The 112,246-nt window shown below is 40.7% G+C and overlaps 2 protein-coding genes across 11 annotated transcripts in view; both read right to left on the reverse strand.

Annotated features, from left to right (window-relative positions):
• Positions 1-24,898, reverse strand: part of shisa8b (shisa family member 8b) — a 42,107-nt gene extending 17,209 nt beyond the window's left edge. Inside the window, exons 1-3 of the mRNA XM_020644774.3 lie at positions 24,313-24,898; positions 23,011-23,688; positions 8,203-8,327 (exon numbers count right to left, since the gene is read on the reverse strand). Coding sequence (XP_020500430.1) covers positions 8,203-8,327; positions 23,011-23,654 — 769 coding nt within the window. The 5' untranslated portion in view covers positions 23,655-23,688; positions 24,313-24,898. The remainder of the gene's footprint in view (positions 1-8,202; positions 8,328-23,010; positions 23,689-24,312) is intronic.
• A 30,883-nt stretch (positions 24,899-55,781) lies between these two features.
• Positions 55,782-108,284, reverse strand: mrtfab (myocardin related transcription factor Ab). Of its 10 annotated transcripts, none has more exons than XM_065950090.1 (20): positions 108,133-108,284; positions 107,424-107,488; positions 98,960-99,145; positions 73,619-73,684; positions 69,648-69,703; positions 68,656-68,731; positions 68,070-68,228; positions 66,347-66,495; positions 66,085-66,231; positions 65,820-65,888; positions 65,121-65,305; positions 64,523-64,694; positions 63,072-63,464; positions 60,654-61,616; positions 60,298-60,504; positions 60,115-60,207; positions 58,611-58,745; positions 58,401-58,493; positions 57,413-57,476; positions 55,782-57,318 (listed from the first exon to the last, which is right to left on the reverse strand). In XM_065950090.1, exons 2-20 carry the CDS (start codon positions 107,440-107,442, stop codon positions 56,732-56,734), a joined length of 3,819 nt encoding a protein of 1,272 aa, XP_065806162.1. In that variant the 5' UTR covers positions 107,443-107,488; positions 108,133-108,284; the 3' UTR covers positions 55,782-56,731. The 10 variants fall into 10 exon arrangements, with proteins under 10 accessions (XP_065806162.1, XP_065806161.1, XP_065806160.1 ...); XM_065950089.1 differs by having other exon boundaries at positions 57,413-57,473; positions 58,611-58,751; XM_065950088.1 differs by having other exon boundaries at positions 58,611-58,751.
• Positions 108,285-112,246: the final 3,962 nt, after the last annotated feature.

The raw sequence follows: 112,246 nt of genomic DNA on the forward strand, positions 1-112,246 counted from the left end.
TACACACCGCTGCCACCAAAGCAGCAGGAGCAACTTGGGATTATGTGGCTGCAGGAGCTGTGGATCAAACCCCCCGACCTTCCAATTGAGAGATGACCGACTCTCTCACTGATCCACAGCCGTGCTGAGCTACCTGCCTGTGCTGCTGTGCCTCCATCATTTTTGGCAAAGGTTGGACAGTAGTGAAGAAACAAGCCCTCAGTAAACAGTCAGAAACCTTGTATGGAATGAAACACAATTTTATAAGGTCATGGCAAGTGCTGTGTTGATTTGACGATACAGGAATACAAAGACCGCATGGCAGTCTCATTACATTAGTTTGATTCCAGTAGACACAGGACACAGGTGATATTTATGCATGATGTAATGTAAAGAACGTGTTTAACCAACATAATGACATGAGTAGGCCTCGTCGTTACACGTTCATTAACAGGCTGGGTAGAGAACGTCTCTCACACTCTCTCACTCTGCAGAGCATGTGATTATCAGTACTCACTCCTCGTGACAGCAGATCAAAAAGATTTAGAATTTTAAATTAAACAGATGTGAGGGAAGCCAAATTTAAGTATTCTTCTGATCATGACATAATGGCAGAGCTTCTGCCAGCTCTGTCTTTTCTCCTTTCAAACCGGCCTGGTAGCAAAGAGTGAAGGTTTGAGATGAAAGGAATACATTTTTCTTGTTGATGCAGTGAATCTACAGATGACGCACGAGAGAGTTTGTAGACATATTTGTATTCATCGTCAGGTCATAAACTGAAAGTGAGGAGTTTTTAAAGGAGTTATGTTGCTATGGTTTCTGTGTCTCTCACTACACACACATGCACACACACACACACATGCACACTGCTATACCATCAGCCCGCTCTTTACACTGCCTTGCTATTGTGACTGCTCATGACCGTGAACCACTAAGAAAAGCAGCGAGGCTAACACGTGTTCCAGCACATAACAAGTGTTTTGTGTTCAAAATGTGCATCCCTGACTTGTGTTTTTGTGTGGGAAACAACATGAAAGGAATCTTGAGTGCCGTGGGGAAAGAGATAAAGGAGAGAGTTCATCGCAAGCCGTCTGTCAAACCCGAGACAAACTACGAGCACAGAGAGTAGAGAGAGAAGCGGAGCACGTCTGTCATCAGCGAGATCATACGTAAAAAAGTCTTTATGCATCATCATTTACTGCGGCAGAGCAGACAAACAAATCCATCTCCCACCCCCATGTGTTCTATAATCCGCAGCTTTGTGCGATCTGCTGAGTCGTGGTTCACATGCCTTATGTGAGAATAATCGACATGACACGAGAAAGGGTTGCAGAGATTCAAACTGAGATCATTAATTTACAGGAATAAGTGGTTTTAAATCTCACGGCCCTCGGGGAAGAGTGAGGAGAGCGGGAAAGCATTTTGGAGGAGGCGTGCAGCGCTCCTAAACAAAATAACAGTGTGAGAGTAAAAGGTGGAATTTGTGTTTTTGAAGAGTGATTTGTTACTGGGTCATGCCACAATGCTTCTGTAGTCGTCTTTGATAAATAGGTCATCGCTTTTGGCTTCAAGCGTTCTTTCTGCAATGACTCAAGTTTGTTGGTGACTTTTCAAAATACTTCTGCTCCATGTCTCCACTTAACATGTTAATGTCAAAAAAAAAAAAACAACCTTTAAAGGCGCTGTGAAACTAAAGTTAGGCTTCCGTATGGTCACATACATCCCAATTTTAGAAAGAAACATGCAGTTGGAGTTTAGTTAGCAAAGCAATTTGGATCCCCGAGGTGAGATTGAGTGACTTAGCAAATACTGCATGATAAGGAGCCGCGGGGAGCTGTTGGCCTCGTTTTTTTTTTTTTTTCAAAACATCAGGACGAGGAAGATAAAGGTCAAATGAATAAATTCCACTTTTACCACGCAATGTAAACAATGCTGACACCTCGCATGATATTGTTATGTCATCTACCCAGAAGCTAACAGTTAAGTGCTGTTATAAATGAGTGGTGGCTGAGGAACCTGAATCATATTTGATTGGATAAATGTTCCTGCCCCAAGCTTAAGAAATGTATTCTTTTGATCTTCCTAAGGGAACTAAAGCAGGGGAGTTTATACTGACATACTCAATGTCTATTTTTTGATATACTGTATATTTGGCAAGCAACATGAGATAAGTATCACCTGAGAATACCAGAGGAAAATATATTTCTGATTTCATTGATTCATTTGAGTTTGAACTGTAAGTGTTTGAGTCTTGCATGCTTTGTATTCATTGTCGCCACGGCTACTCTCTCTCTCTCTCTATGTTAAAGAGACTGCGAGAGATAATTGTGGTTTTCAGATCTAATGTCGACCACTTCCCATTCACATCAGCGGCTCCTCTGTGGAGAGGGTCAGCAGCACCACATTTCTTTTGTTGTCCACTTTGCTGAAGATCTCTCCTGGACTGTCCTTTTTCGCACCTTTTAAGTTGCAGGAATCAATTGCCTCCGTCATCAGAAGCGCAAACTCATTAAATCCATTCAAAGCACGTCTAATAACCCATCTTTCTTGTCCTTTGAAGTGAGCTAAAACAAATCTAATATCTGATTATCAATTAGTTATCTTTTCATGTTCTGTATTTAATGCTATCATGCCTTATTTGTAAAAACACTTTGGTCCGCTGAGATGGTTTTAAATGTGCGACACAAATAAACTTGACTTGACTTTCGCCTATTCAAGGAAGCAAGTTACACTTCCTCAGAGGTCTGAAGAGAGTCAGGGCCCCCTCCCCATCCTGCACCACCTCTTATTAGGGCACGGTCCAGAGTGTCTTGATGAGCTGGATCACATCCTGGTATTGCAGCTGCAGCTCCTCTGACAGGAACACTTTGCAGTATGTGGAAAGGATTGACTGAGAAGCTCATCGGGGTCTCTCTCCCCTCCATTCATGACCTACATGAGGGCAGATGAAGACACACAACCCTCTGCGTCGTGAGCGACTCTTTGCTCTCAGTCTGTTTTGAGCTCCTGCTCGATTGGTTGGAGATATCACTCCATTAAAGCTAAGACAGGCTATAAAAACTGCAAACAAGCAAAAACCCTGCTCTTGAACATCCACATAGCATGCTACCCTTTAAATGATTAACATACTATATTTTATACATTATGCCTCATTTTAGTTATTGCACTGGTTGTGCAAGTGTTTGCTGCCTTACCTGCTTTTAAACGGGATGTTCTTAGGAATGTCATTCATTTATTTGCCCACTGGTCCTGAGTAACACGACTCTGTTCCACTGAATGTACGTTACAAGAAAGCCTTGAATTGAATTTTTTTTTAAATATCCCAAAATTGAAGTCACAATTTAAAAAACAATTGGTCAATACATGAAAAAAAAACCATGCCATTAGATTCAAAACTTTACAGTTTCATCATACACATTGGTCAATTGGTCTTATCAGTTCTGTGGAAGCCCTAAGAGGACATGCAACCAAACTTTGCATTTACTCCATTTTACCATGATAACGAGTAATTTCCAGTTGTTGTATTGAGTTCACAACTTCTTTATCTTGTTTACTCAAGATACATTTATTTGCCTTGCTCAAGGGCACCTCTGCAGTCCTTGGAGGGTAAACTGTCACCTTCCTCCAGACTTTTTCTGAACCAGGATTTGAATTGGCGACCCTCCAGTTCCCAACCGAAGTCCCTACCGCCTGAGCTACTAAGACTTTCCTGTGATAATGAGTTCATTTGACTTATGTTTTCATGATCTCAGGATAACAAGACTGCTTCTCTTGTGATAATAATTTTTTTTATCTATCTAGAAAACAAAACAACGGGCTGGTCACTGTGATAGTCCACGACCTGACCTCGGATAAGCGAAAGAAAATTGATGGATGTAACATGAAAATAACATGAATCTTTGCAGGATGGTGCAAAGCAAACGCCCTTGACCTTTTGGATTGGACCCAGATGTAAACCAAAAATATTTTCTAAAGAGCTGAAATCGACCAAAGTGTAACACTCGGGTCACAAAGTACAAATTCTTCCTTGTGAGCATGTCGTTTTAGCTCGAAAAATATTTTTCGAAATGTGTATATTTGTAAATGGTAGATGGACTTGAGCTTGTGTAGCACTTTTTTTTAGCCTTCTGCCTACTCAAAGTGCTTTGACACCACAGGTCACACTGACACGTTCACACCACGTTCACACACTGATGACAGAGGCTGCAAGGTTAGTGTCCATCAGTGTTTACTCATCTCATTCATACACATTCACACCAAGCAATGGGAGCACCTTGGGGTTAAATGTCCTGACCAAGGACACATCGGACACATGGCTGCAGGAGTTGGGGATCGAAGCCCGGACCCTCTGGTTGAGAGACGACAGACACTACCGCCACATACGTACATAAGAGTATAAGTGTTGTGTTGTCTCAGAAATATAGGTCAAGTATGTTCAATATTTCCAAATTAGAGGTACTTAATAAATGCATGGCTGAGATGAGGTTAATTAGCAAAACTAAATCATATTTTGACCTCAGTCCTTGTTTTTAATTCCTCATTTAAATTTGAGTATCTTTTAAAACTGGACTTGTTTGGGTCGGCCCTTCCTTTTTATGTAATTGTTTTCCAGTCTCTATGAATGTCAGTCACAGAAAGAGGTCAGAGGGCCTTTAAACACTTACCTCTAATCAGTTCAAATGTATTACTGTGTGTGTAATGAGCATGACTTTTTCCAAAGGCCTCTGGTCCGCCATCTTTGTCTGCTGTGGAAAAACCAATACTGTTCATCTGTTTTCTGACCCAGCAATCTATGTCGTGTTCCACTTTCTGCTGGGGCTTAATTAAGGGGTTATTTTGCAGCACACTTTCCCTTCATACATCGCGAGCCATGTTTCATTCAAATGATCTTCAAATAATGCAAAAGACGCGTGAAGCGCTCAGACATGACTGTGTCATGGCGAAACAGAGGATGAAGATTTCTGACAGAGCGAGGTGATTCATGATGTGCAGCACGGATGTGTCCACCCTTAAATGTCAACCCATGAGCTTTTTTTTTTTTTTTTTTTGAAAACCATGAAATGACCAAGAACCAATTCATGTGTGGACTAATTTCAGGTGACATATTATAAGATATTCTTCAGGCAGAGTTCTGATTTAAGCTTAACTTTCTCTCTCAGACATTACCTGTCATAGTGAGTTCTCCCTCCACGCTATGAGGATTTCTGTTTGTTGTTTTGGAAGCACTAAGCAGCCCGCTGGACAATTTTTTTTTCTGTCCGACTTTATTGCTCACAAACAGCCAGTGGACATACTGTGGGTGTAACATGCATGAATATGGAACAGATTTGCATCAATAAGTAACTCCATCAACACTGATTTCCCTGCTAAGTTCCCTGCCTTTTGCTTCTGTCACTTCACATTAACAAATGGACTCGGCTATATGTCCCGCACTTACTTTACTCACTTAGATTATTTTCAATTAAATCAAAACTTTTCTTCTACATGCTGGTCCTTTTGCAAGTCTCAACCATGTACTTGAAAAACATTCAGTATTTGTAGGACGTCTACACACCCAGAGGCTGCTGGATGATCGTTTCAGTCCTTAAGCACTCGCTGGTTCACAGCGGTGAGAGATTTAAAAATTCCTCTGCATGCTGTCGACAACTACATGAGACTTAAAGCTTTTGAGGGAGGCAACAGGCAAAGCAGCGGGAGTGAGCTCAACAAAAAGTTTAGAGAAAAGGAGAATAAAGAAAGCCTAGTTGTCAGTAATCGGAGTTGATAAAATGCTTCTGTTATTATTTGGGCGTTTATTTCTACACCTTTCCTCTGCATCCTCACACTTTCCATAAGAGGAGAAGAAACAGTGACATTAACTTAATGTGATGTTGTGCATCACACAAGATTTATTTTGGACTTTTTCGTGCCTTCAATTCAGAGAGAGGACAGTGGATAGAGTCGGAAACCAGGGAATGACATGTGGAAAGGGGCCACGAGTGGAGGCGAACCCAGGCCTACCGCTTGAGACGAGAGTTTCAAAACACATGGGATGAGCACCCTGCCACTGCGCCACCAGCGCGCCCCAAATTGTGAGTTTTTTGAGGCTGGTTTACAGGAAAATTGCTACTTCATTAGCTGACCTGGTTACATCTGTCATCATTGTACTCCTGGAGCTGCAGCTGTTAGCTTTTGGGTCACTGAATACAATTTACTTTCTATGAGATATATGTGTCCTCTATAGCCTTACACCTTCATTCATTTTATTGGCCAGCAGGGGGCGACTACTCTGATTGCAAGAGTATCAAAAATAGAAGTCGTGCGTATCTGCTACGGAGGGCTCTGAACTGTTGGGCTACCAGTGGAAGCACACACATTGATTAAAGTGAAATCTATCAGCTCTGCTGCCGTAACAGAGCGGAGACGGACCAAACAAGCATCTGGTGGAATTTGGTCACAAGGCTTCTTTTTTTGCAGGATGCCGGAGCACGGCGCATCAAAATTTACCACAGAAAAGATCGAGCGGGACGGGAAGTCAGACACCGAAATAATATTAAAACATCAGGTTTATAAGAACAAAACACTCTGTTTTAACAGTTCAGAACAACGTTGTTAACGTTGTTTCATGTCTGACTTCCCGCCCCACTCGATCTTATCTGTGGTAAATTGATGCGCCGTGCTCTGGGATCCAGCAAAAATAAAAGCCTTGCGTATCTGCTGCAGAAGGAGTCAGACTGACGGAGCTGGAGACGGACCAAACACGCATCTGGTGGAATTTAGGGGTTAACATTTTTCTTTCAGGTATACAATTTCAGATTTTTCTCATTACCCACCAGTCTGCAGACTCAAATCTGAATCCAAATACCTACAAAAATCTTACTGGACACATTACCTGCAGTGCTTTCTTCTGAACAGCTGATGTTTCTGCTGAGTATGCATTTTAATTTGACCAGCAGAAATGGTCAGTTCTCCTGCCATGATACTAGACTATGTAGATAATTTAATCCATCTAACCTATCTGCCTATAGCAAGCAGCTCACACATTTCCCATCAGCGAGCAGAGATCATGTTAGCTACAGATATATACAGACATGTATAAGATATTCTGATACATGTCCTTTAATATTTATGATTTGATAAACCGCAGGGCTGAGAAGTTCTGTAGGATCGCAGACCAGCCCGTGAACTGAATTTCTGTTACTCTGTTCTTGTTGCTCAGTCACTGTTTGATAGGTTTCTTGCTTGTTCCTGTCGGTGCTTCTTACTCTACTGCAGGATTTCTCCAGGAGCAACAATAACTCAGCAACTGGAGATAAATTAAAGACCAAACAAACATCTATTTTCCTCTTATTCTTTTTTTTTTTTTAACTTAAGTTCCAGCTTGACTGTTGCCCTTTTCAAGTGAACACGATCAATGAGACCCCGAGATTAAAGCACCCAGCACATTCAGTGTGTAATGTCATATCACTTCATTAGCAGCGTGTCAAATTGTACAAAGCAAGAGATGCAAGACTGACACTGCAGGGGGTCGCTCACATCAAACACCGCACACCCTCTTTTTCCCTTTGACGCAAGCACCAACACACACTCGTATGTTCAAGGGCAGCCTCACAAGCGGACATGATACCCACGTATGGGGACACACAGCTGCTCTTAGCAACACTATCAACTAAACAACAACAGTCCAAACATGAGAAATAGTACGACTCGCTTATTTTCATCCATGCATATAAAAAGTGTGTGTGTGCTGCTGTATCTGAATGTAAAGAGAATGTATGGAAGTGGTACGTGCTGCCTGTAGGGGCGCAGCCTGCTTACATTAACATACTAATTAAACTGTTTCTGTGTGTGTGTGTGTGTGTGTGTGTGTGTGTGTGTGTGTGTGTGTGTGTGTGTGTGTGTGTGTGTGTATGTATCAGTGTTGTACGTGCAACAAGCATGTGTTCTACTTTCAAATAGGGATGCATTATTGTTCCGTCTCACTGTGTCTCCTCTACAGCAGCCTACCTAAATCCATCTCAGAAACTGTGCAGTGCCATATTTAAGAAACAGACAGAAAAAGAAAATGCATCGAACTGTCCCCTGTAAATGCCGGGATTTAATTCAAGCAGAGAGCAACCTTAATTTCCCCTGACAGAGTAAGATTCTGCGTACTGACAGGCCACATTTTGATGTTAAATAGATGTGTAACAAACAGCAGGCAGACACGATGTGACTGCAGTTTACAACAGCTGCAGGACTCACCACTCCTGCTTCTCGGCATCCTGGTCGAGACGCCGTTGGCTCTCCCCCCGTTGGGTGAACTGGTCGTGGCATTATCCACCGTGCTCAACTCAGCTCCCTGCTGCTTCAGCAGGTCCGTCAGGGTTCTGGGGAAGAACACACACACACACTGAGTTTAAATATCAACATGTAAGGAGATATCCAAAGATGATCCAGGTTGAAGCAAGGTTCACACACTATACATTCACCACCTTTTCATCGAGATGTGATCAAACTGGACGGCTTTGTTCACTTTTTGATGTTTTGTGCATGCCAAGAGGAATAAGGAAATACATGTTGTTGGCAACAGGTGCTATAGAGACTGAATTGCAAGAGCAAAAAATGACAAGATTGTTAAAAATATTTTTTCTATACATTTTGCTGCTTTGGGATCTCGTTCCAAAGCGGTCAAAGGAAGACTGCTCAGCCCAGTGTCTCACCAAATATTACCCCAAGTTCTATTATTTCATAAAAGTGACATCAAAAACATGAATTAAAGGGAGAAATAAGAAAAAGGAGCAATGATTTTTTTTTTTCCATCTGGTGTTCCACAGAGAAATCAGTCGCGGCACAAAACGACATCATCTGCTGACATCAAACATCATCTGTTGTCCAGATGTGTACAGTTTGTCCCCTATGAGGGCTTTCCTGAACAGCTGGAATCTTTGTGAGTACACACACACACACACACATGAATACACATGCAGCATCCCATTTACAGTACATCCTCTCAGAGAGGCTCTCTACTCAGTCTTTTGTGGAAATCGTGTACGACTAATGTGTATTTGTGTGTGTGTGTGTTTAGTTGGTACATTCGTTGATGATTCCCGCCTGCCTGTGTGTGCGACGTTATGTTTGAATTAAAGAAGAGTTGTTGTGGTGTCCCTCTTTATCTGCCGGGTCAGTGGAGAAGTTCAGGATAACACAAATGAACATAAATGATAACATGCTGCCATTAAAACACCAGGCCAACTTCTAAAGATGTTATTTATGATTTTTTTGTGTGTGCCTCTGTTCAAATCCTGTTCAGACATTCAATACCAAAACATTTTTATCAGTGGGTTTAAAGCCTCGTTTGGGTTTTACAGTATTTATATATCCAGCAAAGAGATGGTCACATCTGGCAGTGGTTAAGATTTGATTTTGACGTAAGCAGCTCCAAGTGAGCCAAAGATAGAAACACATGAAGGAAGCATCTGATGCCAAACGTTACGCTGTTATGCAACGATGATGTTGAACTTGACTTGAAAAATTATCTTATGAGCCTCATTATTCATCTTAATATTATGAATTTATACGTTTAACTAAGGTGTTTTAGTCATCATGAGTTATTAAGATATCGATTGATTGATTCCTTCACAGGAAAGTCTTCAGTTAAAGGGACAAGACAAAAAAAAGGGGCAACTCTGCTGAATTCCAGGTGTTGAAATCATGATGACTTCAGCCAGGGGGGATTCTAGGCAAAGATTAGTCAAAGTCAAAGTCAACTTTATTGTCAATTTCAAAATATGCCAGACATACAGTGGAATCGAAATTTCGTTTGTCTCCGTCAAAGGGAGTGTTTTATTTTTTACTTTATAAATCTGAGCCACAGATTTGTATTTGAATATGTCTTTTATGCTTGTATTTGTATTCAGAGTGTACATCATGAATAACTGCTTTTTTTCTCTCTTGATGCTTGCAGAGACAGATTTTCATTCAAAGTGGCTCACGTCCCTGTGGTGTGTTTTTATTCTGTGTGTCCTCTGGGATGAATTCCAGTCAGATGTACTAGCGGCCGTTTTAAAAAAAAAAACTGAACGACATACGGCCATGATTTCCTACAATATGGTCATGTTTGGACTGAGGGTTTGGATGCAAAATGCAAAATGCAAACACTCACATTCTCTATCTGCTCAGCACCAGGGCTTCAACCGTTTCATGAACTCTCTAACGTTTAAAGACACATGCTAACCGGCCACCCGAACCTCTTTTCCACAGCCGATGACACCCTTTTAATTTCACGCTAACACATATGCACACACATTCACACATATTCTCACACTCACACACACACACACACACACACACACACACACACACACACACACACACACACACACACACACACACACACACACACACACACACACACACACACACACACACACACACACACACACACACACACACACACACACACACACACAGAAGGCATACTCATCACTTTGAATAAACACATTTACGCTCCCTGTGTGTTTGCTGAACTTACAGTGTTGATGGTATTCATTCCCTTGATCAATAATTCAAACACTGGTGCCTCTGTTTCGCTAACGAAGCTTATGTGTTTATCTCCCTCTGCCACACACACACACACACATGCACAAACGCACACAGTACACACCGAACACACGTTCAGAAACATATGTGCAGGTAGACAAAAATCCACACAACCTACAGTATGACTTGTTCACACTCAACCTGCCAAACAGAAAAGTGAGACCCTTTGGCCTTTTCTCTGATCATCTCCAAACAATTTGTGAGTGTGACCATCTCATAGTGTCTCCTGCAGGGAGTCTTATTGCATTGCCCCTTACTGCACCACCACACACGCATTTCACAACCTCCCATGGCATAGCATTGTATCGAATCTCAATGCATCATATTGCATAGAATCACAGAATATCGCATCGCATCGCATCATATCGCATCGTATTGTATCGCTTCACATCGCATCGTATCGCATCGCATCGCATCGTATCGTATCACATAATATCGCATCGTATGGCATCGCATCATATCGCATCGTATCGCATCACATCGCATCGTATCGCATCGTATCACATAATATCGCATCGCATCGCATCATATCGCATCGTATCACATAATATCGCATCGTATCACATAATATCGCATCGTATCACATAATATCGCATCGTATCGTATCGTATCACATAATATCGCATCGTATCGTATCGCATCACATCGCATCGTATCGCATCACATCATATCGCATCACATCGCATCGTATCGCATCACATCATATCGCATCGTATCGCATAATATCGCATCGTATCGCATCATATCGCATCGCATCACATCGCATCATATCGCATCATATCGCATCATATCGCATCATATCGCATCGCATCGCATCGCAGCGCATCGCATCACATCGCATCATATCGCATCACATCGCATCACATCGCATCTTATTGCATCGCATCATATCGCATCACATCGCATCGTATCGTATCATATCGCATCGTATCGTATCGCATCACATCGCATCGCATCGCATCGCATCGCATCGTATCACATAATATCGCATCGTATCGTATCGTATCGTATCGTATCGTATCACATAATATCGCATCGTATCGCATCGTATCACATAATATCGCATTGTATTGCATCATATCGCATCATATCGCATCGCATCACATCACATCACATCGCATCACATCGCATCGTATCGTATCGCATCGTATCATATCGCATTGCATCACATTGCATCATATCGCATCACATCGCATCACATCGCATAATATCGCATCGTATCGTATCACATAATATCGCATCGTATCGCATCGTATCGCATCGTATCACATAATATCGCATCGTATCGTATCGCATCACATTGCATCGTATCGCATCATATCGCATCGTATCACATAATATCGCATTGTATCGTATCGCATCATATCGCATCGCATCACATAATATCGCATCGTATCGCATCGTATCACATCGTATCACATCGTATCATATTGTATCGCATCATATTGCATCGCATCATATTGCATCGCATCATATTGCATCACATCGCATCATATCGCATCGTATCACATTGCATCGCATCATATCGCATCACATCGTATCGTATCGCATCATATCGCATCGCATCATATCGCATCGTATCGTATCGCATCATATCGCATCATATCGCATTGCATCACATTGCATCATATCGCATCACATCACATCACATCTTATTGCATCGCATCATATCGCATCACATCACATCATATCGCATCATATCGCATCGCATCATATCACATCATATCGCATCATATCGCATCACATTGCATCATATCGCATCATATCGCATCATATTGCATCGCATCATATCGCATCATATCGCATCACATCGCATCACATCGCATCACATCGCATTGCATCATATCGCATCGCATCATATCGCATCATATCGTATCGCATCGCATCGCATCATATTGCATCGCATCATATTGCATCGCATCACATCGTACCGTATCTCATCATATCGCATTGATTGCATCACATCACATCAATATGCATTGTTTTGCATCATCGTTGCAAAGTAACGCATGGGAGTGGCATAGTGTTGTACTGCATCATATCGTATTGAATCATGGTGACGTAGTTATCTATCCAAAGTTAAATATTCTTTCTGTTGTGGATAATGTAATTCTGGGCTAAATGCTTGGTTTTGTGGCTGAAAGGAATTGTAGGAAATGTTGAAAAATAGACATGTTCACAGGAAAAGATAAATTACCATATGAATGACACTTTCATGAGTTTGAGGCTACTCTATTTCTGTATCGTTATTTTGTCTCACAATATTATATTCATTCATTCAAATCAATGCAGATCATAATCATCTTATTGTGAGTCCTTTCACACCCTCTGCATGCCTGTCTGGAAACAAATTTGGACGTGAAATTTTCCTCTTCTAAATATTTGCATTGCTTGACAAAAAAAGACTTTGAACGCCTCCTGATCTTTGTTCTTTCTCTGCAGCGTTGTAAAGGACTTCCTCTCTTCTTTACTATTCAATTCTTTTTTCCTTTCAGTCTTTTCATTCTGTCTACCTCCCTCCCTTTACCTAAACTCAGCCCTAAATCTGTCTGTCTTTTCCTCCCCCTCTTTAAACCGTATCGTTTGTCTTCCTCTCCTCCAGTCTCTCTCTCTCTGCTCTTCATCCTCTCACTGACTCACTGCCGTGTGGCGCCGCGGGCCTCCACGCACTCTTCTCTTGGCTTGCCGCTCAAACAACTTGCTGATTTTGGACTTTTAATCTGCAACCAAAAAAAAAAAAACATGTAACCTGTCTCCAGGCTATGTAGTGTTTATATAGTGTTGGCTGTGCCTTATCTAAGTTTTTTTTTTGAGGAGGAATTTGGTTAGAAGATTAAGAGTGAGAGAGGGGATAGATTGACAGAAATAGCTTATGTTGGCTGCAAATAAAAAAAACTCTAAATCAGTGATAGCATGTGTGTGATACCCCTGAAGGGTATCTCACACACTGTCAATGTTTCCATGGTGTAGATATAATTTGGCACCCTGTTGACTGTTAAGCCAGTTTTTGAGCTGTCTAGCCTTTAATTGACGTCACAACCTTCAAGACTGCAAAAATTGAAAACTAGCTTTTCCATCAAATCACAAAAAGGGAATTTATTATTAATGTTCATAAAGTCTGATTTTTTCTTCCACATATCCGACTGTATGGAATATGTAATTCTGCTGGAATCATAATAATTCTAGACAATTTCTACCTAATTGAACTACTTGTAAGTTCATCTCTTTCAGTCTCAGAAATAAAACAAAAAACAAGCATATATAGCCATATGTCTGGTCATCCAATTTTGACAAGAGGGCTTTGTGGTCCTGAGTCAAGACGCGCAGTGTGCATTCATATATGGAGGCTGTGGTCCTCTAAGCGGGCAGTTTGAATCCAACCTGTGGCTCCTTTCCCGCATGTCATTCCCCACTCTCTCCCTGATTTTTCTCTGTTCACTGTCCTATCTCTCAATTAAAGACACAAAAAGCCCAACAATAAATCTTAAAAAAACAAAAAAAACAATGCAGCAGCCAGTATATCCGCCTTTTCAATACCAGTGCAGAATAGCTGGTTTTTGTTTTGACCAGAGAAGTAGGCGGCACTCCCTACACGACCGTTTTGCCCCTCGCCCCTCGTTGTGACAGGCAAACAGCAAAGCAACTGGTGTTGCACTGATGGCAGTGGGCAAGCAAACTGGTTCTGATATAACTGATTCTACCCAACCTAAAACGCCCCAGCATTCTTCTAATAAGCACCACCACCAGAAATGTGGTTAAATTAGGATAAGAATGGAAGATGATTTCTAAATATGTAGAGAGGTTTGAACGCAGAAAGGTTTCAAGAACAATGATAAGCTGGATAATCACTGAAGCTTCAGTGTCTGAGACATGGCAACATGTATGAGCATCAACTCTAGGGTGGAGGGGGGGTGGGTGGAGACTCTCCAATATTTTGAATTTGAACTGCAGTACCCATTGTACACGCTAGGTGTCAGAGTTACATATTGCTCCTTTAATTTGTAAGAATGTAGCAAGAAAATGCAATAACTTGGACAATTTATTTATAGATTTTTTTTCCCCCCAGTTTGTCTGTTGCAAAGAAATCTTTGATGTTGCCAAACCTTACACTTAATGATATGCATGTATTCCAAAAGTAACCCTGAGGTTACTCCTCCTCAACGGCTTTACTCCACAACATGTTATGTAACAGCAGTGTGCCTTAGATGTGTAAGGTCATCTGTACCTCTATGTTCTCCCGCTTACAGTCACATTGAGATGAGACTTTGCTAATGTCCCTTAACAATCAATTACTCCACCCTGACGAGGACATCCACTCAGCGACCATACACAACAAATCTAACTCTCCAAACAGACGAATCCACCATCTCTCTGCAACATCATTACACTGATTACTCTGATGTAAAGTGTCCTAAATACTTAAAGCTGAATGAATGCGGGAAATACAGTTCAATGCATGTTTCCTGTACAGCCTTGTGTCCCGTTCATGCATTCACGAGCACATTATTGATTTCTCTCAAATATGCCTTTTACTGCTCTATGGTGCTGCAGTTTATGATTCTGTCATTGGCTGTCTTCTGACCAAGACCAATTCCCAGTGATGCCATCCTGCAAGAGATTTATCTACAGCAACAAGACTCTAAGATAATCCACTGAAAAAGCAAAAAAAAAGGACAGTGGCAGATATCTCAATGTCACATTCCCTTTATTCTCCCTTCTGTTGTCACGGCTCACTTGTCACTCATCTCTCTGTCTTGTCTTCCAAGGTACAGTAAGAGGCAGCATCACTGTCACTGTCAATTACTGATAAAGAGTGACAGGACTACATCTAACATCTGTAACACATTACACACAGGCACACACATATGCACAGCTATCTGTAGTAAGCTGACACTTCTGTTTATAGCTCTCTCTGCCTTGCACGCTCTTTTGTGTCAGATGTGTTGTCATGGGCATTTTTTTTAACATTTAGGACTTAAGGTGAGATCGTTTTGTCAAAATACGCACAACCACGTCAATCCAAGGCAAACTCCACCTTTTGAAGAAAGTACAACTGCAGCTACACACTGTTAGCATCAATCTGTGTTATTTATTTCATCAAATAACAAGTCAGACTATTATGTTGACGGACGCTCTTCCTTACAGTCACAGAAACGAGCACAGAGAAGATGACGCATTTACACCTACGTTTAAATCTGACTGCTCATTTCTTAGTCGTGTTGAATGCCAATAATAATGTGCATGACAAATGGGATTTTTGGTGACATATATAGCCTATAGGTTGTTTTTTTGTTTTTTTTTGTTTTTAAGTAACCCACATACAAATATGGCTCATTGTTCAGATAATAGATGCTGGCTGAATTTAAGTGTTTGTCGTTTGATTTAAAAAAATAAATAAAAAAAATTCAACATGAAGCATTTTGCTTCAATTTCAGTAACTTTATTCACGTTGAAAAAAATGCATTTTGGTTTTAATGAGGCTTTATTAGTATCTAGAATCTTGTCATTTTTTGGGGGGATATAACTCAGTTGGGAACTACCCAGTGTGTCGGTTTTCATGCTAAAATGCATGCAGCTTGTTGTTTCCTGACTTTGGCATTGAGATGGTTTTCCTTTAGTTTAGTTGGAAACGACTAAAAGAGAATACTGTTTTGTTTTTTTAATCTGTTAAGTTTATTTCTGTTAAGTTTATTTTTGGGCTTAATGCCTAAGGATCGTGAATATAGTTGGAAACAGGGATAAGATGGGGAATGACATGCAATAAATGAGCTGCGAGTGGAGTGTTGAACCCTATTTATCTGTTTGTAAGCAGCCATTCACTTCATTTGGTTGTCTTTAAGGTAGGGTGATCTTATTTTCAAACTGCTGAATCCATTCACTTCCATTTAAAGGTCCCATATTATGCTTTTTCTGGTTTTATATGCTCTTCAGTGTGTTTTCCAAGTGTCCTGTGCATGTTTAGGCATATATACGTGCAAAAATGCAAAGTCCGCGGAAACACAGCTTCTCCTACGTCCTCCTGTTAGTTGTAGCATTAGCTGCATGTAACGCTCGGTTCTAGCCCCCCTCGAAAAAAAATTGTCAGTGTGACGTCATTGTCAGTGTGAGATCACTGATCTAAGTCCATTGGCTCGTTGTGGCAAGCCCTGCAGCTCATGTTGAAATTTCCGAGACGCGTGCTGAGCAACTGACCAATATCTGCGGATCGGCAGACCAATCAGAGCAGACTTGGCCCACGTGGGGTCTAACAGTGGGGGCTCAACAGAGCGTAGCTGACGGACTCAGAGCGTAGAGGGAGCAAGGAGGAGCAGTTTTTTCGGACTTTAGCTATTGTGAACGTACAAAAATAGGTACATAGATTAAATATACGAACCCCAAAAAGGGCAGAATATGGGCTCTTTAACTTCAAACCCACATGATCGAAAGACAGATCAGTAGCCTGCACTGGTAACACGAGGTGGGGTAAAACTCCTTGGTAGATTCCAACAGTGCTACAGTAGTTGGCTAATTTTAACAGGCCCATGGCTTTGTTTGTATGTCGGCATATCCACCGTCTGCGAATGAAAATGGACACTTGTAGTGTCTGTAAAACGCAGCATAGTCATTGGCTGCAACTTTTTGAAGGAAGTTGTAACTCTCCCAGAGTTGTTTGGAAAACCCTGACTTCTTTTCGGCATAACAGCTAGCCTACCTGTGGTTAGGCAGCAGCCCCTGTTAATATAGGCAAGCTAGGCAGCAGCCACAACCCTTTGATTGACTGACACATGTTCAGACAAATCAGTACTGAACTTTGACTTGTGGTGCATTAGTGATGTTTTTCTATTGGCTAAAACAGCAACAGCCTTGGCATCGACATTGATTGACATATATACAGACAAATCAGTGTTGCAGACATGGTGTATTGTTTTGGTTGGTTAATAACATTATATTATGATAAGTTATAGTTTTCTGCCCCCCCCCCCCCCCACCCACACACACACCTTTTTCTATTTACCATCTTATTGTTGTTAAATGTCAACAAGCTAGCTTGTAGTTTCTCTCCTTAGAATAAAGGCTAGGCTTACATCTTTTGTGAAGATACTTCAAAAGAATACAATGCAGTTCTACGGTTATTTATCTGTTTTAATGCAGACCTCGACTGTATTTGGTTGTCTTTGTTATTCAGCTGAAGATGAAGGCAGCTTCTTGAGCAGTTGTGTTTTCATGCTAACAAGCTAACTTGTTGAGTTTTCCCTCGAGCACAGAGGTCGGTATTTGGTTGTTGTTTTTCTACGCCACTTTGAATATAAAAGGAAAGTGCTTCTATGCAGAATTTCTCCTCCTCAAGTACCCTGTACGGTTTCATCGTGTGTCTTTCAGCTTTTTGAGGCAGATATCTTTGAGAGGTTTTGTTTTAACAAGCAAACTTGTAGCCGTTCAGAAAGGCTGCCAAATAATTATTCTCTATTCAGCCACCTTCAAAACAGAAGAAAAGCAATATTGTGCTAAATTAAAAGTTTTCAAGCAGCTTACAGTTCTCTGGGTTCTTCTTACTGGAGTTGTTTTTTTTCCTGCCTTTTGGAAGGTGTAGACAGATGGCCCATTAGATTTTTTTGGGAAAAGGATCAAGTGAACCTACAGGGGACGACACACTGTGAGTCTGCTGGTGCTAGGAACTTTAATTTTGACTGTTTTAAGTATGAGAGACATAAGTTGTCTTGTGGGAATACATTTTTTTATGCGTCATTAAAAATGGAAATGCCACCCTCAAGGTAGAACAGATAAGAAGCTGAAAATCTTTCAAGTTTTCTGATGTTAACTATTTTTGCTTCACCCAGATAAACAGACCAACAGAAACAAAAACAGAAACATCTCACAGACAAACCCTGAAGTCAGTAGTCGCTGACCCACATTTAACTATGTGTTGAGGCCAAGTGGAGCCCACAGAACTTTGGAGGAGCAAGTGAGAGGAGGAGAGAGGAAGGTAGAGCCGCTGGGAGGTGAAAATTGTCACATCTGATACAGACACGAAGCTGTCAACTCATATGTCTCTCCACTACTTCTGCAAGAATTGTGGCAATAGCATGGTGCTTGTATATATGCATGTGCACACTTTTACTCACAAATAAACATGCATGCAGACATGAACACACACACACACACACACACATCAGTGACAGGTGAGAGGTGATAGGGAGTGACAGCTCCACCCTGGAGCTAATGAAAAGGCAGGAAAGATGGAGCAGAGCTGAGAAACTGGAGCAGAGGAGGAGGAGGAAACTTTAAGGAAACTCGCAAAAAACTTCTGTCCTTCTTAGCTTCTCAGTACAAATGCGTATTTTCTCACATGGCGGATATTTAGGGCTCACTCTGGTTTGATTTGCTTCCTGCCTGGAGAGTATTTTCCCCAATTCTTCTAAAGCTAGAGGAAGTCACAAAGAAACTAGCTGCAACAAAGAGATGGGGCTCATCAGAGATACAAGACGGCAGCGGAGATGTGCGTATTCTCGCCTTTTTTGTGTTTTTTCCAACATGTATAGGCTACAGTACACCAGAGAGCATGGGGGGGTTACATAAGTATGAGGTTACAAAACAGTCCTTCAATAGTTTATAAAATATTTGTGAATCAAGAAGTACATGAAGAAGAATACGAAGGACAAAAAGTAATTCATCAACCAGTAGAAACTTTGCTGAATAAGCACTAAGGTGAACTTGCGGGGCGCTAGTGGCCTAGTGGTTAGTTTGCGCTCCCCATGTATAGAGGTTATAGTCCTCAAAGCAGGTTACCCGGGTTCAAATCTGATCTGTGGATCTCTTTTCCCTCATGTCGTTCCCCTGTCTCTGATGTCTGACTCTATCCACTGTCCTATCTCTCTAATAAATGCAGAAAAAGCCCCAAAATAAATATTTGAAATATCAACTTGTGTTATTTGGAAGAAAAAAAAAGGCGTCAGGTGCCAACATTTAAGATTTTCATAAACTACATTGTGTAATATTAGATGTAAAATATTAAGTAAAACAATAACAGGTAAAGGATGTCACCAGGCAACGGAATGTCATACACCAAATAGTTTTACTTATTTATTCTCGTATGAGGCATACATCAATGTGTATGAAGCAAACGCCTAAATCAGATATAAATAAAGTTTTTACTTCAAAGTGACAGTGAAGTACGTTTTTCTGACACAGTGGAAACCAGGATTTTTTAGGCTCAGTTTGACCAACAAAGCACAAAACCAGGCCCAAATGCCCTTGAAGTATAAACATGTCGCCATATCATGATGTGTCACATAATGTCCGAGGGCGCTACTGAAAGTGATCCCAACCTTTGCGTGCGTATACAGTCCATATGTTTACCCACACTGTATTGAGTATTGCTTATCTGTCTGCCTTGAATCAGGACACAGCAGTGAAAAAGTGTCCTTCATTACATAACATGATGTGCGCTACACACATAGACACAAACACATGAGCACACAAACACACACTGGAGATACATGCAAAGCAGTCAAACATATAGATCTTTATGCATGTGTGTTGCGTTAAATGCCAGATGAAAACCTTGTATCTCCATGAAAGCAGTGTCACTTTCAAAGTTAATACAAATAATTTTATACCAAAACTATTGGAACTGATTTCATTAAGATGAAATTAAGAAGTTGATCGACTATTTTGTCAAAATTTACTCATAATTGGAGATACATAAGGTTTTTATGCTGACCGCATCTGGAGTGCAGGGTCACTGACGTGCATGCACATTAACTCTCGCATGAATGCACACACACACACACACACACACACACACACACACACACACACACACACACACACACACACACACACACACACACACACACACACACACACACACACACACACACACACACACACACACACACACACACGGTTTGAACCATGTGACCCCTGCCACCACCATGTTGGTCCTTGGCCTCTCACACTTGTGTTTGGTGGACTTTGTATAGTGGCTCATCTCGTCCCCCCGGCTGTCCTGACCTCTCACTGTGGGGAGCTGCTCCGTGCTCACGCAACCTAAATGCCACCACTATCATTCTTGTTGTTAATTGAACTATAAATCACTGTGGTGCATGTATATGTGAGTGTGTGTGTGTGTGCGTAAAAATCATGAAGGTCATTGGTGTTTGTTTACTCTTTGAGTTTAAAGCCAGCTTCCCTCCAGCTGAACCTTTCATTAGACTTGACACGTTTGACCTAAGGCGGTGCTCTCCATTGCCTTTGTTAGATGGGGATTAGCGCAGCATGCTAACGCACACTGGACCTGGTTTGGTTCATGAATTAGAAGGTGTGTGTGTGTGTGTATATATGTGTGTGTGTTTGAGGGAGGGGAGTATAATCTGAGAGGAGGATCATTTTGGATTTAACTTTCAAAGCGGATTCTGGAGAACTGGTGGATTTCAGAGGGTAATCATCCGCTTCTCGCCGGGATGTGCAACGAGTACGAGGTAAAGGAAAGAGAAATAAAAACAAGGCAATGCAATATGTAGACGTTTACGTTTGTGCTTCGACACATTAGTAGTGAACTCCAAAGTGGGTTGGTGCGTGCATGTTTCACTCCTCCAGAAGTGTGCGGAGTACATAAGGTCTTAGTTACACGTACACTTGTGGACCAGGGATTTATGTCAGCAGGCTAAGAGCGAAATGAGCGAATGGGAAGGGCAGTCCAGAAACGGTAGAGCTGTAATCTTGGTGAAATTTGTTTAATCACAAGGAGGAGCTGTAATCTGTTGAGATGGTCTGAGGGAGGGAGGGTATGCAGAGAGTTTTTCTATTTCAGAGAGGTGCGAGCCTGCAGGAAATATTAATCCTGACTGTGTGTTAGCCAGCAGAAACGAGTTTTGCAGCTCAGGTTAATGGGAGAGTAAAGTGCTGCTGGAGCAGTGTGTGCGTTTCCACTTATTCTATTAAAATGCAAACAGAAATCCCTTGAAAGAAGTAAGGGAGGAGATACAGGTAATGTGTAATGCTGAAGAGAAGAGGGAGGAGGAAAGACAAAAAAAGATTTACGATTGGAACTGGCCCCTGTTTCATCTCTTTGAGAGAAAAAAAGAGATGGAAGGACTGAGAAGAAAAGGAGAAAGTATGGCTTGATTGCAGGAAGATGAGGGACATCTTAGAGATGTAGATGAAGGGGTACTTTGAGTTATGTGACAAAGAAATTTAGCATTGCAGATTTCGAGGAAGAAAAAGAGATCAAAAACAAGAAGCTTGGAGAGATAAGAAAAATAATCTCCTGATGGAGAATATAGCGAAGAAGGGTGGGTTAGATAGTTTGGGATGAAAGCGGGGAGATTAAAGCTCATGCTGTGCGTCGTTTGCTGTAATGATTTCCTTAGGTGGACAGATTGAACCCTGGACCACGTATTGAACAAACATGTGTGTGTGCAACTAAAGAATCCAGCTGTGCATGCTAAATGTCTTCCCTGCACAAGGCTAGAGGGGAAATGATCATTTCCTCAGGAAAAAAAAAAAACCTTATTAAAACCTTACACGATTGAAGCAATGCGAAGGAATTCCTGCACAGACGCACAAAGAGTTTCGATGTACTGCAGCAAACACTGTTATGTCAATTTTGCCTTTTTTTTTTTTTTTCATTTTTTGTGTTTATTTCAAATATAAGTCATGCTTACAAGCAAAGCAAATGGTACACAAGGGATTACATACAAAATGTGTGAAAAAGAAAAATTGTGGAAGACGGAAGAAAAAAAAAGAAACAAGCACAAAGAAATGGAAAGAAATAAAAAGCAAAATTAGAAACAAATTGAAAAAAAAATAGGCTGTAATACAATATATGAAGGGTTGTATGAAGATATGAGCTAATGACTGACTGAGTTACATGGATCCTGAAGCACAATGCTTTACACACCATGTTTAGATGAATATCATTCTGCCAACTTTTACACTCAGCTAAACAGACATTTCTCTTCCATCTCTCTCCTGTTTGAAATTCAGTTACACTTCAAGATCAGTTTAGCTTTGGGGTGAGCTTCATGAGGTATGGATCAGCTGGTCACATGTAGGTTTGTGCAATGAGGAGAGACTCATGGATTCATCCATGCAGGTGCAGGCAACATGCACACATGCACACAGGTTAGTAGGACTACATGTACAAATACACTTTCAGAGTTAGAAGTTGGGCACTCTGTGAGACCATCTAGTCAAAATTCAGATTTTCTTATGGAAGAATTTAGAATTTCCAATTTTAACTAACAACTCTTCAATGCATCAGAAAAGACATGCATGCAAATACACACACATAAACTCATGCACAAATACACACAGGCACCAACACACACATGTACACCCACACACAGACACAAACACACACACAGTATCCCTCAGTATCTCATTAATGTCTATCCTCTGACTGCCACATAGTTGACATGTAGACCTCCTCAACACACACCTAAACACACTGACTCACACAAACTAACATTAAGGTATCACACTGCTCACCTGGAGTTGAGGTCAGCATGCGATGCCCCCGCTGTGCCTCCTCCTCCGCTCCCGCCGCGGCTCTTCTCCAGGCCCAGTTTGGTGAAGATGCCCACCAGCACCATGATAGCCACCACGCCGCAGATGATGTAGACGATGAGGTGTGTGCGGTCCCGCTCGCCGTCCTCCTGGCCCTCGGTGATGGTCGCCACTGGCTTGCCAGTGTTGGCCCAGATGGGCGTGTCGTAGTTGGAGCAGATCCTCTGGTCCAGTCGCTGCTGGCGGAACTGGCAGCAGAAGCGGTAGAAGCATGTGCCGCAGCAGTACAGGAAGACGCCGGCGTTGCAGTTGAACGGCGGGTCCCATTGGCCCATCACGTCGTAGTAGCCCATGCAACGCGTACCCCCGACGGGAGGCCCGTCCTCGTCGTCTGCATCTCCGCCGCTGGTAGGAGTGGACAGCCCCGTCTCTGGAGGAGTGTTCTGAGTGGGCTCAATGTTATTTGGAGACGTCTGGTTTACAGGCGTCGTGGGGGCGGTGAACAGGTCACCTTCTGTTACTGTCACGGTGCTGACAGATGAGTCCTGGGTGAGGACAGGTTGAGGTGAAAGGAAGTAGAGGAGGAGGGAGAAAAGGTGGAGGAAAGAAAATATGGTGGATGCCATGCTCCTGGGAAAGCGCTTACGGCCAAAGTCCCACCTGCAGGAAACAGAGACATTTTGAAGTAAAGGTGTTACACAGAGGACAGAAAACTACGCCTCACATTTATTTATCTTTATTTAAATCTTATTAATGCACAGTCGAAGTACGGTAAGTCAACAGACGTCTGGAGCTGAGTATTGGAAAACTGCACTCACACTACATCTAAACATGCGCTGTCTGTCAAAAACACATCTGTGAGAATCGATTGAAGCCTGTATGATTAAACACATGATGCATCATTGACCCAGCATTGCTTATGGAATCAATGATGAAGAGAGGGTTACAGGACGTTTTAAACAGGTCAGTCAGAATCGCTAATAGAGCTTGTAACTACGCAGTTTGACAGGATGATCGCAACTTTTAGGTTTTAAAGGAGCACAGCAGGGTTTCATGAAATGTTCAGAATCGGCAATTGACTGAATAAACGGTTGCAGGAGAGAAGATGTCAAGCTAAACACTTGAGAGCAACAACAACAAAAAAAGAAAAAAGAAACATGGGAAAAACGAGCAGACACATCAAAACAGATTTTACTTCTCACATTTTTCTCTTGAAATACCACCATGAAGCACACTCCACCAACAAACCTTTCACAGAGTTTCTTGACAGAAACTCAATCTCACCTTTTTCTTTTTGCAGTCTGCACTGTCGACCCTCCTCTGTGCGATCCTTCCCCCAAAGTTCAAAGGGCTTCAAAATTCCCTCTAGAAATATCCACAAACTTTACTCAGCGGCATCTTTCCCCCTCAGATCTCTCGCTCATCCTCATGTGTTCTCCATCTTCAGCTTGGTGGGGGGGAGGGAGGGGGGGCTCAACCCAGGGGATTTTACAAACACAAAACGACACGCTCCTCTTATCCTCTTTCCTCCTCCTGGATCACCACTTCTTCTTCTTCTTCTTCTTCTTAAAAGACCTGATTATTCTGCCATGAAAGGTGTGAGTCCAGTTCGTTCCTCTACTGTTAGGATCTTCTGCTGCTTAGACCTCACTGTGTTGCGTGTGAGCATGTGTGTGTGTGTGTGTGTGTGTGTGTGTGTGTGTGTGTGTGTCTGAGAGAGAGAGATGGAAAGTGAAAGAGCGAGAGAGAGGAGAAAGAGAGGGTGTGTGTGTGGCAGCGCTGAGCGTTGCAACAGTTCAGGAACCAAATGAGATCTCCTCCCCTGTTTACCTCTCGTCAGTGGCAGATAGACTGAGAGAGGGAGAGTGAAGCAGGAGAGAGCGGGATGTGTGTGCATATGTGTGTTTGTTGGTGGTGGTGGGGAGGTGGGGTTGGGGAGGTGGGGGGGGGGGCTGTACATCCAGCTGCATCTCCCATCATCCCCAGAGGGTAAAAAGCCACAGAGGAGGGACGAGGGAGGACGGACGAAAATAAAAAGAGGAGGGGGAAAATACTGAAGTGATTGGTGTCAATTTTTCAATTATGGGCCATTTTGTCTATTTCCTTTTTTTAAACTGTTTTTATGTGTGTGTAGTTGAGTGTGTTTGTGTGTGCGTGTCACTATAAGTGGAATGTATTTACGTCGCAGACGGGGGGGACAGTCAACATCTGCTGTGGTCACTTCAACTCATCATCTTATTATTGCCCCGTCACCATCTACGTCCTGCCACACGCGCGCACGCACACACAAACACACCCCACACAAATACACATCCCCTCTCCAACATCTTCCAAATCGTTCATCTCTCACACATCTTCCTACTTCTACTTCTATAAGCCTGCGTTCTGTGGAGCCAGGACAGTGACAGCTAAATGTTGGCATCAAAAACTAAAAATAAAGAAAAAGGGGTCGTTGAAACACTTGTACTGTAAACATGTGTGTTGGCACTGAAACAGATATTGGCGCTGAAAAAAGTTTCAATGAAGAGCAAAGAAAATGCATTAAAAAATATTTTATTTGATTTTGATAGCTTTTGCATTCTTGTGTGTTTTTCAGTGAATCTCTTCTGATGTTTTCTCCATGACTTTTTTTTTCTTAAAAACCACCGGAGCAGCGTTTCACCGGGGCTCTGTCCCATTTTCTATTGTGCACAAACACGACTTTATAACATGTAGGGGGGAAGAAAAACACAACTTTGAGAAATGAGGTCTTGTTGAGCGGTAGCTTTGCTAAGTTGGCTGCCCGGCTATTGGCACCGTTGCCCGGCTTAAGTACGGGACTTCCGTCTGCCAGGATTTCAAACTTGTCAGGCCCGGGGCAGAGGGCTCTCCGTGGATGAAGTGTCAGTGTTTGATGACAGGGAGTAATGTTAAACTGTAGCAAAGAGATGAGTAGCGAGTTCAACCCGGACTCCGGGGATGGCGAAAGCACGAAGTGTCATGCTGGTAAAGCGGGTGCAGAGGGATGAGTTGCAGCTGGAGCTAGCACTAGCTCCAGGCATCCCGGGGCTGCAGCCACAGACCCACACTCTGCTCTCGTCCCCGATGTCAAAATCCCGGTTGGACTCGCTTTATCTCCGCGTTTCAGTAACATTGAAGTTATCTTGTGTCTTTCAACGATACAACTTCAATATCTAAACATAACTTTCTGTCCCTAGCTGTCTCTCTTACTCTATCCCGTAAATAAACAGTTCCACAGCGCCGCCCCCTACAGGCCCGGAGCACTTCCATTTAAGGATTAACTTGCAGCGTTTCTGTGTTTGCTATTGTTTTCTGGTTGTGTGTGTTTTGACTTAAGTTTCATTTCTGTACTTGCAGCGCGTTTGATGCTTAAGCAGTTGTTTTGCCTATTTGCATTGCGTTTGATGCTTATGCAGTTGTTTTGCCTATTTGCAGCGCGTTTGATGCTTAAGCAGTTGTTTTGCCTATTTGTAGTGCGTTTGATGTTTATGCAGTTGTTTTGCTTATTTGCAGTGCGTTTCAGCCTTTGCATTTGTTGTGGTAATTTGCATTTGCTTTTGAATGTGCAGCGTTTCTATATATGCTGCGCGTTTTTCTAAATGTATGTAATTTCATCAGTTGCTGAGCGTGTGACCCCTACCGGCCACCGTACAATACAAGTGTTTCAATGCCCATTTTTCTTTATTTTAGTTCAGGTGTGTTTTCAATGGAAAATGTTATTTTCGATGCCAACATTTAGCTGTCACTGTCCTGGCTCCATAGACTTCCCCACCATCCCCTTGCTTGTTTGAGATTTCTTTTACGAGTGATTCTGTGTGTGTGTATGTGTGTATGTGTGTGTGCACGCATGTGTTTGCATGTGCATGTTTCCATGTGTTGGTGATTTTCTGAGCATCTGTTTGCATCAAGAAGATTCAAAAGTCAGTGGGGTCCAACTCCAGCTTTGCCACTTCTTTTGTTCAAATTCTAACCTAGCAGGAAGGTGCCAAAACAAGCAGACGAGCATTCTCTGCTGATGACTGCGGCTTGTGGATACACACACACACACATTTTGTTACACACATGCATGCATGCACTCACACACACACACACACACACAGGTTAAACCCACGCAGAACAAAATTGGTACACATGCAAATATCTAAAGAAAATATTCATGTAAAAAGTCTGCTAATTTCTGCACAACCGGAATTTTCTCTCTCCAACAGATTGCTGCTGAGGCCAATTATAATCGCTTTTCTCAAAGTGAACTACCACATGTACATTTTTAATGGAATTATAAGCCAGATTGACAAGAGGCTTTTTGTTTTGCTTTCCGCTAATCTCCTCTCCTAAAATCCCCTCCTTTATGTCTTGTCATTCGGCAGTTAAAACTCCACGCTTCCTCCACTTTTCCTCTGATTTTTTTTCTCCTTTTTTTTTTTTTGCATGCGTGGATATCAGCGAGAGAGTGAGCGGAAATACAGAGAATGAAAAGAGGAGAGTGAATGTAGGGCAGTGGGGAGGAGGCCGACAAGAAAAGAAAGAAAGGAGGAAAGAAAGGGAGGAAGTGGGGGAGGGAGAGGTGGAAGAGTGGAGGAGAAACGATTGGCTGAAGACCAAAGATGAGAAAATAGACGCACTCACGTAGACAAACAGTGAGACGGGTTTAGAGGAGGCATTAGGAGGGAGAATCAGATTTGGGCAGATTTTGAAGATGAAGGCAGAAGAGTTGCGACAGGTACAAGATAGAGAAAGAAATTTGATCTGAAAGGGAGAAATGGTTGACATGGCAGACAGGACGATGCAAAAGCTAATTTAGTTATTTACAGGATTCCTCTATTCAAACTTTTGTGCTGGTAAGACCACTTATGATGTAACTTTATAATGTACAAACAGTATGAGCAGACAGATGAGGGTTAAGTAGAAATAAGAGTGAGTATTGATTGGAGCATGATGTTGCCAAGACTTCTAAACCAATGGGAAACAACAAGTTTCACTGTGTGATTTCATGACATCAACGTACTGAAACATTTCCCCATCCTTCCATTACGTTTGCAGTTACTTTGGTTGTGTTTTATTCAAAAGGATTTAAAAATACAGTCTGGTCTTTTGCTGCTTAAAATTGCTGAACACATCCAATTTATAAAGAAACTGTATTTTGTTGAATCCATTAGACAATCACAGAGAGTTAAAAGCGTTCGGTTGAGTCGATAGGGCTGTCAGGGTTAACATGTTGTGGTGCTGGGGAACACATGCCTATCGCCAATTGCATTCCCCACACGGGACATTTCAAAATATGTCAGACACAGTTTCTATGCTGCCGTATTTTACATCCACTCATTCATGCAGCCTAATAAAAATGGGTCTACTGAGTCTATAGAACAATAGTGACAAACTTCAGATACATTCTCTGCAGGAGCAACTTGGGGTTCAAACCCCCAAGCTTCTGGTTAAGAGATGACTGACTCTCTCACTGATCCACAGCCGTGCTGAGCTACCTGCCTGTCCTGCTGTGCCCTCATTATTTTTGGCAAAGGTTGGACAGTAGTGAAGAAACAAGCCCTCAGTAAACAGTCAGAATCATTGTATGGAATCAAACCCATAGGTTGATGCTCTTTTTCCTCCACTGGCTGATAATATTCTTGGCATTAGCATTTCACTCAACCTGCTATACCAGCTAAATATTAGAGTGGAATCATCTTTGACAAAGGGACTTTCATTCGAACCACTTCACACTCCTCAAACTAGACAGTCTGAAGAGCCTATCAATTAAAATCATAATTGGAATTGTGACAAGGGACAGACCTGATAGAGGTCAACACTGACTGTTTGACTTACCAAGGATGTGGACACATCTCTCATTTAGCTTATGTAAGAATGGGATGGCTTGTAGGAATGTCCCACAGTATTCCCCAATGGAACCCCATGGGAGACCAAAATGTACAACTTGTTCAGGCCCAAAAAACACATGTAGGCTGGATGGATGATCCACAAAAGCAAGCTTAAAGAAGTCCACTGTTCCACAACCAGGAAGTAATTTAGAACGCTTCTCGTGAGGTTCATCGATCTGTGGGATCTTTGGGAACTTTCTTTCTAGCAGCCTGGAATGACATTTTCCAGGAGGATTAGAAGACAGATACTCAGGAAGTTAGAGCACATCTTCCGGGCCCTCTTAATAAATATGCAAATCACTATCAACCCGGTCGGCTATTTTACAGACACCATGCAGGACCTCAATGTAGCCCTGCATGTGACTGTTTTCCTAACCCTGCTCACTCCTGCTCCCACTAGATTTGTGATGATTTCCACCCGCCCCTGTAGTGTGAGGAATCCGCTAGCACCAACACCTGTAACATATGTCACTCTCTGCCCAGAGACTTCAAGAAGGCCTTGTTCTTTGTTTGGTCCATGAACCCTAACTACCATTGGGCTTACATCCAGGCACAGCACTGGTTCTGGGACCAAACTCCTTGAGGGTGCGGCCTCTCTTTCTCTGGACCTGCCCAGGGTGGTGCTGAGTGGATGTGGAGATCCTCATGAGCTGTTGACAGAAAGAGGTTCTTAACGTTGTTTGTGCAATTACAACAAACAACAGTTCTTGGCGTTTCTGGGCGGACTTCTTAAAAGGTTTCTGCCTTGAAATTGTTGGTTCTGCTGGGAAACTTTGTTCCAACATGGAACAGGAACATCAACTGCACCAGCCGGCACAGGGAGTCACTCTTTTTAATTTTCATCTGACCTGCAGCTGTAACAGCAAACACCATGAAACAACATGAAGCCTCTGTGCCTTTGTTGTGGACAGACAATGGCAACATCGACTGATTCAAGGTTGATGATGCAGCTAGGCACAATGGGCATCTCTGTCAAGAAAACTCAACTCCAATTAATCAGACTTGGTTTTTTTTTACCTTTTTTTTGTGGTTCTTTTCTTACCTGTTTGTTAGATTTGTTTTGGGGCTTTTGCCTTTATTAAGATAGGACAGTGGATCAAGTAGGAAATCAGGGAGAGAGAGAGTGGGCAACATGACATGTTGGAATGGAGCCACAGGTTGGATATTTTGTTTCCCCCAAACTGTTCTGCTTCTGCAAATGTTTCTGAGTAAAATAAGAAATGTACATACCTGTCTTCTCTGCTGTCACACCAGGTGTGTTGATAGATATTTGATGACCCGTCCTCCCTCTCTGAGAGTTTTTTCTTGTTTGAGTCTCCTTCTTTAAGGATTTTCTGTGTCATCAAAACAGCTTCGTATAAACTTTGAGTTTCCACAAAATGGATGAGTAAGCAGATGCTCGGATTTGTTTTACATTCCTGGTATGTTTAGCGTACACAGTTTTACATTGTGTTGAGCACAATAGCTCTGGATACGTCCATAGTTTATAAGCACACTGCTATGTCACCTTTAATAGTCAGCGTTAAAATGATAAGATGTCTCCAAAGAAAATGTCACTTTCTGTTTTCACCAGCTTGGCACCTGCAGGAAATAGAGGTCATGGTGTCTAAATGAGAAACCACAGTGTGTTTTTGTACAACATTTAATAGAAATGGCAAGTTGAAGATGCTGATATTGTGTGTGTTTGTTGGGATGTTGAGGGTGCAGAGGAGCTGTTGTCTATCCATAAATTCTACATAATCCCAATGAATTAATTTCATCTTGAACTAGATTATTTAAGTGCCTGCAGGTCTCTGATTTACCAAAGCAATGTTGCCTCCTTCATTAGGAGACACTTTGAATATCCCGAACATGTTGAATATTTCATTTGAAGACTTCACTGCGTCAATGAATATTCATACTTTGGCTTTGTGTGCCTCCGCTGACAAGTATTAATGGGAAAATCTTAATCCTAAAACACATGTACACATCAGCTGCTGGTGCCGTGTTTGGCTGTTTGTGGTCCTTTTAAAAAAAAAAAAAAAAAAAATTCTGGTTCACAGACAAACACAGGATGTGCTGTGTCACAATACCTCCAGCAGGTACAAAGATCGTCATGTTCATCAACACGACACCTCAGGTGTTGTGGTTGGTCTCTTCATCTCTCTATCACACCTAAAAGATGGAAAGTAAATCAGTCTCACAGCATTTTAATTAAAAGGACATCTATGTAAGATTTCTACTGAATTAAATCATAAAGTGACCTTACTAAATCATCAGACATTAAGGAAACATTCTGTGTTGACGTGCTGGCTTCTCTGACAACAAAACAGCAGTTTAGATTCCGGTCCTGAATCCTCTGGATTGTGGTTTTAAGGCGGGGGGACACAGCTCTTCTTTTGAATTTGGACTGCAGTACCCATTTGAAACATTACGTGTCAGAGTTACATATTGCTCCTTTACGTTTTATCGTAATGTATTGTAGACTTTGAAGTTTTTGCTAAATGAAAAAAGCTTTTCGGTGTTATTTATATTTCATCAGCCATCAGCCTTCTTGCTATTATTTCCAAAGAGTACCAAAAGCATTAGGTGTATTGTAGTAAACTACCAACCAAAGACCCAACAGACCAGTAGTTCTCAAACTTTTTAGACTGTGTACTACCTCTGGAAATATTTGGCTCTCCAAGTACCACCATTATGGTAGATGTTAAAATACACTGTAGGCCTATTTCTACACACATTTTACGCAGGAGGTTATTTATTATTGACTGTTGGCAGCCACACTATAGGACTACTAAGGGCTAGCGCTAGAACTGGCACTTTAACTCCACACAACTCTGACATTTACCCAAATCAAAAAAAAAGTACAGCCCAATAAAAATGACAACTTTACACCAACAACATGTTTGAGAATATTTAATCTCCAGTGTTTCCCACACAAAGACGATACCTGGGCCCAAGTATATTTCCGACCTGTTCTCATTTAATTTTTCATTTATTCATAAAATTGCTGCGTGCGCGAGAGAGAGCGCGTGAGAGAGAGCAGGCGCGCGCGCTCCACAGGCTCTGTGCAACCAGAGCCTCTGTATTATAAGTCTCTGCGTTCAACATAGCAAAACTGCCCAAAAAAAATCCCTCTCGACTCCTGAGGAGTGTTAAGACAGCAAAAGAGAGCAGAATCACATCAGCTTCAGAGAGAGAGAGCGAGAGAGAGAGAGAGAGAGAGAGAGAGAGAGAGAGAGAGAGAGAGACTGACTGTCTGTATATGCATCAAAACTGAAGCTTCTCCTGGCTCCGTTTTAAAAATGTAATTGAACAGCTGCCGATTGTGCTGAACTCCAATAAATAACAGAATATCTGTTAATGTAGGTCTACAGCTGCTTGCTGTTGTTTCAGGACTGAAATATAACAGAATATCGAGCGGAACTTTTCAAAACGCGAGGCATACTCCAGTTGTTGTTTATGTCTGTGTGTGAGCATAAATTGAGCAGATTAAAGTTGTTTGTTGCAAAAACTAGATTAATTTAGAGTGGAAAACATATTTGATAAAAATACAACTCAATAGATGCAAGACAGATAAAATAAGAGTATGACAAAAATAAAAAATGTTGTTTTATGCTGAACAGGTTTTTTTTTGGTATTGTGGAGATTTCTTTGCGTACCACCACAGGGAGCCCGCATACCATAGTTTGAGAACCACTGGCGTAGAGGTTCGGAAGCACCCATTGTAGGGTTAAAGTCCGACCTGTGGCTCCATTCCAACATGTCATTGCCCATTCTCTCTCCCTGATTTCCTACTTGATCCACTGTCCTAGCTTAATAAAGGCAAAAGCCCTAAAACAAATCTAACAAACAGATAAAAGGTAAAAAACAGATTATTGTTTGGAGTTGAGTTCTGCCAGAGATGCCCGTTGTTGCCCAGCTGCACCATCAACCTTGAATCAGTCAATGTTGTCTTTGTCTGCACACAACAAAGGCACAGAGGCTTTCTGTTGTTTCATGGTGGTTGCTGTTACAGATACAGGACAGATGAACATGTGTGTGAGTGAGTCTCTGTGCCGGCTGCTGCAGATGATGTTCCTGTTGCCAGTTCATTTTTAATTACATGAGTGTTGATTGTGTTTCCTGTCATGTAAAGGTGAAGCAAAGCTGAGTTTCAGGTCGTCTGTGTGAACATAATGTAAAAGTCCAGAGATTACTCTGGCTTTGCACCAGAACTACATCACTCAAAAGGAAGGACTGATAAGTCAATTATTTTAATTTACAGACAGAATGGCCAAAACAAAAGAGTTCATCGTTGAATCTTTTCTGGGAAAGATGAGACACATCTAGCTACTAAATTACACATCGTCTAACATTGTCCACTAAATGATCACAAGGTTTATGTGACGACAAACAGGACCCAAGTGCAGAACCAAACAGAAAATATTTATTAAAAAAAAAAGAAAACAAAAACTTACCTTGTTTAAGTCTAAAAAGTAACAAGGTCCAACGTAAAAGTCCAAACTCAGGAAGAAACCAAAATACACTAGAGCACAGAAAACTTCACACAGAGAAGGTTTGACATAACAAACTGACAACAAGAGGGAATGAACACTGTGAGACTTAATAGACACGGAGTAATCAGACACAGGTGAAGACAATCGGGGCAATCAAAAATGGAGGGAAACCAGACAAAGGGAGGAAGTAAGACAAGACAAGAAACACTGGGGACAAGAACTACAAAATAAAACAGGAAACACTAAAGAAACACAGAGACAGAGGTGCTGCTTGACAATAAGTAAGACAGGCAACAACTGGTTGGGGCCCCAGGCCAGTAGCCCACATTTTCTTTTTATTAGTTGATGTCATGTGCTGTGTTGCATGTGTTTTACAGTTTTTTCTGCTGTGGTTTTACTGAACGGTGGCTTTACAGCATTGATTTAATGAACTGAAAAAGACTGTCGTTAAATGTTTGATAATGATGGAGCGAATTTGCTGAATGTCTGTGGTTTAAAGTGATCAGCACTTCAAATAAAAAAAATAAAAAAATAAAAAATCAAGTACGTCATCATTATCTGTCATTCAACCGATATCAATTCATCAGGAACTTAAATTAGCTCTAACCAGTGCAGGCGTAAAAGTGTTACAGACATGTTCACACACGCGCTCACACGGTTGTATCCGTTTCTCCTTACAGATGAATCTCTCAGCTGCTCTGACAGCATGCAGGGCTACAGGTCAGTGCAATTATAAGGTCAGTTCCTTTAGGACAAACATGAGGAGCACACACTTCAAACAGGAAGCTGATAGATCACAAACATCAGCCCATCGATCTTTGCATATAGAGCGTTATGTCATGAAACAGGATCATGACAGGAACCCTGCACACATGTTTGTGTGTGTGTGTGTGTGTGTGTGTGTGTGTGTGTGTGTGTGTGTGTGTGTGTGTACGCTAATGTATTCAGAATCTATAGAGGGCTTGTGTGAGTGTCCTGGGAGATACATTTAAATGTTTTTACAGCATATTGAATGGAGGGATTCGCAGTGAGTAAAACAAATGAGACCACAGAGGAGAAACATGAAACATCGTACGGCATAGCAGCGAATAATGCTCTCACTTTTTAAGATAACATTCCCCAGGAACTCTGTCGAGTAATAAGAACGTTATTCATTCATCAATCAATTTGGGGAGGCAGTAGCTCAGTCTGTAGGGACTTGGATTGGGAGCAGGAGGGTCACCGGTTCAAGTCCCATAATATGGAAGTTGGTCTGGTAGCACTGCTGAGGTGCCCTAGAGCAAGGCACCAAACCCCCAACTGCTCTGGTGCTCTCCCTGCGTAGCAGCCTCACTCTGACATCCCTTCACCTATGTCCACAGGTCCTGTTTGTGCATGTGTGTGTGTGATTGTGTGCGAGAAGCATGTCTCTAAATATCAGAGTGTAAACCAGAATTCCCCCTCTGGGATTAATAAAGTATATCCAAATCCAAATTGTTTTAATTGTGTAGCGCCAATTCATTACAAATGTTTACAAAAAGGAGCGGGTGTTGAGAACTAGCATGCTTGCTAAAAAACTTAAACAATGCATCTGGTTCGTCCAATGTATCTGTGATGTCCATGCCAAATAAAGTCTATTATTATTATTATTCTCTGTCATATTTATAAACACCCAACATGAATCCACCATCAGCACTAAGCAACATGCAAAGTTACAGTAAAAATAAAAATGGCCTTTTCGAGACAGAAACCTCGAGCAGCACAGCCGCCTGCTGAAACCGCGTCGGGGTTCAGAGGAGACAGAGGGAGATGCAGAAAGAGAGCAACAACAACAACAACATGGTAACAACATTTGAGGTTGCCTGACGTCACGGGAAACGGTCGCTGTGTTGATATGGTCTGTTCACTCTGATTAGCATCACCTCAAGCTCAGCAGGGTTGTTATTTTAAAAAATCTCAAAACTGTCATGTGATAGTTTAGCACTCACATTAAGTGATCTCTCTGTGTGTGGAATTAATACAAATACCTGGTGAGGTTTATGGATAGTTCTGTTTGATATGTGAGGATGTCACAGGGTTTATTCCACTGCTGTAAATACTCCAGTGTTGGTATTCTAACAGACCCTGTTTGATAAGTATGTGCTCATGCAACGGCCTTTTAATGAATACCAATTATGTATGTTAATTCAACCAAAGCTTTATCTGTATTTGAATGGTCACAAGTGTACACCGAAGGATGCATTTTTCTTATAGTGTGTATGACTCTGTGTGTGTGTGTGTGTGTGTGTGTGTGTGTGTGTGTGTGTGTGTGTGTGTGTGTGTGTGTGTGTGTGTGTGTGTGTGTGTGTGTGTGCTCTCATTTGTTCAGGTCTCATTGGACCACATTATCATGTACAGTTTTTACTCCAGGCAGCTGGAAAAGGTAATTACAAATGACCATGTGACGCACGGGAAGCAGGGTTCAAAAAGTGTTTGTATATGTGTGTTTTTGTGTGGTGTGTATGTGTGTATTAGTCTTGTCATCTTCACATGATTTTATGAGCAGCAGTGTCTGTGTGTATGCAAACTTGCATCCTGAAACAATCTGAATGAGAAATAAACAACTGTGATTTGCTCTGTTGTAGTGAAAATTGTAGCAATGTTTTGTGTCTATTGTGGTTTACGCTAGTGTGTGTGTGTGTGTGTGTGTGTGTGTGTGTGTGTGTGTGTAAGTGTGTGTGTGTGTGTGTGTGTGTGTGTGTAAGTGTGTGTGAGTGTGTGTGTAAGTGTGTGTGAGTGTGAGTGTGAGTGAGAGAGAAAAAGAGAGAACAAGAGAGAGGGAGCTTTATTCTCTTATCTTCCTGCATTGATGTACAGTAAGTGCTTTGTTTGGAGGTGTCAGCTGTCAATCCTTTATTTCATATCTCCTCACTCACTCTGTGTTCATGCATTAGGGCGCAGGGTAAGAGTGTGTTTGTGTGTTTGTGTGTTCCTTGTCTGTTCACGTTGTGAGTTTACAGCACACAACTAATGAGTGAGTCGGATGTTTCCGATGCTGCGGGACTGAACCCGCTTGACAGCACATCCAACCAACAACACAGAGGAGACTCTGGCAGACTGACACAATGTTTTGAGTCAGAGACGTTTAGTGCACCACATGTTTTGACCAGAGTAAATGTTGCTGATTTCACAGCTCTCCTTGGGGTGATGTTTTTTTTTGTTTTGTTGGATATAGGATGTGACGTTGGGAAATGTTTGCCCCAGCCTGTATTTGGTAAGCCTGGAGAATATTTGAAATCTTTCCCGTCAGCCTCTTACTGTTCCGTCATGCGTTCACACATCACAGTACACATCAGGTCATACGTCCGCTGCAGCTTTAATAAGGCAACATGAGGTGACACGCTGCTGCATGTTCTGGTTATTCCAGGAGGCAAAAGGATCTGATGAAAAATCACTTTAAAAATAAATTACATGAAGATGATTCTTCTCAAAATGGAGCTGCATAAGTAAAGCTTTAATACATGTTGCCAATAAGATGGTTGCCTAAATGTTTTAAAAAAAATACAAAAAGCACCCTTAGAAGCAGTTAAGGTTAGTTATATCTTTTTCACTCTCGCCTTTTTGGTTTTCTTTGAATTGAACATCGCCAACCCATGTTAGCAAACATGAGCATCCTTAGAGTAGTTCACAGACAGATTTTGGAATATGCTCTAAACCAGTGGTTCTCAACTGGTGGGTCGGGACCCAAAAGTAGGTCGTGGAATGTGTGCCTTGATAAGAAAAAAACAGTCAAAAAGCCTATGCAGCACTTTTTAAACCTGTTAGTTTTGTTCCATTTCTTTTTTTTTTGTCAGGTCTAAAGGTCAAAATTGTAAAATTCTTAATTAACTCGGTCTGATGGGTATCTGAAATTTGGGTCACAATTTTCACAAGGGTGTTGGTAGTGGGTCCTGAGAGTAGAACAGTTGAGAGCCACTGCTCTAAACGTCAGTAGAACAGCGAAAGATCAAAATGAAATCTTGGAACTTAAAGCTACAGAGTCAGTAAAAGTGGTAAAAGTATGTGAACTATTAGCAGTAACAGCTAGGTATGAAAATAGACTGATCCGTCTAATATCTACATTAGTAAATGCAATGATTATGAAACAGGGAGGACTGATTTTGTTAATCATAGAGGTTGAAGTTGAGCAGCTCTAAGATTCACTTTAATATTTATAATAATGATAACAGATGTAAGGCTGGTATTAATAGCTGTAGCAGATAGGAGAGAGAGACAGGAGCTTAAGGGACCAGGTTCCCCGGCAGTCTGAGCCTATAGCAGTATAAGGAGTTAGGGTCTCATTTATAACCATAGCGTACGCACAAAATGGGGTCGGAAACTGGCGTACGCCTTTTCCCACGCAAAGTTTGTGATCTATAAAAACAAACCTGACGGTAAAATGTGCACACCGGTAAGCAAACTCTGACCCAGGCGTACATACATTTTGGAGGCATGGTAAATTGGTGACACAGACGGTGAAGTGGTGAATTGAAGCCTGCAGAAGGTATACTGATGCCTCTTCCACATTTTAGTTCACTAAATATCAAACTTTACTGACAGATCCACGTCATCATAATCATTCAAACCGACGATTTTATTTAGGCTATAATCGCGCATGTAGTGAGCCGTTTCCCATAAGTAACTTTCATTATGACAATATATAAACAAATAAAAACAAAAAATATATGTCTGCCCCATACATATTGCATCAGCGCTGTATCGCCTTCATTATCCCGGACGGACCTCGGAGGACCGGACTTGTACACTAATGTAATCACTGATTACAGTTAAAATTTAGACTAACACAAAAACCATAGAGCCACCAGTTTTCATTAATATCTTTCAATATCGTGCATTTATCATCAAGTGTGGTTTTTAGTTTTAGTAAAGATGCCTGCATCAAGACGCACAGAGCGCACAGAGACACGGCGGTGGCTTCACCCATTTCGCCTCCTCCATACTCAGCACATCGTCATCAACTGCACGTATTTATTCTGTGAATAATTCAAGTGTGGACATTAAGTAGGGGCATCTCTGAAACGATCATTAGGCCTATATATCCTCACAATTAGTCACAGAGCAGACAGAGTTTCCCACGAAAAAAGGGGCCAACAATCAAACGTTTTTGTTCGTTGATCAAACCTTTGATTACTAATATGATAGAGTGAAGGAGACTGCTGACTGACGTGAGCACTCTGACAATATGAAGAAGTCAGTGTGGGTCCCGTGAACATGTAAAGATTGCAGATATTCTTGTGCATAATGATGAACGGTGTATGTTTTCATAGCTGAAGGCTCTACCTCCCATAGTACATTTGAAGACTGGGGAGGTACCACAGGCAGGCCTGCATTTTCTAAAGTGTCTTGAGATTACATTTTCTATGAATTGGCCTTATACAAGTAAAGAAGTTCTTAGTTTATAGTCCAGCTACTTAAGAAACCTGCCTGGAGTTAGTTGTTGATTCTCTAACTCTAAGTCTTAGAGTTGGTTTTTGCAGATATCTGTTTAAAGACATGAATTAAAGCTAAATCGTTGTTAGACTCCAGATGAGTTCTGGGATTTAAACTATACGGCGAAATGCATTAAGCTCCTTTTCCTCTCCACATGGACTGGATTTCTGAGTGTAGCCTATATGTGGACAAGATTACCTTTATACAAACAACATCTGGATCATTACAGAATCCAATTCAGAGCATATACATAATCTGCATTTTTATGTAGATTAGAATCAAAATGTCTCAAGCCTCTGTTTTTCCACGGCTTTAACAAAGAGATCATCGGATAAATTATTTACAGTTGCCTGCGGACATTTTTTACAACATGATTTATAATTAGCATAAAATATCATTTTACAATATAATAGTTCAGATTAATGTTTTAACTGATATCTACCCCCTCCTATAGAGAATCCAGAGCCTAGAGTGTAGATATTATCCATTGGGTTAGGGTGTCTATGTAAAACAAGATTCATTATTTTAAATGGACTTGAGCTTGTATAGCTTTTTTCTAGTCTGCTGACTACTCAAAGTGCTTTTACACCGCAGGTCACACCTACACATTCACAACCTGATGGTAGAGGTTTCTGTGTTAAGTGACCATCAGGTAATCAACAACTAATCCCATTCATGCACATTCACACCCGGCCGACGAAGCAGCAGGAGCATCTCAGGTTAAGTGTCTTGTGACACAACGGACATGCAGCTGCAGGAGCTGGGGATTGAACCCCCAACCTTCCAGTTGAGAGACCATCAACTGAGCCAACGCTGCCCCAAGACTCTGCTCACACCCAACTTTACACAGCAACAATAAGTGAAACACATTTCTATATTGACTACACTTTGTGATTGTTATTCCTCTTGGTGATGAAGCTACAATGAAGTGGTTACTCAGCAATCAAGGATTGCGCAGATAAACGGCTTCATCGTCTGTATAACACATCATCGCTCAGTTTTATTTTCGCTAATTTTAGACATGACACGATAATTGGTCCACAATGACCTTTAAGTTGCGGATAACCCAGCTCCATATTGATTGCTGGCTGGCTTGAATGTCTATCAGTTGTGGGATAATTCCAGGCAGAACGGCTGAAAACAATCCATGAAGCGATGGTGACATTGATTGTTTTCCCTAAGTGCATTTACTCTGATATACTGAGGTATAAAGTTCATCAAACTGCATCCCGACTACAAACACTCAGATGACCTCGCTCGCATTCATTGTTGGAAAAGCAGACTGTGGTTTGGATACGCGAATGTTAAAGTCACAATACCTGGGCTATTTGAAAAGCAAACCACCTGAATATTTTCTTTTTCCTTGAAATGCAGATTGTTGTTGAAATGCAAGTCTGGCTTTCCAACATGGCCGCTACAGCCTTCTTCACTTCCTAAAACACAGAACAAGGTGACACAACAAAGCACATTAAAAAAGAGCTACAGCATTGTTATAAGACTGACTTAGGTGAATGATTAGTGGTGATGCTCAGACTGTTTGAATGCAGTCAGTCAGCCAATTAGAAAACAAAGACAAAGAGGGCAGCAGCGCCTGGAGGGCCTGAATCAGAGGCCAACAGTCAGCACAGGACTGTCAATATAACACCCCCCGACACACACAGACACTTTTGTTGTAAGCTAGGTTGAAACTGAAACCACAAAGACTGAAATGAAATTAAGCATCTCAGTTTGGATAATTGAGACACAACACATGGAAAGAAAAGCGTGCTGCAGCATTGTCTCCAATCAGGGACGCACATGTGTGTACGTTTGTGAGTGTGAGTGTGTGTGTGTTCTTCTTCTGCATAGTACCCCCCTGGCCCTTCCTGTCAGCACTGACCTTTACCAAATCAAAGGAGATGCAAATATCCAGCTTCATTTGGGCCTATTACAACTCCACACACAGCGACACAGGAGTGAATGAGCTCTGTGCAGACATCCAGTGAGAATAGCTGTCAGCCCTCTCGGCTGGCTTGATTAGCAATTTGAAAGGCCTCTCTCCCCGGCCCGACCCTCCTCAACAGATACAAATCAGCTCTGACGCTGCCTCGTCCATTACTGCCATCATTTCTAGAGAGAATTGGAATGAATCTCATTTCCCCATCATCTCTGTCTCTTCCTGTACTGTTTCTCTCTTCAATCTCATCGGTTTTTAACAGAAACACCAAAAATAACTTAATACCACATGTTTAGTTATATATACTTTGAAAGATGAAGACTTATGGATTAAAAGCATTTGTTCTTATACATGATCCAACATGTTTAATGATGCCAAGATAAGCATTTTGACTCTATCATAACTAGGATTTAAAATAAGACTTAAATAATAACTTAGGTATATAAGTACTTGAAGTTCTATGAAGTCACAAACACAATAATCAGAGCCCAGCTCTACACATACTGCATCATCATAAATCTACATATCAACTCTTGAAATCACCATAAATTTGAATACGGTTTTTCACTGAGAATGTGCAAAACAGCATCTGTCACTGACTTTGACTTGGTTCAGAGTCATTTATTTTGGTATTTTCCTGCACAAAATAAAAGAAAGAAAGAACATTAAGGCAGCAACAGAAGGAGCAAGTGTATGTTTTCAATAAAATGATTCCAGATTTAGATGACTCTCAACTTTTTTTTTTAACACAAATATCTAAGAATCATTAGTACTGTAACTACTGCAACTTTTATCTAATTGAGTTTATGTTCTCCAATTTCAACCAACAGAATCAGATTTATTGGCCAGGTATGCTTACACACATAAGGAATTTAACTTTGTTCAACTGTGCTCCCTAGGTACAAAAGTAAAACATTAAATATCAACAATAAACACAAAATAAAAAAATAATAAATAAGACAAAAGTGAAGTGGTCAGCAGTGCATAAATGCTGAAATAGAAATGATCATAGAATATGAAATGATGTAACAATTGTGTTAATTTACACATGGTAGAGTTTTTTTCACATTAAGCAGTGTGCATAGACTGATATTTTTTGATTTAAATAATATGTACATTCACGATGCAACAAACAATATTTATGGAATAAAAAACATGTCCTCCATACTTATATTCCTGTGTTGTTAAAAACTGTGAAAGTCTATATTTCAAATGTAAAAGAATGAACGAAGATGGACTTTTCCGTTGTATTTAAAAGTTAAAACACCTTTAGCCACTATAGATTACCTTTGATTTATCTCAAGGTTTTGATATTTTCGATGCAGCCCTTCAACATACTTTGTTAAAAATGTCAGAATGATTCAGAGAGGCGCTGGTTATTTTTGAGATGTAATAACTTGCACGACTGAAAGGTCTCCTCTGAGTTCTAATTGAATTACAGATATTACACCTGTCTTCACTGCATGCCCGGGGGAACATAAACAGTCCCTTAAGGGGAAATTGAATGATCTAATATTGGCAGGACACTTTACTCAAAAACACAAATGTCAATCTCGGGGTGGTGACAGTCACTGGATCACTTCAGCCACGAGGAGGTAATGATGACTGTGTGTAAAAATATTCACATCTTTGTATCCTGTAGCTGATGAGATATTAAAGACCATGATGCTGGATCATCCTACTGACCAGCAAACAGCCCACTGCAGTGAAATCAAAAGAAAACAGGTTTCTTCTTTTTTTTGCCTCTTATTACTTTATTTAAGCCTCAGAAATCATTGAGGTTGCAATTGAAATCACAAGAAAATATCATTCTCAGTAAAAAATAATTGCACACTGTGGTGAAGTGGTTTGAGACATCCTTAGTTCCAAAAACCTGAATAGGTAAAAAGAAGAAAACCAGATCTGCACACCAAGGAGCTTTCACAAAATACACATTTTTAAGTCTGAGGAAGAGCATGTTGGCTCAAAACATCACTTGACACTTTTCAATAAATCCTTGAAACAGTCGATCCTTGGTGTTCAGATCTTGTTTGCTTCTTTTACTGAATTCGTCAAAGAGAAAGAGGAGGTGTCAATCTTGACACAGTCTTGTGAACTATTCCACATTTGTGGAGCAGAAAAGCTAAATGCATATTTTCCCAGTTTCAGTAGGCCAGAGTGAAGCCTCTGTGTGACTTACTATTTGCAGTTAAAGTGAGACTTTCCAGAAACAGAATTACTGGCGCTTATCCTGCAGATGTGACAAACCTAGAAATGACAGTGTTTATATTGAAGACATATCTGCAGAGCTTCTGATGCTTTGATTCTGAAGAGACTGCTGTTATTGACCCTGTGGTGTGTGGTATGTTGGTTTGGGAGACAGCTACAGAAAGGGCAGACAGATCAATGGATTGATGACCAGATTGACGATTCGATTGACCATAGATCAGAGATCAGGCCCGTAAATGGCAAAGGACAGAAAAACAGGAAAAAATATAGAGTGCAGGAAATATCCTGACTCAGCTTTTAGATAACCCTTTTTTAAAATTAGGATCGCAAAGTTGGGGTCTTTATTACACAACAATCAGTGCTTCAATAAGCCCATTCTTTATGTTTTACCCCACACTTTATTATTATAGTCCTCACTTCTTCTTTCTCTTTTCCTGAATTAGACACTTTCCCCACAAATATTACCAAGTTTCTTTTAAATGTCAGAGAACTAAAATGTTGAACAATTCCACTTCATGGTGTGAGACATAAAATCCATTGATGATGCCAAGCTATCGATTGCTACTCTGTCGGAGACTTTTCTGAACAGCTGTAAAAGGTCAGTGTGTCAACGTCTCCTGTTACAACAGCCAATCACAGAGCTTGTTTTTTTCAGAACATGAAAATGTTAGCATGGGAATTGAAATGTAGAAATTAAACAAACACTTACAGGATATATTGTGATAAAATTTAGAGTGTAAAATGTTTAATGTGTAATGGGCAGACTGTTAAGGGCTCTAACATTAACCATAAAATACAAGCACAATGGTGGATGTAGCACAAACACAAATGAGCGACTGATAGGACCATGGGAGGAAGAAGAATATCTGTGTACGAGAGAAAATACAACAAAAGAATGAGGAATGGTTTAGATGAGTGCAAAGCTTTGATATCTGTGACAAAGAAAATAGTGATGAGGAGGTGAAAAAGTAAAGACGCAGGAAGCTTAAAAACCTTCACAAACTTCAGACGAGAGATTTGCTGATTCTGTCTGAAACTCATGAAAAACATGAACTGTGCAAAAATAAACTGTCAGAGAAGAGATTTATTATACCAGATTACTGGCTAATTTCCACCGGCTGTCCTGGGGCAGGAAGACAAGAACACTAATACATCTAAAGAAGTTCATACTGTTACAACACAAAAATACACACTGTTGTATCACAAAGACACACATTTCTAAAACCTTAAATTCAATCAGACGTCCAAACATACATATAAAAACATCAAACACTATAGGCTAGATATAGTGTTTACATATAGTGTATTTATAATATATCACAGTTACAATCACATAGTCATGAATTCTTTGGAAGAAGTCAATAATGAGATGTTCTTATGGATGAAAGAGGGGTGTCATTTTTTAGAGAATCTCCTCTCATAGATTATCATATTTACAATTTTTGACAAAGTAAGAAACTATTTTATAGACTTTCTTACACAATCTTTGACTACTGACTAGTCGCTCCTCTCGACTGGCAGCATGAGTTGCAAGCACTTTCTTTTGAAATCCGATATATGCGTTGGCGTCAGCAGCTCCAGCTTTTAGTCTGTAAGGACTTGGGTTGGTTGAGGAGGATCGCCCATTCAGGTCCCAGTACAGATCAAAGTATGGAAATTGGGACTGGTAAATGTTTTATAACTCATCCGTTTGGATTTTATAAACCTTAAGGGTAATTCATAATGATGCATAATAAGGGGCGTCCCCTGGTGGCTTCATAACGCCTCTTCAGAAACTACTGGGAAATTAGACTACATCCATATCGTCTATCCATTAAACAAATAATTTAGTGATTTCTTTCAACAATAACGGAAAAATCTCTTTTCTCAAAGTCTCTGAAACCACTGATGGTGATCCACCATATGGTTTCTGGCTCAACACAGTCACTGATGTCACTGTCTCACGTTCATGACCTTGTATGACCATGCTGTCTAACTGGCTATAGGATAACTATCATATATATTTATCTCAGCTTTGTTCCTGAAGTTTATTAGGAGAGCACATTCATTTTGATGTTCTTAATTAACTTGGTGAAAGCAGAGGGATTGATGTTTTAGAAGACAAGCAAGTAGTGCTGATAACATTTAGCCAATCAGCAGCAGCTAATGGTGAGGTGCAAGCAAGTCGCTGCAAGGAGGTCAACAAGAGGAATTACTGGGTTCAAGAGTTGAAATGGTTAAGGAGTTCAAATGGAAAATATTCTCTGATAGCGGTAGAAAAAAATGCATTGGGTTGTCAAAGGGTGCACAGTGATACAGAAATTAGATGAACCTATAGCCTCTAGTGGAAAGCTCAAGAGCTGGTATCAGGTCATATTGTTTTGTTCTTGGTTTGCTAGTTTTGAAAGCATAGTGATTTAAAAAAAAATCTTATTAATACAAGGCTCCTTGATTTTTCTTTAGAAACGATTTTCTGTAGAGACATTTGAACACTTTAAAGAACGAACAACCCATTAGCTAATAACAGCTGAAATTTGCAAGTTTCCAAATTCAAAATTAGTGTTAGTGTTGTAGTACTCCAAGAGATGATATGGTGTATGATTCCTAGCTTACAGGTATGTAAGATAGCTCTTCTTTAGCTATACCGTCATTTGGCTGTGGGAACCTTAAGAGTTAACAAATGTTTAGTTTGACTATAAAATAATGACAACTGAAAAGACAATGGTAAGTAGAACTACGACAGAAAGCAGCCATTTTTCAACGTCACATAGGCCTACAGTAAAATCACAACAGCTGATGTTAGCATTCAGCCAAATCCTTGCTAACGTTTGGTTGGGTTAAGTTATGTTACGTTGTTTGTCCCTGTTGGTACATTTGGTAACATTAGTTAGAAATGTAAGCCTCTCCTTTTGTATTATGGGTTAGGGTAACTATCAAACAGTAAAACAGTAATGTTAAAGAAACAGACACACAAATGGGAATGTAAGCTACAAGATGAAAGCAAAGGTTAGCTCTTGTAGGAAACTAGCCTACTGTCAGCAGATCTTAACTCTAAAGAAGGCCAGATGTGACTCTGGATTTTCATCTTTTAGTAGCTGCTAATCAATGAAATGATAAATATTTGTTGGTTTAACTCCAATTAGAGGACTTTTAATCTTGAACAGATGTATGACATAAGAGTAGTTGAGCTTCCCGGTCTGAGCTTGATGTGAGAGGAAAATGGCTGCCGTGTTAATGTAGTGAATGGTGCGCAGAGACAACAATTTAAGAGGAGACTTAAAGAAAAATGTCTTCTCACAAGAAGTATCTACTTTTAAAAAATCTAATTGATTTTATAGACTTCTAAACCTATAAGCATCAGCTGTGTACCTGCTGCTACTAGAAACATGCTAGTCCTTGGTTAACTATCATTGGTGCCAGGTTCATTTCTATTTCTCAGACGAACAAGGGATCTGACATCTTTTTTTTGTTTGTTTATTATAAATACTTTAAATGCAATTAAATGTAATATTCTACATACAAACACTTTTAAACAAAGGACAACTACACTTTTTTCGCTTTTGCATTCATCATCTCACTGCAACAAGGACAAATTCTTCCTGACGGTGCAGTAGGCTTCCTATAGATGCCGTGATGTACCGTCTTGTCCTGAACATTTGCATTGCTAAGCAGCAGCCAGGTGAGTGGCAGTCGCAGTAGTTGATTTTAATAGGGAGCTGCTATTTCGGTAAGTCCTCCAGCAGGCTTCTTTCTCTGGAGTTAATCACACTGAACAACACATCAGAACGGGGCGGCTCTTCTCTCCTCTCTGGGGTCTCCACTGGCTCTCCTTCTTCTGGCTCCGCTTTCCCTCCCTCCCTCCCTCCCTCACTTCCCCGCTCTCACTGCTGCTCCTTGTTTTTATTTATATCTACATCTGTTTCGCCTCCTCCTCGTCTCGTTTACACCGCTCACTCCTCTCTGCTTTTCTTCACTTCTTGTAGTTAATCACCCATATTTCTCTCAGGAATGTTTTGGTTGATTGTAATAATACTCAGTGTCCATCATCACTCTCAGGATACCCATCCAGTGTCACCCAGAAGACTTTTGTCATTCTAAAGAGCCTCCAAACTCCTGAATAAATCAGTTGAACTGCCACTGCTTCTGTCTACCCATCATCTAATTCACACAGGGGCTGATTTGAATACATGAGGCGGCTTACTTTACCTTGAAATGGTAATATAAAAAGCTGCAAAAGCCTTAAGATTTGGAGGATGTGAAAAAATTCACTTGGAAAAGCAAAGAATTGGGTCTACTTTCCATATGTCTGTGTGTCATTTGGTTCCCTTTTTTGGCTTTATTTTAACAGTAAAAATACATATGGAACACAAAGGGAGAGATGAGGGTGTGATGCATTACGGCTCATTGCAAGCCATAATCGAACTGGGACAGGGCAGTAATGTAAAGTGTGCTGTAATTTTCTGTTACCAGGGTACATCACTATTGATTACAGTGAAGTCGAACTCAGACAGGGCAGCACCATCATACAGACTGTGAATTAACTGTAATGTCCATAATATTATGTAATTTCATAGGAAAGACGGCATAATGAAAATAGAACCAGGGATGTTTATGCAAGATAACCTAAGCAATGGTTCCTTCCTCTACTGAATTTCCATTTGGTGTTGTTTTCTTCTTACTTTAATTAAGCTAGTGGCAATTCAATTTTAGTTACTTTAACAATATATAGTGGTAAACTTGACTGTTGTAAAATGAAGCCAATGTGGAAGTGTGAAAAAAACCTGCAGTTCCTTGAGTGTCCACTTGAGGCTGCTTGCAAAAGCCCTGCAAATCCCATTAGTAACCATGTTAAAATGTCCATGTTGACAGCATGAATTAATCTTGTTCATAGCTTGGTTCAATAAAGAAATTTGGTCTGAATAGCTACTTTCTTTATCAGCACACACAGTATGTCGGGTGTTTTTTTTTTTTCCAACTCAACAAGCCCTTAGATACAGGGTAGTTGAAACTTGTATAAGGGCAAATGGATTAGAATATTTATGAAGCACTTTGTCTTCTCATCACATAAAGCATTGTTACACTTTACACTGATGGTAGAGGTGCTCTGTCCAGTGCCCACCAGTATGTACTAATCCCATTCGTACACATTCACACACTATAGTCTTTGCCACTCAGGAGCTTTTTATGGTCAAATGTCTTGCCAAAGAGACGCTCAGAAACAGGAAGTGAACCACCAACCCTCTGATTGATAGACGACCAATTTACCTGGTCTGCATTTGTGTTTACTAAGTTAAAAATATGACCAAATTGTTATTAATTATTCTTGGAATGTAATTAATCTCTTGCGCATTACAATAACACAAACAAGTAAATTGGTGCTGGGGCTGCTACATGTGAATCTTGTTTGAATTTAGGTATTTTTAGCCTTGAAGAACAAATAGGTCTTCCAGATTAATTACCTAGGGAGACTGTTTGCTGGTATTTTGTTACCCTTTCCCAACATCAGTTTGTGGTGTGCTTCTCTCGTGGAGGGTCTGCTACCCTGAGCACTGTCCAAAACCACAGTGTGTGCAGTGAGAGTGGGCTTTTGAATCCTCCATCAGTAAGTCTGCTGACTTACTGTGGATGTGCAATGTGTGTTCATTGTGGAAGATACTTAAAGTAACGCTTTATTACCTGAATGTATTAAACAAGTGGCAACCTCTGATGCTGAAAAATAAAGACAATGTACAAGTGCAAAATACTGCAGTTCCTCAAGTGTCCACTTGAGGGTGGCTCCAGAAGCCCGGCAGTCACATACACACCAATGTTAAAATCACCATTTTGACAAAGAGAAACAAACAAGTTGACAGCCTGGTACAAAGACAGTGTCTTGGTCTGAAGGGTTGACGATTTTTTTCACACTGTACTTGTGATGACGTATCTGTTTTGATTTTACAAAGGACACAAGCTTTACATAATTAAGGGCATGGCTGATATGTGAGCAGGCGCATTCTAGCGGTTTGCCAGAAGGCCTCAGCTCCACCTCTTTGTCTGTTACGAGGTTGACAAAAGTTCAGCTGAGATAGCATTTTCAATATGGCAACCGCAATCCTGGGCTTCAAAAAACCAATGGACTCCATGCTTTACTGTATGGAAATACTTTGGGGTTAACATAAAGGATCCTAAGCAGCTACACAGTTTACGTTATGTTCAGGATCCAATGCTTTCAAACTGTTCATGCTCATCAGATATAGGGTTGGTTGTTAAAAAAGAAAGAAATCATAAAACATTAGTGAGAAACAAAAATGTTAATTCAAAATAAGAAACACAGGTGAAGAAACTGGCGGGTAAGCGTTGTCTGCCTCATCCTCAGGCAGAGATTTAATGAGTCAGCCTCTCTCTGTTTGATTCAGCTTGGTAATATTTATGTGAAATATAAATGGTTTGACTTTTTGTTTCCTCAGATGAGGGGTGTTCGTCCCAAAGCTTGCTACTGTATCCAGTCCCTCCACCTTAATGATGAGGGCTTCATTCTGATGGGGAAAGGTCTGATTTCACTCCTGCCTGAGATCATTTGAGATGAGGAGATGAGCGATCAAACTAGACATAATAGGATAATATAATATGCAGCAAGGCCAGTGGGTTTAAGAAACACACAGTACATGTCCCTTAAAGATATTCCATACACCATATTACTTAAAAATCCTAGTACTGTTCTATACAATCTACTAAATAATAAAAAAGCTCCCACTACATAGGCCTGATCTCGTTTCTGTTCTGTCGCTAACATCAACGCCTGAACAGAAGCTTCCCTCCAATCGCAGAGAGAGAGAGCTCAGGGCTGTTTGGACACAACCGCTCAATTAATTGATGTTGTGATGAACCTACTTCCATGTTGTGCTCTCAATGGACCCAATCAGTGTTTCACGCCCTTCCAATATAAGATCAGTGACACAGAAACAGTGAACTGTTGAACTGACTCATGGAACCTAGTTCATGTTGGGAACAGAAGAACAAAAGTAACCCTTTGCAAAAAAAAACTGTGCTTTTCTTGTCATAAACTGATCATTCTCTGAAGAAAACCTTCTTTTCTCATTGGTCTCATGACTTCAGTCGGCTCCACCTTCATGTCAAACTGTCTGACGCCTCTTGCTTGCTAATGCAGATCCATTGATCTAGTAAAGAACTGACACTGAATGTGATAGGGCCAAGCTACAATGTTGTTTTTTACAAAGTCTTAAACCTCTACAGTTCTGGACTCACATGGACTACAGATATTATTCCACATTAAATAAACATTTAAAGCAACTTTTTCCCCCCAACCCGTTAAAACCAAAAACCTTTAAACCAGGCCAACATGGGTGCATTATGTAACTCTCCCGCACGCAGTTTAGCTGTCCCAAGGTTATGTTAAAAGACCTCGATTACATAATCACTGGTCGACCATGAGTGCAGCCACCCCTCGAAAAAGCCAGTGTGTTCCTCCCGAGGTTTACATGTCAGGGTTATTCTTTTATCCAGTTGCTTCATATGAAATTAAATTGTGAATTGAGGATGGATTTCAGTACCATAATGTAGCTCACAAACATCAAATCTCAATGCTGTTTTTGCACTTATGTAAACAGCATCCTTTCATTTGAACAGAGAACATCCTGTTGCTCTAAACTCTTTCATGTCAAAGCAGCTCAGTGTCTTATGAATTATACTGAGGTCTTCTTGGACACATACGTTTTATGCGAGTGAAGGAAATCACACAGAAGTCAAGTGGTTGACACTTCTATTTTAAGGATGAAAAGTTTCATATCGTTGGTTTAAAAATGTCACCTGGCCTAACGACTAATAAGAGATTGTTATAACTAAGATTATTATCATTGTGGCTCAAAGCACTTTGGGTTCTTTTAACATGTTCATTTACAACTCGTTTTTTTTGCACATTTACATCTACCTCCAGCAAAGTATGTTGTTTTTAATCTTTCATATTTAAGACTAGTAATGCTTAGTTAAATCCTGGTTGTATATATTCTCATTCTTAGTTTTTATATTTTTAGTGCTTATTTACTTTGTATTTAATATTATGTTGTGTTTAGATTTGCTAATATTGTGTTTTTTGCTCATATTGTGTGTTTGGATAACCTGCTGCTGTAACACCACAATTTCCCAGTTTGGGATCAAAAAAGTAATTCTATTCTATTCTATTCTATTCTATTCTATTCTATTCTATTTTATTCTATTCTATGTTCACAGCGATAATGTAGCCGCTCACTCTTCCCCTTTTAACCATGTACTCTCTTGTCTTTCTGACAAACAGGTGTAGAACAAAACACTCCTACTATTCTCTCAGCCCCCTCCACCTTCTTTGACACCCACTTTCCTCAGTCACCCCCCCCCCCCCCCCCCCCCTCCATCTCCCCCTGCCCGTGCAAATGTCAGCCTTCACATCCTCTGCTATCAAAGGCACAACAGTCGCAGCGTGATCCACTGACTGCTCCTCTCATCATACCACATCATACAGAAAAAGGAGACGGAGACCCCATGAGAAACATTTGCTCTTTCTCAAACATGGAGTGGTTCGGTTGAGCAAACATTTCCAAAAAAAAAAAAGCAACGCTTTCGTTCTTATTACAGGTAAAAGGAGCACAAGATCTGATTGGCAGAACTAATTGGGTCTGTGTGTGACTTCTTTTAACTAAAACCTGAAAAGTTTCAGTTTCTTTTCTTGTTTCTGTTTACTTGTCCCAACTTGCAAGCCTTTGAAAAAATATTAAAAGTGTCCCTTTGCCTGATGCTGTATTTGTTGGAGAATGATGGTAAATGGTAAATGGACTTGAGCTTGTATAACTCTTTTCTAGTCCTCTGACTACTCAAAGCGCTTTTACACCGCATGTCACGCTTACACGTTAACACCCATTCACAAACTGATGGTAGAGGTTTCTATGTAGTGAGATCATCTGGTGGTTTTCCCCCTTATTAGGCTTCCAGGATTTTCAAAAAGACACCCAAAATGTGGCTCGTCAGACTTCAGGACAGTTTTCCACTTTGCCCAAGTTAAAGTGAAATGAGCCAAGAACCAGGGAAGGCAGCGGAGTATATGGTTTGTATTAGTTTCCTCCTCGCATGGTAGAGTTTCAGCTAGCATCTGTGAGTGCAGCGATGAACCTTGTTCAAATATTTGAAGTGATCCTGAGCCGGTGTAGTGACCTCCACCATAGAACTGTGTCTATAATTGATGCAGTGCCGTCTGCGGGACTGATCATCACCGGCACCCAATATTGTTTTTTGGCCTTGAGTCCTGCATACAAAAATCTATTCAGATTCTTTAAGTCTTTTAAATAACATTATTTAATGTAGATGATAAAATCCAGATTGTTTACAATTTTATGCTAATAATATTCATTTTAAAGTGTGCCAGCGCAGTCTTTCATGGAGTCGTAAACCCCTTGCCATGTTTATTTCAGAAAGACTAGACTAGTCTTTACACAACGACCCAACTTCTTTGAATGTAGATGTAGATGAAAAGTGATAAAGAGGCACCTTCAGGCAATAAATGTCACCGGAGAAGGATAAATTGGATTCCCCTCTGGTATTGGTGGGACTTAATTGCACTTTGTCTCTATTGATCTTTTTATCCGATTCGAGGCAAGAAATCTAAAATGTTTATTTCCCTGAAGTCTGATCAGTCCTTCAAAAGGGAGAAAGCCTGGAAGAAAATCTTTGAAAATCAGTTTTATGTAAACTCCTTCTATTGTGGTGGCTAAGCTTGAAGAAAGCTGCACAGAGACTGATCGGGCCTGTGAGTCGTTCTTTTTCTAAAATCAAGTTTGTTGATTTATTAAACAAAAAATGATGATGATCAACGATGACAGTCAGCAAAATATTCAAACCCACTCACGCTCTCTGTCTAAAGAATAAGGTAAAAACACGCCCACTGCAAAGTACCGGAAATGATATCAAAACCATATAAGGATCGAAACATAACAAATAATCAACAGGGCTGAAAATCCACATTATGGCTCCTACACCATCTGTTCATAAATAAATATCTGAAATGACGGACACAGCTGGATTTTACACTCATTAATATTTAGGAAAAGTTGTAATTGTGTTTAATTCTCACAGCCTTCACTGTTTGCTGATCAACTTTTGTACAAGCATGTGTGATTAAAAAGCATGTGTGTGCGCTGGTTGCAGAGCGGGGGCCTCCTGTCAGAGGGATGTGGGCTACAGAGGAGATCTTAGCCCTCGTGGCTGCGGCCCTTTGGAGCTCACTGTAGTTAATTAGCAGCATGGCCTCGGGACTTTAATCTGCTTTGTGTATGGGCGAGAGAGGGAAAAAGAGAGAGAGACGGTAGTGATGCGGCACAGGGGAGCTGCTGTGACCTGTGTGTGTGTGTGTGTGTGTGTGTGTGTGTGTGTGTGTGTGTGTGCGTGAAGTGAATCTTTGAGCGTACTGAGCTGATTGCATGTTTGCGTGCTGTGCATAGAATATCTGTACGTGCTGGACTTAGTATGTATGAGTGTGTGTGTGAGAGGGCTACTGAGGGCTCATCAGGGTCTTTGAGGGATGATGATGAGGGGCTGGACTTGTGAGACTTGAAAGGCTGAAGAGGGGAGCGAGAGAGTCAAGTGGGGCGTTAGAGTTTGATGGGTCCGATGCTGCGGAGAAATCCTTTTTCAGAAGAGGAGAGGGAGGAGGAGATGATGGAGAGGTCGCTTCACACTCACTCTTCAAGAGCTCTCTAATTACTCGATCTAATTGTTTAGTTTTTGTCTTTAGGTAGAAAGATGCTTCTATTACTGGGGGATTGGTCTCTGCAGGACTGTTCTCTATGAAATTGATGGTAAGAGAAAGACATCTGTTTGATTCCGACCCTGACATCCAGCTCTGATGTTCAAGATCACTGACACATTTTTTTTTTTTTAAAAGTTCCTTTTAGAAATAAATGTAGATGATAAGCTTATTTGAAGACAAAAAGGGTCAGATTTAGGTTGTGTAAGAAGCTGAACAAGGCATCAGTCTTTAATATTAAAACATCCACGCCTACATTACCCACAATGCAGAGGAACTGCCAGTGATTGCGTTTTGAGATCCGTGTCAGCTCACGTAGCCTCCAGCAGAGATGGGCGACAGGATATAGAGGTCTTTTAAAGTCATTTTGTTCTAACTACACAAGCACCACATTTTTGAGATATTCAAATTCGCAGTCTTCTTCCACCTAAAGCTGACTCAAGTGACATCACATAAGTCAATGTGTTAAATTCAGCTAGTGGCAGAGTAAGATGAATGGACACACATTAATGGCCTAAATCAGACACAGATTATAGAGAATTTTTCTATTGTTTTGTAAAAGCATTAGATCGATGATGGCGGGATGTAGACAATTTAATCAAATGTAACAACAACAACAAAAAAGCTGTGACGATAACTTGCTGTAACACAACTTCCTTGGGAATCACAAAGGTTTAACTGACCATATATACAATATACTGTATATACATACTATATATAGACCAAATACACTTTGATGAGTAAATTCTCGGATGTTAGCCTTTAAGGTTTAAGAACTGGATCGTACAATATTGACTAGAATGTAAAATATTGACTGGATTGTGAAATATGTCTATGGATTTTTTCTTCGTTTATTTTGGTCATCTATTTTTTTAAATTGTAATCTTGACATCATTGTAAATGAGGGTTTGCCCTCAATGATTCCTTGAGAATAAATACAGGTTGAATGAATATTGTTGTTCTACATGTGCCCGGCTTAGTGTACTGTATTGCCACTCTGTTTAAACATACCTGTCTATGTGTCATCATTCACTTGCCCAGGGTCTACAGTTTAAAATGAGCTATGATGACTAAACTGGCGCATTAAAGAAATGTTATGAATATGTATTGTCCCTGTAAATTTAAACTGTATCAATAAATACATAAAAATCAGTTACTGGCTTTTTAAAAAAAATGAAGACCAAACTAAGGAGCTCCCAGAATATTGAAATTGCTTTTGTGTCTGTTTCTTTAAGGGGGATTGCTAGGAGATACTTTCCTCCGTAAGAGTTCTGCATGTATAGAAGCAGTTCAATGAACGTCTCAGTCACATTTGGTTCAATTCTTTTAACTACACACGTGTTTTAGAGAACAACTTTTCCTCACATTTGATTCGACTGCAGACACACACAGAACATCCATTAATTGTATATGTAATTAAAAAGTCATTCATGAGAGCAGAGAAGTCACAACTGAACGGTGAAAAAACGACTTACATCAAGATTCTTCATCTGTAATCTTCTTCTTACAGCAGCAGGGGCGTGTTTGGCTTAAAATCTTTCAAGCAGTAAAATGAATCAGTCCTCAGTGCCTGGAACATTAAAACTTGATGTTAAAAGTCATTTATAACATAAATAAATATATTTATAAAATATCAACTCAATGCAGAAATAAACGTGAAGAAGACGTTTTGATGATCAGGCATTAAGGGGGAAAGCAGGTTTTCATGCAAACAAACTTGCTGATCCTACTAAATAATGTCAAATAAACAAAAACATTCTCTCTATGAGAAAGGGAAAGTGGCTTTTTATTATCCTGTCAAAGACCTCTTCTGTGTGGAACTGGAACTGTAGGAATTATACAGTGAAGCCACATTTGTTTGTGTATTGGGATCGTAAAGCCTTCTACATGCTGGTTCCTGACAGCTGATTTCTTTACAATGGCGCCCTCTTGTGGTCTTATTCTTTATCACCAGGATTTTATCAAACATAAAAAGCATCCCAGTAGACTGTACAGGACAATATGTAATAGAGCTTTGCATCATGGGTTCATCTTGGTAAAGAATGTGAAAGAAAAACAGACTCTTTAGACTTTTTATTATATGTTTTTATTTTTTTTTTTAAACTTTTTTTTCTTTAAAAAATGACAAGGTCCAAGTATTTTGGAAGCCCCGCCCTCACCCTATGTTCCCCAGCCGGCGAGCTCGACTCTAAAGCAACCAGCAAAGAAAAATAGTCTTATGGACAATTGATAATATACACCCCATATACAGCAATACACAGTGGCCTACCATAATGTTACCAATAATACACAACCTCCAACGAGGCTTCAATTCAAACTGTTGCCAATGATATGGTTCATTCCAATAGCAACTGTCAACCAGTGATGGTTGTGTTTTTTTGACTAGTGTGGGCGGGGTTCAGGTTGCCGCGGTGAGGCGACGAGGTCACCGACAGCTGCCTTCCATTTCACACCATCAACAGCTCAGCTGATCAAAAGAATACATGGTGACTCTCAGTCAGCCTCACCAGGCAGCATTACGATTGTGACCTGAACACACCCTTTAAACCAATCAGATTCAGCATAAGTGCAAAGTTTAGGAGGCACTGACACACGCACTCTGATATCTCAAAGAGCCTGAGTGAACGTCACTGACGGTCCATCCTCAGCTCTTATCCGTCAAACCGCCTCCAGGAGTTGAACAATTGTATTACAGTGACCTACAGTTCTGCTGGTTTACTTTTACTTGCTTGAAATGCAGCTCAGGACACATGAAGTGGGATTTTACCAGCCTGGATTTTAACCCGTCTGCTTGTTGGCTCCTCATAGAATTTCATTTGCTTATTTCACCTCATCCTGCGATCAGTAACAGCAAGTAAAAGACAAGGAAAACTGAGTAAATGTGTGCGTGTTTGCATGTGCCAGTGACCCCCGCAGTGGTAGAGACAGCATAGAAAAGGTTTCAGTATGTGCATGAAATAAAGACGCAGCGTGTACACAGTGTGAGCCAGCGCCCGTCAGTCCTCGCGCAGGGCTACAGACATGACTCCCAGTGTAGCTGCAGGTCCGTGCTGTCCAGAAAGTCGGCCGAGAAGACGCTGGGTGGAGTGTGTGGCGCCAGCGGGGTCAGGCTCGTCCCTCCATCTCCGTCACCAGCGACCTCCCCTCCTCTTCCTCCTCTCCCCCCTCCGCTGCCCCCGCTCCCTACACCGCTGCTTCCCACCATGGAGATATCAAGCCAGTCCATGCTGTCCAAGGTGGGGTCACCGAAGTCCAGCCCCGTAGAGTGAGGGGAGAAGCCCAGGTCGGAAGTGTCCATGGGGGAAGGGGCGTGGTCCAGGATGCTGTGCGTGCTCAGCATCTGGCTGTGGAGGTCGTCGATCAGCGTCAGGCCGCCGTCAGGCTCCACCCCCAGCAGCGGGGCGCCAGTGGTGCTCTCCAGGAAGTCCTCCAGGCGGGCACTGCCTGTGCAGGGCTCGCCTACAGAGGGCTGAGGGGAGAGGAGGGGCTGTGTGGGGGTGGGAGGGGAGAGATGGAGGGGGGATGGGGGAGAAGCAGGTGAAGGCGGGTCAGAGAGTGGGGTGAGGGAGGGGTCAGGGTTGGACTTGAAGCCGGAGATTTCTGTAGGAAGAAACAGAAAGAAGAATACATCATTAACAAATAGAAGTTTGGGAAAAAGTCTTTCTGTCGCTGATGTTTGAAAAAAATGTATTACCTCCACTCTTCAGCAAGATGTCAAACAGGTCATCCATCTGCTGACTGTTCACACCATTCTCCTGCTAACAGAGGAGAACACGTCATCAGTCAGCCACCGAGAACACATGAAAACACAACTCGACTAGCATAGAAAACCTGAGCTTAAAACACAGTCATAAACTTTACATTGTTTTCTCTCTAGTTACCCTGTTTCTAATATCTGATTAAGTTAAGTTAAACTTGTGCCCCCCTGTACACTACAAGGCACACATTGGGATAAAATTCAGCCTGGTTCCAAATCAGTGGTGCAACTCCAAAATCAAATAAAAATGTACCTAAAATCTCAGTGTATGTATTTAGAAGTAGAGTCTTTTGCACCAGAGGAGAGACCCTCTGCTGCACAAAAGAAGTGTTGAAGGCACAGCGTTCACATTTGAAACTAACAACCTCTCCTCATATACTCTACAGCACTTTTTCTTTGTTGTCTTTTATAAAAAATATAGTGAAAAAATATAAAACATGTAGCTAATAAAAATTTATTTTGTTTTACAATGTGGTTAAAGTTTTGAAATCAGTGATTTAAAAGGTTAGATGATAACTTCTGATTAATTTTAAATCTGTTTTATAATTACATATATCGCCTGTTCAAATGAAATGACAAGTTGAAACCAGTGTTTGTCTTGAGTCATCAAAGCAGGGGGAAGTACAGAAGCTTAATAAAGCTTCATCAGACCACATGAGTTGTAGTTTGAGCAATGAGGGTATTTCATTTTAACATTGCAGAAAAATGTAAAACAACAACAGTGAAGCATTATCTCACTCTAAATCAAATCCACCACTGAAACCTCTCTGTCTACACATTTCCAACCGCCTTCAGTTTAGCAAAATGAGCACATGGCTCAGTGCGAGACACTCAGACGGAAAAATGAAGGAGGAAACAGAAACAGAACAAAACTGCAGAATAGATGGAAAGAAAAAAAAGGCGAGCTGGGGGGGGGGGGACATACTTTGGAGCGTTGAGCAGGAAGGGAGGTGTTGGGTTTGGGAGAGGGAGGGGTGAAGAGTGTGTGCCGGTCATAAGGCGGACACACCTCCTCTCTCTGCCCGGGTGGAGTGATGAAGAGATGAGATGAACAGAAAAGAGAAGGAAAGAGAGAAATAAGTTAATGAGGTTTACAACACAAGGCCGTAGATGGAGAAGACGGAGGTGGTCTTACCTTCAGAGATGACAGTAAGCTGCTTTGGCTTTCACTGTCTGACACGTCGTCAAAGAAAGGCTGCAGGTTGGGCGGAGCGGTGGCTGATAGGCTGGGTTGGGGCGAACCATTGGTGTCCAGGTGAAGCCCCGCCTTCTGTCCCTAAGTAAAGAGAGAGGCAGAGACATGAGTTTAATATGATGAATGTTGATTTGTGAATGGCTTCTTAGGTCTTATTTCTGAACAACAGGCTGCTGTTTCACATTGTATGATTCCTGTGTTTGTGCTGACACCTAGTGGCAGACAGACGTAACTACTTGAGGAGAGAAAAGACATTTTAAACCTCTAATCAAATCCCTCTATATGTTTTTCTATTTCTGTCTTGCACAAGAAATGTACATTTGTAAATAAAAACAGCTGCCGTCTACATTCTTACAGGTGCAAAGAAATTCTACAGTTATGGAGATTTTTAGTTTTGGAATTCTCTGTAAAATTGAATCGTTTGCACTGATGTATTAGTGGTGAAAAGGATCACGCCTCATGGTTACGCTGATCTATGTAAAATGTCTAAATTTATTATGCCTATAATAAATAACAGCTCAGTCCCTGTGCAGAGACTGAGTGAGAAGATGGCAGCATTTAATTAGAGTCGTTTGGACCGGCTGTACAAAAACATTAAGATATTTTATTCTTTTAAAAAATATTTTTAAAATGTTTCACAGACAGAAATAAAGACAAAGCGTTGATAAACTTCATACTAGGGGCGCTGCTCTTGGTGTGTCGTGTGTGTCTGTTTTTAAGTCTGAATCTGGGTCTTGATGTGTGTCTGATTCAAACCCCTTATAATCATAACTTTGTAGGAATTCCCATTTTCGGTGATGTATTCCTCGTGTTTCTTGTCTTCTGTGTGCTCCTGCTGTGACACAAATTTCCCCTTGTGGGACAATAAAGAATCTGAATCTGAATGATTGTGTGTGGTTACTTTGTTTCAAACGCTGCTTCGTCTTTTCTGCGTTCATTCTCATCCCATCATGCAGGTAACAGCTATTTGTTTGTTTGTACAATTGATGACTGTGATTGGGGGGGGTTACAAAGATCCAATCCCTGAAAAAACCTGTGATCCGATCTGAATCGTGGGATTTGTGATCTGCAACGCCGCGATGATATGTATATTATTTAACATTAAACTATGTCTATGAATACATTCAAAACTAATGTTCAAATATGTGCAGCAAAAGAGAAAACAACAGAAGATATGATCAACTAAGAAAGACTCAACGGGTATTAATGCATAGCGGTAAAACAGAAAAGAAACAATTGATCACAAACAACTTGGTAAAAAGTCACTTTTTAAAATGCAACCTGTACATTCACTTTGAGACCTGAATAATAAAGTTAGACAGATTCAGCATATGAATTGAGAAATGTAATTTTTCTAACCAATAACAAATGTGTTCATTATCTTTAACATATATCTGTTCTCATAGATATAAACATTCAATAGGAAGAACAGTTTTTCCCCTACCTTTTTGTTTGCTTGGCTCACAGGCTCCGCCTCTGGCTGCTCTTTTGATTTGCTTTCAGTGCTGGGCAGTTTACTCGGAGTCGACTGCAATCTCTACAAGAAGAGAACGAGCAGAAAAAAAGATTACCTCTGATGCTATAAACCCCCGAGCAGCACATCACACAATCACAGTTTAATATGTACCTGCAGTGTGATGCGTCCATTTGTTTTGGCCAGTGAGGACACGCCGTTCTGACCATCTGGGGTGTTACTGGTGAGGGCGATCAGGTAGTGGTTTCCATTGCTGTCGGTGACGAGTGTTGGCGCACCGTTGGCCTTGAGGAGATCTAATGAAATGGCCTGAGTGTGGATCTGAGTGCCATTTTGTTGGTTGATGACGACAGGGGTCACCTGGAAAAATAAATCAAACTATTGATCAGTTTTTGAGGCATTATTATTTTTTAATTAACAACGAAGATGTAATATAAAGAAAAACTTAAACACGACTGTCACTTTAAAAAGAGAACCTTTACATGTCTACCACTGCTTGGCCTCATTACCTGTTGTGTGGTGACTGCTGCAGTCTGCTGCCTCCTGTGCTGAGCCTTCAGCTGCTTCCTCTGCTGCACTGGGTTCCCCGGAGACTTCTGGATCTGCACCTGAACCTGCTTCAGTTGGACCTGGTTCTTCTGCTGGACCTGCCCTTGAGTCTGTTTGAGCAGCTGCAGTTTCTGCTGACTGAGCTTCTGCTGGGCGAGTTTCTGCTGCACTAACTTCTGCTGGGCCTGCAGCTGTTTCTGTTGGGTCTGCTGGATGATGAGCTGCTGCAGTTGCTGCTGCTGATGGAGCAGGATTTGAGCTTCTTTCTTCTGCTGTTGCAGCTTTTGAGGGCTTGTCTTTGCCTCGGCTACTTTCTGTGTGGGACTCTGCTGCAGCGTCTGTTTCTGCTGTTCGGCCTGTTGGACTTGCAGCCGGTGGATCTGCTGCAGCCGGACGAGGGTCTCCTGAGAGCACTGCATCGGCTGCTCTGGTTTCTTCGCCTGTTCCTCCTCTGTCACTCCCTCCATCCGCTCTTCAGGCTCCACCTCCTTCTTCACCTTCACCACAATGCCGTTAGGGAAAACAGGGGGCTGAATGGCAGAGGCTTTTATTAGAGTTTGAAGTTTAACATCTCTGGGTGTTTTGCTCTTGTCCCCTCCTGCTATCACTATTGCACCCGACATCTTGCCCTGCTCCAGCTGTGACCGCAGCGTCTCCACCAGCCTCTGCTTCTGACGCAGCATCCTGGTTAGCTCCTCAATCTGTTTGTCCTTCTCCTGCAGCATCTGGTCTTTGTCCATGGTGTCCATGGCAACTCCAGGCTGAGGCTCTGGAGGCTGACTTGAGGAGGGGGATGGCCTAGAGAGGCTGCAGGAGCTCTGGATCTCCTCTTTGACGTTGGAGAGAGACTGGGAGAGCGGAGCGACGTTGGATGGGTGCTGGGGAGACGGGTGCAGGGTGAGCTGGGTAAGGGGAGAGCTCACCTGGTGGACGACAAAACAAGAAGAGAAAGTTAGGAAAGGGTTAGAAGGAATGCATCTAAAAATATTTTAAAGCTCATAAGAACGTTTTTTTTGTTTGGACAAGGAGGTACCTCTTATGCTGATCCGTCCTGTACATGTACAAGTAGTGTTCTATTAAGAAAAATCTCATCCTGCTTCATATCAACGATCAAACGTCTAACTTTGAAGAATCTTAATTGTTGAAATTTTAATCAAAGTCTGTTTCGAAGGCATGTTGTTACTCACTTCGTCTGACACCTACAGCGGTCTGGCAGTGGTAACAGGCATTACAAATGATTACACAGAAATAATCAAAGTTGCTTTTGTTGCTCATGTAGAGGCATGAATATGAATTTCTGTCTGTTTCGTAATCAGCTGATGATCCAAAAAGCAGCAGCATGACTGGTCATGGCACATGACCCTCCATTGTTCCTCTGCCTTCACTGACTTCCAATCAGTGCTCACATCAAATTTAAACTCTGCTGCTCGCTTACAAAACAGCGACAAAAAATATCTCCTCCTTACCTAAACTCTATCATCCAGGTTTACACTCCCTCCTGCCCACTACACTCTGCCAATTATAGAGATCCAACCTTCACAACAGGGCCCTAAGTCTCTAACTAGACTCGTCTGCTCTTTCGCCCCCCGGTGGTGGAATGAACTTCCAAACTCCATTTAATCTGCAGAGTCTCTCTGCACCTTTAAGAAAAAGCTGAAGACCCAGCTCTTTCATGAAATCGATGATGATGATTTTGACAATGGCGATCTTTAGGATAGTTTCTATACTGATTAGAGCTCTCAAGAACTGCCGTCGATGTTGTGCTTTGCCTCTTGTCACTTCCTGTCAGCACCTGTGTGTCTGATCGGACTGAAAGCTGTTTGTTTGCACTGATGTTGTTTTCTCTCCTCTCTAGATCCTTGCTTGTGTTGTACTTACTCTCTGATGTTTGTATGTCGCTTTGGATAAAAGCGTCTGTAATATGAATTGTAGAATTGTAGAAATCAAAATTTTAAATATTAGCCTCAGGTAGCATTTAAGGTATTTATTAGCAATAGCATGTTTATGCTCACAGCGAACTATGATATGGATAACAAAGCATTTTGTAACCAGTGTTCAGTAACCAATCTATAACATTTTTATGTTGTTCGCTCTTCTTCTTCCTCTGATTCAGACGGCTTGAACATTTTGTTGAGATCTTAAACACTGATTGTCAAAAGTGCTGCTGTGTGCAGAGCAAGGCAGATGTCAATCAAACTGCTATCCTCCATCCAAAACAGTCTTATCAACAAATGTTTGTTTTTTAAGTGTTTTAAGTTCTTAACTTTTATTTTCACACGTTTTTGACTTTACAAGGTCCATCTCTCATTTCATTTATATGTTCTAGCCAAATTCCTGGACCTTCAACAAAAAACGAACGATGTATATATGTTTCTTACCATCTCTCCGAACATGTCCCCGTTACAGCTCGTCTCATCAGGACTCATCCCGGCCAAAGACCTCTCAGACGGAGAAGGTGACACGGGAGGGCTGGAGCTGGTGCTGCCAAACCTCATGACCCGCCCTGGAACCACCTGAGCCAGGGATGATAGAGATAACCTAAACCCTCCATCTGGTTGGTGCTCAGGTGTGGTTGTTATGGCGGGAGAGGAAGTGACAGTGCCAGCAGCCGAGGTCGTGACCTGATGGCTGGGCTGTGATGTGCCATTTTTCAAAGCTGCCGCGTTGCTGCCGTTTTGCTCCTGGTAGTTGCGAAGCCGCTCAATGAGATCGTTCTTGGTGCCTGAGACGGTCAGACCACGCAGTTTCAATTCCTGTTTCAGCTCAGCGACCTGGAGGATGAGAAACCAGATCAGTGAGCAAACACTGACTAAGAGTGAAAGAGAACAGAACAACTGAAAAAGACAAAAACAGAAAGTGTAAGGTTCAGGGGATCATAATTAGGTTTACAGGTTCCCAAAATAGGGTTCAAGTTCTCCTCAACAGGGGGTCACATGAGGCTTACAAATCTATTAGAGAGAAACTACATACAATTAAAAAAGTATTTTTCTGAAAAATCCCCTCTCCAGGCCTCTACATAATTCTTAAATGAAAAGATTTATGCCATAAAAATTACTCTGTATGCAGAGGTGAAGGTTCAGAATCATTTAATAAGTTATACTTTTAGAGGGAACATACAATATGTCTTTAAAGACAAGGTGGTCTGACATCACAGGTAACTTGTATTTTCACACTTGAACAACAGAGAGCTGTATGTGAGAACGCAGACAGCCAAATTTTTCACTTATCCGGAGTTTCTCCTGACAGCCCCCTAGTATTTTTTCTGCAGAAAGTCTGAGTGAGCTGATGTGAGAACGCAGCAGTATTCACCTCCAGTGAGTGGGAGGGGATGGTGATGATTATTCCCTGTGATCGTTACACAACCATAGACTGTGTGCATGTGACTGCTATGATCTCTGTGCACAACATTTAACTGCTGCATTATGTTTTGTGTTCGTCAGTATGTTGTTTTTTCCTCTTTTTTTGATAGTGTGATTCTGTTGGACTACAAGTAGCATTGATTTAAAGGCAAATATTCTGATTATAGCGTTGTATAACGGACTCTGTTGCTTCATCATCACTTCCACATTGTTATTTTTACCTCAGGATTCCCCCTGCCCCACTCTACTGTCTGACCAGGATAGCCCCCCGCTGTGAGGTGTATGTGTGAACAGCAAGGTCAGGAGGATTTCAGAGTCAGTCCTTCTAAAACTCACAAGTGCATGTGTGAAAACAGATTTAGTTGCTACATTTTTTAGCAAATTATTGAAATGATAAAATTGTTGACATTTTTCCCTTTGTTTTCAGCTGACTTGCCAGAATGCAGATGAATACACTCTGATACACTCACCTTGAACTCATCCAGGTTGGCAGGCAGACTGACTGGTTTAGCTCCGCCCACTGCAGTTTGGCTCTGACGGGCACTCCCGCTCTGATTGAAGGTGGCGGGGGTGGTAGTCGTGGGAGCGCTGCGGGAGGGGGAAGGGCCGGAAGTGGTCGTGGGAGGCTGCTCCGTCAGTGGCCTGAGGGGAGAGAGAAGATGGTTCAGTTTTATGTGACAGGAAATGCTGAATAACAGCAGGTAATGGTGGGTAAAAATATAGTTCTCTTTGATCAGGTTCTTTATACACTTTCCTTTTTATATCTCAATGGTTTCTAGTTGTTCAAAACATAAAAACATTTCATTCAGTGACAAATTCATCACACCGCTAAAGCCAAACTCAGAAAGAATATTTTTTACGATATTAACAGAACTTATACAAGTACTGTGCTTCAGAAAAGAACTATGGGTAATAACTTATATGAGGAAGGAAAAGGAAAGGAGCAACTAGTGGATTCTTCACATAAAACCATCAAAGTTATTCACCCTCATGCCAAAATCACAATCACAAACACACACACACTTACCATCACACCTACAAATAGACACAGTCATGCTTGACACTCACTTGGGAGGGGCAGGCAGGATGGTGTGGTAGTTGTAGTGCTGCTGTTGCTGGTTGAGGATCTGCAGCTGCAGGAAGAGCTGCTGCTGATGAAGAAGCTTAGCGTAAGATGAGTCCATCGCAGGCGGCTGCTCTTTGTCTGCTTTCTGATCCGGAGGGATGTACTGGTGGTACTTCAGCTTCTTCACCTGCATCCAGGATGGAAAGGTTAACAAAAATGTTTCTGCTATAGGATAAGACGAGCGTGGTACATTCATTCTACACTATCTGCCTAAATAAGTGGATGACATTTAAAAAACAAAAATGTAGATGGAAAGATAACCGGTTAAAATGTACTTTCAGCTCTAGAACAACCATTTCCTCTTCACTAAACAACAAGTCTCTGTTCTGGTGTTTTTAGGACTTTTTGAACAAAACTGTATCCCTCTTCCCCTAAGACAATATGTTCTCCTTGTATCAGTTTTAAGTTGTGAAAACATTACATGAATTTAGAAAACCTGGCATTCTGAGACACCAAAACCAGCTGATTTGAAGTAAATTTCAGCTTCATGGTTCAATATTCAAAATATTGATTCTTTAAAAATGAAAAAAAGAAGAAAAGAAAGGAAGTGAATACAACCTGAAAGATTGGACAACTTTGAAAGGAGAGAGATCATTATAAAGAGATCAGCTGTAAGTCTGGTGTCAGTGTCTGTTACTGACCTTGGGCTTGCTGTCCTTTGCTTTCTTGGATCTGTGTGAAGGACGGTCTGAACTCGTCTTAGACTGAGACTGTATGACATAAAGCGTGAGAAATGGGGTCAGGGGGGAGGCAGTGAGGAAATGAAGAGATGAGGGAGGGTTAGCCAGTTATAGCTGCTCCACAAATAGAGATTAAGGTCAGATTTATTCCTAAATCATCAGATCTGCAGGATGATATGTCATGCTTCTTTGATTATCAAAAGGAAAATAATAAATGTTTCTGCACCTTGACCTGTCCGGTAGAAGGGCGGGAGTTTGTTATGGTCACTGGCACTGTTGTCCCGTTTGTTAATTTTGTGAACGGAGAGGAGTCTGACCCATTCACCTGGGGTGGAGGAGGCGGAGGAGGCGGAGGGGGCCGCTGAGTCAGGAACTGAGAAGATATGTCTCTTGTTAAAAGTGTGACAGTGTTTAAAAGAAAAATGTAACATCTTATTGACAGCCTCTTGATTCTGTTGATTGATTAAGATGAGATTCTGTGGCGGTACCTGTGTGAGGGGAATGTCCCCGTTCTGGGTGACCGTGTCAGGTGGAGACAACTGAGGGACGGCGCTCACAGGTGAGTCGTGATTGGTTAGCTGGTCCGGGGAAAGTGCGTCGCTGCTGTCTTCATCTAAAGACGAGCTCTCTCCTTCAGCTGTTTACAGAGGGAAAAAAGGAGTTCATAATCAACAACAAACAAGAGTTACTGTAACATCTTGTCTGCTACAAACTTCAGTGGCTGGTAAAAAAAAAAGAAAAGAGGACAACAAGTTCAACTTCCAGCTTCCTTGCAGAATGTTACCATGTCAAGCAAAGTCACAGCTGTTTAGCAGATTGCTCAACAACCATGACTAACTTTAGAGAAGTTATACAACACTGTATGTCCTGCTGTGTTTCAACACAGGACTATGTACAAACATTGTTGTTTGGACACATCTGTTGTTGGTCAAAAGTTTGTATGGTACCACATACTGAGGACAAGAGTTGGAAATGAGCAATAGCTTCATACTCTTAATGCAGCACATCAGTTTCAAGTATGCTTTGAAACTATGTTAAATCGCATTGTCCCTATTAAATAAATCAATTCAAATTCAAACATCCAGTAGTGATGATGCAACCTGAGCTGACTTATCAGACTCTGATCTGAAAACACTGTATTACAAGAGTGTGTGGATACCTGGATGATGTAAATACAAAGGTAATAGTGTATCTACCATTTATTACATGCAAGGGTTTCATGCAGTAACATTTAAGCCAGAGGTATAATGGTTACACAATGACATCTGTTTCATCTTTGTTTTCATCTTTGCCCTAAGCCGTAGGGCTCAAGAAAGTTCAGGAATAATCTGTCAATTACTGGTGTTGGGTTTGAATCATGGAGAAAGACAGATGTTAAAGTTAAAATGTTGCTCAAATAGAGGCTATGACACCATTCACAAACTCCTTGATTTGATGCTAATGCAAACAATGACATAATAAGTGCTGTTAGCTAGGTAATGGGCCAGTCATTGGTTACAAAGCTAACATGCATAGAGGAAGAGCGGTGTCCCCACCAGCTCCAAACAATGATGTTCACAACTCTTTCATAGGCCCAAGAGCCGAGGCCATGTATATAACAGACAATCAGTTTTTTCAGTGCATAAAGAAAGGAGAGCAAGTGGACCGGGAGATGTTTGCTGACTTTGATCATTTTTATTTTTTTAGAATCAGAATCCCCTCAGAATGAGTCAAATGAATTCACTGTGTCTTTAAAAGTGAGTCTGGTGTCATTTGTTTACAAGTTATCTTGACAGTGAGATTGAGAGTTTAGCTGATTATTGTGAGGTTTTTGTGTGTCGAGGCATCCCTGCGCCTGCACGTTCCTGTAATTATTAATTATTTTGGTAACTTAAAACTGTGCTGTTTTCTTTATCTGTATATTATCCATCCATCCAGAGAACCCACGCATGCACAGGGAAAACATGCAAACCCCAACTCCAGGCAACAGCGCTAACCGCGGCACCGTGTTGGCATCTGATTGTGTTTTATGTTTTATTGGTGTTTTTGTGCAAACATTCTATCTACACACTCAACTGACTACATGGTTATTGTGTTTATGTGTGTGACTGTAACCTTCTGTTCATTTTTTTAGTACAGCTTTAACAAAGCAACTGACACTTTCAAGGCTTCTGTCCATGAACAAAGACACATGTGACTATGAGTTGTGTTTGTGAGTCTGTCTCCGCTTACCCAGTGGTGAGTGCACAGTGCAGGTAACCGACAGGATGTTCTTGTGAACCAGTTCAATGGGACCTGGTCTGTGGGAGATTTTGTCGTTGAGGTCGTCGGCCAGTCGTGCCCGCTTCAGCTGCAGCTGCTTGGCCTGCAGGGACGGCTCTGCAGACGTCTCTGTGGAGGACACATGAAGGCACACAAGTTTATTCAACAAGGGGGTTTATGTTAAAATACAGCAAAGCAAGACATCCCCCTTTACTTCAACATGAGATGTCTGAAAGCATCTCCATTGATGCAACAAGGACCACAGCCTCCGTACATGGGGCGACATAACCGATAGGCTACCGGCGCACCAAATAAAACAATTATTAGTCTATTGGCGAAATGTATGTATCACGTCATTATGCTAAATCAAACTCATCTGCAGCAATGTACAGCATAGCTTCTGTACCAGAACTACAACCAGCCCCCGAACTATCCCCTTAAAGTTACAATGTGGTTCCTTATCAATTAAAGTCTCATTTATTAAAGGTAACTTTTTCATACCTCTTGAAGCTATTCTTCCAAGTCAGAAAGAGTGGACTTGTGTGTTCAGACTCACCCTCCAAAATGTGCATCCTGACCAGTTCAGAGCGCTCAGGTCGACTCCTGATCTTCCTCTTCAGATAGTCCTCGGTCTGGGATGAAAAAACATTTAAGCACCGTTAGAAGATGTTTAAAACAGTGGAAGGGTTGAGGCAAAGAATGTATCAACAGAATTTTTTTTTTATCAGTACAGAACCAGTCATACAAATGATTAGGGTAACGATACGTTTAAGAATCAAATTATGTGTTTGGGCTTGGCTTGAATGATGAAAATAAAATAAAAATTCCTAGATGGTACTGATGTTACCGGTGAGGACATGTGTTTTTTTTTTTTAGTTTGAGGCATAATGATTACATTTCAAATGTATAGTCATTTACTCTCAGCTGCAAGCAGCTTTATCTCTTTTCTTGTACAGGTTGCATGTTTCGAAAAAAATTCCAACAGTTAATGCTAACTGCAATATTAATTTAATTTTGACAGAGTTGGTCACAATAAAAAATATAATAAATTCTAATTAATGTAAAGGAAATATCTTCATGATATGATATAAACAGATTTGACAAAACAAAATTGATAACTAGTGATTCCTGACCCGAGACAGTTGTTGTTGCTAAAGCTATCTTTGCTAAACAAGCATTTCAAAAGCATTTATTGGTTGACATGCATCAGTGATAAATCATAATAGACGAGTCAGCAAATATTACTTTAAATCAGCAGAGATCAACTCTTAATAGTTTTACACAACTTAAGCCAGAGGTAAATGTGATTATTAAAACCTTCTTAAGAATGCTGAGCAGCACTGCTGGGTTTGTGCAGCTTCTGACTGAAATAGTACTTCTATTTGTGTGGCAGATATGATATGATTTGTCATTTATTAAAGCTTTATAGCCATTGAATTTAGCAATGCATACTGACAGTGTATTCTACTTCAGATAATGCTTTGTGATTTGTTGTTGTAAGGAAGAAGCTTTCACACAAAGGAAACTCACTCCTCTGAAGACACTCACCCTTGCTCGCTCCAGACTCCTCCGCTGTTCGTGAAAGGCTGCCGGGCTCTTCAGTGCTGCAGGGGGGGGGGGGGGGGGTAAAGGAGGGGGAAGAGAGTGAGGGAAAAAAGAGAGAAAGAGATGAAGTCAGCTCGCTCAGACTGATGCGAGTCGCTACGCTCCTTTCAGCGGGTGACAATGTGAGAACAGATACAGATATAGAGGAAGACAGACTCAGAGCAGAAGTGACTGCAGAACGCAAAGGTCAGGAGTGCGATTCTGAAACGCACACTGTGATGACAGATCAGGAGGCTGATGGGACGCTGCAGCATGCTGTGTGTGCAGTGCACAGCACACACAATTCCTTTGCAGCGAAAGCCACCTCAGTTATTAGACTGTAACTGCATTAGGTATACTTTGGCCTGTTATTCTGCAGTGGAGCGTCTGGTCATGTTATCTTTGTGCTCAGTGTGGCTGCAGCAATAAGGCAGCTGCAGGACGAGTTGAGATGTAGTCAGTGTTTGTTTCAAAAAGTTAGGTTGTAAGTTAGTAACCATGTGGAAAGATCTCACAGGACCGCATGTAACCATGACCAGAGCTTTCCTCAAACCTTTACTCAGCAGTTTGATTAGCGTCATTGTAACAAAAGTGCGTTCTGGGAGCTTAGCTTGTCACTAATAAAGTTAAGTGTTCATTAAGTGTTAACCCCTATTGAAGGTACTGCCTCTAAGCTTGAACTGCAAATAAAAGATGGTTTCGCCTTCTGTTGGGCTTTTGCAGCTCTTATACTTATAGGCTAAGACTTTTGCATGTAGCAGACTGCAAAAACTGCAAAAACAGCAAAAAACAGCATATCTGATGAATGACAGTTGTCGGGGATCTGATGGACATGAATTCTTAATGAGCAGTAGTCTGGATCGGGTCGTTAAAAAGGAGCAAGAACACAGAGGAGAGCGGGGACTGATGGATGACCGCTGCACACAAAGACATATAAATTCATCACAGCACTCAGCCATGGCTGTCCTCAGTGTACTGGGTGTATGGGGGGGAGGTGTGGATGTCTGTGTACGAGTAGAAACACGTTTGTATATATTTTTACAAAGCCATATCTAAGTATCTGACTGGACTTCTTCTCAAAGGTAACAAAGTGCATAACTGTCAGAAAAAGTAAATAATTTTAACACAGAAATGTTGGTCCACACCTTTAAATGTAACATTGGGTTGAAACAGCTTATGAGACTTTTTTTTCTCATATTGATCATTCAAAGTTTAAGTCCGATCTGTGCGTTTTCATTAGAGATAATGGTCTCAAACATAAGAAACTTCATTGTGAAAGTTTGGAAATGTTCATACAAAGATGTCCTCTGTCTTTGGGGAAGGATATTGGGAGAATGGTGGCAGTTACAATGATGCAACACAACTATGTAGGATTGATCAAGAGCTGGTGAAACTCCCTGCTTAAGGTTAGTGAGTGTGGACATGCTGCGTACAGCGGGGTGTCCACGGTATGTGTGCCTCAGATGACTGGGTGGGTGGGGGCTGGAGGAATTCCTCTTGACATTAACCCACCGCCCTGATGCACAGAGGGGAAGAGCCACATACCAGCTGTGACGCAACCAACAATAAAGATCATATGAGAACAGAGAACTGGTCAACTGATCTTTCATCTTCTATGTGAAACAAATATCTCTTGCTCATGAAGTTCAGCTGATATCAGAGTGTTGTGCTGTTTATGGTTCACTAGACTCAAGAGACTCTTTCGACGTGAGGAGCGGCCTAACCACATTTACTTTAAGCTACTATACAAATGCCTAAAAAGTCTCCAACAGTCAAATATCAATACTTGAGTTGAAGCCTTCTGATGCCTCTGAGTCTGATTTACTGTTTTGTTTGTACGTTAATATTTTGTGTCATTATGAATCCCCTGATTAATATTCGATCCTGTTTCAGCACCATTCTGATTAACCTCCAGAATATGCCACTACTTTACATTTGTAACATTAACATTAAAAACCAGATAGAGCTGTAGATAACAAAGCAGAGCTTTACTCTGCAGAACAAACACAGGAGACCCTGCTGTGATTCAGCGGTTGTTACTCGTCTCTCAACCGGAAGGTCAGAGGTTCGACCCCCCGCTCCTGCAGCCACATGTCGAAGTGTCCTTGGAAAAGACACTGAACCCCAATTTGATACTTTACACAGCAGCCTCTGCCATCAGTGTGAGTGGGTGTGAATTTGTAGGTGTGACCTGCGATGTAAAAACTGCTTTGAGTAATCAGACGACTAGAAAAGCGCTTTACAAGCTGGCGCTCCTTCTTATTGTTTGACAACTTTAAACCCAACAAGGTGCTTCTTAATTAAATGTGGTTCAATAATAAACTTTCAATGGGGTAAATCCATCAGGCAGCATGCAGTATGGACAAATGTAAGAAAAATGGCTGACCTAGAGACACAGAGGCCTTGTTATGAGTTGTGTTTTATCCACATATCTAATCTCTGAACCTCACTTGTCTATCCAGACAGTGACTGAGAAAGGAAGGAGGAGAGTTGTTCTTTGACAACCTACACTTGGCAATAAGGGTGTGAGGATAAGATGCTGCAGCAGAAACTGACCCTTCATCAGTTCCCAACACTCTCAGTGTCGTCTTTAGCTGGGCATTATGCTTCAAAGCACTTAAGAATATTTTTATGACCATTCACCAACAGCAGTGGTAGTTTTTATTGTGTTGTAAGGAGACGCAGCAAGTTTAGTTTTTCTCTAGGGCCTGATGAAGACATATTGTCTTCAGCCTATAACATGCATAGCATTTTGAGAGGCCTGTTTTTCCTGATATACTAGTCAGGCTCTAGTTTCTTCATGTGTCAAACGTCAATTCGAGATGAGAGACTTATATTAAACAAGAGGCAACCTCTGGTGTTGAAAAATAAAGCCAAAGCAGAGGTGAAAAAAAACAGTTTGGGTTTTTTGGTAGCGCTTTTCTTTTTTCTTTTTGGTAGGAAGAAGTTTGCCTCATTTTCTTACAACTCCTCCATTTTGATGATATTAGGTGAGGAGGAGTTCAGCTAAAATGTGAATAAGCACGGGAACAGCTGAGGTCACTGACAGGTGGGCGCGTTGGGTGAGCATCTTTTCAGAAACCAATGGTCGACCTCACTGAGACTACGACCATGTTTTCTACAGAGTAAGAATGAAACGTTTTTCTTCCAGCTTTATCATTTGTAAGGAGTAACCTCTCTAACTGACCTCATTAAGTTTCTTCTTGAATACTCAATATATCTTTAGTTTCTCTGTTTCCTCACTTTATCTTAGCTGATAAGCTTCCATCTAAACTGTATGAGGCTGATTGGTTGGTCATGGACTGAATTTATTTTGAGAAAAGCCTTCTACAGTATTTACCACTCACAGCAAAGCACTAAACAGAAAAAAAGAGGAAAATTCTCAAAACTATACATCTCCTCCACTTGTGATGTGCGGAACTGTGAAACAGGAAGTAGATACACAGGAAGAGGAAGCTGTTCTATTTGATAACAAAAAGTGGTGCAAAGTCACCACCAAATGTGACACATCTTGAACACTTCTACACATAGCAGATGCAGATAACGACTGATACATTCAGCAGTTGTGATACCTGAGTGTATTTCTGATTATAAAGGCGCGAGAGAGAGATAAAGTTCACCAACATATCCTGTGCAGAAGACGAAGACGGCCTATTTTAGTAGATAGACACACTGTTCTAGCTCTCATCTTGGTTTTTAATTAAGAATAAAAAATACTACAGTCAGGATAAACACAAACTACCTCAAGGTGAATACATTTGAGCTTTGTCTGTTGTGTTAATTGAGTTTGTGCATCACTCACTGCAAAAATAAGAACTTACTATGTAACTATATGTACAATTTAAACGAAACATGCTGACGATGCCTGATGCAGGTTTTCAGAATGAAGCACATTTTGAACTCTCCAGAGTAACACAGACTTTAAGCAGACTTACGTGGCATGATCCCTTGGCTGACCAGTTCCTCTCGTGTGCGTCTCTGCAGGAGTTTGAGCTGGAGGACTGCATGGAGACAGAGGAGGTAAGGAGGGAGGGGTGAAGAAAGAGAGGAGAGGAGAGAGTCAGTGACTGCCGGAAAGAATAGGAAACTGCAGCGATGGAGCTCTGAGCTCTTTAAAGCTTCTTTATCATCTCTTATTGTCCAGCGGTCAGCAGTCTGTCTGTTAAATAAATATCCACACACTGAAATAGAGATGCGTTAGTGAAGAGGACCCAATTCATCCTCCCATTTCCCCCTTTCTTCTGTCCCTTTTTTCAAACTAAAGAGGAGGCGCATACTAGAAGGGCGTACAGCTTACTACACACTTCCTGTTTCTGGAGTTTTTTTTTTTAAAATTTCATTTCTGTGTACCAAGTGAGTGCAGACGTGTTAGAAAAAAAAAGCCATCATCTGTGAGTGAATTAGAGAGTGAGATAGAGCAAGCTAAGAGAGACAAGCAGAGGAAGAACAATTTAATCACACTCAAAGTCTTGTTTTGAGTACAGGTGGAAAAACAATGTGTGTATAGGCTGATTTCTCCGTCACTTCAAAACAGGAAGTGCTTGTTACATAATGCAGAGGCCGAAGAGAGAGAGAAAAAGAGAGTTTTAAGGAACATAGCACTGGACAAAGGAGCTGGATGATGTCTGAACTTTCTACACACCACATTTCAGTTCTTGTTGTAAACCAGATGTACTTATCTTTGTTATTTTTAGAGATAGGCTCCAAGTCATCATTTATTGTTTCCCTTCGTTTAAACAGAGAAGGGCTGTCACAATACCAGAATATTAAACTTAGATTTGATATTAGTAAAAAACTAAACAATACTGATACCTGATTCAAAACCAGGCCAACTAAAACCTAAATCCTAGGCACCCCATACTGGATCATTTCTTGTTTCAGATTAGCCAAAATTTCAAGCAAACTCCTGCACACTATTTGTGAAAAGTAGAAAGTGCTCTCTCATTGCTTAAAGCAGCTTTTAGTTTAAACTATGACTGAAGATCTGAAGTTTATTTATTTATTTTTGTTGGTACAATCGAGCATTAAAGGTAGAGTCAGTAGCAATGTTCGTTGCAGCTTGTAAACACAACATTTAAATTGGGTATCTCATCCCCACCAGAAGCGCACGCTCACTGCAGGACATAGTGTGTTCATTTACTGCTTGAAACCTACGCTGCAAGCTACCTGAGAATATTACAACAAGCCGATCATTTAGCACACTAACACAAGTTAACCACCGGTGTTTGGCACCTGCCTGACCAACAGAAAGCAGACCAACACACACTGGTGAAAGACAACCCAAGGTTCACCATCGTTTTGGAACGAGCTTTACCCGCATGCCTTCTCGCCCTAACTATGATTATATTTTCCCTTCTTTGCCACTAAGTCCACATCTAATCACTGAATTGTATCCAATCCCAAACTGACCTGCGTGCTGTCACTGGCTGGGGAAGATACACCTACAACCCACCCAGAAATGTCCAATGTCAACTAAAATATCAAAATACAGGCAGAGGGCAGGGTCTCTGCAGACACAGTCACCACCACAAATTTATGGAGGAGGCCCAAAAGTGATGAATGTGCTACATTACTAGTGTACAAGTCCATATTTGATTTTTTGGGAAAAGCTACTGACTGTATCTTCAAACGTTTTGAAGTATTGGAAATTCTGACAACCTTACAACATATTTTCAAAGATATGATCATGTAAGTGGATCGTACTTTAACATCTGTATCCAATCTACACTGGTTCCCAGCATCTTTTGTGACTAATTTGAAAGTTTTACTAGTTTGCATGGCTCTGGTTGGTTTTTGTCTGGCTTCCATTACTCATTCTTTGTGGTTTTAAATCCCTAACAGCCTTGAGATCCTCTACTTCAAGCTTTCTGAATACAAAACATCACTCAAATGAAAATAAATTGTGTGCTCAGCCTACTTTGAAACCGTGCAACAAAACCAACGCCTACCTCCTACCCAAGGCTATCAGAGAAACAGACTGTGTTTAGAAATGTCTCTTAACCATTGCTGTTGCTTTTCTTTATTAAATCATTTTCTTTTGCATGTGCTATTGTTCTGTGTTTGTTTCATTTCTCTTATTTCACATATTCTTCTTTTCTTAGCATATCTACTCTTTACCTGTAGCCTGCTGTCTTTGCTTGATGTCATATTTCTTTACTACATAAAGTACTTTGAATTATTCCCTGTATGAATGGTGCTTCATAATCAAACTAGCCTTGCTTGTTAAATATTCATTGAATTGGTTGGTTTTATACCGCAGTTCTTCCAATCCGTATGTTATGAGTGTTTCACTGTGTCTGATAAGTTGCTGCTGTGTCTGTGTATGGTCTCAGTCATCCAGGTCATGGTAAAGTTGGGGCTAAAGGCAGCTGTGGTAACTAAACTGAAACACAGAATTTACAGAGGTGAGTTGGACCTTCAGCCAAACAGACAACTGACCACCTACAATCACATCAGCGACAATGACAACAATGTACAGAGCAGCTACAGGTTTGTCACTGAGTCCGTAAGTAACTGATACCTCACTATACTTCCACTGTGCTTCTTGGCAACAGCCAAGTTTCCATTTTAAAACTGAAAACTATTTTCACATTCAGATTCAGCTCAACTCAGCTGAGACTCTTGGTCTAAACACGCCAGCTGTCCCTGTTTGAGGTGTGTGTTTGTGTGTGTGTGAGTGTGAAGTGGAACCCACCACGGAGGCCTCCCGAACATTTCAGGCCGGGCTTGTATCTGCTACACAAGCAGCACCTGTTCCTTCTCAGTGACAAAGTGACATCATTGGTGCTAGCAGCTGAGCTAGCTAGCCAGTTAGCCGTCCTGTGTAGCTGCTGCTGCCGTGTTAGCTCAGTGTTATGACAAACAACCCAGGCCGAAATAACGTCAGACCCTTTGAATCTAAATGTCATCCCTCGGCTCTAAATCCTTGCCGGCGGTCCAAGCTCCCCTCTGTTATATTTACAGAGTGTGTGTATGCTCCACATCATGAAGGATCATCAGACCAGCACTAGAGACTCTCCCCTCTGGAAGCAATAACATGTCAGTTACACATTCAGAGGTAAACACACTGACCTAAACACAGCCAGGCACGTTCATGTGTACGTCGCAGCAGTGCAGCAGCTAAAAGATGAATATTCCCTCAGAGCCAAACACACAGGCAAACACTTAAAGAGACTCACGTGTTGCCTGAGCCCCGCACACACACACATACACACACACACACACACACACACACACACACACACACACACACACACACAAACGCACTCTGACCGTGCCATGGCAGGAGTGTAGGGTAAGATGCCGCAGAGACACTTGGCACTTCCAGGGAAAAGGTTTATTCTGGGAGAGGGAATCTTACACTTTCCCTCGATCCAAGCCTCACATCTCCAAAGTGGCCGAACAACAAACGCTGCAGTTTTTTCTCTTCTCTTCTTTTTCTTCTCTCTTTATTTATCTCTCATTTCCAGTTGAAGCGAGCTGAAAGTCCTTGTACTAGCTGCTTAAGTCTGGCTGCGACATGGCCTTCTGATGGCTGTTATACATGGTTTATTATTCGAGTTAATAAGCAACAATGTTGGTATAAAAAGACTTTTAAAAGATGGTATCTTAGTCCATTTTCTCTGCGGTTTGAAATGCAGAAGTCTCACTCTGACACCTCATGTGTTCAAGTAGAGGTGCGATGTGTGAAAAGCTGTAGTGGTAATGAAACTGTAGGCTGAAGTGTGGAAAGCAGTTCAACAACTAAATTATTAACAGACAACGTGCAAATATAGGAGTCTAAATACTTGAACTGAAAGATCAAAAAACTTTGAGCAGCTTTACAGCAGAACATGACTGCAGAGCATGTAAACATGACTTAGCATGCCTCCTCAAAGTAACCTCATTTCATGCTTTCATGTAAACACAGCGAGTACTAATGCTAATAAAATGCTAGCAGTTAATTGACTGCTGTTTAAATACGACAGTGCCTTCATCTCAACTAGGTTAAGGGGCCATTTATGGTTAATTTAAGAAAAGGCAGAAAAGGAAGGGCAGTTTTATCGGGATACTAGGCCAGGGCGAGCGAGGCAACAGAGAGAGGGAGAGACTCAATAGACGGCCACTGAATGAACAGCATTTAGGGGAAGAAGCAGAGGAAACAATGCCGCATCAAAGTCTGCTTGTTGTGTCAAGGGCACTTTCAAAAGGAGAAAAGAAAAATCGAGCCTGTGAATTCTTTGGTAACAGGATGTCTTCTTATACTTCTGAGACAACCTGTTGGCCACAGTGAAAGACACATTCAAGATAAAGTTGCAGCCAAAGAGCAAAAGACGGCTAAAAGTGCAGAGAAGGGACTGCTCCATTACGGCAAAAATTGATTACTTTGATTGACACTGAGATCACAACTATTAAATTAATTTTACAACATCTGCATCGCATTCATTTATCAAACCTGAACACTTTGAAAAACCAGCAATAGATGAAAACAAATAAAGAATATAAATATATATATTAGAAATACACTTTTTGAGGAAGTGGTGATGTTCTCACGGCCAAAATATAACAACTAACACTTTGAAACAAAGTGGTTTTGTCAACACATGACCAAACCTATGAACAAAACTAGCGCAACACAGCATGCAGAACAACAATCGTTTAACGTTGATTATCTTTTTTCTTGATCGTGGGAAACCAACATCGTAACTGAAATTGAAACTTGATTTTACATCCTCTTTTCACAACTAACATTTTGATGTTAATGGTAAAGCTTTATCAAAAAAAATGAATTGCTGATTTATTTTGAAATTATATTTTAGAAAATAAGCAATTGTTATTTATATAAGAACAATCAACTAATTATCCTCATACTTCACCTGTAGCCAAAGAGAAGCCTTCAAATGGTTTAGTTTTCCTGATCAGTGACAACGTGAACTTTTCGTTATGTAACAAAGAAAATCACTGAAATTATTTCAAGTTACAACCAACATCCTTTTCAAACTTAAAGCCAAAAAATAAAATACATAAATGCTGGATTTGACGGCCTGCCAGAACAACCCCCCCTCCCCACCGGATTGTTGATGGACGGTTTGCCTCCCCCCACCCCCTTGCTCCCTATCCCTCTTCCTGCATCTTATCCCATCTCTCCCCCTATCCCTTTCCAAGCCCGGTGCAGTCTAGGCCTGTGAAGGCTGTTTCATCATGAGCCGGGGATCCGGCCGAGGATTTCTGCCTTTTAATAAGGCAGTTTTTTCTTACCACTGTAACTTTTGCTGCTTTGCTAAAGTGCTCATGATGGATAGGCCGGATCTTTGTAACATAGCAATAAGTAAGGTCTTTTACCTGCTTTTTGTAACATAACAATGAGTAAGGTCTTTTTACCTGCTCTTTTGTAATGTTAACAGACAAAGAGTAAGGTATTTTACCTGCTTTTTGTAAAGTGTCTTGAGATAACACTTGTTATGAGTTGACGCTATACAAATAAAATTGAATTGAAAATTGAATTAAATTGATTTCTAACTTCTTTGAACAATGACTCTGTTTACTGATGATCTAAAACAGGCTCAGTTTTTAAACACTTGCATTGAAACAACAAACAGGCTACTAGAGAGCGAGGAGTTGTCTGATAATCGTTACAATAATAATAATTATAATCAGACTAGAAAAACAAATCTGCAGTTGCCAGACTTAAACATGAGACTTTCAAGTTTCTGTTCTTAGTGTGTATACACTGACTTTCCCCTCCTGCACAACATCCTCCACGATGCAAAAGTGTTGGGGAATGAGGAATCCCAGGATTAGGTTTAAGGTTAAAGAGTCGTCGGCGGGGGAGAAGGAGGAGGTCAGCGACACACTGGGCCAAGTTCCTGCTGGCCAACTAGGCTAATCCTGCTGTGCTCATGTGTCACCAGATCTGATTAAACATGTCTGAGTTTGTCACTGTCCCCCAAAGACCCCCAGCCTTGGCAAAGCCAAGCCGAAACACTCTGACCATAATAGCAGCGCCATGCCCACACAGAGGCATGAGCACACTGTCACAGACCCGCATAACAAACACCAGACCCTGAGGATGGTTCTCTTTGGCATCGTCATTGGAAATGTTCTATTTGATAATCCTGCTGATGTTCTCCCGTATGAGCTCATCTTTGCAGAGTAGCACACTTTTGATTGCATGGCGAGCCCCGAGCACAGCTACATGTTTCTCACATCGGTAAGAATGGACGGCGGCTTGAGGGCTGCAATAAACGCAAGGTGAAGGCTATTTACACCTTGAAATCCGTCGCACTGCTCGGGCATGCTGCAGCATGCCGGGAAGCAAATGACAGCATGAAGGGCTGCAGTGAATACTAATGAACTTAAAAGTTCAAGGAAGGAGAGTAATACTCCCAGAGCTTTCATGGCTTTATGCAGCGCCTGTCACACACACACTGTCTCTACATGTGATGCCTTCTTCCCACTCCAGCAAAGGTTAGCAGTTAGCAAAATGCAGACTCTGAATAACTTTTAGCTGACAGCTGCAGGGTAACGGTTTAACATTTCATTTTGCTAATGTCGATGTTTTTTTCTCTTTCCTCTCCATTTCCTCCACCTTTCAGTAATCTTCTGTTTCTTTTTAAGTCACTCATGCCTCTTGAGTCTTTCTCATAATGTTTGATATAAACAAACTGAAGCTTATTTCAATGTGGTTCAATGTTGAACTGAATGTAGAACATCCAAAATGAATCCACTTTTCTCTCCCTTTTATTCAAAAGTCTGATTACAGTTTTAATGTGCTGGAGTAGAAAGCCTACACAAACTAAATGTACTACAGTGTTTCTGTTTTCTGGCTGCACTGGTTAGTTGTAATATCTGGACAGGGTTTATAAAGCATTAAGTGTTGAATATAAAAAAACTGAAACTTATTATTTGCATGATTTCAGTGTTGGGCTTTTTTTGTTGTTGCATTTTTGACAACATGTGACAGCTGGCTATCAGCTGCTTGTCAACAGATGGCGGTAATGAGGGGAGAATTCAGCGACATGGCAGCAAACACAGGGGAGAAGAAGACTGCTAGCAATTAAAATACGTTTTTTTTTCAAAATATTGCTGTTCATTTTCAATTTAAACAATGCGTGCAACAAGTTTTTTTTCTTTGTTTTCAGACGTTTTCGTGACCTATCCTTATTGTAAACATCATTTTGTTAGTTTGAAAAGAACTACACAATGCACCTTTAAAATGTGACGTGACTCACATCTCAGGCTCAGGTTTTTCTGCGACAGTTGCTCACAGTTCCTTAATTTAACATAGTGGTAATCTCTGGTCTATTGAAGAAGTTTATCAGAGAGAACATATAACCACTTCTACTTCCTTTCCTACATGAAAGCCTTCACCAAATCGCTTATCTCAAGCAAAGCCCCATTCACAATTCATGTTAGTCCATAAAAGTGCCGATATCAACCCAAAGGGACATAAACAGAAGTCGTATCAGGTACCATGTGTCTCATCTGACAGTGCAGAACCAGATCGCCCACCTTCTTTCAAGCTGTGATAGACATGTCTGTCATGATCCATCGCCAGTCCTGCCTTCTCTATGTCATCTCCCATTGGAGGAGAGCCAGGGGGGGAGGGTTCAAAGGACAGGCAATGGTTGGTGTCCAGCATTATCATTTAGAATGTAGTTGAATTATCTGATAAACATTGGTCTCTTTATTCAAAAGCCCTCCTCCTCCCGAGTCCAAAATGTTTTGCGGTTTTTGGCTGAAGAGAAGAAAGAAGAGTCCTCGACGTGTCAATACTGCGCAAGCTGTCCCCTCAATTACTGTCCTCTCTCTCCAAAGGAAGGACGTGGTTCAAATGCTTCAGGAGACTCCTGTACAAGTCAAAGAAATTCTTCCAAAAACAAAAGCGTGTGAAGAGAAATGCTGCTACTGCCTCGCCTCTTCTCTCCCGGTGCTTTTCTCTCTTCTGTATCAGAGTAATCGATTTGGTCTGTCTCTCTCCTTCTCTTCTTCCTCCTGCTCTCTCCTTCCCTTGCAGTGGCAGCGGGCGAGTCACGACGGAGCTGCTGCCCGAGGAGAGAAATCCACAGCAGCGAGAGGTAGAGACGAGAAAGAACGAGAAAGCCGAGGTGAAAGGAATCTGGAAAAGAGGCCAGTGGTGAAGAGAGTCGGAGAGAGGACAGCAGTGTTCACGCCAGAGAAGAGTGTCCAGAGAGACTGCTCTGGTTGCAGCTCCTCCTGAATCTCTCTCTCTCTCTCTCCCTCACACACACACACACACACACACACACACAAACAGGCAGTGGTGCCGATAAAGTTCTCCTGCTCAGCTGTTGCCGTTCATTCACTGTACCAGGCTGATGGGGGGTCTGCCACATGCAAACCTCCTCCACGTCAAACACTCAAACAGAACAAACTCACAGCACCACCAATGAGACAAATCTGTTCTCGAGCACTTTCTAAACTACACAGACTCGCTCCAACACAGTGACTCAGAGCTTTCATGAGCATTTTTTTTATTGGACGAGTGGCGGTAACGGTTTCCAGCGATGACCTCATCCAACATAATCGACCTTTGTCAGAGATACTTGAGTGAATTTGATACCTGGATGAATCACACATGCACACAGTGTGACTTTTAGAGCGATTGATTGATACCCAATCACTGCTGCTTTCCAGTTCAGAGTTGTTTTTTTTAACAATCTGCCCTTGAAGAAAGGCATTTCATCCAGATAGGATCTCAAGTAAACATGTTTCTATCAATATATGTATTGACTATTTATGAAGGGATTTTACCTCTGCATTGAGATGGGAATGATTTATTTTATCAGGGGAACAGTTTCATTTGTTGGAGTAGTAATCATTTTGATACATATAGTTTTATAATTGTTGTATGCTATAGGAGCAAAAAACAAAAATCAATCTAGAATGACAAATAACTACCTTGAATCCTTGAAACGTCCTTGATTTAAAATAAATATATAATGAATGTAAAATTAAAGCTGATTAATCCCTATCTAGTCTGAAAAACTCCACCAAACTGTCTCGGGCTCCCACAGAATGCTGATGGTAAACGTCAACTCCGGCTGCACCCCCCGCCCCCAAATGCTCCGCTCTGTTTTAAATAGCAGGGCCAGCTGGCCATAAGGGGGCTATATTCAGCGTGGTATCACCTGTGCACTCGCAGGGTAAGGTTACTGCGAGCAACACACCCCGCCTGTGAATACACAATAACTTTGTAGCCACGTTTCTTGAGTTTGAATCAATGTTTTATGAAGCGTCACACAAATGGAGATACGTCGCTTTCATACCTTTCTTTTCACGTTATGTACAGCACAGAGAAGAATCCATCTTTTAATAAACAAAGGCCTGTATGAATAGCAGTATGACATCATGGCTGACCAGTGCATAAAACCTTGATCATACAGAGACACACATCAGCAGAGCACACCTGAAAACACAGACACCACCTTAAACAAATGCTACGTATGATGACTGTCTGTTGTTCAGTGTGTGATTAAAGTCCACCTGTTGTTGTGATTCACAGTCTGGGCAGGAAACACAGATGACAACACACACAATGGGATTAGGAAGTCGCTGTGTGAGCTAAGCCAATGTCAGAAACACAAGCACATATCATAAACTGACACAGGGCATGCCAAACATTTCTGTTTCTTTTCATCTTCATGGCTGAAAATCTTCAATCCTCTGACATTTCACTTTAGATTTTGCAACCAAACTACTCCGTTTTCTGATTCTACCTGTGTTCTACATTACAAAACCACAGGGGGCATCGGTTCCCATGGCTATGTAATCACCATGAGAAAATGTCAATTTACACCGACCAATCGGGTAATGCGGGGGAGTTTTAACGTTTTAGGACATAGGTACCATGGTGTCTTTTCCATAACTTTAAATAAATGATTAGCTATGGCTTCAGCCATGCTAGAAGCTGTGTAAGTCTGTATGTAGGTCCAGTGGTGCTAAATGCTAATATCAGGAAGGAAATCTACAGCATATTTAATTTCCAAAATCTCATCCGGTCTGAATCAAACAACCAATCAGGATAAGCTTCGAGCATCTAACGAATCGTGTGATCAAGTCACTCACTTGAGAGCGCCATGGCTGTACACACCAGCTGCTACTTTTTAACTTTGTTCAGATGTCTATTGATCAGCTGTCAAGTGTTTCTCGCCTCTGGGTCGGGCATAACTAGCTGGAACTCACAGTTTGCAGGGACAACGGTTGGCGTTGTGTACGTTAGGTTTGTCATTTGGTGGGAGGGGCTTAGTGGAGTGATACGACGTAGCTATTAGAGTTAAAACCCGGTTCAAAACCAGAAATGGGAACCTTGTTAGGTTCTAGGTGGCAGCACTGGGAGAAAAGCCAGAGGATCACAAAATTATTAGGAGTTATTTAATCTATAATATAGATGTCTCATCTTAATTTAAAGGCCAGTCCATACAAACTTGGAGAGATATATTTGGATCCAACAGTGACTAATACTCACCAACCTTTGAAACACTTTCCCATGATGTTTGACACTACAGCACTCTTCAAAAAGCATAGCATACAGCAGGGATGTTAACCTTTAGCAAGAGAAATTAGCCCTTAAGAGTTCTGACTTTCAGAACATTCCAGTGAAACTATTTGGCCTTGGTCATCGTTATCTGGGTCTTTCTTTATTCGTCACTCGAAGACATTTCAGGGAATTCAACAAAAAGAAAACAGTGCTTCTGAACGGAGGGAGACAGGATAAAATATTTCTCTTTTAATCCTTCCTAAAATAGTGATTTGAGGACTTCATGTGGATGTGTATATGGAAGGAAACTTCCCACAGCTTCCAGTCGGTCATTTTGACCTGGACCATCAGGGTCATAACCAGCGAAAACAGTATGTTGTTTTCCTTTAAAATAGCAGCTAAAAACGGCAGCAGTAACTATAGAGATACTTATTAAATTAGAGAGATATAGAAAAAAAGGCACCTGAAACTAAGTTAAACCTAGCACAGTGCAGAAGATTCATCATGTTTTGTCCATGAACTGCTGTAAGATCCCAAACAACTGCCAAAAACTTAAACAGCTGCAATAATAAAAACACCTCCATTAAATTGTTTTTTTTAACAATAGCTGAACTCAAGGGAGTAAAGTTTCTACAGCCCTATTATTTTATATCCTTCTTCACAGGTCAAGGAACATCATGACCCTCTTGGCAACACCGCACATCCTTCAGATACGACAAAACAATCATCCCCCCGCCCGCCCCACATTCCAATAACCCTCCCACAACAATTAGACGTTTCTTTAAACCCTCCCCCTGTCATCAGCGACGTGCAAGACCAGGCAAGAGTGTTTCAGATGAACCACACAGGAGGTTTCTGATACATCAATAAGAGATGTGCACCTCGCTACAACTACTGGGAACAAATGAACAAACGATATGTATATGTTGATATGTTGGCCCTCCATGCCATCAAATGTTGTGCTTGAGCTGCAGAAATATTAACTACTAATGAAGCCAGAAAAAATGCTGTTTTTCTGCTCCACTTATTAAATACAGTCAAGTATCAAAGTTGGCTTCAGATGCTCGTGTTGAATCATTGTAAGTGTGATTGGACTTGAGCCAGGCGTTCACTTCTCTAAATTGGAACACATTTAATTTAAGACAATTTATATGATCACAGTCACACTGATGCATAAAGCAGTTTGAGATATTCTTTAAAATAACAAAGATGTCAAATGAACAGCAATTTCACACATAAAATATTATGGAAAATATTCTTTATATTGATATTGTTAATGGCATTTATTCAAATGTCTTCGCGGTAAGAACACTCCTGCTCACTTCCTTCATATTTTACTTTTTCTTTTCTTTTTTTAACTGTTTTACACCAGAAATATCAAGTAATTCTTGTACATGTTCATACTTAGCATGTATGACTGATTCTGATGTTCCTACAACATTTTCATATTTTTTTTCTGCACTTAATCATATGAATCAACGATTTAACCAGCAATACTCCTAACTTATTTTTTTTTATTTACCTTGATGTCGTTGGGTTAACTAGTGACCTTTTAGTCACAAACAACAATACTGATGGATAAAGCACCAAAAGAACAATCAAACTAACTAATTATTATTGTTATTATTATCATTATTATTATTATTATTATTATTAATAATAATAACTAACCAGTCGAAAATCCCACCAGTGTATCTCAGGTCAGAGCAGCCATTAACATTCCAGCAGAGAAAACAGAAGGTATTTTGAATTTCACTTCCTGGTCCCCCCCCCCCCCCCCCCCCACCCGTGGTGCAGTGGAATTTACCAGCACTGTTTGCATTGAGCTATGACTCAACACTCACATTAGGCTCAAGATTTCATCCACTGACATTTATGAACTTCAGAGACAGAGCTTGAGGACTTTAGTAAACCCTAATGCATAAAGTGGCAAGCATGCACTTTACCACTTACTGTACTGTACTCACTCTGTGATTATACTGGAAGGGGTAACCACCAGAAGCTGGGTGGCCAACTCTGCATGTTTGTAGATGAAGCAGTTGTACTTCTGGGATATTCAATGTCTAATCCTTGGCTGACCTAATGCTGCACTTAGGTTTCGTTCCCAGCAGGAGTCATGTTTAATTCTCTTTTCAGGGTAAACAAAGATGGAGCTGCTACAACACATGGATGCTTCACAGGAAGTTCTGTTTTGCTTGATTCAATAAATAATGAAATATAAAGTGAATGGTGACTGAGTGAAAAAAAAAAAAGAATCTGAGGGAGTACTCTAGCACCCTCTGAAAAGTCACTATGAGGGTTTACATCTGTAAATTTTGATTGTACAGATTTAACTTGGTTCTTATTTTTATTTCAGCTATTATAACTGAAATAGTAATAAGCAAAGTAATGCTGAGGTAAAACTAAATGTAGCACTAATACTACCTTAGTTGTACAGGTTACCAGTAGTTATATGTATGATTGACTGTGTTTGTTGCTTTATTGGTCCGATTTTAAGCTAGGTACGTCTGTATTTTAGATCTAACCAACTGTTTCACTAAATATAATGTAATCTCACAATATAGAAGTTATAATTAAAGCGGTAACAAAATATCTTATTCTTCTAAAAACACAGCTGGTCTGTTATTATGAATATATCAGTAAAGTGTTAGTCCAAGCAGATAAGCGTTTCTTTCACTCTTATTCAAATTAAGGTAATTAAAAGCAACTTTACAGGGGAAACTAGCCATTACCAGGCTAAGACACAAATAAAAACTTGGTTTTGGCACAGGCGCACACCCAGACACAGAAACCCATAGGAAATGAGAGCCATATGACGCCTGTTAAATGTAGCTGAGGGTAAAGAGAAAAGGGCAACAGAGTAAAGAAACAAAGTGCTTTTCACAAAGTTTCTCTCTTAAGTCACCATTGAGTGTTCTGCAGCAGCAGCAGCCGTCACCCTCTTCCTTCTCGTCAATAAAAAGTAGCCCCACTGTGGTCTAATTGTGTTCTGTTGAAGGAGAAGGAAGCATCCTTGAAGGAAAACGAGAGGCTCAGGCCAGCTGGCAGCTGTTAGCATCTGGTAACATAACCCTCACTGTAAAAGAGAGGACTGAAGGAGGGATGGAGGAGGAGGAGGAGGAGGAGGAGGAGGAGGTGGTTGTGTTCAGTAAATGAGATTTTCAGAAGAAAAGAGGCTGAGAGAGAGGGAAAATACAGAGCAGCAGAATAAGAGAGGGGTGTTCCCTGACCAAGGATTACAGCTTTGTAACAGACTGTTACATAACTCCAACATCTGAGAATGATTTCTCCTGTAGCGAACCCCCTAACCTCCTACCCTACAAAGAGAGGAAACACAGTTCTCTCTCTTTTCTTACAACTGTTTTTCTAATCCAGTTGTACAACAACAGACTCCAGGGCAGACAGGCTCCGAATAAAGGCAGCCGGGGAAGCTAATTAACACAACAGAGAGAGAGAGAAGAGAAATAAAGTCTGCAAAGTGGAAGCCAGGGTGACAGCATGTGTGCAGCAGATGGGTGTCAAGACAGAGCAGGTTTGTCAGCTTAGATCTATAAGAGAGAATCTGGCTGATCCTGTGTGTGTGTGTGTGTGTGTGTGTGTGTGTGTGTGTGTGTGTGTGTGTGTGTGTGTGTGTGTGTGTGTGTGTGTGTGTGTGTGTGTGTGTGTGTGTATGATCTGGCTTTGCTCTTTGGGGGTTTATTGGCGTCCTCTTCCTGCTGCTCACTCCTCTCACCTTTCTGTTACTGTATTTAACTTCTCATAAAAGCCTGGCTGGTCATTTACTTCAGCCACTGAAATGGCAAAGTTTGAATAGAAACCAACCTTTTAATGGGGACGCATGGTTTATTTCTTAGTTTATACTGGATTCCACTGGAAAAATCTTTCAATCTTTTACATTTTTAAAAGAGGCTAGAAATGCCTCGCTTCACTCAAGCCTTGAACTAGTATGACTTTTCTGATGGAGTCTTTTGAATGTGATTTTGAACTACAGGGATGTGCCTGATAAGCCAACTACATGATTAAACATCCTCACCCTTGCTAGTTCGCACAAGAGTCTGTTGAACTAATTATTGATGTATTTATTAATGTATGCCCACAATAGTACTGTGTCTACGCTGCTTGGGCTGTGCTCTCCCCCCCCCCCCCCCACTCACTCTACTTCCTGGGTGTTAACAGCGCAAGGGTTTTGCATGCTAAACATGTCTGGTTAAACTTGCATAAAATCACTCGACTGGACCCAAGTGTAACCACATTCAGCATTGACATTTCTATGTTAAAGGTGCACTATGTAAATTTGGTAGTTAAATTTGAAAGTTGGAGAAGTGAAACAACTCTATGCTATATTTTCTGAACTGAATACACAAACTTTATTCGCAGGAAAAATGTGTCCCCGGACACTGTTTGGAGTTAAAAAGCTACCTGGAGAGTTACGGTGTCACTGTTGCGGGCCCCCCACCACAACTCTATAATAACTTTATAATCAGAGTTATCAATGGACGGGTAATAATGCTCTTATCTTGCATTTCATTTAAATCTCCTCTTCTTGTTAATCAAGTGTGTTCTAACTTACACTACACTTCATGTTGTGCATCTATTTTCTACTTTATTCTTTTGTAGCTTAACCATCCAACCATGGCCATTGACATTCAATAATATAATTAGTATGGCACTTCATCTTTGGTTTTTCAGTCTTTTTTAATTGTACATACATTTTCCTTTTTAATGCACTTTGAGCTGCATACTTTGTATAAATGGTGCGTTAAAAATGAAGTTTTTCATTGTGATGATCAAGTGGGACATCTCCAATATACTGTTCTCACATTTGTTCCATGTTTCGACTTCCAGTAACCTTTGATATAACGTCACATTCTATCTTAGAGTCCCACAGAAGCCACATTTAAGAGCTACACCTGCCTGTAGGCTTTTTTTTGTCAAGCTATCGTCTAACTGAAGCTAAAAACAAACACACAACACAGACCCATTCAAGAGACTATGTGAACATGAGAATGAAGAGGTATCGAGTGACTATGACGAGTCCCTAATGACTGTGAGCATTTCAAGCACATGCAGCTGTGCTCTTCTATTCTTGTATTTTCACACATACAAACACACATGTATACACTGGTGGCCATGTTTTTAGAGTAAGAGAGGGACGAAGTAATGAGACGGGAGATCAGACCTCGTCCCAGGAGTCTATGGAGTTTGGTGACAATATTGATGCTATCTACTCTTTTCAACAAAGTTTAAAAACACAACGTTGTGTGAGGGAAAGACCGCTCATTTCTCAAACTTAGTTAATCATCAAGCTAAGCCTTTGTGACCCTGATTATTGGTTCATCATGTCATCACTAAACAAATTTCCCAAGCAGCCAAATAAAGAACATCTTGAAAAATGTCGTCTGGCATCTGAGTCACTCACAACATCCACACACACGAGTCCTGTCTGTGTCACCTCTGCTAGACATCATCTGATGTTAAGTGCGACACCCTTGGTGTTAGCAGGTGAGTCACAGGCTAATCGCTGTTCTATTATTCAGAAACACCAGGGCAAGTAAAACTAGACAGCATGTCTTCTGTTTGTGTGATTCTGTGTTTTAGGGTTGCTGCAGCAGCAGATTATTACCCGTGAGAACAGGAACTTCTGTGTGTGTGTGTGTGTGTGTGTGTGTGTGTGTGTGTGTGTGCGCGTCTGCATGCATCAATAGGCATTCATACATTTCAAAAGTTAAGGGTTTGTACTTTAACAAGCAGAGTCTTTAAGTATTTATGGGACAAAATGACCCTTGATTAAGTAACTTGTTCCAGGACATTCTCAAGCTTTAGCATGACATAGCAGCAATACAATACAACTAATACTGTGATCACATTAACACTAAACAACACATTTTTAATACTATGGCATATGCTCTGCACAAAATGCTACATACTTTCAGTTTTGTTTTCCCAAAAAACTCTTGCGGGCCACAACTCTTCCTCTGCAATCATTTTAAACGCAGTGGTGTGAGAAAATATCCCTAAACTTGAATTATTGCAATATCATGTTATTTTTTCTTTTGTATCGATTCCCTATTCATATTCAAACACAACCCATTACTAATTAATGGATGGATGCAAAGTTTCGTTTGTGAGTCTGTTTTGTTTTCAAGCTCTAGTCCAATAAAAACACAGCAGTGTTGTAAGCCGTCTTCAGGTCTCTGACTCGTGTCACACATCACAGTGCCAAAGGAAGATTTAAGAAATAATTACTATAACGCCATCACAAAGAAACAGGCTGTTCAAGTACCAATACCAGTATTGTTGTTCCAGTACTACCCCAAAGAAATAATCATATATCAGCAATCACAATAAGAAAATCTAACTCCCTAAAATATCAACATGACTGTAAATTACTGTGACGATAAAAAAATAACAATGTGTTGCTAGCGGAGAGTCTAATGTCAGTCAGAGCCGGCAAAATGTCCGCAGTCAGTTATTTTCAACCGTTAAGAAGAAAAACAAATCAGAAATCGTTTTTATAATTCAAATTGAATAAATGTGAATAATGTATCAAAACCCTGTAACTTGATTTTTATTGTAATGACAAAGGCCTACCAATACAGTTTTAATGTTCTGATGTCATGTTTACTTTCTGCTAGTTTTCATTTCTAGATACAAATGTGTGTATGTAGACATCAGTATGTCACAGACAATGAAAAGAGAAACATGTAGGTTTTTTACTCATTTTTTTCTCTTACCTGTCTTAACTTTATATAAATTATATTTGTAATGAAGTATGATTCAACATTTGAGTAATTATGGTCATTATCAAAGACAACCGCAACATAAAAAGACATGAACGCCATCTGTGTGGACACCATAGATCAGCAAGGTAGCGGCTACACACAGATGGAGGAAGGCAGTGTAGCTCAGACATTTGTCCAAAACATGCAAGACGACACACAGTAGGAGTATTAAGTCAAAGATTAGAGTGTGATGATGTGTGATATGATGTTAAGATATGATAAGATGCATGTTCAGCAGCTCCATCTTGCATGCTAAAGACTGTTCCAGGCCTGCCTGACCTGAAGTAACGTATGCTAAAAGACACTGTATATGTGTGTCTGCTTGTGTGTGTGTGTGTGTGTGTGTGTGTGTGTGTGTGTGTGTGTGTGTGTGTGTGTGTGTGTGTGTCTTTAAAGATCACTGAGCTACATGAGTGGGCTTGTACCTGTGGGCGTTCAGGCACTGTGTTCCTGTTGCTACGAGCAGACCTGATAAAGTGCTTTTGTGTAGCTTGAGGCTACAGATGTGTGCGAGGCAGTGTGGCAGCGCTTGCTCACTTCTCATTATCTTACAGGAATTTACTGGATCACAACTCAAAGATGTGTGAGTGTGTTAGTGCTTGTTGAAATACTGTGCTGTCAGGACACAATGTGCAAGTGGAAGGCTACCAAAGCCTGTAAGCGCATGTCCAGGTCCTGACAGTGACAGTGGTTGTGAAGTGTGTGTGTGTGTGTGTGTGTGTGTGTGTGTATGTACTGGTGAGTCATGTAAACCAAGTGGGTGTGTGCGTGGTGAGCTGGGCACTTCTAAGATTTAAGCCTTCTCAGAAAACTTGCCTCGGTTGCATAAAAATCTGTGTGCCTGTTTATTAGACTGAAAGCTGTTTACATTCAGTAAAAACAAAAATTCCAACATCTGGCCTCCTGCTGTTTAGATTAAGCTTTTTGTGCAATTTTACTGGAAAGCTGAGATTTGTGCTGCAGTTTATTTTATCCCACAATCTCAATTTGTTTCATCAAATACAAACATATATGTCCTCAAAACAGAGGAACAGTGCATGAAAAACAAGTGATTGATGTCTGGAATAGTTCTGATGGAAGCTATTTTTTTGAGCCTCGATTGTTTCTAATGGCGACATCGGTTATTCTTTTCTTACTGTACATTTTAAAGCTTCGATTTGTGGGGGGTTTGGAGATTATCTAATGCTAGACAGAGTTGCTGGCAGAGAAACGAGGAGACACGCAGCGGGATTGTCTTTGCTGCAGCTGTGTGTTTGGATTAGTCTGACACACAGCTCTCCCCCCCCTCCTTCCTTCCTTCCTTATAAGCAGCGTTACAAACCCTCTTCTTTTTATTTATCCATTCTTCATTTCTGTCCTTTAATTCTACAAGTCTTTATTCTCTTCCCCTTATCACAACACGTTCTTTTTCTCTCGTTCTTCTCTCTCCCAAGTCTGCGCCTGACAGAGAGCTGCTGGCAGCCTCCCAATCTGTTACATAACAGCACCATCAGGCTCCCTGAATCACTGCTGGGCTAAGCTAGCCTCGGCCGCGCTACACATCCTGCCATCATGTCGAAAAAACACTGCCCAACAGTTAAGTGTCTGTTTGTGCGGGTCAAAGATTACTGTTTATAATTTCTGTTGGCAAACTGATCATTTCTGGTTCCTGTAGAGCAAACCCAGCTCCAATTAAACAACATCTATTGACATTATGCAAGGGTGGGGATGGAGAGGGACGTGATCTTTATCTCTTTTTTGTTTACATGTCTGCATGGTGAGGTTAGCCAAATCCCGAAAACTCACTGCTGGAATTTTAGTTTAGCATCTCCTCACATTTTAGCTTAGTCCTCAGTTTAAAATCAAATAATATATTTTCCCTCTTTCTTTTCTTTGAAGAGAATAAAAACTGTAAATATAAATCACATTCGTTCAGTCTGGTATTGATAGTCCAGATCAGTTGTTTCTTTCTGCAACACACAAGCTGAAATGGTTTCAGTGTAAGCCTACAAACTGAAGTGTTTTTTTGTATTTTTTGCCCCTCAAATCGTGTGAGTGCTGTAATGTTCGGCTGGAGTAAAGACCTGCAGACCCTCAAGCCACAGCGGCACAAATAGAAACCATTGCTGAGGCTTTGAGAGAAAAGCACTGGCACACATCAAAGATTATGTCACGACATTCATCATTTACATTCCCCTCCATGTCTGCAGTCTATGTCATGATCTGGAACAATCTGTTCTGACAGAAACACGAGCTGGTCACTTCCACCTAAATCTGGAGCAGAGTCTGTGACGCCTCTCTAACCCACTTCCCCCCTCTAACTCCAGGGTCCATCAGTGAGCCAGGCTTTGTTCTCGGTTCCTCCTCCCTTAGCTAAACCCCGAGAAATGTCCAGATCCAGAGCTGCCTGGATTCTGGCCTGCAGTCATTCCTCTGGGAGCAGCAGTGGACAGTTGACAGCTGCATTAATGAGGGGGCGGGGAAGCCAAAATTCACCAACCACACCTTTCAAACCCGCTCCACGACCTCATTTGCCCCACATATCTGGTACCCACTGTTCCCATCTGTTCTGACCCCGAGAAACTCATTTACATATTACAAACTTTACTGCCACTTTGGTTAGATATGGAAGTTTGCATTTTATTCCTATTTCCACAGACTTACTTGCTGCTGTTTAAATACACAAGACCATCACATTATGTGATTCCAATACAACAATTGAACAATAACCGTTGAAACCATACACACTATCACTTTTGGTTGAAAGGAATGTTAAGTGGATTACAAACAAGAATGTTTCAAGTTGATGTTTTCAGCCTCTCGTAGAATCAACAGTGCAGAATGTTGTGCAGCAGCTTGAGCCTGCAGCAGCGCTACACTTAACTTGAGACATGCAACAGTTCACACCTCCAGGCAGCAGAGTTTACCCCCAGCTCCACAGGTAACTTTCACGTGTTGCCAATATCTTCTCATGACACACAAAAGATATGAAAGCAGAAGGCAGTGTGCTTTTAGAGAGAATTTACCTGACAATATAGTCATATCTTTCTGCAGCATGCCGTAGTGAAGCTTCACCCTCCCGGCAAAAGTTAAGGTTTCATTCTCCTGACCCAAGCACAATGAAAAGTGAGAAAAATAGAACACAACAGTGTAGCGGGTGGAGAAGAAGTCCAGCGACAGTCAAAAAAAAAAAAAAAGCCACATTAAATAGGTTTTTCCTCTCACCGGCAGCTGGTACTCCACAGGTAGCAGTGCACCTCACATTCCCTTTCTCTCCACTGTCTGCCTACAAGTGTGTGCACGCCCCGGCAGAGAGGGCGTGTGCAGGTCTGTGTGCCTGTCCTCTTATTGCTCCTCGGGTAACAACAAGGTCCACCCAAAAGGTTTCAGAGTTTCTGTGGCAACACCTCTGGGTTACTCCCGCTCCTGTGTACTTCTTAAATAAACTCTTTGTCACTTCTCTTCACTCCTTCAGCAAGTTTGGAAGTTAAAACAATTGAGAAAAGAATCAAATGCTAGAAGCCTTTTCCCCTCAGGCGTAAGTTACACACCCCCCCTGCTTTTTTTGCTTTCCATTTTTCCCTCCCTTTCCTTCTGTTCCCTCTCTGCCAAGTTATGCAATACTGCCATTACAGACATGACTCCCCCCACTTCACGTCTTCCCCTTCCTCCTCCTTTTTTCTACTGCTGCTGCTCACACTCACACTCGAACTAGCCTCTCAACTTCCAACATTTGACTGATCCCAGTCTGATTGTTCTAGTCGGACTGCTTTTTGTTTGCTTTCGAATGAAACGCTTGCAGGTTTGTGACTAGAAAGATGGGAAATGTAAATAACTCTTACTGTCACTTGTTATTTTTTCAGCCTTTATCTACATCTTAAACCAAAGCAAACTCCTCTTCACATACTTATGATCACTTGCACATGCAGTCCTCCAGATCTGTCTCTGATCCTCGCCCAGAACAACATGTCACCTCTCTCTCTTTACACATGGAAGCATCTGTTTAACAATAAATCTCCAATCACTTGTCCATGGCGGAGGAAGGAACCTTGTGCATAAACACATTGCATAACCTGCTCTGTGAGATAAAGCTCTGATAAGCTTTACTATGTGGGCATTCCACAATCCACTGGGCTCCATGTTTGCATAAAAGATGTTCTCCTGCAGTCACATGACGTGATGCTCTGAAAGCATCTTCATGGAAGATTAGCTGCAAGACTGCCTGCAGCAACATGTCTGCTGCTTGCTAGCAGAATCATGTATGTAAGAAAAAAAAAAAAAGGCAACAACAGTGAGGGTTGTACATATTTGGGAGTGGTGGCCTGAGGCAGTGTGAGGGAGTGTGTGTCTTTGTGTGGTGTCAGTGAGGTAAACATTATCCTGTGACTTGCATGTCACAGGGTCATTCTTAAACATTTGTGAAATCATGTAAACATTACTTGAAATATGGGTCATGCACCATGAGTACTGTTTTTATTACTTCCACTGAAGTTCAGTTCAATAAACTGTACTTGGCCTCTCCTACTTTTTCTACCGTTGACTTTTATTATGTTATTGTGCATTATTCTCTTGTGAAGATGGTAAATCATTTACTGGTCCAACCTTGCCTCACCTTTTATTCTCCTGACAAATTAACAGCAGGTCAACCAACAGTGGCTCTAAAAGTTTGGTGACCAACGCCCACCTGGGAACAATAGCCAATGTGGCTTATTCTTCTGATAATGCAAGGAGTGTGTGTGTGTGTGTGTGTGTGTGTGTGTGTGTGTCTGGTAGTAACAGTTACACTATCCCACGGACCAACGAGGGGATATTTCTGCATATCAGAAAGTCTGTCTGACTAAGTGGTAGAAACATTTGGAAGCCTACTACTTCCAAGTTGAAATTGTATGTTGAACCTTCATATCAAAAAAGACGCTTTAATTCTCACATGTGATGACACATAGCTCAGCTGCAAACAGTTTAGTGTTGGTGTTAGTTGTGGTTCTTTTCCTACAGATGTGATGGTGCAATGGAAACAGACAACAGGAAACAACCTGACACCAGATTTTATAGGTATAAGTAGACCATCGATTGTAAATGTTAATGGACGAAGCCTGAGTGACATCACCCATTGGTTACTGCAGGGAGGCTTTGGAGTCGCATCAAAGGCAGGCGTTGGAATTTCATTCTCAACCTAATTTTCAGTCAACCTAAAGACAGACAAAGAGTCAGAGCTGAGGTGGGTTTTTAGCCTTTGACAAAGCGTTTCCTCATGCCTACCCATCAATCAGGTCAGCCAGTGTTTCCCCTAGGTTTACAGCGTTGGGGGGGTGGGGACAAGCCGACACGACGACACAAACACTTGAAGGAATCTTGGTGTTCATGTGTTACTTTTAATGACAGCTGTCCTTTTCTATCAGAAAGGTATCCTTAAATGACTTCTTTCCCTGATTTCAGACTCTATCCACTATCCTATCCCTACAATAAAGGCACAAAAAGCCCAAAAACAAATCTTAAAAAAAAATATATATATGGTATATAATATAATGGTAGGGGAAACACTGGGTCAGCGTTGTACCTAACCTAATCGATCAAAATGATAACTACCGTAATAAGACCAAAATCAGTTTTATAGCACACTGTAAACATGTTAATTTTTGCTGTAAAAGCTGACATTATTCGGATGGGGTGTGTAGGTGACTTCCTGGTATTTTGGAGCTCAAGTGGACATTCAACGAACCGCAGTTTTTTGCATGTAAATTCCACCACCAGGGGGCTCTCAATCAAAACAAAAACAAAAGATGACTTTTGTGCTATTGTTACAACATTCCGACTTTCCAACTGAAATCACGTGAACACACTGAAGTCGGAAGAACGACTTCCCAACTCGGAAACTTGGACCACCCGAGCAGCACATGAATGCAGCACTTGTCAATGTTTTTAGGACACTATGTTGCACTCTAATCTTAGAAAGATAAAAAGTACCAAATCCACATTAATGAAACTAGAATGTGCAAATATATTTATACATTTATTTTTTATATTATTTTACATTTGTTATAATTTCTTTGTCACAAAAGTTTTTTATTTTTTTATTTACCAATAATATGCTCATATTTTCAAAGGCTTGAATAAGATTTAGGAAGCCTCCAATAACAAAAACCACTTTACACTTTATCCTATAAAAAGCTGCCTCTGAACACTGTTGACTTTATAAGCTCTGTTTGTAATTCGGCTGTGTTAATCACAACAACAACAATGAATACAGGAAATTCAAACGTTTAACCACAAATTGAACCGAAGGAGGTTCCTGCCCAAAACTCTGCAAAGGATGCCAAGTTCACTAAGCTTTAAGCTAACCCCAGACAGAAAAAAAGGCCCACAGAGTGTTAAGTCCACACAGGAAACATGCAGCACAGTCTAATCTACTGTAACAGCAGGTCAGCGCAGAGAAGCAAGCCAATTATGCACAGCATCTACTTCACTCCCTTCTTTCTGGAGACTTCAATGCACACAGTCTTGTACATGGACACACATACACACAAATCTGCACCTGAACACTTTGATCTTCAAGTCATCGTGCAGTGAGTACACCCTCCACTGACCAATGTGAATTAGACACAGTACACACATGATTTAATTTATACATCTCAGACCAGCGTTGTTTTTTTATGTTTTAACACTTTTTACTAAGCTCCACTTATGTAAGAAGTTCCCTTTGCACGCTTCTTTAACTTAGAGGTATTTATGCTGGAAATTGTTTACCTCTGTAGAGTATGTGTAGGGTTGGGCCAAAAGATTCACTTGAAGTTGAACCTACATGGTCTGTAGAGTGATGGAGCAATGTTTGCTTCACATTTAGACATTAAGAAACTGTCAAGGAAATAGCTGATCAAAAGTACATAGTTTTACAGTCTGTACATTCAGAGAACCATTAAGGTCATCGAAAAAGGGTCAGTCCTCACTAACCCCCAATTTCCACATACTCCGTGTGCACCGCAGTCAGTCAGCGCCGCACACTACGCCGCTGTTCGCTGCCACTCTAGTCAATGACTGCGATTCCACAGCGAGCGGCAAGGTCCGCTTCCGGAGATTGCCAGCAGCACCACTACACTCCGTTTCAAAATAGTCTATTTTCATCGACGTACGCTGCAGGCATGCATCAAGCTGGTCAGAATAGAACAACCCAGACAGGCAGTCAGATAAGGAAATGCACAGAGCATCCGCTCCAAATAAAACACCTTAAACAGACTAACAATCGTATTTTCCATCAACATTAGGACATAACAGGCACCAGATGAACAACAAATCAACCCCAGAAAGAGAAAGCAACATGTTGTCGGCATGTTTTTCTCTTTATTCCCGCATGATCTTGTAGTTCTCCTGTGATGTGTGTACCGCTCTGGTGCTGATGGACCGCTGCGTGCACGGAGTATGTGGAAATGGAGGGTAACCGTCTTTAAAACATTTCTACAAAGTGTGAAAACACAAGAGGACAGTGTGGAAGAATTTGCTTTTTTTCTGTGAATTGTGGGCAAAGGCTGAAAAAGCATTAAAGTGCCTCTGATCAGATCATAGGTGCACAAAAATGAAAAGTGCAGCACTATTACAGGTGAGTCTGGTTTTCTAGAGACAGATTATCATTATATAAAACCTGTAATGTAGGATTGACGCGCTGAAATAGAAAGTAACCAGACTGTGTGTCAAGCCCCCTCCTTTTATGAAATGATGTGTGGTTATACAGAAGGAAGTTTAGTGCGGATTTTAAACAGTACTGTACACAACTTTGACATTTTCATATGTAAATAGTGTTTTTGTATTCAACAGCCCAAAGCAGTGTTCAGTCAAAATGTGTTCTACAGAAAAAAAGCAAAAGGAGACATTTTGAAAGCCAAAACAGTTGAAACTAATGGCATGTTACCAGCACGGGTTTGAATACTTAAGGGCAAAATTCAAACTTGGATGACTGACTGATTCAAAACAATTTAATCCCAAAAAAACGCAAAATTTAAGTTAGAATTTGAAATGAAAAAAAGTCTGCATGTAAAAGCCCTCACCGTTCTTTCTCTCCTGCAGAGGCAGCTCGTTGGGTGGCGGCTGCAGGGAGAGCTCCTGAAGCTCATGGGCCACTGCCTCGCTCTGAGGGCTTGGGATCAAGCCTGGCGCCCCGGCCACTTCCATGCTGCCAGGACTCAGCTCCTGCCCTTGCTGTGGGTGTAGCGTTGCCATGGTGACGGAGAGACCTGTAGCAAAAATAGTGCATTTATAGTTTAATGATTCATCAAATGGCTCTGGCCTAAAAAAAAAAAAAAACACCCAAGATATGAAATTCGCTGCGAGTTTTGTTGACTTTTCTCATAATAACTAATCCAGAACATTGGTGTAGAGTTTAAGAAGTGTAGGGATTTTAGACTTTTGCCTGACACAGAGTATGTCTTTGATACAAAAAAAGTCATCACTGCAACACACTGAATTTATTTTAGTCATCCAGAAAATTCATTCAAACGCCAGTAATTGTGGAGTGTCCTATCATCCATTTATCAATTCACAGGAACCCGAGTCAGATTATACACTGTGTAGTAACACTGTTCTTTAGAGGTTAATTAACCTTTTGGTTAATTTGGCTTGCCTCTTGGTCGAGGTTTAATTGGACTTAATAATCAATCCAGGTCCAGGTTAAGGATATTAAGATACAGTAAAACTACAATAATGGATGTATTGCAGATATTTATCTAGTGCAGGATAAATTTACTTTCACTTTGGGTGTCAGTTTCACCTCTTATTATGCTCCATCTTTTACTTTATTTCACCATTGTCAGAAATTATTCTGCTGTCTTCGTATTATTTGGCCAATTCTCTATCATTTACATTGCCCTTATTCATGTCACAATCGCCACTGTGAGGAGTCATGAAGTGGTGACACAGTGAGACAAACTGCCAGGGAAATCTGTTCAGAGCGCAGGTTTGGAAATTAGCACGCTTGTTACCCCAGTGGTGGGTGAATTTGCTCGACCTACGAGCCACAGTGGCCGGTAATTAAACTTTACAGAGTTATTGGTGACAACATACAACATTCATTAATTTAAATTCCACATCTGCTTGCTTCGCGCCGACTTTATGAGCAGAGCCAGGAAGTCCCCCAGAAGCCCACCCAGTGACCAGAGAGCTCCGCCTCCGTGTGTCAGAGCGGTTGTCAGTGTGTGGGTTGACTCGGTGTCATTTGAGAGTAGCACAGCACAGATAAGCATCTCCATTACAGCAGTTCTACCTGCTGAAGTGAGTTAAAACTGATTGTGTTGTTTTTCTTATGTCCAAGATGATTTTAAAAAGCGGGCTGTTGCGGTGACTTGTGGTCGTAGCAGTGGCTGTAAATACTGTAAGTCCCTGCAGTGTTTTTGAAAATGTACAATCCGCTAAAGCTGCAGTCATTCGATGATAAACACATACTATTTCCAACAAGTTCTTCATAATAAAAGTTCCCGGTTTAATTGTAATTTACGTGCTTTTATTGTGAAACAGCTATATCAGGAAACGGGCTATTTTCAGCTGTAGAAACTCAACACAACTTCGACGTCTGAAAGACAAATGCAGGAGAGACAAAACTTCACACCACACAGATTCAGTGAGAAGCTAGTTCTGAGAAGCGTCCTCAGACAGTGACTCATTACAAGCTCTTTCAAGATGAACCTCTCACTTTCCAGCAGAACCTTGTATGATTGTGATGACTCTCTTCATATAAGCTGATTTACTTTTTAAACATTTCGTTGATTAGCTTGCCTCTTGGTCGAGGTTTAATTGGAGTTAATTCAGCCTTTGAGGACAGAGCTGCGATGGAGACTCCAACCGGCCTCAAAGTAATAAATGAAGAGAAACATTTTTTGTGTTTTACAAGCGAGGCAAAGGGCATGTCAGTCTTTTCTTTAATAGTTGAAACATTTTCCTTCATAAAATACCCTATTACTTGAATAGTTAGCCTTGATTATAATATTGTTTGTCATTACATGGTGCTAACTGGTGCCAGTTAAATTAAAGTAGCAGGTAAAAAAAAGAGTGGCTGGCAGATTTTTGAATCCACCGATCACAGTGGCAGGTAGGGGACAAAGTTAATTTCCAACCCAGCGCCATTTTTACCTATTAAATTATATATAGATATTTGGCACTAGCGTTGATAACTGAATACCAGACAAGTCAGAAGGACTATATGTTGTTTTATTGATGTTCTGGCTCAACCCTACTGTACTTATGAGAAATATAACTTTAGGTCTACTGTCTGATGCGCCATCCCCTCTCAATGTTTTTCTCCTTCAAGAGCATTGTTTCATCAAGTTCATAAGTACATGTTCTGTATTTTGGAAATGTTATTCATCAGATTGTCTTCATTGGCCAATCAGAGCCGAGTAATAAACAAAGCCATAAAGCCAAAGCCTTTGTAAGAAATAAAGTACCCAAGGGACTTTTACAGTACAAGCCACAACAAGTCCAAAGTTTGTTCCAGGGAAACTGAGCTGTCTCTTTTCTCCTCTGCCTGTATTTCCCTCTGTCTGTCTCTCTCTGTCTGTCTCTCTCTGTCTCTCTCTCTCTCTCTCTCTCTCTGTCTCGCTCACACACTCAATAACTGAGGCGAGGGGGAAGAATGCAGGCCTGTAGGCTCCAGGATTAAATCAGCCATCAGGGAAGAATTTGCATGTTTGAGCTTTTACAACTGTTGCTGTGGCCGCTGCTTTGGAAAGGCTTAACTCTGTTTATGGATTCTTTTTTTCTTTCACTTCTTAACAAGCTCAGAGGGATTTCCATATATTTCACTCATCTAACAATTTACCCTCACAGCTGGAGGTTAATCGTAAAGGAAGCTGTAAGAGAACTGTGTGTGTTCTGCGTTGCATCTGGCAGCAGGACATATTTTCCCCTCGGGGATAGATAAAGTTCAATTAAAATGGGGCTTGCTATCGGAAGCTTAACTTGAGCGAGCTTAACCTTAACCAGAGTTTCATGGTTCAATAAGAGCAGCACAGACTAACTGAAGTCTGAGAGACTCAAGACTGAGACTTGGAGAGAAAAGAGAGGTTAGATTATATTAGCTACACCACAGCACACATTACTCATGTATAAGGTCTAAAACAATGATGGAAAATAAGAACACTGCAACACACAAAGTCACGGACTATATAGTGAAAGAGGCTTTAAGTAACTTTTCATATGTATTAATCACAGTTTTTGCCCATTTATAAGAGTACTGTGATCTGATGTGAAAAAAACACATTTGCTGTCTCTCTTGGTTGCTTTTATAAGCCTGTAGACTCATTTTCATTGTGAAGAAATCCGGCCTCATTTCTGCCGATGTATAGCCACGTAATGATTTTACCTACTGGTTGAGTGGTCAGGCTGTGCAGGTCATCTTTTTTCAACTTGATCCTGTGAGCTCATGTATTTGTTCCTTCCTTCTTCTCCTGCACACCTGAGCTGAGCTCTCTGTTCAGGTATCTCCGTTTATTGAATACACTGGTCTAAACACAAATACTTTCCCTCTCTCTCTAGTTCATGACTTCTGCCACATAAACAAGTGGGAGCAAGAGACGAAGAGACAGTGTGCTTCAGAGCTCCTTTTGTTTATTATAAATGTTTTCAGAAAGAAACTTTAACATTAAAAATATGTAAATATGTGCATATAAAAACAATATTTAACCTGTAAAAACACAAAAAAAAATAAGACAAAAAAACATAAAAGACTTTGCATAACAGTCATTTTGATTTTGAGGTAGTGAACTGAATTTCAAAAGTAGTGGATGATGCTCCTGTTAATGTCTATTACCGACACATGTGAGGTGTAGGACCCAAACTCTTCTTCAGACAACATGTCACATGTGGAGGAAACAAACATTCACAGAAGAATTATCTACTGTGCAGACTTTGTTTTTATGTTTTGTAAGGGATAACCAAATCTAAAAGGGGCCCTTTGTACCAAACAAAACTTCTGAGAGGGTCAGGGTATTTATCTTTCATTCCCGAGACACAGCAGCTTGGCATCACTATCCGCTTTCCAGTTGACTCTGTTGCAGGAGCACCATGCTGGCTGACCCGTTTGATACAGTTGGTCCTGGTGTAACTTGCCTGTAGTCCATGACAACCAGAAAAAACCCTGGCAGACGAGTTACCACCATCTGAAGCACTTCATCCCTTCTCTTCCTGGGGCAGCATTTATAACTGTGCCTGCAAATTAAGTGACAAGCATTATTTGTTTGATAATTCCTCACAGCAGCAGGAGTCCTGAAAAAAAAAAAAAGAATGACATGTCTATGGTTTTATCGTGCTAAATATTCTATCTGAGACACTGAAATTGAAACTAACAGCGAAATAAGCAATAGTAAGCTGTAATACTACTGTATGATTTCCGTTGTCTCAACCTAATGCCAAAACCAATTAAGTACATAATGGTACCTAAAACTGAGAAAAACTCTGGCACTCAGTGTGATATTGACTTTTTCCCCGATATCAAATTAGAAGTATGACTTTCGGAGTTTTGCGGGTGCTTGTCACTGCTGTGTTACACTGGGTTTTGGAGCAGTGCAGCTGCAAAAAACGTACAGACAGACAAAACGGTACTCAACCATCAAAAAGAATATGTTGCTGTGCAAACACCCAGTAACATAAGCTGTAGTGGTAACACATTAGTGTAACCATTAGTAAGTTTATTACAAAGACACCTGTGCTAACATATCGGAGACTCTGTGAAAGCTACGTTGGTTATTGATAAAGCTAGTCAGCTATTTAACGGTACTCAACCATCAAAAAGAATATGTTGCTGTGCAAACACCCACAGTAAATTAATTACAAGGTACATGTAGTCAACATATCATTTAAAGACGATGAAATTGTTCAATGCTATGCTAGGTAGAAACGTGGTAAGGATTCATTAATCATATAACAACAATCTAAAACTATCTTTTCTTCATCTACTGTATATTAACATCTTGTTTTAGTGTTGTGTCAGCACTCCAGACTCAAATATAGTTTAGTCTCAAATGTATATTTTGTCAAACTATAAACTTAGAAAAAGTATAATTTCACTTACCTCCTCTGTAAACATGACACCAGTGAATCATGTGTGTCTCCTGTGTGTCGCGGTGGATGGTCAGGATACTTGTTCTTACTCATATGAGCACCATCGCCAGCGAGAACGAGCAAATGGTTACTGATGTAGTTCACCCAACGGCCAGCGGTGTCAAGAACAACATCGCGTTTCAGATTGTTACATAAAGTCCCTTTAATTTTAACAGATACATGGTTTTCACTTTCAATGGAGAAAAATGGAAGTATATCTGTCTCAATAAGTTAAAGAGATTTGCTGATTTTGTTGTGTTATTGTTGTTATGGTGTATTCACAGGCCTTTGTGAAAAACATGACTAATGTGCCTCAAAAGAATGGAAACACAGCCGAGATGAGCGTGAGCAACACCAAGGGATAAAACATTGTCAACAAGAAAGGCCACTCAACTTCAGGAGTTTGTAGATATTTTGGCAATTAACAGTCTAACAAAAAACAAAGAAGGGCGTGCAACTGCTGCAAATACTTGAGTCCACCAAAGTTGAGAAGGTGAATCTTGGTACAAATTTTCAAATTCCTAGTATGTCTTTATAGAGAAGTAAATAATCTTTAGCCTGAATATATCATTTACACAAAATGTTATTGTTCGTCTTCCATGTAAACTATCAGACAAACATGAAAATCCCAGATAAACTGTTGATTCCAATGTTGTTAGTTTAAGTGTAGACATTTTGAATTGTTATAGTGGGAAAAACACACGTTTTTCTAACAAGTCAAGTGTCCCAGTAAACAATGAAACAGCATGCACAACATGAGGATGTGAAACCAAAGCAGCTACATTACATTTAGCCATCTCTAATTTGACAATTTAAACTTTTTGCTGTGACCTTTAAATAACACTTGTGTGAAAATGGCCTGTTATTCTTTAGGAGGAAAGTAAACTATCAGACGATAACATATGGAGACCTTTTAAATATGAAATGATCACCCTGTTAACATACCGTTTAAATGCCACCATTGTGTCAAGCATGTAGCATGTGTTGTTGTTTAATTGAAGCAGGTTAGGGTTCACAGTGCAGCAGCTAGGGAGGAATATTGTGCTTCAGGCTAGCAGGTACATTTGTAGCGAAAAACTGGTTCAGCTGAGTAGGGCTAAGCCTCTTCACAAACGTGCCTGAGATTAGACTAGTCTGCAGGGATATGTTTTCATTGTAACTCAGGTCAGATTTATTTAACACCTTCGTTACAGAACAGATTTTCCAGATTTACTGGAGTGACTCTGGTGTAACTGGTTATATTCCTTTATAAAAACACTCCTTTGGACTTAACAGACACAGTCATGGTTGATGCTGTTTTGTGTGTTGTGGATCTCTCTCCCACACTTCCTGCAAATATGTGTTTTCTGGTCGAGAGGTTCTGATGGGGATTCTGTGGTCCTGAAAACAATGAGGCAGTGTTGTCTGAGATGTTACTCTTCTCTTTCACAATCAAGTACTGGCACAGACATGTCTAAATAGCGAAACATAAAAATATACCCTTGACAGGTTGGCAGGTTCTATCATGTGGTTTCTTTTTAATAAAGGGAGATTTTGCTATGCCTATTTAAAGAAGCATGCTTAAGAATCAAAACAGATGTTTTAGAATATTTGAAGATACATGAAAATACACGCGAGTTGACATTTCTTTCATTATCAAACCTTTTAAATTGAGATATTTCAGGATATTTGTGCACTATATATATCTATATATATATATATATATATATCTTTTGATACACAGTATATTTATTTACTTTTTTCCCTCTACTGTAATGTCTGGCATGTGCAATATTTACATTAATATTTATTTTGTTATCTGGCAAGACATTTTTTTTTATATACTACCTCATGTAAATACATCTACACATACATTGCCTATCTTACCTGTATGAGAGTTTTTGTTGATTTTTAGCTATGGATGACTGTATGTGTGTGCACTTTAAGGTGAAGCTTTATAATTTCGTTGTACATCGGATAATGACAATAAAGACATTGTATTCTATGATATTTACCGTGTTATTTTTCCCCTTAGCAATGACAGAGGTATACATCTGTTGTATGACATAACAGATCTTTGTGTATTATTTAGACCTGACTGTAATGTGAAATATATTTCATGTCATCAGTAAGCTTTATAACATTTCAGCACATGTGTATGTATTGACTTCCTGATAGCCTCCAGTCAAAGAGTACGCAATTGCACTGACTAGACAAGGTCAGTGTGCAAATCCTCCAGTTTATCTGCTAATCGTACCTCACAGAGAAAAGCTGTTTCTCAGCAGCAAAAGCATACAGGCATGCGTTTTACATTTACATGTAGCCTCGTCACACATAACAGCCTTGAAATTACATTTTTAGTTGTCTAAAGCCAAATAAATGTGGCTGAAGGAGTCACGAGCCTATCCACTCACAGACACTTAGACACAATTAGAGAGGGAAGAAAATGACATGACCGAGAACTAGAGTGGTGCCGAAATGCACCTTTCTCCAAAGAATTAAATGTCAGACTGCCTAAGTGTGACAAAATGTCTATTGAGGTGTGAATTAGGACAGTAGGGCACCCTGTATGCTCAATACTGGTGCAAGCAGCTACTGTGATTTGGGTGTGAGATAACGACTGCAGTGGATTCAAAACATCATGTGACCTTTATGTCAGTACAAGACTTGAATAACTGCTGTCAACAACCAGTGACAATTATATACCTGAAGTGTATAGTGAAATGCTCAAACAATCTACCCTATCAGGGCCTATGTCTTTACAAGAGTGACATTAACCTCTCAATTGTACACAGATTGGTTTCAAGAGATGCTCTCTGTAGCATCAATTACTTCTTCCTAGGGCTGGGAGATATGGACCAAAATCATATCTTGATATTGTTTAGCTGAATGGCGATACTCGATATATATGGATATGTATTTTATTAACAGTGAAAACACATGGAAAAATAAACTACAGGTTTGTGAATTTAAAAAGTAATATTATAAAATAAAAATGTTCCTTAAATACAATAAAAGAGAGAGAGAGGAGGAGCAGAGTTAAGAGGGACAGACAGTCAGTCATCATCAGTGAGATGAGAAAAAGGTGACCATGTTATTTTAATGCAACTCAAACTATATCCATATTAACATATTAAATATATCGATATATCTTAAAAACTCGATATATTTCCCAGCCCTACTTCATCCTTACTTTCCCAACAGAGGGCTGCTGTAATGGTGCAATGCTTTTAAGAGAGACACTAGCACTCCTCTCTACACGCCCACACTAGCCTTTCAGATATGTGTAAGTATCACAATAGCACAGGTACAAACAGGCACAAAGAAGAACACTGATTACGTCTTGCCACCAGACACAGGAAAAGCACTGCCAACAATTACAGAATCTTTTTATAGTTAGCGTCAGCAAGCTACAGGATAAAAAAAACAGGGCTTGTTACTTACCCGATGGACTAAAGATCATAGAGGGGAGCTTTTCCTACTTCAGCAGGACGGAGCAGTGAATGGTTCTGATGGAGAAAAAAGAAAAGAAAACAACAATAATCAATAAATGATCTCCTCTCCTGCCAAGCCCTGTGGTCTATTCTGGTCCTCTGCGGATTATGATGCAGAGTATCTGCGTTAGTCTAACACGTGTAAGAAGGCCATCATGGAGTAAAAGGGGATAAAACAGAACAATGAGAACTCATCATACTGGCTAGACAACATTTACATTACGACAGGCCTTGTCCAGAGATGTCAAGGGGCAGCAGTCTGCAGCTGTCACTGTCCAAAACACAGACATGCTAAGCTATTGTTAGCTTGTCTGGGTGGGAGTTAACCTGAACTATCTCATAACGTAAATTAAAGTGAAACTACTTTGCAATGTTGCCAACAAACGATACAGTACACTTGAGAAGTTCACTATTATAGGATAACATACTTTTTTTTTTAGCGCAAGCTTTATGTGGAAGCTGTTTGGCAGCCTTGTTTACTCCAGACAGTCATGATACTACAAGTTAGCTAGCTGCTGTTAGCATGCTATATCTGCCAGCTATGATGAAGCTGGCCGCTTGTTAGCTAGCTGCTCTTTAGCGTAGTTACTGTCTGTCTCTAATGGGACTGCTAACTTATTCCGTGTCGCTATGTATTGAATGTACATATTCATGCTTACTTTTCATGGTGGCCACTTGTTTGAAGTGTCAATAATGATGAACGGCTTTTGGCATCACAACATCACTTCCGAATCACAAAGGAAACTTTAACCGGAAAACCCTCCTCTGCGTGGGACGACAGGACCCACTTCCTCCACAACACCTTTCCCACCAGTGTACTGCTGCTACTGCTCCGTGTCATGATGAGATAGTACAGCAGATATAATACACAAACCCTGTCTTAAACATAGTATGCAAAAGATTTAACTTGAAGAAACCTACGTAAGAAACGGACATTTTTAAATTAAAAAGAAGAAAAAGAAATGCGTCCAGAATGTTAATCTGCAATCATCCCCCTCTACAGTCTTTGTCGCCATCTTGTGTCACATATGGTGAACTGCATGAGAAAGAGCTACAGGTCTGATCCATTGACAGTTGTAATAAAAAGTCAGTGGTCTGAACTTGATCATCTTTTAGATAGATAGATAGATAGAATCTTTATTATCATTGTATACAAGGACACAACGAAACTTTGTTAGCAGCAATCCTAAACAGCAGCGTTTACAAAAAACAACAACAACAAAAATATATTTGTGTTGAAATGAAAGAGAAGTATGCAAAAAGTGGCCAGAGCAATTGCTGTCTAGTGAATGAATGATAATGATAATAAATAAATAGACAGTTGTGGTGACTGAAAGAATATATACAGTTATTATTTTGCAGTGACTGATTAATTAAACAAATATAAATATAGAGAGATATAGTGCAAATAAGTGAAGTTATAGTGCAGTGACAGAGTATATACAGTTATTATTGTGCAGTGACTGGATGAATGAATAATGAGCCGAATCCTTCCGGAGTATTATTAGTTGAGCCGTGTCTGATATTTATAAATTCAGTTCGGGTGTAAGTCCTAATTTTGATAAAATCGCTGCTTGCTGTTGCTGTCTGTGCGCGCCGCCATCTTGAATAGACCAAAGTTGAGCTTCTTGCTTTTTTCTTCTTTTTATGAAAATGGTTTCTACCTGAGGATGTTTGTAGATCAACAACTTATCTCCCCTTTTCAACGTTGTATTTCTGACATTCAGATATCAAAGTCATACTACTTTTTACTCTGTTCCCTTAAACTGGCTTTTCACATAAGCTTCACTGTAAATGTAAATACAATGTATTTGACATTTAGTTGGCCTATTTCCGCTGAGTCATTCTCAAGAGGGATACAGCAGTTGTGTGCCGATTTGACAGGCATTGAACAAGGACATAGTCTACAGCACAAACAAACTATATGTAGTTGTATCACTCGGGTGTAATAAATAGCATATTGTTAATTAGTGTTACAGAAAAAACTTTGATAGGCCCATTGTACCTCAGAATGACACATGCCAAAAGCATCAAAAGCCATCACCCATAGTCACGGCTGTATGTTTCCCTCCGCTGTTTGTCCCTTCTCCACTTCCTCTTGTTCTCAGCTCTGCCCAGGCGAAACTACTGATTACCTAACGAAGTGAAAAATAAATTTCTGTGTGCATTCATGAATATTGAGACTGATCTAACTCCATATTTTTGCACTTCTCATTTTAAATTATATACAACAGTGATGCTGTTGGTAATTCTTCAGATTAATGCCACATGTGCTAAAAAGATTGCCTTACCAAATCAAAGGTTAAATAAATAGCAATACACTGACTGGAGCATACTAGGGTTTCATTTTAGGAATGCTGTCCCTCAGTTTTTATAGAAAGAGTGAAACTGTGGCAAATATCTTATTTTCAAACACAAAGAACTGTGCTCCTGTACGCAAGAGAACAGTTCCTTAAAATATCAACACAGAGTTCAAACTGATTACTAAATCAACTAAACAGCAGCATTGTAAATAGGCCTATGTCTTCATTATCTTCAGCCTAAATAAGTGAGTTGCAAGTTCAAAGTTATGTTTTTAATTCAAGTTTATATTTTGTAAAATAAACTTCCAGACAGGCATGTTGAGATAGGCTTTTATTGATTTAAAAATGTTCTGAATAAGCTTCATTTTTCAGTTCATATTTGACTTACAGCAACACCACACTATAAAAATGAAAGCAAAATTCTAATGATGTAGTTCATTCATGTCCAGTGTTTCCCCTACCATATATGGTACCATATATATACATATATATATATATATATATATATATATTTAAGATTTATTTTAAGTGTGTTCATTTTTTTAGTGTATGCTAAATTATCACAAAACCCCTGATAGAAAACATTCTGTGCTGAAAGAAGTTGTTTTTCTTTGAAATTTGTTGCTAAGCAACAATTGAACTCTTTTTTTTTCCTTGAAATTATAAAGCACATTCCAAACTAACTTCAAAGAATAGAACTGTGATAGTTACAGTCTAATGAATTTGGAAGCCCAACATTCATCATTAGTGAAGGACGAGCCAGCACAACAACAAGTCTTTCCATTTACAGTTAGTCAAGTCAAATTTTCAAAATATCTGATTAAGGAAACATTTCAACAAGATTTAAACGCGTTTTTCCGCTACACAAGAAAAAACAAGGTGAAAAGTAAGTAAAAGTCTGAGACTTCACACAATCCTTGTTTGACCTCAGGTTTGTCATCAAAGCTTTTTTCTAAAATGTAACTGAATTAATTTAGCTTCATGAAAGCGTCTATTAAGTGTTGTATATATATATTTTTCTGAGTATAGGTAGCCTACCTTTAATGACATGTCATTTTTAAAAAGTGATAATACATCATTTCTACTTAAGAGTGTCACTAATGATTTTACCTCCATGTCTTTGTCCTTTTTTCAGTGATGCTGAGGAGAAGCCTTCGTCTACAGAACGCAAGACATTACACAGTACAGGGAACTCGGTTTTTCAACTACAGAGAATACTTGTTTAGGTGTGTAGCTTTAGTGTTTCTCTTCATATGTTTAGTACATGTTATTGGGTAAATACACTATAAATATACACATTAAACATTCATTTCTAACTTGTGTTTCATCTTGCAGGGTCCTTCGGAAGAGGAAACACTTCCTTACAAGCACTCCTATGAACCCTACCTACACTGAGGGACTCATCGTCAACATCGCCTTTGACCCCCTCTTCCAGCACACCACAATCAGCCCTATTAACAGGAATGTTCAGGCTTCTGCTTCTTTAATTGAGGTTAAAGACGCTGAGACTAACACTACCCTGACTTGGACCCCTGATGACAGGACCACTTCCGATCAGAGCACACAGACATTGATTGGGGAGACTCAGGAAGAGGAAACTCAGACCACTGAATTAGGACCTATGACAAAAACCGTTGAGACCCAGACTATCAAATCCAGAGAGGAAAATGGTAAGTACCTCCTCTAACCCTTAACCACATCAGTTGATTAATAGAAGACAAGTTTTAATGTATATATTTTATTTATTATCAAGCTCTAAACATTTGGTTTGTTTGTGTCTGCAGCTAAAACATCGAGCAGTTCATTTTGGAAGATTATCAGTGCCATCCTGCTCCTGCTCCTGCTCCTTCAAACTTATGGTAAGTGACCTTCAAACTTTTTGAGTAATTTTTTTAAAATCCCTCATTGGAGTTTTTGAGAGGCTCTATGGTTATCAAAATGAAAGTTTCTAACATTTGTGCTTCGTATCCTTCAGGAAACTCAAGAACCACGGTCAGCAACAGCGTGCACTTTGAATTACAAGAAATCCACGAGGAATTGAGGTCCCTTCAACAGAGGACATACATGTCTTTTCCTCTGGCAGACACAATACCAAACTTCGCCCTGGAATCGCAAGGTAACTTATTTACATCGACCATCTTTCTAACTGTTGACCATATTCATACGGAGGCCATTTACCCCTGAGATTTTTGACTCAGAGCTCAAACCTGTTTTTATTATTAGAACGGTATAAAGACATATAAATGTAGGGAATGTGATGAATCTTAATTCATTTACTTCTTCCCGATTGATCAGCAACTTGAAACACACAGCAAATGGTAAATGCTGACAGGCAAAGCACAACATCGACGGCTGCTCGAGACTTCTAATCAGTATAGAAACCATCTTAAAATCGTTATTATCAAACAAAACCATCGTCATTACTATCATCATCCTCATCAGTAATAATATCAAAACCATCGTCTTCATC

Source organism: Labrus bergylta, chromosome 21 (assembly GCF_963930695.1).
Source record: "Labrus bergylta chromosome 21, fLabBer1.1, whole genome shotgun sequence".
NCBI lineage: Eukaryota > Metazoa > Chordata > Actinopteri > Labriformes > Labridae > Labrus > Labrus bergylta.

Bases quoted from the DNA above. Each gene is read 5' to 3' on its own strand.
- mrtfab (XM_065950088.1), bottom strand. The intron at 68,229-68,655 runs GTGAGTCTGAAC...TGTCCTCCACAG, and splicing joins CAGGATGCACATTTTGGAGG to AGACGTCTGCAGAGCCGTCC. The intron at 60,505-60,653 runs GTAATGAGGCCA...TTATTTTTCCAG, and splicing joins CAGCAGTCACCACACAACAG to GTGACCCCTGTCGTCATCAA.